The sequence below is a fragment of the Cuculus canorus genome, chromosome 3 (genome assembly GCF_017976375.1).
Source record: "Cuculus canorus isolate bCucCan1 chromosome 3, bCucCan1.pri, whole genome shotgun sequence".
Lineage (NCBI taxonomy): Eukaryota > Metazoa > Chordata > Aves > Cuculiformes > Cuculidae > Cuculus > Cuculus canorus.
Genome location: NC_071403.1, coordinates 71,480,725 through 71,624,903, shown reverse-complemented (window position 1 = coordinate 71,624,903; position 144,179 = coordinate 71,480,725). Strand labels below are relative to the sequence as shown.

The 144,179-nt window shown below is 43.4% G+C and overlaps 3 protein-coding genes across 8 annotated transcripts; 1 reads left to right on the top strand and 2 right to left on the bottom strand.

The window, feature by feature from the left end:
• The first annotated feature begins 26,144 nt into the window (after positions 1-26,144).
• Positions 26,145-52,633, top strand: LHCGR (luteinizing hormone/choriogonadotropin receptor). The gene is given in 12 exon segments (XM_054064188.1): positions 26,145-26,335; positions 33,909-33,980; positions 36,454-36,528; positions 40,956-41,030; positions 41,581-41,655; positions 41,746-41,823; positions 44,459-44,527; positions 44,908-44,982; positions 46,158-46,343; positions 47,203-47,283; positions 48,402-49,617; positions 49,619-52,633. Coding segments are annotated over 12 exon segments (2,217 nt in total). The 5' UTR covers positions 26,145-26,192; the 3' UTR covers positions 49,691-52,633.
• A 919-nt stretch (positions 52,634-53,552) lies between these two features.
• STON1 (stonin 1) lies at positions 53,553-109,610 on the bottom strand. 5 transcript variants are annotated; one of them, XM_054064246.1, is made up of 12 exons: positions 104,552-104,598; positions 89,575-91,565; positions 81,369-81,571; positions 64,704-64,805; positions 64,284-64,407; positions 62,961-63,007; positions 61,569-61,662; positions 59,870-60,471; positions 58,310-58,600; positions 57,283-57,372; positions 55,333-55,452; positions 53,553-54,139 (listed from the first exon to the last, which is right to left on the bottom strand). In XM_054064246.1, the coding sequence occupies exons 2-11, from the start codon at positions 91,514-91,516 to the stop codon at positions 55,345-55,347; spliced, it is 3,603 nt and encodes a 1,200-aa protein (XP_053920221.1). In that variant the 5' UTR covers positions 91,517-91,565; positions 104,552-104,598; the 3' UTR covers positions 53,553-54,139; positions 55,333-55,344. The 5 variants fall into 5 exon arrangements, with proteins under 5 accessions (XP_053920221.1, XP_053920218.1, XP_053920220.1 ...); XM_054064243.1 differs by lacking the exons at positions 53,553-54,139; positions 55,333-55,452; positions 57,283-57,372; ... (5 more) ...; positions 64,704-64,805; positions 104,552-104,598 and adding exons at positions 75,895-80,996; positions 108,414-109,610; XM_054064245.1 differs by lacking the exons at positions 53,553-54,139; positions 55,333-55,452; positions 57,283-57,372; ... (5 more) ...; positions 64,704-64,805; positions 104,552-104,598 and adding exons at positions 75,895-80,996; positions 95,022-95,043.
• A 198-nt stretch (positions 109,611-109,808) lies between these two features.
• On the bottom strand, positions 109,809-140,803 carry PPP1R21 (protein phosphatase 1 regulatory subunit 21). Of its 2 annotated transcripts, none has more exons than XM_054064240.1 (22): positions 140,649-140,803; positions 137,092-137,160; positions 136,542-136,688; positions 134,880-134,981; positions 132,854-133,018; positions 132,697-132,755; positions 129,924-130,018; positions 127,754-127,806; positions 125,978-126,127; positions 122,882-122,983; positions 122,718-122,806; positions 121,790-121,926; positions 120,777-120,869; positions 119,025-119,152; positions 118,498-118,650; positions 117,644-117,736; positions 117,052-117,282; positions 115,908-115,943; positions 114,669-114,785; positions 113,649-113,747; positions 112,809-112,937; positions 109,809-110,981 (listed from the first exon to the last, which is right to left on the bottom strand). In XM_054064240.1, exons 1-22 carry the CDS (start codon positions 140,706-140,708, stop codon positions 110,952-110,954), a joined length of 2,337 nt encoding a protein of 778 aa, XP_053920215.1. In that variant the 5' UTR covers positions 140,709-140,803; the 3' UTR covers positions 109,809-110,951. The 2 variants fall into 2 exon arrangements, with proteins under 2 accessions (XP_053920215.1, XP_053920214.1); XM_054064239.1 differs by lacking the exon at positions 140,649-140,803 and adding an exon at positions 138,251-138,340.
• Positions 140,804-144,179: the final 3,376 nt, after the last annotated feature.

Sequence of the window (144,179 nt, the reverse complement as noted above, 5' to 3'; positions counted from 1 at the left end):
GTTTCATTATATTCAATGCCATTTAGTTTTGATGTTCATTTCAAGGCTGCTTATTTATACTGAGGCAGAGCAGGGGAAACAGTAAAAGCTCTGTGTTGAATGCAAGGTTGAAATGGCTTTTAATATGCAATAAAATGTATATATTGTGTTCTAGTTAAGAAAGCATCACCGCTTCATTATTCGTGTTACCATACAAACTCCATCCTAAAATCAAATTCAGCTTCGTCTATCAGACATTAAATCCTGCAAGCAGAGACTTTGACTGAGATGCTTAGAGACTTCAGAACACAGATATCTTTCCCCCTACTATTGCATGCTTTCTGCTGGGCAAGATTCACTCCTATTCGGGGCTTCAAAGAAGCCTTTTTTTTTTTCCTCCTGGATTAATTTCATTTATTACTATTAATGCACACATCCATCTGGGTTTTTTTGCCAATGGCAAAAATCAAGGGGACGTGGGCTGGTAGCTTTGAGGCAGAACAGACTTCTTGTTACACTGTAAAATTACCTACTTTCTTGAATCCTTTTTATCAGTTTTCTTATGTGCAGCAGCTGAAATCCACCTAGGGTTTAATTTTTCATTTTATTGTATACTATTTTGAACATCTTGCTATAGGGTTTCCCTGCAAGTGCATAAACTTCTTTTAATTGTTCCCAGTGCTGACACCTATTTAATTAAATGGTAGTGCTACAGCAAGATTTATTATACAGAAACAAGGACTTTTTTAAAGCAGTAATGGAACATATAATAGATGTGTCACATTTTAAAAGCCTAATTAAATCTATTGTTTCTCTATGTCCTCAGCATGCCTCCCTCAAGTGTAAGATATGATTTTAAATGGCTGAGGTGTTTATTTCAATGATCTTATGAGCCAGATCCACATTTCGGATGGTTGCTCCTGGCAAAGTGAAAGGCGCATTTGTCAAGAGCGTGTGTGGTATGAGGAGCTGAATATAGCTCAGATAAGTGAAAGGAGTGAAAACAAGAGGATGCGGTTTGCTTTTTGTAGTTCCCATCTGATGGCCTTGGATGGGAAAGGGAGCAGAGTCAGGTGCAGGGAGGCAGGTGGGAATCCAGTCCCTTTCCTGCCCAATAGACACAGCTTTTCGAGTTTGTTTCCCTGCAAACTGAGCCTGACCCCAGCAGAGATGAACAGTGGGGAGCTGGAGGACTAGGGAGCCTTCTCACTGCACCAAAGAGACAGCCAAACCCATCCCCTGGACTGAGCTCTGCCTCTTCCAAGCAGGGCACAAGGGTGGCTCGTAAATCAGCAATGGGGGCAGCAATGCCAGCGTTAGCAGGGGAGCATGAGCAGGCACAATGATGCTTTCTTTAAGGATGCCTCCCTGGATAGGCTGTTCTGTGCTGCCCCTTACTGTAGGATGAGCCTCATAAATAAGTCATTTACCTGGAGCTGGCTGGGATAGCAGCTCTACATGAGCTTCCCTCCCAGCTTGGGGGTCTGGGTATTTTTAGCCACCTCACATGATAGCTTTCAGATGCTAAGAGGAAAAAAAAACAGACAGTTATGTCTACAACAGAGCCAGGTAGGATTTTCCAAAGTGCACTGCATTAAACAGACTCTGCTCCCATAGTGGGAGCTCCCAGCACCTGCAGGGGTAATTAGGCTGCCAACTTCAGAGAAATTTCCTTTTGTCCATAATCTCTAAACAGGAGAGATGTGCAACATTCCTGACACAGCTGAGAGGCAGGATTTCTGCCCACGAGGCCAAACTCCTTTGCCCCGGCGGCATTCCAGCAGCAGCTTAAATCAGAGTTGGTCCCACTGTGATCAGAATCTCTGTGCCTCATCCCTTCTGCACAGTTAATACAATCACGGCTGATTTTAAGGGCAATCAAATACTGCAAGTTGCTAAAAATGAGAATAATAAGAGGCACCGAGGGAGGCAAATTCCCTTAGAGATTGTTGGAGATTATCTGAAAGGAGAAAATTCATTACAAGCCAGATATCAAATGCAGTAACTGCAAATGCAAAATACCCTTTTATGGGGAACCAGAAGCATAGTGGTTATTCAGGTTTTGGTATCTATAACCTTTTATAGTGAAGAATGCATTGCAATTATTTAGTCTTAAATAAGTAATCACTTTTTTCCTGCTTTAATATACTAAAAATAATTATATTACTTAAGGTTCATTAACTGTTTCCAGCAGAATAACCAGCTTTATTTAATTAGCTAGATGAAGCTTTTTAGTTACTTTCTTTCCATCACTGATTAAACATTAGTTTCAGAAGATTAGCAGCTATTTTCTTCAGTCAATATGCTCCACAGTTTATAATCCTTTTTTGGGGAAAAAAATAGAGTAAATCAAACTGAAATACTATGATTGCTTAAAGAAGACATCAATGAGAAATAGGATTCACTAAACTCTTTCATCCACTGCCCTGCCCTTAGCAGCAGAAACAGTAAAATGCTCAAAGCAAAGTGAACACCACTTGTAAAGGATAAAGTTCTCTTCCTGTACCCTTTATTACTGAGCTCTGGGGATCCTCAGATGGACACCAGCATGAAATAAGACTAAACCTGCTGTAATACATCAGCAATGCATTCCACTCACCCAGCTGTGCTGCCAAAGCACATCACTTTATGGGCTGAAATATCAATTGTTACTCTCTCAATCCAGTTCCAGCATATGGAAAAGACCATCATGCTATGGGCACTGAATATTCAGGATTTATTCTTTTTCTTAAACCTGACTTCAGGCAACTCCTGCTGCAGTGAATTCTACAAACTTTCTGTACAAACGATAAGTCAACCTTGCCCCTGCATGCTCCAGCTACTCAAAAAGGACAAAATACATTAAGTCTTCTACATGTGGAACCATTGTTGCAAAACACAGCTCCAGGTACACTGCCATGGAAGAAAAGAGTGGTGAATGTGAAGGAAATCGGAAGTTAAGCAGAAACAGCTTGGAAACAGATACTAACAAAACCACCCTCCATCCTACTAAGTGGAGGAGAAGGAGGGTGACAGCTGCAGCCCTTGACAAGAGTTGGGAGCACTAAGAAGGCAGCACAGTTCTCCACCTTGCTCACTCAACAGGCAAGTAAAATCTTTAATGACAATTTACAGTCCTATCTGATCAGTCACTGCAGCCATTAGCACCTTCCCTCATAGAAAATCTTCTCACCTTCACAAGCCAAAGACCTGGACTACCAAAAATGAAAGACCACGGGATAATAACTTCTCCTGCATTAATAAAATGAACAACTTTGTAGAAACAGGATCCAAACACATCAGCTCTCAACTATTATCTTATTATATAATCATAGAATGCTTTGGGTTGGAAGGGACCTCAAAGTCCATCCAGTCCCAAATGCCCCGCCATGGGCAGGGATCCATCCTACTGGATCAGGTGGTTCAAAGCTTCATCCAGCCTGGCCTTCAACACCTCCAGGGATGGGACATCCACCACTTCTCTAGGCAACCTGTGCCAGTGCCTCACCACCCTCACAGGAAAACATTTCTTCCTAAGATCTCATCTAAATCTTTCCTCTTTCAGACTAAAACCACTTCCCTTCCTCCTGTCCCTGCATTCCCTGACAAAGAGCCCCTCCTCAGCTTCCCCATAGCCCCTTTCAGTACTGAAAGCTGCTCTGAGGTCTCTGTGGAGCCTTCTCTTCTCCAGGCCAGAAAAAAACAACTCTCTCAGCCTGTTCTCATATGAGAGGTGCTCCAGTCCCCAAATCTTCTTTGTGGCCACCTCTGGACTCACTCCAACAGCTTCATGTCCTTCCTGTGCTTATCTTTCTTACATTTTAGCAAAAAGAACCTCCACATCTACAAAGCCCACGAACACAAGCATGAAGTTCTACATTCCTTCTTTCAGCAGGGAAAGAAATCGCATCTCAGCCTGCTTTACCAGTTAATTTTCGTGCCCTTCACAAATTATATTTGCCTGCAGCAGTAAAAGCAGAACTTTCTCAACTGTCTCTGAAGCACACTCCCTTGGGAAGCAAGCAGAGCCAAGCAAACGCATGTGCCTGCTGCATTTCAAATTGATGCACTGTTTTGATGTGCTGTAAGTTTTAGGCAGAGGGTACTAGCAAGAGGGTCATGATTGGTATATGGATCTTTAGTGAGGGCATAAATCTATCTATTCCATTATGAATAATAAACATCCAAAATAAAAATCCAATTGAATTAACTGAAAACGACAAATTTCTATAGATTGGAATTATTCACTGTTACCTATGCTGTGCTCAAGGCCATTTTTGCACACAGACAAAACCCGTCAGTTACATCAAAGATTTCTTTACATTTGGCAACAAAAAATGACTTTACTGTGAACTAAAACTACACTACTTTGGGGGTCTTCTATTACTTCGGCAAGAGTGAAGTTTTAAGGCAGACCTCTGCCTGTCCCCATTTTTATACACTTGACTTGCAAGAAAGGCACATCTGTGCCAAACAGCCAAAAGTAAATCAGGAAGTAAAATTCTAGCTACTAATACTTCTGCTTCAAAGTTGTTGTTATGCTATTCTTCACTTGTTTTGTAAGTACAGGCATACTAACAGCTAATGGAAAGGCCACCTCTGATCTGCTGTGATGCATAGATGGATGAGGGCAAGCCCTGCTCACAGCATCCAAACAAAGCAACTCTCTCTTAACACAGAATCATAGAATGGTTTGGGTTGGAAGGGACCTCAGAGCCCACCTAGTTTCAACCCCCTGCCATGGGCAGGGACACCTCCCACTGGATCAGGTTGCTCAAAGCTTCATCCAACCTGTCCTTGAACACCTCCAGGGATGGGACATCCACCGCTTCTCTGGGCAACCTGTGCCAGTGCCTCGCCACCCTCAGTTATTTATCTTCATATAAACAGGCAAAGCAAATGTAATAGGCGTATCTAGTCTGAATTCCTATGTGGCCCATGGAATGGATGTCCACATCACAACCCCTGAAGCAAAGGGCACTGCGCATTACAGGCAACGGACAGGCAGATTCTGGAAAGAGTCTTCTTTTTATTTACACAGAGTCAATACCCAACCAGCTGACAGTCCAAATTCAGGCACCTTTTAACACAGCTGTCAGAATAGCTGTTTATATGATCACTTTGAGCATTATATACATTTTCACAGTGGGAAAAATCTGTCCAGAACTCAACAAAACATGCTGCCTATTGTCTGGGTATTGTGAGAAGAAGGATGAAAGAGAGACACCAAGCCAGTTTTCTTTCTTTTTAGGCAAGTGATAGGGTCACAAAGCAAAAAAGATTTCAGCTTCTCATTTCCTCCCTGTGTAAGCAGTTACTGAATTAGAGACGAGCCTCTACAAAGGAAAGACTCAAAGTGGGCTTTTATAAAGGATGAGGAAAAACTGATAGCAGGTGGCACTTCAGTTCCTTTATTCCCAGAGCAAAATCAAAGCTGGAAGGTAACCGTTAAATTCTGTCTGTGAGGCCAAGTTTCTACTTTAAACATAATACAACTAGGCAGGCTATCACAATTCCTTGCAACAAGCCTATTGCAGTGGCTTCAGTGCTTAACAGGCAAAATAGTAAAAACACAAATCTTCAGGATTAAAGACAGAGTTGGTTTTTGTTTTGTTTTTTTTTTTAATCTTGTTATGTTATGCGTTTTGTTCCATTCCCCTGTCCCTCAAAATCTGATTTACAACAAATTCAGAGAAGGAAGCTAAAAGCTACGAGTCGGACGAGACACTGATTTTAGACACCAACTTCATAGACTCTGGGGAGGGGCTCTTTATCAGGGAGTGCAAGGATAGGATGAGGGTGAACACTTTTCAGCTGAAAGAGGGAAGATTTAGATGAGATATTGTGAAGAAATGTTTTCCTGTGAAAGTGGTGAGGCACTGGCCCAAGATGCCCAGAGAAGTTGTGGATGCCCTATCCTTGGAGGTGTTCATGGCCAAGTTGACCAGAGTTTTAAGCAACCTGATCCAGTGGGAGGTGTCCCTGCCCATGGCATGGGGTTGGAACTGGATGGGCTTTGAGGTCCCTTCCGACTCAAATCATTTTATGATTCTACAACTCCAGCAATTTACTCCTGGCTACCACAATAAACTTGCAGCAAGAGCAAGTTCCCTCCTGTTAGAGGAACTCCCTATTAAACCAAGGGACTCACTGTTAAGGAGTACAACTGAGATCTTGAGCCAGCAGTAACTCGCACAGTCTTACTGACTGTAACTCCCTCCAGACTGCCAAGAATTTCTTTCAAAACCTGGTGGATCTGACAGCCATTTCACAGATGCTCCTTCCCTCCATCTCCAAGCCACTCTGCTGGCTCTGCCCTGCTCTTCCGTACTTTGTTGGCAGCACTGCTCTGAAAACTATCACTTGCTCTAAATTTCCTAGTCCACGCTTGTTGCCAGTGACTTTTGTTGTTGTTGCTCCTTTTCAATCTACCGTTGTCAGTTGTCATCTTGATTGAATAAATGACAATGCTTTCAGTAGTTGATGTGTTTTTTCACTCTCTAGGTATAAAATAAGCCCCTAGTCCTCACAGTCACAGATAGGAGCTGGGAGAGCAGGAAGAAAACCAACCCTACAAGCTAAAGAACAGAAAACAAACTTTAAATCCTGAAATTTCTTCCTTTTCACTGTGGGGTGAGTTGCAGGAAAGTTTCACGTGATTTTTAACTGTGAGGACTATGAAAGTACATGTCCCTCATTCTGCAGATGTGTGTGAGGTTTTAGCATTACAAAATGTCATTGCAGCCAGTCCTCATTCACTTTCCATCCAAATATAACTCCACTGGCTTCCTTAATACGAGGAAGCACGGGCCTGCTCAGGACAATTTTAATCTATTCTTTTAAAGAATCATTTAAGTTTTTGTTTGTATGGCACCCTACAACAGGATTCCGTTGCACCTTGATAATTTAGGATTTTCTATCTCTGCTGTCTGTAGTTAGACTTTTCTAATCTTTTATCTGTTCCATCTGTGAGGTGCAATGAATTCTTGTTAGGCTTTATAGTGACTGTCCTCTCACCTTAAATCTTCCCAGCGAACCTGTTTACCTGTGCTTACTACCAAGGCTGTGGTGTAACAAATCATTTAAATGGACTTAGAATTTGGTTGTAAAACATCAAGAGGTGATGAAAAGTCTACTATTACATTATAAGCAGGAAACTCTCATGTAATAAACATTGTTCTCCTACATTAAACACAGTATAAGATTAGATCTTTTAGGCAGTAACAGAGGCAATGGAGAGGGTTCTTCGCAGTAAGATTATCACTATATAGAGTTATCCGGAACCTGACAAAGGCCTTGATTCTGCCCTGAATTACACAGATTTCATTACAGTTCCTTCTGAGTTTTACTGAAACAAGTTGATGACGCTTTGAGCAACCTGATCCAGTGGAAGATGTCCCTGCCCATGGCAGGGGAGTTGGAACTGAATGAGCTTTAAGGTCCCTTCCAATCCAAACCATTCTATGATTCCGTGGTTCTATGAACTTCAATATCCCTTAGCAGATAAATACATGTGGTTTATGGGTCATATATCATGATCACATTCAGTCAATATTACAAATATGATATCCTTCCATGGAGCAGGTTCACCCTGCATAGTACTACTCCAGGGCTCACAGGGTACCTGCCTGGCACCCCTCTTTCCCCATCCCTCCCCATAGCCCTTAGCAAAGCCCCTGGACATAGGGAAGCTGGTGGAACCTGTGACATGATGTATGAAATCCACATTATTTCATTACAACAGCTAGAATATCCAAGCAGAGGCCAGGGCAGCATCACAGCAGCTACTTTAAAAAAAAACAAACTAAAAATGTTGAAATGGATGGTAAGAAGGAAGAGGTGTTATCATCATCTGACAAGGGGGAAGAATTCAGATGACAGATTCAAGGATGACCACACCAAAGCTTGTGGCAGAGCTGTGCAACGTGCCCACACAAACCAGGTCACCAGGCTGCACCTCTTTCTGCTTATTCACCTACAAGTCTCTCCTCGTTTACATAAAATGCACAGCAAACAAACATCAGTTCTCAAAACATCCCATGAATGCACTCCTATTATCTGGAAGATAGCGTTGACACCTCTAAAGAATCATATATGAAGCAAGAAGCACCTGTATGTGATACGGAAGAGACTGGAGCACTTGGTAAGTTACAGAGATGACAGAGCTTCACAACATTACTGTAGAGCCTAGAAAACCCACATTTATGTTGTTTACTTACTGGTAGCCATGGATCTCAGCAGCTTATGGAGAAAGAGGGGTGCTATCCTCTAGGGGAGGACTCCCGAGATATTGGAAGGAGTGGCAGTGCACTGCAGTATTGCACAAGAATGGCTGTTCAGAGTTTAGTTAAATTTAGCCTTTTTCTTGTGGCTATCAAGAGACTTTACCAGCCATAACAGAGATAGGATTGTAACCCACAGGCACTGCAAAACTTTGTGTTAAGGAGTCAAAGGAGAAAGTTAGGTCAAAATGATCTGAAACAAAATCCAGTAATACGAAGGGAGGAAAAGAATAAAAAACTAAAACAGATCCACACCACACACATCTCAGACAGAGGGAAAGCAAGAGTCATGGAGGGATGAGGCCCAGCTAAAAAAAGCACTAACAAGACACAATAAAGAGATTGAACAGTACATGAAGCAAGCAGTTTAGCATCAGAGAAACACATGGAGATTGCTAACAACTACCCCGTCTACATCACCATGTGCTTGTTGCTACCCTTTTGCTGCAGGTGTCCCTCTGAAGCAAAAAAAGATCATTTGACTATTGTTTTTACTTCGACCACATAGGTCAAGCTTACTACAGACTTCACAGTGAAGGGGATGAGGGAAGTTCAGGTGGTCTTTGATGCTGTCTGACCAGCGTGAGCTGTAGGCTCCAGCACACTGGCCACAACAGACAGCTGGCCAAAGCTACCATCTCTATCAGACCCAGAAGGGGACACCTGTCTTCCCCCAACACAGTACGTCTTGTTTATAAGCTTTCTGGACCCTCCATCTAGAAACAATCTAAAAGCTCACACAGGGAAGCAACTCCTACGTCAGGCAACACAATCCTGGGCCTCTGCTTGATGGATGAAAAGTTGATTTGATTCATGCTCCTTTTCCTAATTCATGGACAAGACATAAGAGGATACCAAAGTGGAGTCAACTAATGATTCACTAGGTCAAACTCTACTCACAGCTGTAGTAAAACAAATTTGTACATTCATTTAACTGGTATGTACGTTAGCGTAGCCGAGTGAAGAAATTGTCTAGTCAACTCTGATCCAACTCTCACACTATGAAAATTCAAATCACAAAAAAAAATCCTGTTTAAACAGGAAAGCAATAAACAGCATCACAAAGTGAAAACCTAAGATCAGATTTACAGCCAGAATTTTACCCTTTTTACACTCCATTAAATCTGTTTATTTGGAGATAAAAAGCAGATTTACAAGTTGAGGTTAAGCTCTGACACCCAAGGGCCAGATTCTTCCTTCTGCCTTTACCCTGCTTATCCCAAGCCCACAGACACAAGTCAGACTGCCACACCAGAGCACCAGGGTACACATGGCCCTGGGATGCCCTGGATTGCACTAGGACAGGTAGCTGTGCCCCGCTGTCCCCATCACCATCTGGAAGGACGCAGCAAATGCCACCACAGAGCTACAGTGACTCCAAACTTCAGAGAACCCCCACAAAATCTATTCTAAACTGGTATAATCCCTAAAAAAATGGTATAATGCCAATGATCCATTAGCTGTCCACAGTTACTCTAGAGACTGTCTGAGCCTTCAGGAAATAGGATAAGAACTGGGGCTTTATTAGTATCTGTTTATTATTATGGATGTCCCATTCCTGGAGGTGTTCAGGACTAGGCTGAATTAGTGTATAAGCAACCTGATCCATTGGAAAGCATTCCTGCCCATGGCAGGGGTTGGAACTGGATGATCTTTAAGTTCCCTTCCAACCCATGCTATTCTGTGATTCTATGGGCCTATGATTAGGAATGTCTCTATCACTAACTACTCATCTTTGCTTTCCAATCCCTTTGTTTCCTACACCAAGGTTATTTATCTACTACCTCTTTTAGGTTACCAACTGGCAAGCTCTGCAACCTTACAGATGAGCAACACCAGGTCTTAGCACCCCAACCACTTCATTTTTTAAGCACACACTTTCATGCTTTCTCTGATAGAAAGCCCATCTCAAAAGGGGAGATTCCTATAGATCTCAGAAAGTCACTCCATCATCCTCTTTGAAACCCCATCCCAAAACTTTGCTCCAAGACTTGTAGAACTAAACAAAAAGTTACAGCTATGGTTCAGTTGCCAGTAAGCCAAGGATCCTGCTGTCCATGCAAACAGGCACTAACCCACAAACGAACTCCTCTGCCCTATGGCTCGATCCTTCAGTTCGCATGCACACTTCCATGAGCTCACCGAGATCTGTTTGTACAGCACTCCAGTACGCCAAGTCCGTGGCTTATAATGACTGTTCTCAGGCACAAGTGTAACCCAGATCACAAAGAAATCATTAGCAAATCAAAGGGAAGTTAAAAAGAAGCAGCTTTTCACCTGCTTTCAGCAGCCAAGAGGGAATGTGTGCTTTCCCCAGCTTCTTAACTTCAGCTTGTTCAATTAGCATTCCGTAATTTTACTTTATCACCATGGGGCATTTTCCTATTTGGAATTGTTTATTAAGCTGAACTAAATTTTCACTACGTATTTACATTTAATCATCCAGCAAGCTTGATTATCTTGAGTACTAATAATAATCAACACATTACTAACATCACTTTAGGTTTAAGCTGTATGACTAAACATTGCAAATTAATTCTAAGTTAATCAGTTTCATTAGCTATGCAAATATTTCTTTGGCTTAAAGAAATCAGATTTAATTTGCTAAAACAATATTCATAGGGATTTTATGCCATCCATTTTTGCTTCCCATTAATTAAGGTATGTTATATTGTGAGGCCTCTATGCAAAAAAAAAAAAAAAAAACTAAAAAGAACACTGTTAAACTTTTGCCTTCATTTGCAATATTTGTACCGTGACAAGATCTGAAGGCAAAAGAAAAAAAAATCAAGTCAAGCACACGTAAGAAAACACAACTCCTCCTTTAGCTAAATTTAGAACAGATTTAGATGTTTCTAAACATAGATACATCATAAATGCTGTCTCACAAGATTAGTGTGTTGAGGGTTTTTTTACTGCAAGCGTAGTAACACTATAGCATAGCGTGTAAGCATCATCTCACTTCTGCCTTAACTACAAAGTATTTCACCTGAAAGTGTGAAGGACACTCACTTGCTTACAGTTATGCACTTTGCTACTACAGAAGGATAACCAGCAGGGCAAGAGAGGGGATTGTGTCCCTCCACCATGCTTTCATGACAACTCACTTGGAGCCCTGCATCTCGTTCTGGAGTCCTCAGCACAAGAAGGACATGGATCTGTTACAGCAAGTCCAGAAGAGGCTGGAGCACCTCTGCTATGAGGACAGGCTGAGAGAGTTGAGGTTGTTTACCCTAGAGAAGAGAAAGCTGCAGGGAGACCTTAGAGCAGCTCCCAGTACTGAAAGGGGCTACAGGAAAGCTGGGGAGAGGCTCTTGATCAGGGGGTGCAGGGATAGGATGAGGGAGAACATTTTTCAGCTGAAAGAGGGGAGATTTAGATGAGATATAGGGAAGAAATGTTTTGCTGTGAAGGCGGTGAGGCACTGGCCCAGGATGCCCAGAGAAGTGGTGGATGCCCCATGGAGGCGTTCAAGGCCAGGTTGGACGAGGCTTTAAGCAACCTGAACCAGTGAGAGGTGTCCCAGCCCATGGCAGGGCATTTGGAACTGACCCAAACCATTCTGTTATTCTACTCTCCCCAGAGCCTTCTCTTCTCCAGGCTGAACAACCCCAACTCTCTCAGCCTGTCATCATACAGGAGATGCTCCAGTCCTCAGATCACCTCATGGCCTCCTCTGGACTCGTTCTAACAGATTCATGTGCTTTCTGTGCTCAGGACTCCAGGTGAGGTCTCACAAGCAGAGTAGAGGAGCAGAATCACATCCCTCAATAATGGGACTTCAAAAAATACTTTGATTTCAGATAAACCTTTATCTTGGGCCACCAAGTGCAGTTGATTTCAGTCAGAATGAACCATGCTTGACATCAGGTGCCTCTCAATACTGACCACAGTCAGACTATAACCAGACATATGAGGAGTTCTGTCCTCGGCTCAACCCACAGATCTGCCCATACTGCCATCTGTAATTACTTGTCATCCACACTACTGATGCTCTCACATCAAATGGTTCTTTGGGAAATGGATCAGGTTGGGTCCATATTACCTGAATTTGATAGAAAGATGACAGAGGGGTCTTCCCTTTGCACCTTTGGTCTGTGGAACAAGCGAAATAATACCACATTTGGTTGCCCTGTGTCAAGTTGCAGCTCTCCCACACCATCCCAAGGCATTAGGCATAGTGGACGGGAGAGTCTGAAACCTATCGTCCCTCTTACAAAGCAGCTTGCCTTTCTCTTCTGGAACACAATTTCTGAATCAAGAACTTTCCAAATCAGTGAAAAGCTTCCTGTTGATCTTTTGCATTCCTGCAAGCCATTTCTCACAAGCCATCTGCCTTGACTTTGGCATAAGGACAACCTAGTTAGATGTGGGTTGGCATAAAGCATGTTGATTAAACCAGTACTCTCTGAAAAAGTGACTGCTCCTAAAGAAGTTTCCTTTACCACCTACAGTTAAAACAGGTTTCTTTTGCACATCTGAACTGCATCAGTTCATTTGTAGAGGTAAAATCACATCTAAAGGGTGACGTACATGTCTATATCCCGGGACAAGCTCCACTCTGCCACAGCCTTGTAAATCTGGAGGGACCGAATTTAGAGAAATGAACTGGGGTATAAAAGTGGGATTTGACTGTTTCATCAGGGGAGATGGAAGACAAGAGACACACCCACTTCAGACAGCAGCTTCAGCAAGTATTTACTTCTTTAGCAGACCTTTGCAAGATAGGACCTATTACTTCTGGGATCCAGTCATACAAGTAACCACATTTATACCTTTCACTCCTTTAAACCCAGTAAGATTAATACATACAGTATAACTTCAGTCCTAAGAGTATGCGTAACTTGGTTTTGTGAGATTGCTCACATCCATGAAATTTCAGTAACAGACAGGCACCCTGGACATCATGGATAAACAAAAAAGGCTACCACTTCTTGTTGCAGTACTCCTCTCTTCACAAAAACTAACAAATGTAAATAGTTTAGACTCAAAAATCACACCTTTAGTTTTTATTCATCACAAATTAAAATATTTGCATTTATTTTCAATCTGAGCCCCTTATTCGTTTTAGTAGAATATGAATCAGTACAAAGGGCTCACAAATACACAGGGAGTATCAAATGTTTTCTCCTTCTCTCGGGATTCGGTCAATCCATTATTTATTTATTTATTTAATAATGGTCAAAGCTCTTTTTTTTTTTTCCTAAGAGACTTTTCACTTTCCCCCGAGTCTCTCAGTTACTCATCTAAACAACATGCAACTTAAAAATAATGAGGAAAGGTGCAGAAAGAGACTATCTTGACCTCTACATTTTTCACAAACGAGATGCGTTGAACTAATTTACTCTGCAGGGCTGCAGCAATTGTGTATGAACTCACAAGCAGTGCACCCCGTTCCTGCTTATTTTAACCCAAAGCATAGGCTTAAACAACCAGCATCCCACACTGATATCACCTGGCCACATACTCAGGAGCCACATCAAGAATTGCCCTCATGACACCCAAGAATCATCAGCATCCTGCGACCAGCTTGACCTTTGCAGGGACCATAACGTAGCTGAGAAAGCAAGAAGAAAAAAAGAAAAGTAGAAGCTCCATGAAATGTCTGGAGCCGATATTTCTCACATCCATGTTCTTCTACTTCATTTTTCATCTGGAACACACTCCTCTGAGGCAGCCATGTGTACAACCACACTTATTCTGAGCCAAAAGGAATAAGGTGGAAATGGAAGAGTTGAGCCAAAGGGCACTTACTGTGCAATCTGTGCACACAGCAACTGCTGGCTGGCTAAGCAGAGCTTTTTCCAGTTCTCTTTCACACCCACACGCACTTCACCCATGCAAGGGTGAGCCAGCAAGAAGCATGGCAGGACGGCAGCAGACCTACAGCTGGTGTTGCCTTTGGTTTCTGGGACTTGCATAGAATCATAAAATGCCCCAAGTTGGAAGGGACCCACAAGGATCATCGAGTCCAGCTCCTATCCCTGCATAGGACAGCCCCAACATTCACACCGTGTGCCTAAGGGCATTGTCAAAATGCTTCAGGAATGTTGTCACTGTGATTGCTTCCCTGGGGAGCCTGTTCCAGTGCTCCCCTGGCCCATCTTCCTCCTAGTCTCTCAGTTCTTATCATTGGTCACCAGAGAGATCAGCACCTGATCCTCCTCCTTCCGTTGTGAGGAAGCTGTAGACCACAATGAGGTTTCGCCTTAGTCTCATGTTCTCCAGGCTGAATAGACCAAGTGATTTTAGCCATTCCTCATACGGCTTCCCCTTAAAACCCTTCACCAATTTTGTGGCCCTCAAAGCATATGAAGGTAGAGTAAGGTAGGTGTGCATGGGCAGAGGAAATTAGCACTGAAGAGAAGAAGAAAGGAGGCTATGCAGAGAATGGAAGACATCTATGGATGCCAGGGAAGTTGGGTAGCAGTACCTGCAGTCAGCCAGACAGTGAGCGTACTGGCAGAGCCCCACTGGCCTCAGAGAGATGCTCTTCTGGGCATCTTGGGCTGACAGGATCAGGGGAGGAACAACGGGACTGGACCAAGCTTAAGTCTGCCAAGGCAAGCTTTGCTGGCACAAACACAATGATTCCCTTTGGGAGAGAACACTAACTTCTTACACTCAGAGGAGGCCAAGGGACAGGATCTGGTGCATATCAGATACAAAGCACCCTGAGGGGTTGTACATGGGAGAAGAGAGGTAAAGAAGGGCAGTGCAACATCCCAAATTAATACAGAGAATTAGACAGTGAGTTCCTAGCCAAACAAATAAATAAACAATCAGAAACGCTGCACCAAGATGCCATCTGTGGCCCTTCACTGCTTCACTGGGCTTGGCTGATGTAAGCCATTACCCAAGGACTCCTTTATTGGCCTGTATTCAAAGACTGATGAGCCTGAAACCACTCAATTTCATCCACAGTCAGTTAAATTTAGTGGCAGAGCAAGTAAGAGTGTAGCCTGATGAAAAAAAGTAAGTTGCCAAGTGCTTTGTGACAGCGGGGCACTCGCTGTGCTTCAGAGGGGTGTGGTGATGCCATGGCCCGAACACCCTCTAGTGGCACCCACTGACCCCTTCAATCACCAACACCCAGCAGTTTCCCCTCACTTTTGAACAGACATATTAGGAAGTGTTTTCCTGTGCACTGGCACAGATTGCGAAAAGAAGATGTGGCTGCCCCATCCCTGAATGTGTTCGAGGCCAGGTCAATTGAGGCTTTGAGCCCCCTGATGCAGTAGAAGGTTTGAACTGGATGAGCTTTAAGCTCCTTTCCAACTCAAACCATTCTATGATTTGGGAATAGCATCAATGTCACTAAAGAGCTAATTAGGGAGCCATAACCATATTACTCTAGAGCTATAGCAACTTTGTACCGTGAAAGTTTTGCCATTGCCTTCCACAAGGCTGAGAACAGAAACCCTTTGGATGCACACACAGTACTCACCCAGCACACCACCTCCCTGCTAACTAGTGATCAAGCTCTCATTTGGTGCTAACCAAGAGGAAGGAAAGAAGGTCCATGCCAGCAGTCCTCACTTCCGAGTGAGCAAACCCAGAGAAACTAAAGGGAACAGCGAAGCCACCTGTAAAATACAGTGCAGGGATTTAAGGAGAAGCATTTTGCATCCTTAAATCAACAAATATCTGGAATTCCCATTTCAGACACACAAAAAAAAAACCCTTGCAGACACGTGTTCCAGACATAACTGGATGAATACACATCTTAAAAGGATGTTAGCAAAAATAAATACAGGGAATGACATTAAAACCACATCAGCTAATCTGAGTGAGAAACTATGGTTAGAAATAAGAGCAGACAAAAGTTGCAGCAACCTAAACCACAGAAGAAAACCTACCTCTTCCTTTCTGCAAGGCAGCAGCTTACAGGTGCTCAAGTCCCAGCCAGGAGTTGCATGACTCATCTAGAAGGTGGGAGGCACAAATCAACCTCTCCTTAAAGCAGGAAAGGGGCCAAACCCAGGCTTCCATCCCCAACAGGCAGCAGCACTTTAATTCCCTGGTGAAACTACTTAAAGAAACAAGAATGAGCTCGCAAGGGTTTCTTCCTCCTAAATGATGGATGTAGAGATCTGCAACTCTGAATCCTGAATAGATGCAGCTGTTTGCCTTCAGCAATTCTAGTCTAGTACTGTAAACTAGGCTTCATATTGATGCTGCTGCCTAGAGTTCCCTGGATTTCTCTTTATAATTTGGAATTGCTTCTTCTGAGGTCTGTAACTCCTTCCATGGGCTTTACAAGAAGCTGACAAACCAGACTTTGGAGATGGCTGCTGCTGTGGAGATCAGGTGAGTAAAAGCTAGGCAGAGAATTTTTTTATTGGCTCCAGCTCTTCACTCTCAGGTGATGCTACTGACCCTTGCAAAAAGAATCACAGCTGAACTTGGGAAGGACATGGAAGAATTGGGGCCAGTCACCCCCTGGACCTGTTCCCAAGCATTATACTAACTCCTTATCCACACCAGTGATTAAAAAAAAAAAAAAAAAAAAAAAAAAAAGGATTACAAGGTTAATCCCAAATAAACTGACAGTGTCTGTCATTTAGAACTTGATTCCTATCTCACTTCATGTTGGTGTAAACCAAAATGTCTTTCATTTTTCCTGTATTTGTGCCAGTGATCATTACAGGGTTTTGTAATACAATCACTCTTCAAGGCCGCTGTATATTCAGGGAGATAGTCATGTTGCCAAGATGGTTGCGAACATTCCTCTTTCTGGATTTTGGCCTCACAATGTGACACATACACATATCCTCCAAAAACACAACGTCTGCTCTAGCTCATTACCTAAACAGCTGACAAACTCCATTAATTCGATGTTGAATTGGAGGGGGGTAGAAAGCTGTATACTTTGTAAGTCATATAAGGACAAGTAGAACACATTCCTACATGCTTTATCAGTATTAAAGAATTTTCTGACCAATGGCCAGTTACACAGCGTCCTGCACCCTTGAAGAGAAGCACCCTTGGAAATATGAACCTTGAAATAATGTAACATATGAGATGTCAGTGGGAGAGGTAAGAAAGTGAACAAGCTGAAGATGCCTGACACTACTCCTTTTTTAAATTAACACTATCATTTGTTATTATTTTCCCTACACAAATTTGTCTGTCTCAAGAACTTCTATTTTAATGAACTCACAGGAAAAAACATATCAATTGCTTTCCAACCCATGTAATAATGTTCATCAAATAAAAAAGAGTATTTTTTAATCAATATAGTACAGGCAGTTATGATTTTTCAGCAATAGATTGTGTGCTACCATTTTTATATAATGAGACTTCTAGCAGCCTTCCAGTACTGAAAGTCACTACAGGAAAGCTGGGGAGGGGCTCTTTATCAGGGAGAGCAAGGATAGGATGAAGGGAACAGTTTACAGCTGAAAGAGGGGAGATTTAGATGAGATATTAAGAAGAAATATTTTCCTGTGAGGTTGGTGTGACACAGGCACAGACTGCCCAAAGAAGTCGTGGCTGCCTCATCCCTGGAGGTGTTCAAGGCCAGGCTGGATGGGGCTTTGAGCAACCTGATTCAGTGGGAGGTGTCCCTGCCCATGGCAAGGGGAGTGGAACTGTATGGGCTTTGAGGTCCTTTCCAACCCAAACCATTCTATGATCTTGTATTAACTATTAAACCAATACCTAATTATTGAAATTACTGCAGTCTTTTTAGAATCTCTCCTACCCATCTCTGCATTGTCAGAGCTTGCCTGTGATATGTAGCAAGTCAACTTAGACGTACCTGCAGCCCCTCTGAACCTCAAAGTCCATGAAATACTTGAACCACAATCTCAGGATCTAGGCAGCATGTCATTATTTTTCATGCAACATTCAAATATAATGGGACTGGCAAAGTGTAGAAGCCTCAGCGGAATTTTATCAACTTGGCCACATCCTGTATCAGAATAAAAAAATACCCATTCTGATAAGGACCATCAAAAAGAGATCAAATGTGCCACGGATGGGGTTTTTCCCAGTTGACGTGCACACAGCACAGAGTCACTAAGAGAATACACATAGATAAAACAAACAAGGCTTGGTGCAAACCTGCTTCTTACCTTCCGAACTTCTGAAGTCACATTTCAATCTCATTTGCAGCAATGTTAAGCCAGGGTTCAATCAAATTCTAATTTATGCTGTCATAAACGAGAGCAGCATTCGACTCTTAAATTACAGCAGCTAAGCACAACAGATTTTGTTTCCTTTGGAGTGTTTTTAAGCTCCTGATAAAGAGACAGCTTTTATGTCTTTAATAATCCCTTCTTCCTGAATTCAATGAGGTAGGCATCAAACATGCACTCAGAAGTGCAGAGCTTCCTTCATTGCTCATGATGGCTTTAATGTATTTTAAAACGGTTTTTGAATCAGTGCATAATCCAGGCTAAAAGTGTCGGAGGAATCGGGCTCAGACCAGCTTGCGAAGAGCCGTACCACCCTCTTTTGACATTCTGAGACAACAGACAAAAGACAAACAAGAATGTGAAAGTAACTCCTCAGAAGAGGGACTGAGAAACTACATTGTGCTTAATTATTTGATTTATAATCCAACTGACATGCAGACTACTGGATCAAAGACCACGGGTTTTGCCATCTAGTGAATAAAGCTGACAACTCATCGTACTTCAAACCTTATGCAGCTTTTAGGTTTTCATTCTATGATGTGTATATGTGTAAATCCATGGCCTTCAGTGCCCCTTTCAGGCACCTAGGCATTCCTGCAAACAAGGAACCCTACCTGCCTTATAGAATCATAGAATTATTAAGGTTGGAAAAGACCTCTAAGTCTATCAAGTCCAATTGTGAGCCCAACACTGCTGTGCTTAGTAAACCATGTCCCAAGCGCCACATCTACACAGCTCTTTAACCCCTCCAGGAACAGTGACTCCATCACTACCCTGGGCAGCCTCTTCCAGTGCTTCACCACTCTTACTGAAAGTAAAGAAATATTTCCTAATATCCACTCTAAACCTCTGCTGGTGCAACTTGAGGCTATTTAACACCTACAAGCGTATGCTCACCTACAGTTATAAGTAAGACCTAACTGATGCCTCATTCAGAGAAAGAATACTATGGCCCAAGTGAGAAAAATTCCCACCCCCTAGACTCCTCTAACTGACTTTTACCCTCCACGGCACCACTGGTCCCACCACTGAGACCGCAGCGTTAACTCCCCATTGCGCTCACAGCCCCTACATTAAGGATGTGTAACACAGTAACACAAGATATACCAGTCCTCTGACTCATAAAGACATGTGCACTAACCATATGACATCATAATAATGAAAAACTGTCAGCTCTAACACTACTTTACAAGTCTTATGAGGAGCAGCTGACGGAATTGGGCTTGAGAAGAGGAAGCTGAGGGGAGACCTTATTGCTCTCTACAACTCCCTGAAAGGAGGTTGTGGTGAGTTGGGTTCTAGTCTCTTCTCCAAAATAACAAGGGATAGGAAGAGGCTGCCCAGGGCAGTGGTGGAGTCTCCATCCCTGGAGCCTGGAGGGGTTCAAAAAATGTGTACGTGACACCTTGGGACACAATTTAGTAGGCATGGTGGTGTTAGGCTGATGGTTGATCTTAGAGGTCTTTTCTAACCTTAACAATTCTATGATTCTATGTTGAAAGCACACACAGTAAAGCACTGGGGCAGAATTAAAACACTCAAACAGAGCCAGACTCTTTTCCAAGTGCTTTGGGAGGACTTGCAGGCTTCCTTCTCTCCCAACATCTTTCCTCTAGGCTTTACTGAAGGTAAATCACAGCCTTATATGCCCTGGACAAAGCCCTTCCTAAAAGTTTACCGATTTTCCTTGTCAGGAGCTGCCACAGATCACAGTGCTAGACTGCCAAACAAGCTGGGAAGAGAGAATTGATAAATAAGTAATTGGCTAAATAACAGAGACCTGCTTTCTATAAACAAACTCTCCTATTAATCAGTACTTTGGAGGATGGATGTGGTCCAAAGTCAGTTGCTAATTGCTGCTTTGTGACTACACTGACATATTTCTTAATAATGTCTTTACAAATGCATTTCTTTTTAGGCCTGGTTAAGGTTAAAAAAAAAAATAAGTAGAGACAATAAAAATACGATAAAAAAAACAAAGTAATAGAAAAACAGCAGGTTTGGGTAAAACCTTAACAACAGTATTTGCCTAAGCTGGCTCAATCATGTCAGCTCTAATTCAGCTGTAATTACCATAGTGCAGCACACTGAGTAGTACATTAGCAGAGCTAAAACTCCTATTCTGGGATGTTTCGACAAGGCAGAGTTAATCTATAGGATAGCAAATAACAAGACATTTTAGGTTTAGCTCACTAAATTGCACACAGCAGAGCACTTCGGCTTTCCAATGTCATGATGAAGTAAAAAACAAAATACAAAAAAATCGGTTCATTGTTCTATACAGAAATTCAGTGAACAATGAAAAGCAGCTCAGCGCTGAGCACAAGCTCAGTCAATGCCATCCTGCCTGTTACCTCTACAACACTCTTGGGACAACATCCACCCTTTGGATTAAGGACACACTCAGGAACAATGGGATACGAATTGTCACTGCATCATTATCATCCTGTTTGATAATGGAGTCTGAAGGAGGAGTCTGAAGCCAAGAAAGCATAATTGATGGTGACAGATGTACACAGCATCAGATATTTCTAACTGAGTTTGGGTGGAAGAAATGCTGGAGCATCTGTGATCTGCTTGGCTCTTCAGGCAGCAAGCACAATCCACGGCAACATACATGCCCACCACTATCTTCTGGAAAGTAGAAAAGCATATGGTACAGCAGATGCTGCACTATGATTTCCCTCCTCGGACTCTGTTAAGGGCATTCAGCTAATTGTAATGCTGTAATTAGCTGTGTTCTGTATCTCAAAAGCAATTTTTTTCTACCCATGATTATTCCACTGGTACTGCTTCTCCAAGGAACTGTAAAAAGGCATGTTAAGGTTAACAAATGGAGAAAGAGAGGGAAAGACAGTAAATTAGAATAATTGGCCTAAACTGGGTCTACCATGAGTGCAAGTTACGGGTGACACCAGAGAAGAGTGGGTTGGCAGGTTCTAGCCCTGCAGTTAAATGTCAGAGTGAGAAACCTTGTACCAGCTCCCCTGAGCCAAATCTCTCAGTCCTTGCCCCGCCAACCCCACATTTCAGATGAGTGGGAGATATGATGGAGTAAAGACTGCAGGGTTTTCCTGTTTACATTTTTCACCCGGGCAGAGCAAACCTACAGCTGGAGCCCTTGCGGCTGTTATCATGCCTGCAGAAGGGCTCACATACGCTTCAGCACAGCAGCCTTGAGGCAAGGATTCAGGAAAACACTCCAACATGTGTAAAGCAATCCCCACGGATACCAGCACTTCAGCAGAATAACAGCATCAGGAGTATCTTTAATTCCCTGAGACTCCAGTCAAACTTCAACACATCAGAGTTAAGCTCCTGCTTAAGCACTGCCAGAATAAAGACAGCACCAGGAACTGTAAAATACATGTAGTGCCACTCATTGTTATTATGTACGAATGAAGGTGTAAAACTATTTGTGTAGTTACAGGGCTGTTTAAGGTTCCTCCATATGGAACAAATGGAAAGGAAAAGGTTCTTCCCTCAGAGGGTGGTGGAGCACTGGAACAGCTCCCCAGGGAAGCACTCACAGCACCAAGCCTGACAATATTCCAGAAGCATTTGGCCAATGCCCTCAGACACACGGTGTGAATGTTGGGGTTGTCCTGTGCAGGGACAGGAGTGGGACTCAATGATCCTTGTGGGTTCCTTCCAACTTGAGACATTCTATGATTCTGTGATTCTATAATGGCTGTTACTCCCACATATGGGAATTTAAGTTAACACCACATGCATATATGCCTATCCTCATGCATAATTACTGCTTCATTTTGGATAGATATTAACTCAAGACCAGATGTGCAAGAATTCCTAATGGCAGTGTTTTTCCATCCACAATTAAGCTTTTTGCTTACAATTCTAATCCAGGTATGTTAAAAATAATAGGGCAACAAAACCTTTGTATGTATATACGTGGCTCTTATCTCTTAGTGATTGTTTCTGGAGAGGGACTTCCAGAGATAGGTATACTTGGGGAGTGTAAATCTGACTTTCCCTACAACATGTACAAGATTCCCCGTGAACTAGTGGGCTGAATGCAGATCAGCAGGCTGAATGCAATTAAGGATGTGTTTGTTACAGATTATTGAATGGGTTTTGAAGTTGACAGCAAGATATATACCCTGTACATGCACAGACATAAAGACGCATCAATAACAAACTGATTTATAATCACATGACTAAGCGTGATGTTCTCCTGTCCTCTGACAAACTTGCTGAAAAGGAGAAGGCTCAGAGATATGATGTCTTGTTATTGGCACAAATCCGGCCGTCAATGAGCCTTAAGTCATAAACATCTGACGGCCACTGGCACTCTCCTTTAAGAACAAAATATGGAAGGTAAAGGCAAGAGACATGCCCCTGCAGCCTGTGGTATCTTGCATTACTGCCAAAGATGTCACAGCAGCTCATATCCAAACCACCTTCAAGCTAGCTGGCTCCTGTACGACAACCACAGTACCTATCCCAGCCCCAAGGCACAACCAGCCACAGGCAAGGCAGTGCCACTGCTCCAGCGCTCCTGGTAGGCACAGCACAGAGAAGAGCAGTCATGTCTTCAAACACCACACGCTTCTCTAAGACCCTCCTTGAAGGCATCTGAGCACCAGCAAAACCCTCCAAACCACCAAATGCTGCAGATAACAGGCAACCCATAGCACCTGCCAGGCAAGGAGTGATAGTGGGTGCCACTCAGTGGTGCTGCTCCCCATGCTCCTCCAAAACACTTGTCAAACAAGTGGGTTTTTTAAGATGCATTCTTTTGCCTGACTTTGAGAGGAGAGGTGGCTATCTGGCAGCAGGGAGTGCGTTTCCTGACCTAAAGTCTGCACACAGTCAATTCAGGAACTGAGCTGCTCCTCAGGAACCATCAGCTTGGCAGGAGGAGTCTCAAGAAGGGTCTTTCTTGCTTGCCCACCTTCCCACATCAGTGTATAAGAGCACTGGTCAATAACACAAGAATACAGCCAGATCTTTCCTCACTGATTGCTGGTCCCTTAGAAAAGCAAGCTGCAATGTTCCAGGCACCCGGTACTGCTCATGGCACTGGCAAGTGTCAGGAAAGGGTCAGCAGCACCATGAGGACAGACCTTAACTGCCCTTCACATGAGCAGGTTCTCCCAAGAGCACAATGTTATCCTACATTTGTCAGTCGGCACAGTTCAGTCAGTCCCTCCTTTTCACAACCACTACTCTCCTTGATTTCAGAGGTGATGGGGAGGTGGGGAGGAGGAGGATAGAGCAATATAAAAGCACATGCTAGCTTGAATTAGGTAGACCATCTATCAGAATAACCCTGTAGCAGTGGTGGAGAAAAAGAGTATGCCAAGCATAGCAGAACAAGTGAGAGAGTGCAACTCATAACCATTGCTAGGGCAGAATAAAAACTACTGTCACTATCAGTTAAAATGGAGCAGATGATGTTCCAGGAAGGAAGAAGGTTAAGCAGATAGTAGTGCACTTGAGCAGGACAGCCAAGCAGGACTTTGCAACCCTACCTTCCTGTGCAAGACCCAATTTCAGTTCCTGATCTGGATGGCAAGAAATCATGCTGTTGATGCTGGACCACGACAGTTGTTCAGCATTTGCTATCTTCACCTGCAAGCCCCACTGAGAATACAGAGATGCTCCTGGACCCCACGCGTCTCACACTACTCATTCCTGTCTCACATTTAGTCGTAGAACCATAGAATGGCTTGGGTCAGAAAAGATGCTAAAGATCATTCAATTCTAAATACTCCTATCATTGGCAGGGACAACTCCCACTGGATCAGGTTGCTCAAAGCCTCATTCAACCTGGCCTTGAACACCTCCAGGAATGGGGCAGCCACCACTTCTCTGGGTAACCTGGGCCAGTGCTTCACCACCCTCACAGCAAAGCATTTCTTCCTAAAATCTCATATTTAGATAAATCTCACTTCTTTCAGGTGAAAACCATTCCCCCTCATCCTATCCCTGCACTCCCGGACAAAAAGAGCCGCCCCCTCCCAGCTTTCCTGTAGCACCTTTCAGTACTGGAAGGCTGCTCTAAGGTCTCTGTGGAGCCTTCTTTGCTCTAGGCTAAACAAGTCCACCTCTCTCAGCCTGTCCTCATAGAGGAGGTGCTCCAGCCCTCAAATCATCTTCATGGCCTCTTCTGGAATTAGTCCTGAACAACGAAACCTGTAAACGGCTTTACTATTTGATTCCATGATTGTAAAACTACAACTGGAAGCATCCTCTCAGGCAAAACCCTTTCCCCTTTGACTTTTTTTGTGGACACACTTGAAGATAAAGGTAGCTTTTGATGACACACTCATTGTCTTCTGTTTAGTTTGAAAACATACTCTGGGGAGCGATTACTTTTTTTTTGGTGGTTTGCTCCATCCCTCACTATAAATAGGGTCCTGATTTCTATAGCTTCTAGTTGTAGTAATAAATAATAACAACAACAGCAATAATGATAGTTATGTGGGAAACAATCCCTTACAAAATGAATGGACCTCCACGAAGGTAAGTAGCCCTAAAAATGTGACTGCTTCTTTCACGCAAAGGGTATAATTGATCATAAAGTAACAAGTCACACACAAAATGCCCTGATCACTCAGCAGGCAAATTATGATCCATCAGTGACACAGTAACTGTGTGTAGAGCCATAAGACAGCATTTCTCAGGGACATCTGTAACCTGGCCATTCCCATCCACTAACGAGGCTGCTGCACCTGCACAATAACCATTAATCCAGATAAATCATAGAATCATAGAATAGTTTGGATTGGAAGCAACCTTAAAGATCATCTAGTTCCAACCCCTCTGCCATGGGCAGGGATATGTCCCACTAAACCAGGCGGCCCAAGGCCCCATCCAACCTAGCCTTGAACACCTCCAGGGATGGGGCAGCCACAGCTTCCCTGGGCAACCTGTGCCAGTGTCTCATCACTCTTGTGGTAAAGAAATTATTCCTTATATCAAGCCTAAATCTGCCCCTCTCCACTTTATACCTGTTCCCCCTCATCCTATCACCACAAGCCTTTATGAATAGCCCTCCTCCAGCTTTCCTGTAGGTCCCCTTCAGGTACTGGAAGGTCGCTATAATTTCTCCTCGGAGCCTTCTCTTCTCCAGGCTGAACAGGCCCAACTATCAGCCTGTCCTCATAGCAGAGGTGCTCCAGCACTCCGATCATCTTTGTAGCCTCCTCTAGACCCATTCCAACAGCTCCATATCCTACTTTTGTTGAGTGAGGATTCCAGAACTGGACACAGGACTCCAGGTGAGGTCTCACAAGAGAGGAATAGAGGGGCAGAATCACCTCCCTCGACCTGCTGGCCACCCTGCTTTGGATGCAGCCCAGGATACAGTTGGCCTTCTGGGCTGCCAGCGCACACTGCCGGTTCATGTTAACCTTCTCATCAATCAGCACCAGGGAATGCAACATATTTTCCCTCAGACAGAAGCTCTCAAAACAGTTAATGGCCAGAAAAACAGGAGTTTCCAGGGCACACTCTAACTGGAATTACCATCTCAGCTTTTCCAGGTTGTGTGCATGTTTTGCACCAGCACCAACACCTCTAGGAACAGAGAGCACCCCTCGTGTTCCCAAAACTCCTAAGAGAGGACTTTGACAACCAAAGGGAAGCTTCTGCTCGCCACCTGTAGGCTCTCACCCAACTAACCCCGAGGAAGGTTCTCCCCGCGGGAGGCCGCGATGCGGGCGCGGCTCCCCCGCGGCTGGAGGGCGGCGCGCCCGCCCCGGGGCGGGGGCGGGAGGAGCCGGGGGTGCCGGGCGAGCAGAGGGGGTAGTGGCGAGAGGAGAAGTGCGAGAGCGTCGAGGCGATGCTGCCCTCGCTGCTGCTGCTGCTTCTGCTGCTGCCGCCGCCGCTGCCCGCCGCCCGCTGTCCGCCCCGCTGCGCCTGCACACAGCGCGCCCTGCGCTGCCCGGCCCCGCCGCAGGGGGCGCTGCCCGCGCCCGCCCGCGCGTGAGTACCGAGGGGTGCGCTGGGGGTGCTGAGGGCAGAGGGATGCTGGGCGGGGGGATGTGCAGGGCAGACGGGTGCTGCGAGGCAGAGGGGTGCTGCGGGGGGCAGAGGGATGATGCGAGGCAGAGGGGTGCTGCGGGGGGCAGAGGGATGATGCGAGGCAGAGGGATGCCGTGGGGGGCAGAGGGATGCCGTGGGAGGGCAGTGGGATGCCGCGGGGCAGAGGGATGCTGTGGGAGGGCAGTGGGATGCCACGGGGCAGAGGAATGCCGCGGGGCAGAGGGATGCTGGGCAGAGGAGAGTACTCGCCCCGCAGAACCCATCGCAGTTTTGGAGAATCGGCCGCTCCGCGGAGGTGAGAAGGTTCGGTGGTGCGCTGAGGGCTGCAGTTGTACTTGGTTATTCGAGCCTGGAAAGCCTGGCCAGAACCCAGAGGCAGTGGGATTCTCCTTAGGGAGAAGACGCACGTCCTTTTGGGAGGTTTTTCTTCCCAACCTCACACGCCAGCAGCCTCGGTGGGGGTGCAGGTGTCTGAACTTTCTGTGGGTATAAACTGGAGAAGGGGAGATTTAAACTAGACATAAGGTAGAATTTCTTCGCTATGAGAGCGGTGAGGCACTGGCACAGGTTGCCCAGGGAAGTTGTGGCAGCCTCATCCCTGGAGGTGTTCAAGACCAGGTTGCATTGGGCCTTGGGCAGCCTGATGTAGTAGGACACGTTTGGAACTGGATGATCTTTAAGGTCCCTTCCAGCCCAAACTATTCTATGACTCTCTGTTCTCCCACCGCAGCAGGAGGCAAAAGCTGCCTTTCTCATTCAAAAAAAAAAAAAAAAACCAAAAAAAAACAAAATAAAACAAAGGCAGCCTTTAAGACTTTAAAGAAACCTAGTTTAAAGGTTAATATTTGGTCTTAAAACTTTTGCCAGTTGCAGGCTTTGTTTGTTCTTTAACAAATCTGACTTCTCACACCCTCTCCTCCCAAAGCTCTTCAGTGGCCATTCTTTTTTCCTTCTCTAGCAGTAAAAACTCTGCTGTGAGTTTTGACAGGTGTTGTCAGGTGGACCATCATGTCTTCCTCCCCAATGCTCTCCTGGGAAGTAGTATTAAGTTATAATGACAGAGAATTACAGGCATTCCCGAACCCTGCTCCCACACCATCCTCCACGCTCATGATCAGACCAGACTGAATCCTTGATATACGTAGGTACGCAAGTGTTGTTGTGTTGTTTACAGGCTCAATTACAGCACTGATCTAAACAATCATGGCGCCAAAATACGGGATCAGCCGACCCACAGATAGCACAGTCACTGTTTCTCGGATCCCTTCGTTATCTGTGCATGAACTTAGCTGGGGTTTTCTTATTATGCCCCTTGTGGTAACAAAGCTGGTGTTTTCTATTTTCATCCAATTTGTTTATAAATTTAACATGCTCTTGAAATTCCCCAGGGATGATACTATCCCTGATACCCTCTTCCTCGTCTCCCTAGCTCGAGAATTGAAAGGAGCAAGAAATACTAATTTTTATTAACCTAGAGCCATGTGACTCCGTCCTCAAAGTTTGTTTTCAGTAACTTCTCTGTCTAAATTTGTTTACTCCCTACTTCTCAATGTTACCTTAGTGTCAGAGAAAGCAGAGCTTGTAGACAGCAGAGAGACTTTCCATAGTTATTGCAAAAAGCATGTTTCCTCTCCAGTTTTTGTACCCACACAGAGCAGGCAGGAGATCGGTCACATCAGTGATCCCTGTAGCAGCAGAAACAGAGAGGTTGGTTTTTGCAGGTATCTGGCATGTTTACTAGGATGATGCACATCACAGCCCAGAGGGGTTATTAAGAGCTCTAAAGTTGTGTGATTTTTTTTTTCTTTTTTAGTTTACTCCTTTATTTTTCCTTTTTCCATCCTTCACCCATCCTATCAACTCAACCCCAGTGATCAGTTTAAAAGAGATAATGGTCTTCTGGCTGCTGCCACTTCTGCTTCACTCACATCAACAGGATGAGATGATGAGCAAAAATAAGGGAAGAGTTTTTCCCTTCTACCTTAATATAATGTTTAATCTTTGCAATTGTTCACAAAGTCCAGCTATTAGACTAGCTGTAGAAACCAACTTTACAGTCAGAAAAGAGCTCGATCAAGATTCTGCTCAGTAATGCTACAGAGAAAATATTTACACTCGGATGTCAAAAACCAAATCTGTCTGCATTTGCACAGACACATCCTGCTCCTTCTACTTCCAGGCCACATCCAACACGATTTATGTAGAACCTGGAACTATACTACTAAATTTCCATTTCTTTGTATCTTAGGTTTTTCGGGGGGGCCTATGTTCATCTGACAATGACAAAGCCATACCAGTGGATGTGGTCTCTAAGCCTACAGACGCACATGTAGGCTCACTCCTTTTTTGTTCTTACCTTCTTTGACTTTCCTTTTACCTCTTCCTTTGATTTTCATCCTTGTGTCTTCTTATCCACTTAGCTGTCATTGGGGAAAAAGTGCTGCTTGTAGGTTGTTCCAACACAGTTCCTCAGGTGCTGACATCCTTACACTGTAATATAGAAGCCAGAACTCAAAGTCCTTCTTAAAAGTATGGTCAGTCAAGAAAACACCAATCTGTAACTCCAGCTGTACTTGAGTTATTCAAGCCCTGATGCTGTAATGAGCACCTTTTGATAATTTGTTACAGCCCGATCATATATATCCTGTAGGGAAATTCTTTTCTTTAGCCACATTAGTCTTGCCATATCCTATTATTGTTGGAGGAATTTTCTAACTGATCAGACTTCCAACAGTTTGCAGAAGGAAGGGTTTTATAGTGTCCTGCATTGATAATGGTTTTCTCAGGCTCCTGTTTTTAATTTGGACATTCCACAAACACTGTAGATCTCCATTATCCAACACCTTTGTATGCCATTTTAGCTACAGCAGCTATGCATCTTCTCAGTCTCAGCAGAAAAAGAATCTTTAATACACCATTATATTTTGAAACAAACCATGATTTGAGGTTTTCTAGCAAAGTCTAACTGGATAGGCTCCCAACTCCAGCTGTACAGTAACAGGGAATTGGATACCAAATACTTTAATGCCCCTTGGAAAACCTGGTTTCATAGCCAGGTTCCCTTTGCTGTGCCTGAATGCGCACCCCACTATTGCTTCTGCCATAGTGTGAGTGGCTCGGGATTAGTATCAGCGGCCAAATCCAAAGCTTTGTGGCAAAGCCTGAAAAAGCAGACATTTCTACTGTGTTTTCAGTGTGGGCATATTTGGATCTTTGGGACTGAGAGAGGAATTCAGTTTAAAGGCCAAAGTGTATTTCATAGGAGAAAATGTATCGTCATCACCCATCATCGCCTAGTGAAAAGTACTCTTTGGCTGCTTGCTTGATAGATCCAGCATCATAGTTTGCATTTCGGGTAGATAATGCCCGATATATAGGGCTTTAAAAATCAATGCAAATATTTTACATTGCCCTCAGAAGCTGATAAAAATCCTAGGAAGATGATGGGTGTTTAGTCTCAGTTTCAATCAGTATTCCAAATGCTTCTGAGTTCAAGTCCAGGAACGTGGCAGAATAAAATGTTTGCCACTCCCAGCAAGTCTATCTTATGCATTCACCTTTGGGGCATTAGAAATATGAGTAATCCTATAAAGCAGAGGTAATAAAATCTAACACCCAACCCTGCTAACGTAACACATTCATACGTATTGCTGTAGGGCCTGTGTTCTTTTTTTAATTGATTACCATCAGTTCAACATATCACTTCTTGCAGAAGGCCAATTCCGTCACACGGAGGTTTTCTCCAGTGATGCAAATGGGCTTGGGCTTTGATTCCTCATCAACAGGACTGCAAGTGGTCTTGAGGTCTTTTGCTATCCCGACCTCTCAAAAGCTGCTCTTGGAGTTTGAGTCTATGTACCACTTAGACCACACATGAGCAGAAGCTTACCTTTTGGTGGAGAAAAATTGTTGTCAAGTCACACCTGCTATATCCTAGAAGCAAAAAAAAAAAAAAAAGGATGATAGTGGGTTTATGCCACTTTATCCCTGGACTAGACAGTCCCATGAATGTTTTCTAAAGAGCTCTTCCTGCTCCGTCTATACATTCAAAACAGGAGAAACAGAAGGTGGTCCCTGCTAGCCCTGGTATTCCCAGTAACAGGAAGATAATGATCCCTGAGGAAAATCCACACTAAATTTACTATTTCAAAACTAAAATACAAGAAACAAATGCCAGCTGAAGGGAGAAGGAAGGTGTCCCTGCCCGTAGCGGGGGGAGGGGGTGAGGGGTGGAACTGGATGGTGTTTAAGGTCTCTTTCAATCCAAACCATTCTGTGATTCTATGATTCTATTTTAGTTACCAAGCAAGGACAGGATTTGGTCAACCTAGGCACCATTCCTGTCTCTCCAAATGTTCTTGAATAATCTTACAGATATTTAGGTTGTCTACTTAAAATATTATTGCCTACAATGATCTACCTTGAAAGTCTGGCTTGATTTGCAGAAACACTAAGGGCTAGTGAATGCTGAGAAAGCTGGCTGGTTCCCCACTCCTTTCTGTCGACCCTTTTTCCGAGGATGAAAAGTCCTGCCATTATCTGGAGCTGCAGCATTGTCAGCTGCTGAATGGCAGGAGTGAGTACAAGCATACAAGTTGTGATGTATTAACCATGAAAGAAACATTATAGGTTTTCTTAGAAGTACAAAAGTTCATCCTTTAACTAACGATACTCTTTCAAACCAGCGTTGGTGACTTGCGTTAATGATGGATGCATCCCTCCTTTCATGAGCTATAGAAGCCAGGCTACTAGCACAGACAAGTTAAATGTATAAAAGCTTTGTAAAACCCATTTTATTCTTTCTTTTTTTGTCAAAATCTTCCTTCGCTCTGTGAGATGAATAACTCGTCACATCTGAGTGTTACAATCCCAGAGCTATCAGAAAGAAATCAATATTTAATTCCTACCAGTACCTGCTCGGGTTTCATTGTGTGCTATCAAAGACATCGGTCATGCTCGATAGAAGAAACTTCAGCACATGAGATAAGCTCTGGCTTTAGTCAGCACTTTGGGGAAAACTAAGCCTACAACAAGCAGTTCAAAACTCTATTAAAGTAAATGCTTATAGACACACACAAGCTGAAGTGCACTCAGAAAGCTAAAGAATCATCAAAATCTTTGGAGTAAAGGAAAAGACATGTAAATGGACATGGTTCCCTTTAAGATAGGCAGGGTCTGAGATACAAACCACAAAGATAAAGCAGACAAAAGTGAGGATGGAAATGTTGACCTTTTGGGTGAATTTAAGAGGTCAGTATTGGAAGGATCTATGTGAGCCACACCAGTTTTGAGGATTAGGAAAGAATGCTGATTATGAACTGCCTTTTTCCTTTGTTCTTGCTGTTTTGAGATGCTTAATGGGACGAGGTAATGTCAACGCAAATGAGTTCACACTTCCAGCTATCAAGGTGAACTTGAGGGAATTAAAAAGCAAAGCCCAATGAAGTTGAAATGTGGAATGGATTAAGTGCCGTCATGCAGTATAAAATGGAAAGCGCTCGGTCATCCCACTGCAATTTAATGGCACAGCTGAGGTGGCTATGCTCAGAGCGCCGTTGCCAAACGCTTTCTGCAGGCAGCAGGGAGCATGTTGGTCTGAGCCACGCATGACAGGTATTTACAGCCACCACACTGCTCACCAGCACATCGCAGGGAGCCAGGAGGCTCCTGGGCTGCAGATTTTGATATGGTTAAAAGCCAAGACCTGTCTTTATTTTTTTGCACTTCAAGGCCATTTTCTGTTTCTTTTGTAAATGGCAATATTTTCTGCAAACAGTTGCACCAAAGATATGTTTCTTTTTGCAAGCAGCTGATGGTGCAGTTACAAAGGGGTTCCAGCTGCCAAGGTTATCAAGCAGGAATTTTAACCCCTCCAGGGACTCCACTATTTCCCTGGGCCTTCGGTGCCAAATACATTTTTTAAGACACATGACTTGCATTCATTTATGATTTAACCAAATTTTACACACAACACAACATGCCAGCATCCATATAGTGTCAGGAACGACCCAATCACAGTGGCAACAAAACCATACATCCTTACAACACACCTATTAGGGAGGGATTGTTATTCCCAAGATCATAGAATCAAGGAATGGTTTGGGTTGGAAGGGACCTTAAAGCCCATCCTGTTCCAACGCCATGCCATAGACAGGTTGCTCAAAGCCCCATCAACCTGGCTTTGAACACCTTCAGGGATGGAGCAGCCACTTCTCTAGGCGACCTGTTCCAGGGCTCACCACCCTCACAGGAAAACATTTCTTCCTAAGATCTCATCTCAATCTCCCCTCTTCCAGCTTAAAACTATTCCCCTAAGCCCTATCCCTACACTCTCTGATAAAGAGCTTCCTGATAGGGAGTCAAGGTGCAAGGAAACTAAATGATTTCCACTGAATCGTACAGACCGTCGGGAACATAGCTAAGAATTGTCTCCTTAGTACATCCAGATTTGTAACCCCAAGACATGCTTATGTGTGACAGCGTGCTATTATATTGTGTGAGCATGATGCATGTATACATATACAAAAGATATATAAAATATATCTATATATATTTATATAGACACACATTGATAAACATTTTAATTGTTTTCATATAAAGGATTATGACAACAAAGGAAAAAAAAGCAGATTATATGAATATCATGGAAACATTTCAGTCAAAAAAACTCAAGGGAGGTTTTTAAGGATGGGAAACAATGTCTCTGGCTAGATATTTGTAATCATAAAGCAAAATGGGGCAATGATCTGTTTGCACAGAGATAACAGCTTGAAATATGTTAAATATTTTCCTCTGTACATTATCAGGGAGAGTGTGGTCATGGCTAGATAAACTGGCTAGTAAAAGCACTGCGATGCAGTAGAATGATAAAATGCAGATCTGTCTTCCACATTGTTATTAACTGCTCAGACAGAGTAACTAACAAGTTAAAAAGGAAGACATATACTTGCTTTTAATCGACTAACCACACTGATGCAATTTATTTACCAAAAAAAACCCCAAAAACAACCGCCTCCCCCAAAAAAAAAATTCCCCACATCAGGCTTGACTTGGATCTCTTCTATACTTGTACACAGCCAAAGAATCACCAGGCTGCCACGCTACAGCCTTACAGGGGCACTGCTGGGAGGAAACATGGTCCAGCAAAGGCAGAGATACTGTTTTAGAAAGAAAAAACTTCACATGCAAGACACTTTCCCCGAGGAACTAACTTTAAATAAGCCTACAGCTTCCTTTGATTGTGAATGTAGCAGACCACTCCCATCAGGCTATTAATTTATTTACTAGCTTATGATTATTATTGATTTGAAGGTGATTAGTCTCAAATTTATGCCCCAATATCCTTTGAATTCCCTTTAACTGAGAACAGTGGTAAATCGATCAGGCCCTAGAGCTACGGAGAACTGCAGGTAAAATAAAGCAGCTTTCTGCTTTGTTGCTTTTCTGTCCGATGCAATGGTGCAACCTGTAAACAGGGAATCCTGCAGCTTACAACCCTTTCCTCTTTTTTCAGATCATTCACTCACCTGCCTGTCAAAGTAATCCCATCACATGCATTTGAAGGACTGAGAGACGCCTTCATCATGTAAGTTGATAACATTTTCCATACACTTTTCCTTAATTTCTTGCTAGGAATTCCATCCTAACTCTCCATCTCAAGCAACATCTTCATACAATATGTGAAATATGGGAAAATGTGTTGCTAAAGCATTCTGTTGGTGAAAAAAGAATACCGGGGAAGGATAAAATTGCTTTTCTTTTCTTATAAGCCATATATAAATGATTCTTGGAACAGGTGGGAATTTCAACAGTTGTTTAACAGATCACATAATGAAATATTAATCATGTTGGAGAGAACTGGATACAGTTTAATAACTGATGGTGGGTACTTTTGATTGGCAGAGGAGCTACATTTTTATCACAAAATGTTATCACTGCCATGATAGCTATGGCTTTCTGTGACTGTACATTCATGTAGTATCCAAAGGAGATAGTTCTTTGTTGTTTTGCACCAATATATAAGCTTGGGGTGGTCCCTTGCTTGGACCTTTTGTTTTACAAGCACTATAATTTCGCACACCAGCTCTACACTGCATCCCCTCCCTTGGCCTTTTATCTATTTTATATCAAGGACTGGAACTATAAGGCTCATCTCACCACTCTTGCCTTTACATCTGTTGTTATTCTGTGTGAAAGACAGCAGGCTTAAGCCTCCATTATTTATTATTTGCTATTTTATCTGCCTTAAGTGGTCTCTAAAGGACCCTAGTGCAATGCAGAACAAGTGAATGACCTCCCCCCAGAACCTAAGCAACAGCAAAAATGATGCAGCTTTCTTTTCAAGGTGCACTTTTTATACTTCTCTTCACTTATGAAAAGCACACAGTGCATCAGTTATGGAAATATATATTAGATGTTGCATAATTTATTTTCAAGGAAACAAAAAGGTAGGAAATCCATTTGTAGTGCACTCTTGAAGGCAAGGATGAAGGTAATGCAAATGTCTGAATAGACCCAGCTGCACTAACTTAGCTTTTAGTTTTCAAAATACAAATTTCAGCGTTCCTATAGCTCTAGCAAGTAGCAAATAAGCTACTCTGCCACATGTATTCCATTGTAATGAAGTCTTACAGCATGATCCGACAGTGCTGTATTCTTGCATCTTAACGATTAATGAGAATTTATTGTTTTCAAATGGAAAACCAACTTAAATCAACAAATTTTCTCCTACCTTTATGACTTGAGGCTAAACTTTCCCTGAAGTGTATGCAGATACTATTCTTCACAGTGAATGTTTTGTTCATTGACATTTTCCCTGCCATAAAGAGAATTTAATTGATTTCCTTGCATCCTGATAACATATATCTCAAATTAACAGCATAGGAATTGATGTATTTGTCTGGAATAAATCTATAAAGAACACTTTATAATTTGATTGAGATTTAGTGCTACTTTGAAAAAATGCATATATTTATATGATAAATCTCTAAATCATCTATTTAGCAACTCATCATCAACTGCAAATCAAATAATAAATTCTCCCTGCCATCACTCCTTCAAATGTTTGTAAATGGGGAGCCAGTGGCAGGGAGGAGAGACCCCAGGGAACGGCCATGTTCAGAGCCCAGACCTAAAAGTGTCTTTACATCAAAGGGGTTTTATTTCAACACCAACAGGTATTGTTTTATTGTAATTACAACTGAAATAAAATAACTCTCAGGCCTGTGACGATACTGGCTCTGATTTTGTAGACCTTAGGTTTAGTTTGTGTGACCTTACAGTCAATTTTGTCAAGGTCAAACACCGTTTTGAAAACCTTTCCCCTATGTATGCATCAATATATAATATTTACTGTCAAGAGTCAATTCTGCATAGCCCCATAAGTCTTAATCAAGTAGGCATATAATAAGCATCAAATAAGTGGATTTTTTTCCTCTATATTCAGCACTGGTTACTATTAACTACATGTGTAGAATACGAGCATCAGTACATCAAAATCCAACAGTGCCTACAAAACCAGTTATGTTGGTTGGTGTAATGATGAAGAAGAGCCAGTTCCTTTCAGTTTGCATGTGTGTAGTGAAAATGGTATTTAAATCAAAAAATTATTCATTAAGTACCCTGAATGCATATTTGTGTTTCTGCATTTGTGGATTAGATGACTGTCAAGCCAACTTAATAACAGTGTATGAAGCACCGTGAACGTTATCCACATCCTTGCCCTTGCAAATAAATTCACTAAGCAGGACCAAGGATGGAAGCAAAGGGCTGACAGGCTTAGGCTCACTCCATTTAAATTAGTTCTGGCCCCAAAACACTCCCTTACCCACAATTTATTGAGAAGATGGAGACTGGCTGTTACTAAAATCTTTATTCCAAAGGGCTAGCATATCCCTTTGCCAAAGGAGGAAAAAACTGTAGTCTCTCAAACCCTACTGGCACTAGTGGGTACGGGGTGTTGAACAACTATCTATAAAAGAAAGTAATGTATAGGGGAAAGCTGATTTCTGGTATCTTTTCCATTCATGTATTTCTCTGTGTCTGCCTTTTCCTTACAGTGAAATCTCTCAGAGCGACTCCCTGGAGAGAATAGAAGCAAGCGCTTTTGACAGCCTTCCCACCTTGTCTGAAATGTAAGCATCGGTTAAAGACAGACATGCATACTGTAATTTAGGACCATCAAGGAGTAAGCAGTCTGCAGAGAAGTATTCCTGGACCAGGTCTTCCCTCCATTACTTCAGTTGACTTTCGTATAGCTCTATGATGAGAAACATCTCTCTCCAAAGTACTGTATAAAATAGCAAGTGCTCCATAAGGTCTCGCCTTAGAGATGTAAATCACGCAGGGACATCCATGCGTAGAAAGTCCCATTGCTTTTGGTGAGCACATTGGCTGAAGTGGAGCTCTGTGCCTACTTCTGCCAGCACTGTCGAGCTTTCTAAGCTAGGGAATAATTTGAGATGACAACAGATAAGAAAAATCTTCCTTTTTGAAGCTGCGGTTTTCAAAGCTCTGCAGTATTCAAATGCATCTGCTTAGTATGCATAGCTCTTCTTCTGAGCACTGAAATATTACTCAAACAGAACATGTACTGATTTTAAACTTGACCTGCATAGCACAGGCATCTGAGAGAGTGAGAGAGTTAAAGCAGTGACTAGGAGAATGCGCTAAAATATTTAGTGAAATTGGGAACCATAAATCTGATTCAATATCTCATTACAGCGTTTTCCACACAGCGTGATCAGTGAATGGCTTAAAAATGTTGCAGCTGAGGGAGGACAAGTCTGTCTTTTTTTTTTTTTCTAATCTTCTATGTGAATTCCATCGAAGCCAGTTACTTGCAAGACATACATTTCTGTCCACCTCTGATTGGGTCCAGCTTCCACTAGAATTAGTCATGGGTTTAGGAAAGGAATAAAAGATTTGAACCGATGCACTTACCTATATTTTATGGATAGCTTGTTGTTTGCCAAAACCAAAAAGCTAAGCAAGGCCATGAAGAGCTACAGGAGAAAACCTGTTTGACTCGAGTCCTCTAAACCCTTGCAATGTGCGGCATGGAATGTCCCAAGCTGCGCTCAAGTCCACTCTCAGTGGGTGATCAGGGTACATGGGTTTCATGGCATTCTTGGATTTGAACTCTTGTTGCAATTTCATATGCAAAAACCTTTGAATTTGGTAAATTGTGCATCGGGAGGGAGCAGGGCTATCGGGCTTTTATGCAGGCATATAGATTTGCCAGATAGTATGGCTGCAGAGAGTGCTCCTCGATTGAGACAATCTGTCCCATTTTTTAAGCAACCACTAGCAAACATTATTTCATAGAATTATAGAATCACTGAATCATTTAGGTTGGAAAAGACCTTTAAGGTCATCAAGTCCAGCTGTAAACCAAATGCTGCCAACTCCACCACTGAACCATGTCTGTAAGCACCACATCTACACAGCTTTTAAATCCTTCCAGCAATGGGGCCTCCACCACTTCCCTTGGCAGCCTGATCCAATGCTTGACAACCTCCATGGGGGGGGCGGTGGGGGTGGGTATAAACTCTTCAGGCAGGACAGGAAGGGTAGGAGAGGAGGTGGTGTAGCCCTCTATGTTAGAGAATGCTTTGATACCCTTGAGCTTAATTATGGTGAGGAAGGGACTGAGTGCCTGTGGGTTAAAATCAGAGGAGCCCACAAGAAGGCAGATATTGTGATGGGAGTCTGCTACAGACCACCCAGCCCAGAAGAAGCAGCTGATGAGCTCTTCTATAAACAGCTGGGGATAGTCTCTAGATCACTACCTCTTGTCCTTGTGGGGGACTTCAATCTTCCTGATATCTGCTGGAAGTACAATACAGCAGAAAGGAAGCAGTCTAGGAGGTTCCCGGAGTGTGTGGAAGACAACTTCCTCACACAACTGGTGAGTGAGCCAACAAGGGAGGGTGCCCTCCTGGACCTGCTGTTTGTGAACAGAGAAGGCCTTGTGGGGGATGTGACGATTGGAGGATGCCTGGGACAAAGTGATCATGAGATGATAGGGTTTTCAGTTCTAGGTGAGATGAAGAAGGGGATTAGCAAAACAGTCACATTAAACTTCCAGAGGGCAGACTTAGGACTGTTCAGAAGGTTGGTTGGCAAAGTCCCATGGGAGACAGTCCTTAAGGGCAAGAGAGCCCACGAGTGCTGGGCGCTCTTCAAAAATGAAATCCTAGCAGCTCAGGAGCAAACCATCCCCATGTTCCGGAAAAGGAGCCAGCTGGGAAAAAAACAGCTTGGTTGAGTAGGGAGATCTTGAGAGATATCAAAAAGAAGAGGAATGTCTATGAGCTTTGGAAGAAGGGATGGGCGTCTTGTGTGGACCATAGGGAGGAAGTGAGATTGTGCAGGGAAAAAACAGGAGGGCTAAGGCCCAACTAGAAATCAAACTGGCTAAGCCTGTGAAAGATAATAAAAAATCTTTCTACAAATGCAGTAACAAGAAAAGGAGGACTAGGGAGAATATTCAGTCCCTATTGGACGTAGAGGGAACAACAGTGACGAGGATGAGGACAAGGCTGAGGTACTTAATGCCTTCTTTGCCTTAGTCTTTAATAGTAAGGGAAGTTGTTCCCCCTGTGTACAAACGCAGGAGTTAGAGGAGCAGAATGAGGCTCCCATGATCCAAGAGGAGGCGGTTAGAGAATTGCTTGCCCAGCTAGACACCCACAATTCTATGGGGCCAGATGGGATCCACCCAAGAGTATTAAAGGAGCTGGCAGATGTCCTTTCCAAACCCCTTTCCATCATCTTCCAGCAGTCCTGCCTGACTGGGGAAGTTCCACTGGACTGGAGACCGGCTGATGTTGTGCCCATCTACAAGAAGGGTTGCAGGGAGGATCCGGGGAACTACAGGCCTGTCAGTCTGACCTCAGTGCCGGGGAAAGTCATGGAACAGGTGATCTTGAGTGCTATCATGAAGCACATGTAAGAGAACCGTGTGATCAGGCACAGTCAACACAGGTTCACGAAAGGCAGGTCTTGCCAAACCAACCTGATCACCTTCTATGACAAAGTGACTTGGCTATTGGATGAGGGAGAGGCTGTAGATGTAGTCTTCTTGGACTTCAGTAAAGCCTTTGACAGTTTCTCACAGCATTCTGCTTCAGAAACTGTCTGCCTCTGGCCTGGACAGGTGCACACTCTCCTGGGATGAAAATTGGTTGGATGGCCCGGCCCAGAGAGTGGTGGTCAATGGAGTTAACTCCAGCTGGAGGCCAGTCACAAGTGGGGTTCCTCAGGGCTTGATACTGTGTCCAGCCCTGTTCAATGTCTTTATCAATGACCTGGATGAAGGCATTGAGTGCACCCTCAGCAAGTTTGCAGATGACACTAAGCTGGGTGGAAGTGTGGATCTGATGGAGGGTAGAGAGGGTCTCCAAAGGGATCTGAACAGGCTGGATGGCTGGGCTGAGACCAATGGCATGAGATTTAACAAGGCCAAATGCCGGGTCCTGCACTTGGGGCAGAACAACCCTACACAGTGCTACAGACTAGGAGAAGTCTGGCTAGAAAGATTCCTAGAAGAGAAGGACCTGGGGTGTTGGTTGACAGCTGACTGAACATGAGCCAGTAATGTGCCCAGGTGGCCAAGAAGGCCAATGGCATCTTGGCTTGTATCAGAAACGGTGTGACCAGCAGATCCAGGGAGGTTATTCTCCCTTTGTACTTGGCAATGGTGAGACCACACCTTGAGTACTGTGTTCAGTTCACCACAAGAAGGATGCTGAGGCTCTGGAGCATGTCCAGAGAAGAGCAACGAAGCTGGTGAGGGGCTGGAGAAAAGTCCTATGAGGAGCGGCTGAGAGAGCTGGGGTTGTTTAGCCTGGAGGAGAGGAGGCTGAAGGGAGACCTTATTGCTCTCTACAACTACCTGAAAGGAGGTTGTGGAGAGGAGGGAGCTGGCCTCTTCTCCCAAGTGACAGGGGACAGGACAAGGGGGAATGGCCTCAAGCTCTGCCAGGGGAGGTTCAGCCTGGACATCAGGAAAAAATTTTTTACGGAAAGGGTCACTGGGCACTGGAACAGGCTGCCCAGGGAGGTGGCTGAGGCACCTTCCCTGGCGGTGTTTAAGGGACGGGTGGATGAGGCGCTGAGGGACACGGTTTAGGGATTGTTAGGAATGGTTGGACTCGATGACCCAGTGGGTCCCTTCCAACCTAGTGATTCTATGATTCTTTCTCTTGAAGTAGTATTTCCTAATATCCAATCTAAACCACCCCTGAGACAACTTGAGGCCATTTCCTCTCATCCTATCACTTGTTACCTAGGAGGAGAGACCAACACCCACTGCTCACATTTATCTCCATTTCCCAGTCTACGCAGATCTAAGCGGGTATCTGGTGCTACTAGCTACTCCTCTGATAAAGACCACCATTTTAAACCACCTGAGGAACTGCCTTTTTTGGATAGGTAAAGCATCGCTAATATGATGGCAACAAGAGATGATGTGAAGGGATCTGATTGCAGGGCAAGGACCAGGCACCTCCCGAACGTACAACAATTATAATATTGAGATGCTTTTCCCTCATTGCAGATTAATCCTGAACACGAAAAATCTGTTGCACATCGAGGATGGAGCGTTCAGAAACCTTCCAAGGCTAAAATACTTGTAAGAAAGTTCTGTTTCTTTTCTCTTTGCACTTTTTTTCCCTCTAAAGTAGTGGACAAATTACAGAAAGGAGTACAAAGAACAAAGGTGTTCATGTGTTATGGTAGACAAAAGTATCTTCATCATTTACGATGGCTTTAATGAGCAGTTAACCATTAGTGAGGTCTTTCAATAGGCAAGAAAATAAAGTAACGCAGGGCAGGACAGTAATGGACAAAACAGTAGCGAAGCCTGCAAATTAGTTCTGTTCAGGGTTTATTTCTAGAATAAAGCTTTCAGATAGACAAGATACCATGCAAAGGGTATAACTAAAAATCTCTTCCTTATGCTTCATGTAGAGAGCCATCCTGCTTCTCCAGGACACTGCTTGAGGATGCTATAAAACAATTGTTACGGGTCTTACAAAGACAATGGGAGCCTAATCAAAAAATATTATATTTGTCACTCACCTTTTAATACTTCATTAAACTCATACCTACTGAGTTGGCTGCTTGCTGCATCCACTCCAGTCATCTTTTCTCCTGTAAAGAGGGATTTTGCTTTTCTCTAGGAGCATTTGTAACACTGGAATAAGACAATTTCCAGACCTGACGCAGATCTTCTCATTAGAAGCCCATTTTATTTTGTAAGTAGAACACAACCTAACCCAGCTGTGAGTCTTTCCATCTTGTTCCTACATCACTGACAAAAATACCTTGTTTTTTCCCTCCCAAAGGGAGCTCTGCGATAACTTGCGTATGACAACTATACCACAAAATGCTTTCCAGGGGATGAACAATGAATCACTGACGCTGTAAGTAAAATAGGATAATGCTTATACTTGAGGAGAGCAGCTTGACTTCACAAAAATCTAGAAATTTATCCTTGTACAATACATGTCTGTATTAAGATTTGAATGTGAAGCCATTAGGAAGTAGAGGTGTGTTCTTCAAGCTGAAGAGCACAGTATTATTCCAAAGCTAAAATCACTTGGGAAGGAAAATATGAGAAGGAATCCAAATCCTCATCTTCCATGCAAGTTTTTAAAAGTAACATCAACAGGACATAAACTCCAAAAGCTGTGCTGGAAGCCAGAGTCTCTCTCCTCCCCTCAGGGATGAGGTTTCTTGAAATAGTGCTCTCAGGAATGAAGTAGGCTGACCCTACTGTTCCAGTTCCATCCAAAGAAGAGGGAGGGAGAGAACAAATTATTCTTACACTGCTTGTTCTTACCCTGATTTCACTTGACTCTGTTTACATTGATTCCCCTAATTCTCCCCACCAAGGGTTTCCTTTTATCTCCCTGTGGATGCATTGCTACAGCCACCTGTGAGACGGGTGGGTTTGACGCTGAGTGGGATGCCCCACCTGAGGAATGCACAAAGCAGCAGAAAGCCAAGGTGAGGTGTTATCTGCCAGCAGAGCAAGAACTGTATAGGGTTTGTGCAGCACCCTTGTCCTCACAAGAAGTTCAACAAAGAAGTGCTGAAATAGTAAAAATTGAAGACTGAGCCTCTCTGTAGGACATCTTTGGGATGGAGGTCTCTAGAGGAAGGACCAGCTGAGCAAGAGGGCAGCAGGAGGCCACCTGCTTTACGTTGTAGCCACAAACATCAATTTGGAGGCCAGTGAAGCCAACCTTTGTGGACCAGACAGATATTTAAAAGAGGCAGAACACATCCAGATGGGGAGCCTTGCCTTGAGACAAGTATGAACTAACACCCCGGCACAAAACTCCATCAATATTTGCACCTGCAAATGAGCTGCACACACAAGCAAGTAATGCGCCTGACTGGATTGGGCCCTTCATCAGGCTAATGTGCAGTAATTTCAACACAGATTTTACATAGTGACCAATACCTTCCAAAATTATTAGAAGAACTGAGCATAAATATGACTGAAGTTTACTTCACGCCGTGTTAAGGAGGAGCAGTTGCTTACTTTAGGGCATCATTTCATCTTACAAGCCTCTCTCCTACCAGCAAGGTCACAAAATAACTTCAGCAAAATTATGATTCTGTTAATGGGGCAAGAAAATGAATGTCCTTGAGATGAAGAAAGGGTCTTAAAATTTTTACTGTAAACCTAAAGTAAATGGGAAGGAGACTCAGTCAGTCAGGAAACAACCAACAATCATTCTTCTCCCATCCTTTTGTGATAGAGATCTAATCACAAGAAGAGAAGAATAACCTTATCAGCAGCTTCCTAATTGTAGAACTGCATGTTAACTCCACCCCATGCGGTTAACTGCAATTAGCTGAAATAATTGCAGTTGTTGCAACATGGTCTGGTGGAACACAAGTAATCTATGAAGGTCTAATGTCAGCCTGTGGTTATACTTTGCACTACAATAGCTAATTCAGCCTTTCCAACAGTTCATGTTTCCTGTGGATGGGGAAGTCGAGCCTACTGATCATTGTGGATTTTAAGGAAATCACTAATTCCAGCATTATGCTGCGATAGAACCTTTCTCCTATCACTTATAGCCAGGCACTCTGGCTTATCCTGGGAGCACATTCCATAGTCCCAGTTTCTGCTCTCCCCGAAACAATAGAATATTTATTTATAAACTGCACCAGATCTTCTATTAGGGCTTACTATTAAAGGAAAAACTACTATATACAAACAATTATATTGAAATTGTATTTGAAACATGAGCTTAATATTATAAATGCATGTTTCTTGAAGAAACCAGGCCCATAGGTTAGACCTCCTAACGAAGTAAAAGAGCTGGATGTCAGATGCAGAAGCCCAGCCCTCATTACCCAGCCCAAGGGTGACGTACCAAGAACCCTGGAACTTGGCTGGCACCAAGTGTCTGTGCACAACACAAAGGACAGCAAGGTTTCCACAGCACGAGTCAAGCTTGTCAGCAGCACTTTGGGGGAGCAGACAGCTCACTGACTGCCAGATGAGAGACAACTCGGCCCTACCTCTCTGCCAAGCTATCTCTTGCACTGCTGGAAGATTTTTCTGGCCGCAGAGGATCTGCAATCCAGCAGCATGGTCCAGGTTTTAGAGTTGCTTTCTATCTGGCACTCCAGCCCTTGCAGGCTTCCATTTACACGTGCTGACACCACATAATCCAGGTCCTCTGCCTCCAGGCTGTTGTCTACATACCTGAAATAATGTCTTGTTTCTGGATCTCAGCCCAAGGCTGAGAACAGGAACAAGTCAGCCCCTTGGTGGAGCAAGGATCTGTACGTAAGGAGAAGTTCTCTTCAACAGCTCAACAGGAAGACGCTTAGGGAATTGAAGCTGCAATTTTGTCTTGATGTTAGACTTCACATTAGTCGTGCAGTAGTTACCTGTGTTCTTTATAAGCCAGACCCTTTAATCGTGAAAATGAATGCAGCATTAAGATTTGGAACCTGTAGTACATCACATAATCTCATAAAGTCTCCGAATCTTTTTCCCTTACATGTTTGGGTTTTTTTTTTAATCCCCAGCAAGTTATATAAAAATGGATTTGAAGGTATCCACAGCCATGCCTTCAATGGGACAAAGCTGAATCAACTGTGAGTATGCTTCCCTCCTCACTATTGTTTCTAAACAATAAATAATAGCTTTAAGTACAGTCAAAGGCTCTTAACTGGCTATCTTGCATTTCCTGATGCTTATTAGACAACTGCATGTTTCAGGGTCATTGTGACTCCATTGTGAATCCTGCAGCACTTCTCACTTTTCCATCCCTTAGAACACTGCAGTTTTTATGAGACGAGTTCATAATTTTTCGTAATATTTAATAAATTCTTGAACTTAGCACCAATAGTGGAAAAAGAGAAGCACGCTTAGGCCAGATATTGCAGCAACAATCACTGTGGTAGGAGAAGGATTGAAACAGACAGGATGAAGAAACTAAAATAGTTGTAAAGAGAGTTAATGTTTGATTCCACAGAATCCTGAAGGATAATAAGAACCTCAGGTGGATCCACAATGATGCCCTGAGAGGGGCCACGGGGCCAGATGTCCTGTAAGTATCCACTTCTCTGTTACCTGGGTTTATGTGGATCCCACAGGAACTGTGCTGTGCCTCATGGGCTGTATCATGTCAGCAAACGCAGGCTTTGAGTCTGGAAGGAATCTTCATCTCTTACCCTCTGCCTGTAAAATGGAAACATGGAAATGAGATGCCATGAAATTACACAGCAGAAGGTTCAGTTTGCAGCATGACAAATGCATGGCAGCCAGTTCTGACGTTGGCATTGACCTCTGCTTCTTGGGTATTTCGGCCTTCCCTTTATTTATGCCAGAGCCTCCTGATGCTATTCCTGTGCCTTATATTCTGATACTGCAAACTAACTCAGCTTTTGGTAGGATAACTATGTTTTTACAACATATCATTTTAGAATTTGGTTATGGGAGTACACGAGCTGATTGCAGGCTATAAGCCTGCACTGAGTAAACCATGTTATTAGCATCCTCATGCTTTATTAATCAAGCACTTACAGGAGGGCTGCATTGGCTGTTACTCCATGCAATAGAACACAATGGGTGGTTCTGAAAATAGCATTCTGTGCCACACGTGCCGTTTTGTTCCTTTTATAGGTGCTTTACAGAACATGGCATCACTAAATAGCATTTCACAATTGTAGCCTTTTCTCCCATTTAATGGCCTGACTGCAAAAATCCATCATAGCGTCAATGGTCTTTTCTCAGACAAACAGCTCTGGAGACATTCTAAGCCAAACCGCTTAAGTTTGTCTTGGGAAGAATGATGGATTCTTTTATGTGTTTTAATTAAAAACCATTTAATTAAAGCACCTAGAACAGCCCTTCAGAGCTAAGCAGAGAGCCAGGAGAGTGTCCTACCTGGTAGCTGGCTGGAGAGTCATATTCATCCACTTTCTCTCCCTTTCTCTGGCCTAAAAAGACACCCCTCACTGTGCACGGTGGCTTTCAAAGAGAGAGGCCAGGGCACAACCTGTTTCCCCAAAACAAAGAATTCCTCGCCTCACAGGGCTCCTGGGATGCTCTCAGCCTGCTGCTCTGCGGTTTCACAGACCACTTTTCTGAGCTGGATATCAGGTGCTGAAGCGGCTTTGCAGATTTAGACCTTCGTGAAAAAAAGTAGTTGCTGTTACACACCATCACGCTTTAGTGGTATTTTTACACACATGAAAAGAGAATGTTCTCTTTATCTCACAGGGATATTTCTTCCACGGCACTGGAGTCCCTGCCTAGTTATGGGCTGGAGGCCATTCAAGTCTTAAATGCAACATCATCTTACTCGTTAAAGAGCCTGCCGCCACTGGATAAATTCAGCAGTCTTCTGGAAGCTGTCCTAACGTACCCCAGCCACTGCTGTGCTTTTCGAAACCTACGGACAGAGAAGTAAGTACAAATAGCACATTATTGTATTGCAGGACTTCAGAAGCTCCAAAATAGCAATTCTGCTTTATTCAGCTCATGAGCTTTGATTATCCTTATTCCAATTACAAGGAAGCTGTGGTACATAGCAAGGCCTCACAGGAAATAACAGATCTCTGCCAAAGCCAGGAAGATTACTTCCATTTATTTTAGAACAGAAATTGATCCTATCCTGTGCCCAGGATCCACCAGCAGGAATGTTATTCTAAGTTTGCTTCAAGCTTAGATTTTTCTTGGTATTTCAACTAAAAAGCCCACTAGCCCATAGAAGACAGATCTCCATCAATAGTACAGTGCCCTAAAAAGAACACCTTGTAGCCTCTAGCTATGTAGCTTACGATAGGATGACCCAGTAGAAAAGACAGGTTTTCAATTACCGCCCCTCGAAATTAGGAGGGTAGTTAGGAGCCTACAGAAAGGGGTTACTCAGTTTAGTTCTAGTCATTTCAGTTAACAATAGACAGTACCATTCTCCGCACAATTCAGAACTATGGCACAGATCTTTGCATCTGCTAATTTGAGTCAGTCAATCCAAGACAACTGGAGCTAAGTTTTCAGCATTTTTTTTGTTTCAAAGAAATCAACCCTTGGTTGGCTTTCAGCAGCCAAAGCAACTCCAAATGGGTTTAGTTGAAGCTATCCTCATACCCCCCATGAGGTCCTGCCTACTGTTGCAGTATTTGAAGCCTTCTCCACCCCACTTCCAGATGTCTACATGAATGTTCATGCTGCAGCTCTAGCTTACCTTGCGCATCTGTAAAAATCTCATCTGAATTTGGCCAAAATCCAGACTGAAGTAACTTTCTTTTCATCCTTCTTTCAGACAGAATTCCTTGCTTTCCATTTTTGACAACTTCTCCAAAGAGTGTGAAAGCACCATGAGGAAGCCGACTAATGAAATATTGTAAGTACCTCCCTGCATCCAGATGCTGGAGGCAGCAAATATCAACCTCCCCCTCCTGCTGTTAACATGTTTCTTGTAGAACAGCACGTCTTTTGCTGCCAATTCAGTCACCCTTACAAGTTACCCAGTGGTAATTTTATTATCATTAAACTCAGATTTGTGATTTTGATGTTCAAAAGAAAAGAAAGAAAAGAAACATAATTCCATGAGCTTTCCTCCAGCTTCTCTTTTGAATTCTTGAAAGGCTTTCAAAGCAGTGGTTAAATATTTAAGAAAGTTAATGGCCTACACGGAGATATGCCCTGAGATATCTGTAGTTGTTTGTGTGGTTCAAAGAAGAGACACTACTGTTAATATTTTTTGCCTACAGAAAGGATAATTCAACATCTGCACGTCAGTAGTTTTCCACAGTAAAAATAAGAGTCCTCGAGTTATGACCCCATGGAATTGGTTTACCTCTTCTAAATGTGTCTCTCCATATCATCACGGTTATGTTTCACAGTGTCCAGTGGGACAATGAAAATAGGTAACATCAAAACTGTTTTATTTGCCATGCTGGATGATGCAGGCTCTAAACCAGGCTGTAAGGGAGAGGATTAAGAATCCTCTATCCCTCTACAGCTAAATGAGTGACCTTGGCACTTCTTACCCCTGAGGTCCTGTAGGCTCAGCACTTTGTTTGGGAAGAGCATTTCCTAAAAGAGATAATGGTGTACCATTAAAATCCTTAGGTTATTTTAGTTTGGTTTCTGTCTTGATAAACCTGTATACATCAAACCTATAACCCATCAACCCAAGTGTTACTTAGTTGGAACTACAGTCTACATGCAGGAAGAGAAAGATGCCTCACTTGGAGGAACCGAGATAAAGTACTTACAAGTAAGTAAGCTGTGTAAGAAAGCATTCCTGTGAATATGGCTGCGACCTCTGCTGCTCTCCGAGGCTGCCACCCAAACAAAATGCATCCTTACAAGGCTTCACTGCATGTAAACATGCTGTAGAAACACAGTTAGGAAGTAACTGTTTTAAAACAACCGTTATCTGTTGTATTTTACAAAGGAGTGCAAGCAGCATGCAATAAATAGCTCACTTCTATTTGGGGGGTGTGTTTTTTTTAGTAGTTACAGAGATGATTCTTACAACACATCACTGTGGTCAGCAGAAAAGAATTCATACCAGTTTGCAACAGATGAAGAAACCTCTCCTTACAGCTACTCAGCCATTTTTGATGACAGTGAAATGACCAACTTCGACTTTGAGTATGACTTTTGTCAGCCTAAAATACTCACATGCACTCCAGAACCAGACGCATTTAATCCCTGCGAAGACATCCTGGGATACAGCTTCCTGAGAGTCCTGATCTGGTTTATAAACATCCTTGCCATTGCTGGCAACTTCACTGTGCTCCTTGTTCTCATCACCAGCCATTACAAGCTCACTGTTCCTCGCTTCCTCATGTGCAACCTCTCCTTTGCTGATTTTTGCATGGGGCTTTACCTGCTGCTCATCGCTTCCGTTGATGCCCAGACGAGTGGTCAGTACTACAACCACGCTATAGACTGGCAGACAGGCAGTGGCTGCAGCACTGCTGGCTTTTTCACAGTGTTTGCCAGCGAGCTCTCAGTGTACACGCTGACGGTGATCACTGTAGAAAGGTGGCATACCATCACCTACGCCATGCAGCTGGACCGAAAGTTACGGCTGAGGCATGCCGTGCCCATCATGCTCGGCGGCTGGATATTCTCCATTCTAATAGCAGCGCTGCCTCTCCTTGGGATCAGCAGCTACATGAAGGTCAGCATTTGTTTACCCATGGATATCGAAACAGGTCTTTCCCAAGCCTACATCCTGCTGATCTTAGTGCTAAATGTTGTCGCCTTCATCGTCATCTGTGCTTGCTACATCAAGATTTACATAGCTGTTCAGAATCCAGAGCTGGTGGCTGCCAATAAAGATACCAAGATTGCCAAGAGAATGGCGATACTGATCTTCACAGATTTTACCTGCATGGCACCCATCTCCTTTTTTGCCATATCCGCTGCCTTTAAGGTACCTCTTATCACAGTGACAAACTCCAAGATTCTGCTGGTTTTGTTCTACCCCGTCAACTCCTGTGCAAACCCATTTCTCTATGCCATTTTTACTAAAGCGTTTCGAAGGGATTTCTTCCTGCTGATGAGCAAGCTGGGTTGCTGTAAGAGCCGAGCAGAACTTTACAGGATGAATTGCTTTTCTACTTATACCTCCAACTGCAAGAATGGCAGCTCAGCCACAGCACCCAACAAAGCCTCACAAGCACTGCTGCTCTTGTCGGTATTAGAGAAGCCATATCGTGCAGTACGAGACAAGATGTCTTACAATGAAAACTAAACCAGAGTGCCAGAAGATGCAGTGCTTCACCAGCTGAAATTACTCTAATGACTAGGAACTATTTCGTATCATCTTGAACATTTCATAGACTCATAGAATGGTTTGTGTGGGAAGCAAACACACAGCCCATCTAGTTCCACCCCCCCGCCATGGGGAGGGACACCTCCCACTGGATCAGGTTGCTCAAAGCCCCATCCAACCTGGCCTTGAACACCTACAGGTTTGGGGCATCCACCGCTTCTCTGGGCAGCCTGGCTCAGTGCCTCACCACCCTCACAGGAAAATATTTCTTCCTAATATCCAATTTCATAATAAATAAAAACACCACTCAATAGTCTTACGCAGTGTAACCGTTCTGAGATTCAAAGTGGTGTTTTCTCTTTTCTTCTGTTGTAACAAAAGGCAAAACTCTTCTTTCAAGGAACCAGGGAAGCCCAGGAGTAGTCAAAGTGCTCTTGAAGTTAACAGGTATTGTGACAACAGCAGTCTGGCTCCTTTCTCTCCAAATCTGCTTCCCTAGAGTATTTAGAGCCTGTCTGCTAAGTTGCGTCCCTTCTTTTTCCACTCTGCACTGGCATTGTTGGGTTAAAGAAAGGGGCACTGAACTAAACGCTTCCCTTCTTTGCATCAACAAAAACCTTCAATTACCCAGCCACCTACACCTGGTTATAGAATAGTGTTCAAGGTTAGGTTGTAAACCTGTCCCCAAGGAGAAAAGCTGACCTGCTGACCCTTTGGTTAGTAGCGATTTCACAGTTTACATTAGGTCTCAATCTGAGCTGGTAGGTAATTTAATTAAAAAAATTAACCCATATACAACCATGTAAAATCTGAAAATGACAAGAGATGTAAAACCTCAGCTGCCACGCACAGGGCTCTGTTTTGTTATTTATCATGTACACACAAATCACCCAAGCTGTGAAGACTCCTGCTCAGCAGCAGGATAGCTGAGCTGCCTGCACAGGTAAATAAGCACTGCCTTATTCTTCAGGGACAGCCTCATGAATCTTTCCATCTGCCTACTCTCTGGTATCACCAGTGCCATTCCAGATGCACTGGCGACTCCTCAGCACTCGCAGTCCAGCTCCTTTCCCAGCTGATGAAGTAGAGTAGCTACTTTTTAGTGACTGTGTCTTCCCATACAAATCTGTCTTTTCTTTCACTATGTGTTGCCTGATGCTAAGGGTAATCCAGGTTTGTGGCTGCTTTCCTAATTTAAGTAAGAATTGAACATGGCTTCATTATTGAAGCATATTTACTGTGTGTCAAATAAGCAGTCACCCTTCGTTTACTTGCCATAAGCCACCACCACACTGTACTGAGGTTGGAGATTCCCATGTGTAAGTTCTTACCTGCATTGTATGGGCCAAACAATCTGTACCGAGGGACAAGCTGCATTGAATGCCAGGTAAGATCCTCACCGGAATCTCCCCCAGAGACATCCTAAGGTGGCCAGGATCAGCACTGCCTGGCCTTCTGAAAATGAGGGGCTGATACTGGGAAGCTCATGGTCCCGTAGGCAAAAAACAGATGGAAAAACTGTGGGCTGTGATTCAAGCCTCTTCTTAGATAGCTTTATTCTTGGCAGGTTGATTACATTGCCTCTGATGGAAGAACACACACGTGCTTACATTCCATCAACAGTTATTGATGGCCAACAAAAGTGCAGACCGATACATAAGAAAATGGTATTATTGCCATCACTTTAAACATCTTACATTTTCCTTCAAGCCTGTGCCAGCAAAAGAGTAAAATTCTTTGTTCCCAAGCACACCTCTTGTTACCAAACCACTGCACTACAAATTATATTTGCTTCATGTTAATGAAAGTTACTTTTTACTAGTACTGGTTTATCATTAGCTTATCATTGTGCGAGTTAGAAATAACATCTCAGACCCTCTCACGTTCAGCTTGATGCCATTATTTCACTCAGTGTCAGAGCTTGGTAAGTAAGCATGGCTGTACTCTCGAGCAGTCCACACACACAGGGAACGAAGCACGACTGAGAACAGACTCTTGAAACTCTACAGTTTAACAATCAGTAACAACTCCATAAGATGCACATCTTTACACACACCAGCTCCTGAGCTTAGCAATGAGCACACAGGACTCCTATAGGATGTTTAACTAGAACAGAAAGTAAAGACACTGCTGAAAACCACCACCTACATGGCCTAAGGTTTCTCTGTACTGAGAACTCTCAAAACTGATTTTCAAGACTCATTTCTTTGGATGACCCATATCCTGCACACAATTTAGGACATGGTAAAACAATGTCTCAGTTGGAAAATAACTGATTTACGTTCATTATATTTCAACAGGACAAGAGCTCGGAAGCCCACTCTTCCCATCCACCCACCACACAACATCAGGAAGTTACACGAGAGGGAAACAAGTTAGATATAGCAACTACTGATGGTACCTGCTTTACAGAGCCACGTGGTAAAAGGGAAGACAAGAGCTATGGGCATTTGTCTTTTGGTATCTACTGTAAGTTGAGCAAAATCTACCAGTTAGAAAATAATCACTGGTTTAAAACAAACAACCCACAAACAACAGAAGTAATTTAGTTTATATACTTCATTTTGTCTACACACATAAGCAAGGAGAGTGGTAAAAGCAAAGCTTTTATATTTAGATTCATGCTAAAGCTTCTCACACAAGTTACGCTTTTTAGTCTATCTTGTCATTTTTCGTAAACTCACCTTCTTTCTGGTGTAAAGTTTTAGACATTTACTGAAGTATCTTCACTAGCCATAACTGGTACCACACACCTCTTCCCACATCTGCAGCAACGTTGTCAGTAGTGACAATCAAAAGCATTAATACAGTAAACTATTCAGATCAAAAACATCCCAGTTTGATCACTGCTCAAGTCACAGGCTACAGTAATTACCTAACTGAGCTCACATTTTAATAAAAACCTTTTTTTCCAGTATAAAAATTTCTGACTTCAGATGCTTTTAGTTGTAAATATCTTATTTAGTCTTCTAAGGCTTTGCCAATGGTCATTTAAGAATACTATTAACAAAACAGAGAGAAATTCTTGTCTGCTTAGAGAGAAGAAAAGGAAAGTCAGTCCCTCTGCAGAAGTCCAGCTAATATTCCATAGCTCTGGAATGGGAAAACCACTGCTGGCACTGCCAAGGAGTATCTGCAAGGGGGTCTGCAGGGAGCCAGGAGATCTGCAGAGTCATGAATGCATCAGCCGCTTTCTGAAATATGGGAAGGGCTGCAATCACAAGAGCAAAAACCTACTCTAATCCCTGAAGTATCTATATTTGATGCTCAGGAAGGCAGTGGATGGACCTCACATTTGGGTTCCTTCACATCGAGAAGGTGCTGGGTTAGAAAATGCAATTAAATCATAGAATCTTAGAAGCATTTGGGTCGGAAGGGACCATACTCTCCCACAGAATCCCAAAAATGGTGGGGTTGGAAGGGCACTCTGGAGGTCATCCAGTCCATCATCCTCTCCCCCTCCTTCCAGCTAAAGCAAGGTCACCTCCAGCAGGTTGCACAAGAACAGGTCCTGGTGAGTTTGAATATCTCCAGAGGAAACTCCGTACCTTCCCTGGGCAGCCTGTTCCCCTTTATTTTCCTTCTCTTCTCAAGGCCTGTGTGTCCTCCCAGGAGGCAGAGAGAACCAAAATGCCTCAGGATGTCTTCTTTCAGCTGATGTAAAGGAAGCAGCCAGGAAGGAGGGCTGCCATAGCCTTGCATGTGGCACTTTGGAGCCAGCCTGGCTGAGGCTTTACCATCTTTCCTCATGCTGTCCTACAAGGAAGAGGAGCTAGCCAGGGAAAAGAGGCAGCTCCAAAGTCTAGGGAGCAGACCTACAGGCATGGAACACTTGTACCTCTGTTCCCAGAGGAAGAAACAAAAAGCAAATGTTAAGGACTGCTGCTTCTTGCAGCAGGGTGAGCTACTGTCATGTCCATGGCTTCTATACATTTCTCCAAGCAAAGTTTATATTTAGGGAACACAAAACCAACTCTCTGCAAGAAATGCATATAAGATGACATTTTATTATTACACACAATTTGGATCATTCACAGCTTACTGGTCTGCAGTCCCAGAACACAGTGGATAGGTACAGAAGGCAACTCAAATGACTTTGCATTGACAGTGAAAATAAATCACATTCTAATGTTAAACCACACTATTCATTGCATCCCAGTAGACCGAGATGGTATAGAATAAACAATAATAATTCTCGTACATTGAGAACTCAAGGGTCTTCCATCTACATTCCTAACAGCTGAAGTGCCTCCCCCCTTCCAGCCAAAGCCAAAAACCCACAAACAAAGCACAAGGAAAACAAGGGAGAGGAAGGCAAGGGGAGAAATACAACACAGAAACAGCCACAGGTTTATGACTCGCACAGATGTTGCTTTTCCTTTTTCAAACTCGGCAGCCTTCAAAAATAAACAGTATCACCAACATCTGCGTGGTTTTCTAGTTCAAGTCATGCTTTAGCTCATACCTAAAAAAGTAGAAAGAAAATGAACAGAACTGAAATTTGCTTAGATACAGCCACTTAGTATTCCCTTAGTTCTTGAATTACAAACAGATTCAATGTTTTAGTCTTTATTCATTCCAATGATGTTTCTTCGTGACATACACACCCCACCCCCACCCCGAAGCTGCTGAAGAGGGCTGCTGTCTTTCTGAGTCGGGGTGGAGAGGGGCCAGACGGAGGTCTAGTGGCCACTCCACATCACCGTCCATATCAAAGCCCCCCCTGTGCAGCAAGGATGAGTAGGGAAGAATGAGCCGTTACATCTCTGCCACTCGTTTGCCTATCAGGATGACTAAAGTGGCAGCTTGTCATCCCCTCCCTTATCAGATTTCAGAACAAAGACTCAGACGTGATCCTCAAAACAAAAGTATTAATAAGATTTGTGAATAGAAATCTACATATGTTGTAATTGCATGATTTAGACTATGAGTTTTTGGTGATGGAAACATCCTGATCTACGACTCTGGATTTTCTGGATTCCCACACGTTGGTGGGAGTTGCACTGACAGGAAGCAATCCACTGTGTCCCTCACCATCGGGCGCCACTGACAAAAGTAAAGGAGATGGGCAGACTGGTATTCTAGATGTTATCACTCCAGATGGGACTATAAGAGAATGAGAGGCGCAACCCTTAATCGGAGCTCCGTCTCAGCTGGTCTAAGATCCCCCACCGACGTCAACAATCTACAAATACTGGAGTGTTTGCAAAAACTTCACTCGCAGCAACTTCTTCAGGAAAACATCTAAAGACTTTATCACCCAACTCCGTACAGGTTGTACAGTCCCTCATAAATCCTTATAGGATGCTAGTATTAGTTAGACTTAAGCTTGATATTCTTGACTTAGAATTGTAACACTATAGGTAATAAGCTAAATGTTTAAATACAGTTCTGGTTCCTACTCTGTCTCCCTCGGGGTGTGACGCTTGGGTAGAAAAGTAATGAAATAATCAGGAAAAAAAAAACCAAACAGCAAAGACAGCTGAGTAGCAAACAATAAGGTGCTTTGATTTGCATTTATTAACAACATAGATCATGCATATTTTTAATCACAGCTTTCTTGTTGGATTTTTTGGTGTTTTATGGCCAAAAAAAAAAACCACCAGAAAGTTACAGAAACTTCACAAGGTGACACCACTGCTGCCTTGTAATACATACTTAAGTGAGGCTTCACCACTCTGCATCTCCAACAGCTTTTGAGAAAACATGGTCTTTACCCTCAAAGGACATCACTCCGTCTTTTAAATAGAACTTCCATTTGTTTTTACTTCGATGTATCTGACAAAAGAGATAAATCAACTCCCAAAAAGAGTACATTAGACCATCCAATTTAAAAAAAAAAAAAAGTGGTTTTAAGCACAATTTGGTTTACAAAACTTGTACTCCTTTTAAGATCCGGACAGCCCACTGGAGACAGCCCAAATCAGAGGCAGTAGATGCCCATTGTTCGTAATTAATTCCCTGCCCTCTAAAGGAAAAAACCTCTCAAGTCTTAGTCCACACACCCCACCCAAAAAAAAGACAACAGGTGGCTGCATGAAAGCCCACCACTGGCAGGAATAAAAGACACTAATGGAGCAATTTCATTAGTCTCAAACACTGCAAACAAGTATGGCTTAGCTGAAACACAGCAGTTTTCTCTTCCCATACCAAAGCAGTATTTTATGCACAGAGACCTTAAGATGAGGCAAAAAGCAGGAAAAAAAAACTGCCCAAAAGCAAATACTACCAGATAAAGCAGCAAGAATTTGCATTTTCTGTTTCTTTTTAAAGGCCTGCAAAAGATCTATACTGCAGAAAGATAGTGTTCAATATGAAAAGAAGGAATTTTAAACATCTTTAGAGAATTCCTTGGATTTTAAGCATCAGTGTCTTTTCAAGTACAGAAAAGAGAGAAAACCCAAAATATGACACTCATTTTGCCTATAACATTCTTTGATACTTAACAAGATGATTTAATAGATAACTGTTTCCATCTGCTTTCTACTTCTTTTATTAAATCTATACAGGAAAGGGAGAAGCTGCCCGCATCACCCCCAAACTTCCATAACTGTTAATTTATAACAACTTCTGATCCTAAATTTCCTACAGACATGCTGAATGCTGAAAAGCAGAGCCATTCTTAAAACTTTTCAACCCATTTTTCAACTCAGTACAGACAAACCTTGCTGGAGATAACAATATCCACTACCTATAGCTCCCATAGCATCAAAATAAGGCCTGAAGCTTCTCAACTGTAATTGCCTTTTCAATACAATACAGACTCACTACAGACGCATCTTTGACACGGCCCTATATCTATCTTTGCTCAAATTACCAGTCTCAGAACCACTCAACCTGTTAGTTTAGTAAAGCAAATTTTTCCTGAAGCCGTTTCCTAAACCATTAACACCAGATCCCACATCGAACATACAACTAAAATTACCATTAGTCACTTTTGAAGAAAAAACAACACCAAAGCACATAAAGCAAAATACAGACGTTTTTAGATATACATGGAAAAATTTAAGACATACACTTCTTGTGAACTCGAACTACTGACATGTAAATGTCCAAAATCATACCAGAGTTAGAAGTACTTAATTGATCTCTAAGAGTTCAAAACAAGGTTAAATTTTAAACATTAAAATGAAAATCACCTTAACAGTTGCCATGCTTTTCAGACAACAGAATTCTGGAAGGAAAATCTCTCAGGAACACTTCAAAGAAAAAAAAAAACAAAAAGAAGCACAACACAGTCCTGTCTGTTATCATCCATTTCAACAGTCTGATTTCATGGCTGAATATGGATACGTATATCCACAAAGCTGCTGACAGTACTCGGCAGTTAAGGAAATGCATAATCTTTTACAGCTTTACTAATCTTAATTTTGAAAGATTTGGTCCCCTTTCCTTTTCCTATAACAGGCTGTTAGGAATCCATCAATTATTCTCATTTCAGAAAACAGCAGGGAGGTCTTCAGACTTTTGTCAGCCAAACATGCAATTCAAACACTCAATTACAGCTTTAGATTGTCTTTAAAAGGCACTGACAGTAGCCCAGACGTGGATTTGCTGAAGATACTACTGAGGATGATTAAGGAGCAAAGATAAATCTATATACTGTACCTTGTCATACTGACAAACTATCACGTTGTCGGTGTCAAACAGGTCTGGAGTGTCCTGTTCACTGACATCATCACCAGAATTCAAGGGGTCCTACAGATTAAAATGGTATTTTACTCTATGATTCGTTTCTACGATTCCTTTATACTTTCTTTCAGCATAGCATTTAATATACTTGACATGAAGTACCACACCTGGTACAATAAAGGTTACCAGGGCAAAACCCAAAACCTAGGAACTATGAAGACCACGTTGCACAAACCTCATTTATAAGCAGTTTTATATGCTCACTTTCTCAAAACCAGAAACACCCTGAACAAAGGCACACGTCAAAAAAGCAAGACTGCCAGCTGACAAAGCTGACCGCAGTAACTGAGATACTAAATACCTGGTATTTATTTGAAGTCCAGATGCTATGTGCCAATTCTCTTTTGAGTCTCTAGGACTCAAACCGGCACATCTCTAAGAAAAGACATTTCCTAGGAAACAAATGTACTTGTATCCCATTGTTCTCTTCTTTGTCTAATTCCCTGTGGTCCTACAGAAGGAAAAAACCCCTACCTTTGTATTCCAATCTTAAACAAAAAGCAGAACTCCATTCGTAGAATCATAGGATGGTTTGGGTTGGAAGGGCTTTAAAGACCATCCAGTTACAACCCCCCTGTCCTGGGGAGGGACACCTTCCACCCGATCAGGTTGCTCAGAGCCCCACCCAACCTGGCCTTGAACACCTCCAGGGATGGGGCAGCCACGACTTCTCCGGCCAAGGTTTTATCAGATAACTTTAATTCTGGTAATTAAGTATTTTGATTAATCTAATAAACAAATAACTTCTCAATACCTTTCATTTATTTGTTCATGCTCTTCATAGCAAGCTCTCCAGTAATTTCACAGTAGCAACTCTTATTTCAAGAGATCCATAACTTACCTATGCATTCTTCACATTAATCTGACCAGGAATTGTTCTGGGTCCCACAATTCAAGAGTCAAGAGAGATATGCTACTGTAGCATGCTTAAAAAGTAAATTACCTCCTCAACTACATCTATTTGGGGCTCTTCGTTACCACCACCACTGCTGTGGGACTCAGTGTTTGAAATACTGTCACATTCTTCATCATAGTCTTCCTCATCCTCCAGGACTCTTAGATCCTCAGATTCAATAATACCAACAAATTCATTATCTTCCCTATCATCTGTATGTAGTATTTCTTCCTTGGGAGAAAGATCACCAGTTCCATCTAGCTGAATTATGCCTTCAGTGTCACCACAGATATCCTTCTCCAATCGCAAACTAGACTCCATCTGCTCAGTAGGTTCCATCTGACAGGAATAAAAGAGACCAGAGACAGCTTGTGAATTAACACCACACAACTTTCATTGTTCAGTATAAGGCTGGAGATTTCTGTTATTAAAGCAACAAGATGGGGGCACCAAAATGAGAGTTTTCTGTCCTGGCCTACTTGTAAACCCCGAGTACATTTACAAACCTTGTTCTTGCACCTAACCTGAAATGGAATCCATACCAAATATTCCTCAGCAGATTTGCACTTATCAAACATGACTTTTCATAATGAATATGCATTCTCAATGCAACTTAAATACTCTCTGCACGTTACAAGTTAGAACTAATCACAGCTGACACTGCAAAAGCGATATGCCCACACCCAGCCAGTGTCCACAGGCAGATTCAGTATCTGGACAGCATGGGAGATCTCAAAGGGGCATTGATGCCTGCTCAGCCACAAAGAAAAAAGAAAAGCATTATCCCCCAACATAGTCAATAAGTCTAAGAATATATTATCTCTGCCCTCTACTTTTAGGATTTTTTACATTGACTTTACCTTCAATCCCAGTATTCAGCAAAATTTGTAGAAAATTCATGGAATGGTTTAAGTGGGAACGGATCTTGAAAGTCACCTAGTTCCAAGCCCCAGCCATGGGCAGGAATGCCTCCCACTGGATCAGGTTGCTCAAAGCCTCATCCAGCCTGGCCTTGAACACCTCCCGGGATGGGGCATCCACGACTTCTCTGGGAAACCTGTGCCACTGCCTCACTACCCTCACAGGAAAACATTTCTGCCTAACATCTCAACTCAATCTTCCCTCTCTCAGCTTCAAACCTTTCCCCCTCATGTTATCCCTGCACTCCCTGATCAAGAGACCCTCCCCATCTTTCCTGTAGCCCCTTTCGGTACTGGAAGCTGCTCTAAGGTCTGTCCAGAGCCTTCTCTTCTCCAGGCTGAACAACCCCAACTCCTTCAGCCTGTCCTCATGTGGGAGATGCTCCAGCCCCCATATCTCCGTGGCTTCCTCTGGACTCACTCCAACAGATCAGAGCAGAGTGGAGTGTCAGAACTGCCTTCCTCGCCCCGCTTAATTTACATTAATTCTTAACCTAAAACAAGCAGTCAGTCACAATTATTCAAAATGAGCTCAAAACTGAACTGTAAAATGATAATAGCTTTTATTATTATAATTTAGACATGCTACTTTTCACTTGAAGATGCGTTTGAACACATCCCTTATGATACTTCAACAAACCATCTCCAAGGGATGCATTTTCACCAGGAGATAAATAAAAGGCCTTACCTTGTCAGAGAAAGCAACGCTGTCCGCATCCTTCGGAACAGGGGCATCATCCAAACTTTTGCCCATCATGATCAGGTCAATAATATCATCAGACACCTGCTGTGCCATCAACTCTGGAGGCTCGATATCCAACTGCCCCTCCACATCCAGCAGCAAACTGCTCGACTTGCTTGGCAAAGATTTGGCAGAAGAAAACCCTACATTGGTTTCTGGAGGAAACACAGCTGGATAAAGACTGCCGTGCAGGCAGTCCTCCGTCGACTCAACATGCGGATTCAACACCACCTTAGTAGCAAGTTGCTGCTGACTCATAGAAGCCTGCTGGACCACTGCAGCACTGGCAGAGTTCTCCAGGTGGGTTTTTTTCATTACCTTTGGTTGAAACACCATGGTCTGTTGGGCAGGGGTGTCCTGGGGCTGCAATGTTTCAACAGCCGCTGCGGCAGTGGATGCATTCGTCTGCACAGCACTGGCAGTGTTGGCTTGCAGAACCAAAGGCTGCCTGAGGGACTGGAATATCTGCTGGACGGGATGATGGGGAACATCTGCATCTTGTGGGGTCTGCGTAACCATAACAGGCACATTTACCTTGTACATGTGCCCTGCAAAGGCAAGAGTTAAAAACTGCTGCAGTGGGTTAAATTACAGGTTCATCCAGGCCACTGTCCTGTTACCACTAACAGCTAACAGCAAATACTTAGGTAAGCAATGAGAAACAGGACATTTACAAAGTGGTACCCTCCCCAAGAACAATTTCAGCCTTTGAAAGTTAAGCTTTTTGAGTCTGTTTTTACTTTGCTTCCATGTCATTTCAAGAACTAAGGAACACAAGATGAAACAATAAAATATTGTGTCTCCACAGGGATAATTCACTCCTTTAAGGACCTTTACATATCCCCTCTAAAAAACCTGCCGACTTCAGTAAGAAAACAAAAAAGGATTTCTACTTTACCTATCCTCTCATTTTATAAGAAGTACTCCAAATACTGGATCCTCAAATTTATTATTATCAGCGTTTGAATTCAGACACCAGAGCCAAGTTCCCAATTCCATTCAATTATTCTTTTCCTTACACACACAGAGTCACTGACACCAGCCTACAAGTCTCAAAACACTTAGGAATTATACCCAAAAATGGATATCTAGCAACATTAGTTCTCATCAAGAACAGCTGTTTGGGGAAAAAGTCAGTCTAGGACCCCTCAACTCATCACACCCTCAGCAATACAAACACACTGTTGTACAAGGAGTACAGGCAGTGTTATCACCAAAGAAGTGCGAGCAAAAAGGTTAATGGAGCGCTGGATCTTACTCGAAGAAGAAATCAATTTGATTCTGAGCACCAGAAGGGCTTTATCCTTTTAAAACACAGGAGATTGTCCCTCGTGTAGGAGAAGGAAATACCTGAGTAGGGACTGACAAAGGAACACGTTTGTGAGCACTTGTAAAACAAAAACATGGCATCACCTGGCCACCCATGTTAACTTATCCTGCAGGTGTACACAGCTGATTAACTAATCAAGGTAATTACCTCCTTCATTCATCAATTACAAACAAACCACAAAGGAAGAGGAGAACTGACTCTACCCACCTACACTTTAACTTCACAATTGTTTTACCCACTGTACTCGGGAGCATCATTCAATGTCCACACGCAGTCAATTCACTGTAACATTGTCCATCTCCTCTTTCCTCTTACCAGATGCAGTCTGCAGTGTCACTCCAGCCGGTACATGTATAGGATATGCAATACCAGAAGGGAGAGCCAGGGTTACACCTGCTCGCGAAGCACCCTGGATACACAAAAGTGTTATTAAGAAATAGTACTTTATCACTGAGGGCCCTACATGTCACACATGCCATATCCTGATGAAACATGAACGTTTCTGTGATCATCTTTACTGAAGAGTTGCTTCAGACTTTTGAGATTGATAAAAAGTATTCTGTATTGATAGGATAATGACTTGTCCTAAGTGCTTCCTGTTTCCCAGTTATCACATCCATTTTTTGTTAACTGAGCACTTTCCTCAGCGTACACGCCATCCTAAAAGGTATTTTTCCACTCAGAGCTGCATATGGGTTATTCATATGCATTACTCCACACAGCACAGTCTCTGTGCCTTGGCCTCTGAAGCCTTTTTCTCTTTTCCTCCTGGAAAGCAAAGAGTTGGATAAACAGCTCCTTTTCAAACTAGCTGTTCCAGGGAAATCCAAACCTTCCATCAGGAAACTTGCACATTACACAAACATCTTCCTAGTTTCAGCTGGGCAAGCCAGTTAGCTTGAGGCTCAGGAGGTACTCAGAAATTTCATCAACCTCCGACAATTAACAGAACCTCCCCAAACAACTTCTGCCATGCCTGGAGTTCAGACCCTATCAACTCCAAAAAAAAAAAAAACTCGCCTTCTTCTGGATTATTTCTATGCCACACAGGTAATGCTGCTGCCAGCTTCAACAGTGCTAGCATTTCCTGACCATCCGTTATTTTAATAATTAAAAAGAAGGATCTGCAGCTCTGCATTTTCACTACACTTCCATCCTCTCAGTTAAATCCAAGCAGCCACAACTTCTTCCAACACACTTCTGGCTGCACTGCTTGCAAAACCAGCTGGCAGATCCCCATCCTTTTTCAAAGTAGAGTTACAGCTCTCCTGCAGAATCTTGATTTTTGTATGATTTTCATTTAACCAAAGGAAAAAAAAAAAGGAAAAAAAGGTAAGGGAGGGTCTAGAAGTAACACCACTGAGCTTCTTCAGCTGTTTTTGCTCTCCCAGAAAGACTCTGGCTCTCTTGCCTACTGTGCTGTATCGGACAGAAGAAATCATGAGAAATGCTACTTTTTTAGTCCTTAAATGTTATCCTAAAGCATCATCGCATTGGAAGAAAACATGACTACATGGACTTAGCCCATAGGGTGGAAGTGTGAAAATGCACATCTGCAGATTCTTTTTCTTTAATTACTAGGTGTTAAAATAATACTGTGAAGATATAATACTTGTCTCCCCTTAAGCCTACAAACAACTGACAAATGTACTCATTTAGGATTCAGAATAATCAAAATCGAAATATAACATCACTACAGCTACGTACCAGGTCTCCTGCTGCAAAATGCTGAAAACCTCTGCCAGCCGGGATGACTAAAGGAGTTAAGACAGAAGGGGGTAGAGGGAGGGAAAAGCCATTTTACAAAACCATTAATTTCTCAGACAAAGACGATCTTTCAGTAATTCACAGCAAGCACTGCTGACACTACAGCAATCTAATTGCAGTTCTTACTCATGAGAGCAACAAACAAGTAAGCACATCTGGATAAGGCCCTTGAATATATCTCCTTTTGCGTTGCTGCAAGCTTATGCTGTACTGGGGAGGGGGTAGTTATACCCCAAATATATAAAACTTATTTTTGTGTTTGTTTTAGAAGTATTTCTATTTAACTATTTGATCTGTTTAAGTCACACTGTAAAAATTAAGCATGCCCTTTCTATTTGTTACATCAACTAGGACAGATGTGTAATGCTACCATCTTAACAGGCTCCAAGAAGGAAAGAATTCAGGTAACCTAACTACTTTGAAAACTTCTAACAATATGACAATTCACATCCCATTAAAAAAATAGTCCACTGGCTTCAACTGATTGTTTTGCCTTAGTGTTGCACTTCCGAAAGTCAGGAGTAACAAGGTAAAGCTCATTAAATAAAAACCTTTCAATAGCAAACCAGCTCAAAAGTATATTCCCTTTAATTTATAAATACAACACATCTCCAAAACCAGCCCATTTAACTATGAAGACTGTAAAAGACAGACAAGGAGTGCCTGCCCAACCCTGAAATGCACTTCAACACCGATTTTCATTAAAACATCACACTTTCTGTCCTTATTTGGGAAAGGTCCTAGAGGCCTCTCACACTCCGAGAAGCCTCAGCTGAGCAGTACATTCCACCACATCACCACCACGGTGGTCACCTGGACTTAATTAAGAAGAAAAGGTCCAGATGGCAAAGTCCCATGTGAAAGTCAAGTACTTTTGTGCAATGAGAATACTGCTTTTGGGATAACCAATTGAAAGACAAATGAAAAAAAATTCCCCCAAAATTCCCACTCTCCTGTTTGAGCAAGAGATTAATCAGGTTCTGCACTTGTTAATCTAAACTTCAGTATGACAGCAGAGCTGCACAGCACAAACATGACATGAACCTCTGCAAACATCTTGCCACACATTAAAAGGGGAAATAAAAGTTTAACACTACTGATAAATTTGCAGTTGAAGGGCTACACTTCTGGACTGCAGACAAGAAGGCTAAGTCTTCATTTTAGTTTATCAAAGTTTAATTTGCACTCCCAAGCCTTCCAAAAAGATTCTTGAATCACTGAGTTATTCTTTAATTGCATCTGTTGTGTTCAACAGCATCTGACCTGCTGAAGCCTGGAGAACACGTTGAAAACTGTTCGGCAACTGCAGGGTAATCAGTGAAGAATGGTGACTATGTTGGAAGAAGCCTTCTGTTGCTTTAGACTGCATCACCTTGGTTTCCCAAAGCTGCAGAAAGATTGTTATTAAGGTCAACAGATATCAGTTTTAACAACAAACCCCATCTGAAATGATAATCAGGTATGCCTAGTTTTTCCAAGAGTAAACTGATTCTGTCCAATAAACACTGTAACAATCAGTACTGATTTTTTCTTCCAGCAGCCCAATACATCATTCGCAGGAGATTTGTAACTGTAAGTTAGGGCAAAAGTTTGCACGGTTTGCAGAGCAAAAAAACAGACTGGTAACTAATGGCTAAAGAAAAATAATGCACAACTTTTATTACACAGAGGAACTTAACAAACCTGCTTCAAGTCTTTCAGAACCTGTTCGTCTACATCCTCTTCTGCAAAGAGTTCCCGCACACTTTCAATCACATCTTCAATAATGGACTTGTACAGTTTAGGCTATGTATATACATAAAAAACCTCAAGTTATTTTCAAGTTAAGGTGAACATGGAGTCATCTGAAATGATAGCACAAGGTCTGATCTCACTGTGTACACTGCTGTTACAAACTGAGCAGCGTGAGGAGATCAGTGTAATGAACTGAGCGCTCTGTCAGGTGCAACAGTCTGCAAGTGCCAGATCTTCAAGTCCACTCACTCTTTTGTATCTGACATCCCTGGAAAAATACTGGATTCAAGCCACAAATCATTGGTTTCAGCAGGCTACAGAAACGGTTAAGAAAATCCCAGAAACATTACAAAAACAATTGCTGTGCTCTATTTTCAAACAAGCAGGTCTAAACTCTCAATTTAAAGCTGACCTTGACCACTTAGCATCATTCTAGCGTCAAGAGCATTTAAAGGCCAAACAACAATTCAAGCTACTAAAAAAGATATGTGCCAACTCTGTCAGAAGCACAATGTGAATAACCTGCAGAAATAACAGATTTATCATTTCTTCCTTTGTGGTAACAGCCTGATGCTGTAGCGCAGTTTAGCTATGGGAATTTTAACATCAGTTATCAATACATATCATTCATCATTAATTACAATAGGGCTCCAACACAGCATTTAATTCCTTCTTCTATCCATGCCAGTCATTAAGCCCTAATCCTCCAGTCAGACCTGGACAACAGACACACATGAGCTTCATGATTCATCCACTCAGGTGCAAATGTAAAATAATAAGCTTTTAGCCATTTAAAGCTCATTAATATTGACTACTATTGCCACCAGCACAGCTGACACAAGGTGAAAGGTAAAGCTGAGGTTTATAAGAAACCTTGGAAGTTAATATTCCTGGATATAAATTTACATATAATGCTCTAAAGTTGTTCTAAACTGCAGAAGATAAACAATTGGGTTTTTTAAAAAAACCTAGCAGTTAATAAGAAGCAAAAAGTTACACTTTCTGCCAAAATCCATCAGCACAACAAGCACTACTTTAAAGTAATCCTACTCATAAACAATCACTTCTAGAGACATACATTGCCTAAAAATACGCAGTTATCTTCCTCAGAATTAAGTTACTTAGACAAAGCTAAGCTCAAAATTGATCCTACTTTAGCTCAAATCAGAATATATGGAAGGTTAGAGACTTCCAAGAACTCCCCCAGCACATTTCAGGACATTAGGAAGACAAGGAGGAAAAAAAACAGACTCTCATGCCACAATGCTGCCCAATGCTGACCTGCCCAGTGTCAGATGTTTTCCCTTCTTTGCCAATAACGGAAAGGTTTCAGTTCAAAGGGACCTTAAAGCCCATCCAGTTCCAACCCCCCTACCATGAGCAGGGACACCTTCCACTTCACTAGATTGCTCCAAGCCCCAGCAAACCTGGCCTTGAACACCTCCAGGGATGGGGCAGCCATGACTGCTCTGGGTAACCTGTGCCGGTGCCTCACCGCCCTCACAGGAAAACATTTCATCCTAAAATCTCATCTCAATTTCCTCCCTCTCAGCTTCAAACCCTTCCCCCTCATCCTACCCCCGTACTCCCTGATCGAAAGGCCCTTCCCCAGCTTTCCTGTAGCCCCTTTCAGTACTAGAAGGCTGCTCTAAGGTCTCCCCAGAGCCTTCTCTTCTCCAGGCTGAAGAACTCCACCTCTCTTAGCCTGTCTTTGTATGGGAGGTTCTTCAGCCCTCAGATCATCTCTCAGGCCTCCTCTGGACTCACTCTAAAGGATCCATGTCTTTCCTCTGCTGAAGACTCCAGAACTGAACACAGGGCTCCAGACGGGATCTCACCAGAGCAGACTAGAGTGGCAGAATCCCCTCCCTCACCCTGCTGGTCCCACTGCTTTGGGTGCAGTCCAGGATACAATTGTCTGTCTGGGCTGCACGCACATTGTCAGCTCACATTGAGCTTGATGCAAACAGACCAGACACTGGACTTACATCCCTGAGCAGGCCTGTTCCTCTCTCCAGGACTGTCAAGCCACAGCAAGCGAAAATATTTATTTTGCTGTATAAAAGCTGAACACAGCAACTGTAAAATCCAAGCGCTCCATGCCTCCCAATCAGAGCGAGCCAGTTGCAGCGCAGACATGGCTCTGCTCCATTCCCAGCTCATGACGAGCTTGACCCAACCAGACCAGACACTGGATTTAAATCCCTCTGCAGGCCCATTTCTCTCCCCACGACTGCCAAACTACAGCAAGAATATTTATTCAGATGTATACAAGCTAAAGACAGCAACTGCAAAATCCAAGCACTCTGTGCTTCCCAATCAGAGAAAGCCATCTGCAGTGCAGGTATGTCCATGCTCCAGTTCCATCCCTTGGCTGAAGCCACATCAGAAATCACCAGACTCCGGTTCCCTTCCCCACAGCCGTGCCAGCACCCCAATTCCAGCAAAGCCAGGTGGGAAACCTGCGATTGATGAGGGCAAAGTGGAGGCAGGAGCTGGTGAAGCTGCTTCCCATATCTCCCTAGTGCTTCGCACTAGTCCCTGCCAAGATGCCTGTGCCCACAAAACTCTTATTTCAAGCGAAGCTCCCCCAAACCAGCACCTGCCTGGATCACCCCCAGGTTCACAGTGCCTCACACCGCTCCATGCCAAGATGTTTGTGCTACAAAATGCTTTATTTTAGGGACACCTCCTCAAAACCACCATCTGCCAGGGTCACCCCTGGGCTCCCCAGTGCCTTGTACCAGCCTCTGCCAAGATACCTGTGCCCACAAAACCCTTATTTTAAGCAAAGCTCCCCCAAAAGAGCAGCTGCCAGGGTCATCCCCGGACTCCCCAGTGCTTCACACCAGTCCCTGCCAAGATGCCTGTGCCTACAAAACGCTTATTTTAAGCGAAACTACCCCAAACCAGCACCTGCCAGGGTCACCTGCAGGCTCCCCAGTGTGAGTCTCTTCCAAGAGGCCTGTGCCCACAAAACTCTTAAAAAGCGAAGTTCCCCAAAACCAGCATCAGCCAGGGTCATCAATGGGCTCCCCAGTGCCTCACACCAGTCCCTGCCAAGATACCTGTGCCCAAAAAACACTTCATTTTAGTGAAACCTCCCCAAAAGCAGCACCAGCCTGGGTCACTCCCAGACTCCCCAGTGCCTCGCACTAGTCCCTGCCAAGATGTTTGTGCCCACAAAATGCTTATTTTAAGCGAAACTCCCCCAAAACAGCATCAGTCAGAGTCACCTCTGGGATCCTCACTTCCTCGCACCAGTCCCTGCCAAGATGTTTGTGCCCAAAAAACTCTTATTTTAAGCCAAACTCCCTCAAACCAGCACCGGCCTGGGTCACCCTCAGATACCCCGGTGCCCTACACCACTCCCTACCAAAATGCCTGCGCTTAGGAAACGCTTTATTTTAGCAAAACCTCCGCAAAACCAGCATCAGCCAAAGTCCCTCCCGGGCTCTCCAGTGCCTCACACCAGGCCCTACCAAGATACCCGTGCCCACAAAACTCTTACTTTAAGCAAAACTCCCTCAAAACAGCACCAGCCTGGGTCACCCCCAGACTCCCCAGTGCCTCACACCGGTCCTCGCCAAGATACTCGTGCCCACAACACTCTTCATTTTAAGCGAAACTCCCCCCAAAACAGCACTCCCCAGTGCGAGCCATGCCAAGGTAGTGTGCCCACAAAACGCTTTATTTTAGCAAAACTCCCCCAAATTGGCTCAGCCCTGGGCTCCCCAGAGCCTCACACTAGTCCCTGCTAAGATGTTTGTGCCCACCAAACTCTTATTTTTAGCGAAACCTCCCCCAAAGCGGCGGCGGCCGGGGTCCCCCCGGTCAGGGCAGGAGGGCGCGCCCCGATTCGATCCCCCGTCCCTCACCACGAGACCGGCCATGGCCACGGCTATGGCTATCACCGCAGCGCCGCTTCCGCGCCCCCTCCCGGCCTTAAAGCAGCCCCGCCCGGGCTTGCCCCGCCCGCCCCGCGGGCCCTGCCCGCCTCCCCGGGCACGCCCGGAGCTGGGGAATGGCAGCTCAAGGGTTAAGGGAGCTGGGGGTGCTTAGCCTGGCGATGAGGAGGCTGAGGGCAGAGCTCATCACTGCCGACAGCTGCCTGAAAAGGGGTTGTGGTGAATCATGGAATGGTTTGGGTTGGAAGGGACCTCAAAGCCCATCCAGTTCCAACCCCACTGCTATGGGCAGGGACATCTGCTGGATCAGGTTGCTTGAAGCCTCATCCAACCTGGACTTGAACGCTTCCAGGGATGGGGCAGCGACATCTTCTCTGGGCAACCTGTGCCAGTGCCTCACCACTATAGAATCATGGAATCATAGAATGGCTTGGGTTGGAAGGGACCTCAAAGCTCAACCCGTTCCAACCCCACTGCCATTGGCAGGGACATCTCACTGGATCAGGTTGCCCAAGGCCCCATCCAACCTGGTCTGGAACATCTCCAGGGATGGGGCAGCCACAGCTTCCCTGGGCAGCCTGTGCCAGTGCCTCACCACCCTCATAGTGAAGAAATTCTTCGTTATGTCTACTCTAAATCTGCCCCTCTCCAGTTCAGACCCATTCCTCCAGTTCCTATCACTACAAGTCTTTGCAAACAGTCCTTCCCCAGCTTTTTTGCGGGACTCCTTCAGGTATTGGAAGGTTGCTCACTGGAAAATGTTTCTTCCTAAATTTCCCCTCTTTCAGCTTAAAACCGTTTATCCGCTGTCCTATCAAATAAAGACCTACCCCACACAAGGGGAAACTCCTTTCTATTCACAGCTGAGGGAGGGTGGGTTTGTACCTGTTGCTAAGATTTGAACTCATGAGTTTGAGTCAAGCCTGAATCCACCTGGAGTCAGTGGGAAGCTCTCCCAGCTATAACCCTATGGTTCATGGAAGGAAGCTGGCTTTGAACCCATCATCCACCCCAAAAGAATCCCCACTCCACACAACAAGCTTCTGAAATGCGTGGAAACCATAGCTCACATCCTTCTTCTCAAGTCCCTCAAGGACCAGGTGCCTGCCTGTGGACCAAAGGCAGTTTTTGCTGAGCAATAGCTCTCAAGCCAGATAAGCTGCATCTTGGGTCTTGTCTCTCTAGACAATCTCTCCTTAACATTGATGATATGGGCAATTCTACAGGCCTAGTGTACGATGCTATAAAAGCAGTTATTGAAGTCAGGTGTCACTAGCAATGATAATGTCTGAAGCCCCCCACCTCCTCAGCTGAAGTGAGGCACCCTTCCATTGGGGTAAAACATCTCCTTCACCTTCTCGAGTACCATGGCTGATGAGATACTAGTGCTCCTATGGGCCCGGATGTAGCGAGGCAGGCTTTGGTCTCTTATCTCAAGTAACAAGCAATAAGATGAGAGGAAATGGCCTCAAGTGGCACAAGGGGAGGTTTAGATTGGGTATTAGGAACAACTTCTTTACTGAAAGGGTGGTGAAACACTGAAACAGGCTGTCCAGGGAGGTGGTGGAGTCACCATCCCTAGAGTTGTTCAAAAAAACTTGTAGATGTGTTGCTTCAGGACGTGGTTTTGTAGGCACTGTGGAGTTGAGCTGACAGTTGGACTGGATGAGTTTAGAGATCTTTTCTAACCTTAATAATTCCATGATTCTATGAATAAGCTGGGTCACTCAACCCAATTTCTTCTTCCAGCTCCCAGGACCAAAATGAGGGATGAGATGCTGAAGAGCCCAAGCCCCAGCACTCAACTTCCCTGCGTGAGCCTGGGGGAAGGTAGGTCCATATGGAAAAGCTAGGAAAGCACATTGGTTTGCCCTAATAAATTCTGAAGTCACTATTACCTCATGAACAGGGACAGCGCTGAAACTCCTGGTTAAGTAGCAGCAATCTGGTACAACTCCTCAAGTTATTGCTTACGTTCGCAGCAATCTGTTCATGTGTTAATACTGAAATTTACCGGTTTAGCAGTCACTCATCTGGAAAAGTGTTCAGTAATCTCATACATGTAGGAAAATGTGTATTTTGGTATTTACACACCTTCTGTTGCCCTGCTGATTCTAAGAACCTAGAAACTTTGTTTTTTTCCTTTCTTTTTCCTTTCTTTTCCCATTTTTGGGTAGCTATCTAGTAACAGCACTACTCAGCTTATGAAGAGGAGACGCACTTGTTACGCTTTAATTCTAAAGGCTGACTTACACAATGAAAAGATTTCACTGAACATACTGACAGACCCTTAATTATAGAACTCAACTAACACCTACAACAAAAAAAGAAGCAACATCCATAATAATATTGTAAGTTGCGTTTTCACGAGTGAGGCAAATGCAATTTGCTATTGAAGTCATTTTTCTCTGCAACAAAATGTGTTTAATGACACTGTTTGAGTCTTGAATTAAACAGCAGCTGAATATTCAGCTGTTCTGTACACCCTGCATCATCATGAGGAAAAGCCGAGCCATGTCGCTTTGCTTATTGAATAATTTATTAAGATGACCAAAGGGTTGGAGCATATGCTATATGAGGACAGGCTGAGAGAGCTGGGCTTGTTCAGCCTGGAGAAGAGAAGGCTCCAGGGAAACCTCAGAGCAGTCTTCCAGTACTGAAAGTGGCTACAAGAAAGCTGGGGAGGGGCTCTTGATCAGGGAGTTCAGGGACAGGACAAGGGGGAATGGTTTTAAGCTGAATGAGGGGAGATTGAGATGAGATTTTAGGAAGAGGTGTTTTCCTGTGAGGGTGGGGAGGCGCTGGCACAGGTTGCCTAGGAAAGTCATGGCTGCCCCATCCCTGGAGGTGTTTAAGGCCAGGTTGGTGGGACTGAGCAACCTGATCCAGCAGAAGGTGCCCCTGCCCACGGCTGGGGATTGGAACTGGGTGAGCTTTAAGGTCCCTTCCAATCCAAGCCATTCTATGATTATATTTTTTCAAAGCACATTGCTCATTTGAAACTGTCTGGGATAGCACACACCACGGGCACTGTTTTTTTCTTTTGTCTGGTCAGTTCTGTCATGTTAGCAGAGAGAGCAGGAAAAATCTGCAGCCTTCAGGATCTCAGTGGACCCTGAAGGGTGCAGATGGAGATCCTACAGGTGGCTGCAGCTTATCCGTGAGATGGGTAAACCCAGTGTAGAGCCACTGACCTGCCAGCATACTGTTGACACAGTTCTAGAAAGATGGAAGTGCAGACAGACGATATACAAATTATTTCTCTGCTTTCTACCACCCAATCTTTATCTAGGGATAACAAAGTGCCTTGAAATTGGAACAATTTGTATGCCTAACTTCAAAAAGACTGGCAAGTTGGAGGTACCAAAGGGCTGTTTCAGACAGTGGTCAAGTTAGTTTGGCTATGGCCACATTAAGGAACAAAGCAAATGATCTTCCCCGGCACTTTAGGGTGACAGCATGCCTGTAGTTCATTTGCCTCTCAATCCCATCAGTGCAAGGCAGCCGGCATACCTCTGTGGGAATTGTATGCTTGGTATTGCCAGTAAATACCAAAGCACTGGCACCAAAGCCAACTCAATGATGGCTCCCTTCATTCCAGGAATGGCAGACTAAGCCTACTGATGGGCTGTTGCTGGGGAGAAAGTGAAAGCTGGGAATGGGAATACAACTTTCAAGGCTGCACAGGGAGTCTGCTAGCCAGGGCACTTACACTTTCATCAGAGGTCCTTTGCAAATTTCTTGAAGAGCTGTCTGTTCATCCACAGGCTGCAAGCAGCGTGTCCGCTGAACAGCACAAAAACCTTGGTGGACACAGACACAAAAAAATCATCTCTGAGCAAGAAAAAAACATAAAAATCCCTGTAAAGTGTTACTCATACTGACCAGCTAGCTTTGGTGTTGGTGATCTTAACCTAGTACCAGTGTCCTGCAGTCTAAAGTGCAGCCCAGGAGGGATTTTCAAGCATGTATGGATTTTGTTAACATCTAACTCCACCATTAAGGGAAGAAACCGAGGCAGAGCCACACCACTTATCTCGACCAGGTTCACTAATGGCAGTCAGGAACAGCATCCAGGTTTCATCAGTCTTGATATAGCTTCCAAGCCAGCTCTCACCATTGTAATCTCTTTAACAGCTCACCGGAATCTTGGAAGTAAAGCTATAGCAAAGATTAGCATGGTGTTCCACCCTTCCTGGTTCCTCCAGGCTTTTGTCAGTGTTTGGGATGGTGCTGCTTAAGGGCACCTCAGACATTCCTTTACTGGACAGGTTTTAATTTGTAATTATTTATACTCCTCTTGGTACATGATCTGGAGAAATTTATTTTTGGATGAGGAACCTTTATTAATCATAAAAAAAATTACCATTTTCAAATGCCTTCCCTTTGGAAAGGGAGAACCCTCAGCAAACTCAGATACTTGGTAATGAATGCCCTCTCCTGTTTAAATCCAGCATTGCTGCTGTACAGGAACACAGCTACTCAACCGCAGGACTGCAGAATTCATTCCCACGCTGTATTTTACAAATACTACCTTGCCCTTCTTTCCAAGTAAAAGTAATCCTTCTTAGGAGGGAGCAGTTGCAGAATCTAGGCAGTCCTCATGGAGATGCCTTGACACGGGCAGAACTCTAAATCGATTTTAAAGATATTCTCTGCCATGTTCCCTTTGTTTTCAGCTGTTGACTCATAGATACATAGCACTCCAGTCTCATAACCAGTTTTATTAACAGCCTGATTTGATTATAAGCTCAATCATTTCCATCAGAGTTCTGAGACAGACAACACTGGGACCTGTGATTTGTTCCTCTCTCATTTATCATGTGTGACTGCTGTTTCTTCAAGGGCTTCTCCTGTTTTACCTCATTTAAACTGCTTTATCGGAGGAACTATAGAAAGAACTGTGCCTTAATTCAATTTAATGACAAATTTTCAGGATACTGGATGATATCGGAAGGGCTCTGATCTGTACAAATTGCTATATAAAAGTGGATTGAATCCACTGAATAGCACTGTATATCTCGGGCCCTGGATAAGCCCAGAGACTTGTGTAGTATGAGTAAGCCTAATTAAGGATGAAATAAGCCTTGCGTCTCCTAAATACTCACCCTGATACACATGCCTTATGTGGAGAGAAAGCATCAAAGGGAAAGAGCATTCACCAGCCACTTCACTGTCCTTATTCTCATCCCTGCTTCGTACCATGCTCCTGCTGGTGCCAAGCTCCATGCTCATCTCCTGTTCCCTCACCTCCTTTGCTGCCTTGTTCCCTGGGTATGATGTACAGATGTTTATAGCACCCTTTTCCCACAGAGAGACCCCAACCTCCCTTCCTGCATCTCCAAGTAAAAATCAAGTCCAGTTCTTTCCCCTTTGCTTTCATGGCTTTTGAATCCCCTTCCCTCCCCTCTTGTTTTACCCCTCTCCACCAGTGGGTGAAATCCCACCCCATCTTCACCTGGCTGTAATTGCCACTTCCCTGCTCCGGGGCCCCCCAGGCATGCAAAACTGCACAGAGGCAGAGTGCTGCAGGAGAGAAAATGCCAGAAACATCATTCCTCCTTGGCTGAATTAGCGGCTGGAAGTTCACAGTCAAGCAGACGATTGCAGAAGCCCAGCAGTCTCAGTGTGTAGTTAAATAAAGGCAGAGCAGTGTGTTTTGCTCAAGGCCAGTTTGCTCTACCTAAATTTGCATTTGGTAATTTGGAGAGGGTGAAGCTGAGTGACCACAGCAGCCCCTCTCACTGGCAGGGGCTTTGCAGCACCAATCACACCATTAAAATCATCCACAGGAGACCGAGAGACAGGCTAGAGCATGGCTTAGCACTCAGGTTCTCCTTTTTACTGCCTAATTGGGTACTGCCTAATTTAACTTTGCTAATTAATTACTCAGGTGTATAGAGATGAACCTGCACCCGCTGGGTCTTGGCAACATTTCTGTGAGGACCCACCTGGTCATCTTCCTGAGCTTCCCTTTCAGAGCAAATGTGGTTGGGCTCCCACTGTCCTGATACCTGACTGTACGTATCTCTTTGCTTTTCTTTTTTTTTTTCTTCTGGCTGTAGTTTCAAGTAGCTGTACTGCCAACCCTTTTGACAGTATTAACCACACAATTAGCAGCAAAAATACTCAGTAACTTGTTCCCGTGGCTCTGTGGAAACAAAGTTCAATTACATGCCATGGCTTTCCATAAAGGGGACTAAAATGGCCTTTCATCTTTCTCTCCAGGCATTGGATGGCTCCCTCTATTTCAGACGAACCATCATCTAAATCCTGGTGTCAGTACTTACATATAGACAGGAAAAAGCTGCTCAGTGTTACAGATGACTTGGCAGATGAAGGTGCCTCCCTGGAGGACAGTCCAGCAAGGTTACAGTGGTAGCATACCTCTGGTATCATCAGGGTAATACCTAAATTCTTGCTTTAAACCCCTCCTGCTCCCTAGCTGGAGTTTATTTGATATTTAGCGAGGTGGGTACTGGTCTCTTCTCCCAAGTAACAAGTGATATGATGAGAGGAAATGGCCTCCAGTTGCACTAGAGAAGGTTTAGAAGAGGCTGCCCAAGGCAGTGGTGGAGTCTCCATCCCTGGAGGGGTGCAAAACCATGTGGCTGTGGCACTTCAGGACATTGGTTTAGTAGGCACGGTGGTATTGGACTGACGGTTGGACTGGATGAGCTTAGAGCTCACCCCTTTTCTATGTCAGTCCCTTTCATGGGTAAACTTTTCCCGACTTAGGGAGGCAGCAGTTCTCCTAATCCTCTGCAAACAAGCTCTGCCTGCTGCCCTCTCCTTCTGCCAGCTCCCTGCTCACTGCCTGCCTCCTCCCTCCTCACCTCCACCACCTGTCACTCCTGATGGGTCTCTTCCGCTCCCGGCACGTCCCCAATTCTGATTTTTTCGCCCTCAGACTTTCATTGTTGAGTATGGAAATGGAAGTGAAAGTTATGCTATATTAAACCAAAAAGGCCATCACAGTGCAATGTAGTGCTGGACTGTATATACCCACCACCAGAAGTACCTTATCATGCTGGGTTTTGTGGGATGGCAAAACAGAATTTGAGCCACTGCTTTTTCTTTTATTTCTATCGGTAGGATTTCAGCAGGGAGTGCAAACATCTCTTACAATGTGTTAAGGTTGTTATTGTAAGAAATTACAGGTTGTTTTTACTAAGGAAAGAACGGGGTTATAAAATAGTACATACTATGAAACTGTCCCCAAAATAATGATTTTCATGCTTTTACTTGCATTCCTGCTATTTGCCATCTCACTTTTTCATGTACCAGAATCATATTGTTCACCACAAACTGTTTAAGCTCCAGAAGGGAACTTCATTTCTGCTTTCCTTTTGCAAGTGCTTGATGAAGGGCTGAACAGCAATGACATCAAAAAAGATGTTAACTGTATGTCCCAGTGCTTCCCAGTCAGCAGCACAGGACAAGTCCCGTGGTTATGTTATACTTCAAGCCCATTCTTTGAATGCTGCCCCACAAACCTCTGCCTTATTCCCAAATTTCCTCGCAGAGGTTTCGCTGTTTCCCAAGTAACAGCTCATTTCAAGGACAGATTTTAAAATTTGTGAGTCTTACATGGTTGCCACTACATTATATTCAAAGATCCCAGAAAGATCAGAGGATCTATTCAACAGGAAAAAACAAGGAATTCTTTGGCTTACTATTGTTATGCAAATACAGCAGGAAAGGTGCCTGCTATAAACGATCATTAATGAAATATAGTGCATTGTTCAACCTTATGCAAATAGCTTAATCCAAAAGGAGGAGCAATGTCCCCACTCACAGACAGTAGAACTGGTCTTTCGAATAAACTGCAATATAAGATCAACCAATCAATTATAGCAAATGTAAACCAATCTTGGTACATATCCAGTGGGGGGACAAGAAACTGCTAGTCTGAAATATAACTTTATTTTTTTAATCAATATGCAATCTACAAAATGTTATTACAAGGTTATCAGCATGATCTGTTTATACTTAGACTGACAAAAGACCCAAATAAAATTATATTTTCCATTAAGAGTAACAGCACTGCTTCAGAGTTATCAAAATTGTAGCTAAGAACTACTAACCGCAGCAGTTTGTTATGGTGTTTAGTCAACAAAAAGATAAATAAGTGTGAAATAGAGGTGTGGACACCGATACTGCAGCTAAGAAGTCTGTCAGGTAAAATAAATGCAACTAAAAGCAACACAAGAAAACACTTTTTCAGATGTAAAGTCCTCATGGACAATTAATACAGCATCTGGAGGAATAAAAGCAAGGAGCGTGAGGATGACAGCAGCTTGGCATCATGTTCAATGGAGTGCACCATGCTTCTCATCTCCCAAGAGCTGCTACACAGGGGCAGCTGACCATCATTCCCAAGCACTGCAAAACTTCAGCTTTGACACCAAATAACACCTCTTTTCCTCTCCTTTGTGTCCTTGGAATACGCAAGCATTGAAGGTTGCTTATTTACTAGCATCAAAAATCTTCTACGATGTTTTTTTTCTGCCCATTACCACTTTTCCTTTCTTCTTGTTTTTTTTTGCCTCTCCTTTATTCTTAGAGACTTTGATGCAGATCCCATTTTGTCAGTTAAAAGACTTGTATTGACTTCAATGGGTGTTTGAATCCAAAATTACATCAAGCACCGTTTACCTACAGTAATACAATGTGTATGAGAAAGATGAATGCAAAGATAAAGTCTGTTAGTTTCAGCAAATACACCACTTTGTAAATAAGGCAAACACACTATAAAAATAGCTGTTCTCATTGATTTCCACTTAAACTATAAAATATCCCAAACCTTGCTAGTCTTTTGGGAAGGAAGCACAGATAATATCTAAATACCCTGTAGTAAATATTAGTGAAGGGTTAGCATCTTAAGTGGCCCAAACAGTTGGAAGGATTTCTGTGACTGTGTGGAACCTGGTTCCCCACACAATGCTGATGCACCTCCTGGGTTATTTACAGCTCCAATCTTTCTGCTAATTGGACACTAAGCATCACAACAGCTTATAGGAACCATTCCTCTCCCAAAATTACAGTTGGTCTACTAGGCCAGATTTCTAAAGACTCCAAGCCTGTATGTTTACTCACTGTCACTGGCTGCAGTGTCCATAGGAAATGATAGCAAATGACCCTTAAACATTGCAACTGTTTTGTTCGGTAGGTTTTACCTAAGGACATCAGACAATGCAGAGGAAAGGGGAAACCAGGGTGTTTCTGCTTTGGCGTCTTGCAATAGAATAGGAAGTTAGAATTTGAAGGGGCAGAACAAAAGTCAGACGACCCAAACTTTCTTTCATTAAACTCCAGCCTATTTTTAAATATTCTGATGGCAAGGCTTACAAACATCAGCCTGAGACTGAACAGGTAATTAATTATTCAGCCTCTGGCTGCTCTAATTGTCAGATTTAAACTCAAAGCCATGCCTTAGACAGAGTAACTTTCTTTCAGTGTGGCATTATTTCTGTGGTATTAGTTCCCTGTGATCCTGATCCAATTCCAATTAAAATTAATGGCAAGTCTTGCAGGCTTCAGATGGGAATCCAAGACTCTGAAATATGGATAAAGCTGTAGCATGACCCTTTTCTGTTAACAAGTTCAGTAAGTCTGAAGAATCATTGGCACCATTGCAGATAAAAATATGGACTAACTGGGAGGGAAGATGACTGGTGATGTGGCTGTTCATCACTCAGGTCACTGAGAACAGCAGCTCACATCTAAAGAGACCAACACTACGTGAACACATACCAAGATACAACAAACACCTGACAGAAGAAAAGCAGCCTGACTGTCCCTCCTTCTTAAACAGGGAATAGGTGCCAGCTTGGCAAGACAACCGCTGCTAACAGCTTTAATGAATTAGCTGTATTGATGCCTCTCAAAACAAGTCAGCCTCTGACAAAGGTTAGTGCAGGTATCTGGAATGTATTTTGCTTCCTTTGCCTTACTGAGCAAAGATGTTAATAGATGCCGTGGCTCTAGGATAACTCTGGACTCCAGCAAACTGCAGAGCTCTGCCATGATGCTGAGCATTAAATGCTTTGCCCTAGTGCACACTGTGCCTCTCAGTTCAGCTGAGAAGCATATAAACCAAAATGAAATATGACTACAACAAGCCAAATGTGATTTGAAGGTGCTAATGGCTTCTCAAGTCAAAACACAGACAGAGGATGCAAAAGCGGAGACATATTTGGATCCCTACTACACTCAAATGCTTGCTTAGATTTATAATAATATAATCTGCTAATAAAAAGGGATACATCGAGGAGCCAAAATACTGTAATAGTCTGTTTGGGGTGCTGGCAATACATTACCCATAAAAACCTACCCTCAGGACTTACTATAGAAACTATTACCCATTTCATTTGCAGCTCCCAAATGGGGGGGAAAGTTTATTGTGATTGACAGCCTTCTTTTCCCTCAGCCTGGTGATTTTCTTAGTGCACACCCCACACATTTCTGCTTTTGGGGAATAATGTTTATCTGTATTTTTTTGCACACTGTTCATATAAACAGTTACAAGCTGTGACTAAATATAAACTGAGACGTAGTGCATTACTACTTGGTTCTCTGCTAATTTCAGTTTGAAGTCAGGATAATTTAAGGAAAACTGCAGCAAGAAAAAGAAAATACCAGGAGCACTTTTTTAAAATGTATCAGATATTTCAGACCTGTAGCTCCAGCCTGCAGAAAATGACCAAGAGGATAAGGGCCAAGGAGAAGCATTGAAACCATTCCCTAAATCATAGAATCACAGAATGTTGGAAGGGACCTTAAAGCCCATCCAGTTCTAACCCCCTGCCATGAGTAAGGATGCCTTTCACTGGATCAGGGCACTCAAAGCCCCATCCAACCTGGCTTGATGGCCCATCTAACCTGGTTGATGGCCAGGGATGGGGCATCAACCACTTCTCTGGGCAACCTGGGCCAGTGCCTCCCTCATCACCCTCACAGGACAAATTTTTTTCCTATGATCTCATCTCAATCTCCCCTCACACAGCTTAAACCATTCTCCCTCATCCCGTCCCTGCACTCCCTGATCAAGAGCCCCTCCTCAGCTTTCCTGTAGCCCCTTTCAGCACTGGAAGCTGTTCTAAGGTCTCCCCGGAGCCTTCTCTTCTCCAGGCTGAACAAGCCCAACTCTACTTTGTTCAAACCACAGTTAACATATTGATTGGGGGTTGGTAGCTCAAGCTATCTTCTTTTGCAAACTTCCATTCTTGCATTGTTTCCCCACAGATAACACCTTTAGAGCCAGCAGCATGAAAACATCTCTCTTCCCATACATGGAAAGACATGGTGTGTGTCTTAAAAGTTACTCAAAGTGACAGCTCCTGCAGTTTCCAAACCAACATCTGGAACTTGCATCCTCTAGTAGAACTCCAGCAGCAACCAGCCATTTCTTCAGTTGGTGGGGACAAGCCTCCGCTGGTGTAAATTCTCTAAGCTTCATCAACTGAAATGGGCCAGAACTGGTTTCCACTTGCTGAGGATCCATCCCCTTGTCTTATTTGATGCAGTAGTGACAAAGATTTGTCTGATGGTGGCACAGAAACTTCTCTCACATCTGCCAGCTTTTTTTTTTTGGCCCAAGAGATTACTCTGAGTGAACCCATAAAGTATTGGGGAGGGAGTGCTTACAGCCAGAGAGAAATGAAGAATACTATTGCTGGGGAACTTTTCCCATTTTTCCAATGAAATCACCCAGTTTCCAACAAATTAATTGAGGCTCTTGTCAAGACTAATAGTACGACTTGTTCTGTACTGAAGGGAGCAGAAACATGGGGGACTTTGGTTTTCAGACACCATTAAAAATGTAATTGCTCCTGCTAGACCTTAACCAGATGCTGGTCTGCACATAAGCCCTCTGGCAGTTTTTATTGCTGAATATTATACGTCCAAGTGACATGAACTCTTTGAGTAGGTTTCAGTATGGAGGATGAGATCACTCCCAAGTCATGGATATGCAACAGGAAAATAATATACCACATTCTGTCAATTAAGTGCTCACATCCTGCAGCTTTTTACAAGGAGACCTCATCCATACCACTATTCCCACAACAGGAAGGTTATTTGCACTCAGACCAGTCAAACCAGTACTGATTTGCAGAACCAAATCCCAAAAAAGTAAAAAATGGGAAAAAAATCAGTGACTGTGTTTATCCTGAACTACTGTGCTGTTTCTACCAGTAGGATTTCCTAGATGAACTGATTCCTACTAATATCCTAGGATGGTGCTTATGGTCTTCTTTTACTGCATTAGGCAGTTGCCGGCCTTATCTGGATCTTCTCCATCCAGCCTAATCCATTTCTTTTCAATTTCAACCTGTAGTTAGAAAACAAAAAAAAAAAGTAGGTAGGATTAAGCAAATAATTGGGCACTGAAAGTGTGAACTGCAGCAGCAGCACAAATAAAAGCTTTGACACCAAATCAAAACATATCCAGACCCGACAGATTTCAAACCCACTGCTCTCTAAAATAGCTCAGCTGAGGGTGAACAGCGCTGCATCTGCAGTTCTGGTTTTCAGCATCACCTTTGATCATCCAAGGGATTATTTTTTAATGATCCTTTTGCTCAAAGTCATTATCACAAATACATGCAAGGTATGTTGAAAAACAAAGCACATTCACCTTGCAAATACTGTACGGGGGAGGAAGAAAAGGAGGAAAATACTGAAAGTATAGCACTGGAAATACCTGACAGTTGTAAAAAGCTTTCTGAACCACATGTTTCTGGGGCTGCACGTCGCTTTCTATGCCTAGAGACTTGACTTCTGTTCCTGAGGCACAGGTGTCATGAACAACAAACTGGACAGTGGCAAACGGATACCAGTCAGACGGGATCTCCTGGTCCGATCCAAGTTCCAGTTTGTAAGACAGGCTGTGTGGATGATCTGAGCCTTGAAAAAAAAAAAAAAAAAAGCAAAAGCAGTTAATTATCTTTTCTTTCTTGACAGTGCAAGGTGAATCTGCTAGCAAGAGAACAGCTCTATCTTTTATTAATGCATAGCTGTTGTTAGGATACAAGCTTATTCTGCGGATAATCTTTTGCTGCTTGGGTATATGGTGGCCCCTTACTCATTTTCTCTCTCCTTTTCACAGTCATTGCAGTTTTACAAATGAATTTGCACAAGATTTACTTTCTGGATAGGAGAAGAGTATTAGAAACTTTTTAGTAGGTCACTAAATTCAAACGGTTAGGGAAGAATCTCAGTTTTCACTTAAAAATACATTTCTTGCTCTCATAGAAAAAGAAAAACCAGCTCAGCCAAGGCAGAGAAGCCTCCCTGTGTCCAACAACCACCCTTTCCAGAACTCTACGCTGTAGGGATTTTACTGGAGCGTTCATTTCAAGTACTCCAGCTATCTGTGTAATATCATTTATTACAGTATGTCTATGACAGGAAGATAAAAGCACAGCTCCGAGTGCTGCTCAAACAAGATATATCCCAGCTACCAGGATAAAGGTTACCTGCGTTCTCTTTCCAGCTTGGTTTGTTACAGGAGAAGAACATACACTGTTTCTTCCAAACAAAAGTGCTACTGAAGTCATTGTCATGTTATTAAAGCAGAGTCCTGAAGGACTGCCCACTACTGCACCGTACCTTAAGTCACCTCCATCGAGCCTTAGATCCTACGGATCTCTTGCTATAGCATTTTTTATATGTGCAACAATGAGGGAAAGCATTTCTCTTCCTCCTGACACACAGGAACACCAGGGTGGAGAGCCAGCTTTCCCAGGAGACCAAGGTCAGCAGGCTGGCTGTGCGCATGAAAGCAGTGTAATATAACATAATGAGACGCATCATTTATGGTGCAGCTGCCTCTCCAAATTCTTCAATGCAAAAAGCAGTAATTCTCTGTTTCCACTCCTCTCCAGGATTTTAAGCATGAGCACAGACAACTACCTACCACTTGGCTGTGGGCAAAAAATTAGCAGAGAAAGGATTGGCCGTATTTTGTCAGAAGCAGCCTGGCAGCATAGATTTGGGTTCCATCCATTACTCTGAACAGCATCTCAAAGTCCAGGCAAAAATATCCCATCCTTTATGCACTCCCTTCCTCTGCTGGCAGGAATCAATGTCATATCGGCATGAAGGAAATACTGAAGATAAGCTTTAAGCTTTATCCATCCCATGGGAAAAATCACTATAATCCACATCTACAGGCTCACACGCATTCCGGAAGGCAAGAATAAATAAGGAAAAGCTACATCTCCATTGCTTCTCGGAGCCTTGGGCTGGGTGCATCCTCTGGGCTGTTCCGCAGGTTTTCCCTGCCTCACAGCCTGCCCAAGCCCATTTGGATTTTAGGAGATAATTTATGATTGAGCTGTCTGGTGGCAGAATTCTGTTGGACATGTGTGTCTCTCACTTCACCAGAACAAGCTCTGATTCAGTAAACTGTCCTCCAGATTTCATTCCAAGTCCAGCATCCCCGAAAGTCAAGACTTAAAGAGCATGAGGCTGATGCTTGTCTTACTCATACTCACTAACACATTTAATGTTTTGGTTTTCTCTTGACTAATTACATAATTAGTACAATTAATAATTCCCTGCCTCTTCTTTGCTATTAGACTCAACAGCACAGTAAAAACTTGCCTGCCTGGAAGGGTAGAACAGAATAGGAAGTGCCCTTTGGATTATCAGCCCCTAAAATTCCGATAGAAGAGGTCTCCCACTCTTTCTCTCGCCCATTTCCTTTTTCCACGCTTAATAACAACAATAATCAGTAACTTTAAAAGCTGTTTGCTGACTGCAGGTGTTCCTTTCTCTGTTTGGCTAGTCCCAAAGGCACAGACACAAAACATTTACAGCTGCCACTTTGGCCAAGGGGATGTTGCTGGACAACTGCAGTCCTCACCAGCTGGACTCTGTCGGTGGCTGATTTACATCCATTTCCTTCCAGCAGCACATCACAGTCCATCCTTATCCAAAATGCTGCTGTTTTACGTAACTACTTGTAACATTCCAAGAAAATCCAAACTGGATTCCTGCACCACGGAAGAGTATCGGCCACTGGCCTGGACATTTCCCAGGCATCTTTAAAGAAACTTGTATCACAACAGAGAGTCAGCAAACATTCCCCAAATGGGACTGGATGCTTCCTTCTACCAAAGCATGGCTCATAAAGAATTGCTTACCGGAATCAGAGGAAGAGGTGGTACAGTTGTACTCACAAATGCAATGGTGGATCCATATAAGAGACCAGTAGGGATCACTGCAACTAATATGTATGTCTTGAGTTTGGGAATGAAGCTCCCTTCAATATGCCCAGTACAGTAGCACCTTTTGGTGAGTGGGCAGAAGTAGGTGCCCAGCAATGGCCATCACCACAGCTGGCACAGAGGAAGGGAAACCAACACAAGCAGGACAGGCTGGAGAAATCAGATGGAAGAACTTTCCCCCTCCTTGCAGATTTTGCAACCTGCTCGCCATAGCAGTCAAGGCATAATGCTTTACAAACCCTAAATGCTTAAAATATTACAATTACCACACAAACCATGGCCCGTGATGAAAAGCAGCAGCACTGTCACCTCCTTTCAAGTTCACTTGCATGTGAATCAGGCCGAGAGTTGCCCATGCAGCTGTATGGCAAGGCTGTTACGGGGTGAGCAGGAGGTACTGACTGCGAGTTGTGCTATATCCGTACTCTCAGCGTGTGCAAGAGATTCACACCTCAGAGCACACTACAGGACAGAGTCCTTCAGCGCACTAAAGCACAAAGATACCAAATTTGGAAACCCGTAGACATTTTATTCAAGGGAGCACAATGCCAGGGGCACTCAGCATGTGGCTAAAGTCTCAGGACAATAATGTACAGAGCCAGGTAAAACTGCAACATTAGGGACTTTATTATCAAAATAGAGAAGGGAACAAAGTCAGAAACAAATATTACAACCACCTGCCAGTTCCTTGAGAAGGACGATAGAGGAGGACTAAGCAGGTGGGAGGAGGAGATGGCACTTCATCGCTGTTGTACGGTGACAGGCAGATCTGTATACCTCTGTGACATGGGCGTTGTGCACAATCTGCTGCTCGTCACCTCTTGCTGTGTACAAGCCCATTTCTCTTGCACTAACACTCTCTTGGTCCACAGTTCCTCCTTCAGACTGCCTGGACATGGTGGAACAATCTCCCTGTTAGGGTGAGCCTCTTCATCCTTTAATCTGCCATCATCCCAGTAACTGCTGTGGCATCAGCAACACTAGCAGTGAAGGAGACCAGAAGCAGCACCCCATTCCCTAGCCAAACAGTGAGACATCTTCCCATCTGTGGTACCACAACCCACTCAAGCTAAGCTCCTTTTGACTCCCAGTACCTGCTCCGCTCTCCAGGGGTGGTGCTGGGATGCAGCTTGGTAACGCACTTCCATGACCTAGTGGTCTTTGTGTTGCTTGCTGGATTGGGATGCACAGACTGCACAATGTTAGCATCAAGAGAAGGGTCCTTTGTAGCAGCAGCTGCAACACTGAGATGGCACGTCATGCCCTGGCCAGGAAAGCCATGCACTCTGCCTCTGGGGCCATGGCTGACCAAGGAGCTGAGGAGAAAGGTTTTGTCCAAGAGCAGTAGCACCTTGTTTGGAATCCATTTGTGGTAGCAGGAAAAAGGTGTAGACCTAAGGGCTTTTGGAGACCAAATTCATAATTTTCCTGTCATGGGACGAAGGCTTAGGAAGAAACAAGTAGCAGAGGGAATTGTCTGGAAAATTATTTTGTCTTCTGAGAAAGGGAATCCAGAAATAACCTCTGCTTGGAATCTTCCTGGACAAGTACCTGATGGTAAATATTGGATGGAAAATGTCCACTTGAGCCCAGTGGTAAATGAGCCTTCCTCTTGGCCTGCTGCTAATGGCTTCAGTGTCAGAGATGGTACAGTTGTGGTTCACTACCACACGACACTTAAAAACATCTCTCAGATAATATTCCAGCTAACTAACACCCATGAGGTGGTCTCAGTGTAGGGATCCGATGAGTTCTGGGGTCCTGTCTTTCCCCTAGGTGGTGACCTGCAAAGGCAGAGATGACAGCTTTGGAATATGGGTAAAGCTACTGCCCTGGGCCCTCAAGAGCAGGATCCACTACCCCTTCTGCCTGCTTCCAAAACACAGGGTTTCTCCCAGCCCACCCCTCTCTAGTACCATCATCAATGTCAGAAGGAGGTACTCACCACTTCACTTGCAGAGAAGTTCCTCTGCCCACTGCTGGACTGTGGTGGAAATGTGGAGCAACTTCTTCCTGTCGACTCTCAGACAACAAAATGATCAACTGACACTTCAGAAGATGGTGAGCACTGCCTTAGTTTTCACTTAAAAATGGCCAGTCCTTGTCATCTCTGCTCCATGAAACTACTGTTTCCCAGCCCTGGTATTACACTGGAGTTAGAACCCTGTAACACTGGATAAGATATTGGCTAGAAAAAAGGAAAAGTCATGGTGTGGAAAGACAAGCTGGATGAAGCAGGCACAATATCAGTCTGTACAGCTGCCCCGTGGAAGCTAAGATGATATCTTCAGACATGAGCCCAGACCAATGGGCATCGTGGAGACATGACTATCTGGACTAATGGAACTAAATCACTCCCGAAAGGCAACCAGATAATGTAGGGAGATAACCGAGCTTTTCCTAGTTAACTTAGGAGACAGCAGCCCTGGGGTTTGCGCATCTAGGCAACTTGTTAAGATTTTTGTGAATTCAGACACCTAAGTCTTTCCTGCGAAAATTCATCTCTTATTTCCTAAAAATGTTCCAAATTCTTGCTCTCTTCCTCCAAAAGTACTGGATAGCATACATATAGAAACCCCTATACAAAGTACACAAACCATATACAACGAAAAACCCCAAACAAATCAGTAAAACTAGGAAACGAGATTCAACCCATCATTTAGCATTCATCTAGCCCTTCACAAACAATTCATAATCTAACTTTGCTGCATTTACTCACACTAGTCAACCCTTATTAACCTGTACGAGTAGCATTCAACAAACCTTGATCTGAGAAAGGCTCATGCAGGCCAAAAAGATTTGCTGGTTAAGTTGTAATTCTATTTTTGCTGAAGAAGGTCCAGTTCTACAAGTCTCATTTTAAACATGAAAACATAAACACTTGCTAAGAGTGGATTTACATAAGGGTTGTTAGAATTTAACAGCTCCTGCAGCTATGTCAAAATAGGTGTGTTTATCCAACCTCCTGGGAGGAATGCATAAGGAGACAGAAGAGTAGGAAGGTACCATTGCCAAGGAGCAGTTTGCTGCTGTGCTAGTGCCAGAAGGAGGTGGCTGGGCAGGAATGGAGCCCACCTAATAGAGTCATGGTTTGGAGTTTCCACCTAGGCAGTTTAGAAAACAAAGAAGCAGCAACTGAAAGTTGCTGCGAGCCACATCAGCTCCCACACCTGAGTCCACACTCAGGTTTTAAGGCTGACAGCAGCCACAGGATCCTCTGGCTCCATTTTTCCAAGTTGCTTCACTGCTTCCTCAGTGTGGCTCCATGATGCAGAAGAGGAGAAATAATCAGCTGAAGGCCTGTTGCTTTATACAGTGGCACAAGAATGGAGGTGTCCTAGCAGGAAACACCACAAGGCACAAATTTACACAGCAAGAGATGAGAACACAGCACTTCAAAACCCAGTTTCTCCCCACTTCCCTGGGTGACACAGAGGCACACAGCTTCTGCAGCACAAAGCATGGCCTTAGCAGTGCACTGAAATCATAATATGTTTTATCTTTCCTTATAAAATCTGCCAGTTTCACAAATGTAGACTCAATCTGCAGAAATTTGATTGGATCAACCCTTCATAGTCTACAGCTTTTTAGCTTTTCCTTTTGTTTATAAATAGCACTAACACTTGGGATCCAAACTCTCCAGAGCTCCAGATAAATCTGAATAAACATAAGCAGCTTTTAAATATCTGGGCTATCTTACCGCTCAGATCAACTTTGTGTGGCTCACATTCTTCCAAGGAAGCACCTTAGGAGAATCCAGTGGATACTGGCGTATTTCCATGTCTATAAGCAGAGTGACTATATAACTGTAGGCAACGTTTCCTTTTCCCTTTCTCTTTAAGAACCCTTGGACAAAGGCTTTTTGAAAGCAAAAGCCTCAGCACATTTTTCTCCCTGCAGTGTTATGAAAGTTTACATATTCCTATCAGTATGACTGCCTCCAGATTCTTGGCGTGCCTTGGGACAACACTATTTTTAAATTCTTAACTGCCTACAGGAAACTTGACAGAGAGGTTTAAAATGTGACCAGGCAGTATTACTACTAAAATGTGTTTTCAATCACATGAACATTTCCAGGATAAAAATGATTTTGCAGAGCTTGGCCAGGAGAATTATTCAAATGTCAAAAGTTTAAGCTACTGGTAGAAAATAACACAAAGCTGTCAAATGCCACAAAAAAAACAGTTCTCGTTTTCAAGCAATATCAATTAATTCTGCACACAAAAATCTTTAGGTGAATGAATTGCAGAGAATTAAAGACTTTAACCCTCTTTAAAATTGCCTAAATTGCTGACTTGATTTTGCAGAAGCAAACCTGTATTAAATAGCAAAAACTTACAGATACCCATAGAGCCACAGTCCCCTAAGCCTTGGGAAAACACATGGGCCATGGCAGCACAGGGCTAATCCTTGAAGGCTGGAGTGCAAGACAATCGTATCTACAGATCTGGAAGACCTGAAGAATCTTCTTCTGCCTCCTAGTTCTCTGACATTTCTCCATCAACTCCTCTGCCTTCCCTGTTTTCCAGTCTTCCGAATTCCTTACTTACTGCTTGCCCTTGTAGAACCACAGCTGGTTTTGGTAGGAAGGGACCTCAAAGCCCATCCAGTTTCAACCCCCCCATCATGGGCAGGGACACCTCCCACTGGATCAGTTTGCTCAAAGCCTCATTCAACCTGACCTTGAACACCTTCAGGGATGGGGCATCTACCACCTTCCTGAGCAACCTGTGCCAGTGTCTCACCATCCTCGGTGTAAAAAATTCCTTCCTAATATCTAGTCTAAACTTCTCCTCTTTTAGTTTAAAACCATTACCCCTTGTCTGATTGCTACAATAGATGCTCTTGCCTCATACAATTTCCCAAAGCCTCAAATACATACAATGCCCATTCAAGCAAAGGATCAAATGCCTTGACTCTACAGAACTTGAAGCAGAATGCTATGTTCCTCAAGAATTATTAGGCCTTCAGAAAAGTACCATACTGGGCTGTTAATCTGGTATCATGACTTAAAATTGGAATTTTAAACTCATCTATTTATAATTTCCTTCTCCAAAAATTGATATTTTTATCCATGAAATTAAGGTAAATTAACTATTTTACTTAGCAGAAAAACAACAACTTTCATGCACACAACTATAAACTTAGCTGGTTTTACTGCTGGAAGTTTTTAGTGAGGCACCACCACTGGACAGAAATGGGTATAAAGTGGGAATCGCTTTTGGTCAGTGTAGTTATTGCCATGAATGTACAATCTCAATGCACAAATAGTTATGCATCAAACGTACCATTTCTTAAACGATGCTAGAAAAGCAACACCCAACAGCTACGATACCAACTGTGTGATACTGGGTGGACAAATGATATTACCCATTAGCATTTGCTTCCTATCCCAGCAGTGCCTAGCTGATGTATGTTTACCCAGAACGATAAGATCCACTTCCACAACACTGCGCATTTAAAATTAATGACAAAAACACATCTGCCTCCAATGAACAAATTAGGAAAATGTCCTTTAAAAATAAATAAATGCTGTATTCTCTTTCCTAAAAGGTTACTCCAGTTTCTACCACCACACAGATAATCTCAAACTATGGAAGCTGATGGAGATACGCAAGCATATAGCCAGTGAAGACACACACCCAAGCCCGTCATTCTATAGCCAAAATTATTTACTTGAGTTTTTATCTGGAAGCCTGTCTATCTTCCACACCACGGCCCTGTAGGCACTCTCGTACTTTGCTGTTCCAACCGAGACTTGTATTACGGGATCGGATTCAACCTCGTGTAAAGCTCCAAGGCATGCTCTCCTGTTCATTTTTGCTTTCAGGGACTTCTGCCTTTGGAGGTTCATGGTCCAAAGAGCTTTGACCCACTGCGTGGGAACAGGGAAGTGTATCATAACATTTTCACAGTATTTCACAGAGGGCAAACGCATTGGTATTGAAGCAGTTGAGGACATGTTTATAAAAGCCTGAAGTTCAACATATGCCCCCTGAACCACCACCGCAGCCTTCACAGAGAAGGGGAGGTCTTGCCTGTTATACCGTGTCCTGAAACGCATCAGTTCCAGCCTACAGGCATCCAAGGGCGTAAACTTAATAATACGTGATTGCTCAAATGCCTGTGCTTTGACACAGTTATGGAAATGGCAATCGAGAATATCAATCCATTTCTTCTCCTCCTCCTTCTCAAAGTAACGCTCGTCCCTCTTCTGGAGCTCCAGGTCATTGAGGGTTAGGAAGCAGTCGGCACTTCCATTCACAAAACACAAGCAGTAAATGTGTGTGATAATGGAACTTTCTACGAGTTTTCCTTCTGCCTTAGTGACTTTCCCCCAAAAGTTATCCACTATTTCCAGAGTAATTTCTTGTTCTTCGTAATTCCTCTTTGGCCTAGAAATGGCAGGAAGTTTCATAAGTTCTTCCTCGACTGTTACAAGGAAATCGGTGAAGTCATTATAATCTGTGGTGCCCAGCTTTAACATCTGCTCAACCTCCGGCTCATGGATCACTTCTACTTTGGGATGATACCTCCTTTTCTCTGTGTAAGACACACACTCGATCTTCACTGTATGGATTTTTCCTGAGACGTTATAGTTCTCTAATTTGGGTTCAGACAGCTTACAGTGTGGCTGCAGCTGGAATTCCTTGAAAGGTTTCTCCAGGCCCTTCTCATAATACATCTGCAAGACACCTCCAGGCTGGACACTAAGGTAAACAGGGCCCCACTGCCGTGAAGACATCATGTTCTTCTTTTCAGGAATCCTCAGCATGAACGGCCACCCATCCACTTTCCGGCTCCTGAAGAGGCTGTGTGGGACAGTAGGGGAGAACTTGTGCCACGCATCAGTGCTGGAGACAGGCGGGCTTCCTGCAGCATCACAGCTATCAGCTTGCAGGTGTTCCAGCCTCTCACAGATGTAGCTGAACGAACCCTGGTTAAGGCTTTTCTGATCATGGCAAGTTTCCTTGTCGTTAGGATGACAGGCACTCCTGTTGAGCACTTTTTCCTTCCTCTGTGTGCTAACAGTAGCTGGTGATGTGCTGAGTGAGTATCCCTCCTTCCAAAAAGGACTGGAAAAAGCACAGTCACTCTGGAAGCACAGGAAGCGCCCTGGTGACGATGACAATTCTAATTCCTCGCAGCTTCCTAGCAGATTAGGGCTTCCTTCGTCTGTTGATTTGGAGACTGAATTCTTAAATGCCTGGTCATGAGGCAAGGTGTTCAAAGAAAGGCTGCTTGGTTTCTGCAAGGTTACGGATGAGCAAGTCCCAGGTGAGGGAAGAAGGTTAATGGTTGGTGGCCATTCAGGGATGGGACAAAGGATGTGAATCCCAGGTTTTGGGATGCACGGACTTCCTGGGTAGTCTCTGGTAGGTGTTGTAAGTGGAGAGTTGCTGGGGGGTCCAGGACTTAGGTAGAAGTCAACTACAGGAGATGAGAGTGGAGTGCTGCCTGTAGAAGACGACCTGCTCGAAGACTCGTGCACACTAGACAGGTTGAGTTTGAGGCCATTTGCTTTACAACTACTCTGACTATCAACTAATTTCTGAGGCGACTGGAAGAGGGGCTCGTCGTCAAAGGTGACCCAGTTTGCTGGATTTGTGGAACACATCTTGTAGGAGAAACTCGAGGCACTTGTATATGTATCACCCGCAAACCATCTACAAAGAAACAACAGACATGAGATAAATTCTCTTGAAGAAGAGAATAAACCCCACCCTTATAAAATTCAAATCCCACAAAGCTCAAAATTGGCATACAGTTCCCATACCCCATGTACTTTGTATTGATAACTGTGTAGAAACAGATAAAACCGCCCATGAAACCCTGCTGCTCTCCTCGGTTTGGGATCTAAGGGAGATCCAAGCTTTATGGGCTGTTCCAAGGATCTGATGCACATAGCTTTTGGGTCAGGGAGAGCAGAAAGTCCCACAGCGGTACAGGACCACTTGCACAACACTCTCTCCTACACAGCTTATACATAGACTGGAATGTGCACAGACATTTTCCTTACTTGGCCTCTGCTCCAGGGCAGGTTTCCTCTCCTTCCCCCGATTAAAGAAAAGAGCACTTTACCAAGAATGGTGCAGCTGTTTCCAAAAAAGGGTGAGAGGGGATTTTTTGTTGTTGTTGAAAAGCTGGAGCAACTGATTGTTCAAGGCAAAGGTACACACACTACAGCTATGCAGGCAAAACATGCCCACCAAGACAATGCATGCCACAAGCAGCCAGCTCCTGATGTCTCCCCAAGGCAGACATCCTCCTCCTGTGATGGGCAGAGGCATCAGGGCAGTAGCATGAGCATCCCAGGTGCTGTGGCCACCAGAACTGGCCTACAACTCATCACCCATTCCATGCTGCTATCTGAGGTGCCTCCAGCCAGGAGCAGCAGGCATAGACTGGTCTCAAGTGCCTTCCACATCTGGGTAAGATCACGCCATGTCAGTTCTGTCAACCCTGACTTATGCTCTTAGAGACTGGACACGTTACAGGGGGCGTGGAAAAGTGTCAGAGCTCTATAAACAAGAGTTAGCCGAAGGATGACCACTACATCCCAGCTGAAGGGTAGACTATAAGCATCCACCAGAGATAAAACACTGGTGAAACACAAATCAAGGCCAAGTAACAACACACGCATCTGCTAAGCACTGAATTGGCTGGCAGCCTGGAAAAAGAATGGGTCTTTAAAACAATTAATAACCTACACTTCATCAAATGAAGTTGCTTTGTAAAGGGCTTGGCTGGATACCCTCAGCACAGGACTGCAACCAGCAGATAATTAATCTTGCCTTCATGCTTTTGACTCATACACTGAAATGTAAATGCTTACTGTATCCATCCTCAAAGTTCTTCTGCTCCTGACTGATGAAGAAGTGAGCAGTAAATTGCTAATGGCTGAGGAGAAATCGAGTACAGTCAAGCACCACAGGGCACAGATAAATATCACTCATTGGAAAAGAAGTTGTTATGTCAGGACACATTCCCATTTGCCTGAAAACACAAAGCAGGCTGAGTTAATATGGACAAACCCACCTCTGTATACATTACTCCATTAATTAAAGGTTGATATCGACGACTTAAAGCCATTCCCCTTGGTGCCCACATAGCCACAGTCAGGCTGTTTATTAACTACACAGCCCTTCAGCTGATAATGATGGAACCACAACAGCCACTCTTTAGCAGCAGGATTAAGACCACAGTTCATTTTAGAGAAGCCAAAGTTCAGCTAAATGAAATCCTACGCTCCCAGTCATTGTTTTTACCAGTTCCCCATTATTTCTTGGACAGTTCATAGCCTTTAAGAAGGCACTATAACCTGTGGCACAGCCCACTTGCTCAGCAGCCCAGCAAACAAGAGTGCGCAACAGAGAAGGGCCTTGGTCCCTCATTAGTTTTTGAACTCTCAACCTTTTTGTTCACTAAAAATGTTTGCACTATGCAAGGCATTTTATAAGCACTCTTCTCTCCACTTACAAAAAGAGAAGGAGCAAACAAGGTACAAACAACAATCACAGCGCGGACACACACAACTACCAGCATGTCCTTCACCCACACCATCACTTAATCAACATAAAGTATAGCAATGGAAACAAAAATCCCAGCTGTTTCATCTCCAACTTGGTCACCAATTTTTCCTCCCGTTACACACCCTTCTCCTCCTTTCCCTCTGGTTGCTGGCACTGCTCCTGCAGCAGTATATATTGATTATTCCTAGACTGGGAAGATCCAAGGTTTTCAGACCTTGCTTCATGTCAACAAGCCCCATTTGTTAATGAAAGCTTATGCAAAGCTAACTCAGAGCGCATCTTTGCCCTCTAACCATGGGGCAGGCGAGTAAATGGAGAGCAGTGGGAAGCAGCCTCAAAAGTGCCATTAAAAACTCCTCCAATATTCCCAAGGGACTGCCAGCAACAAAGAAAAAACCCACTGAGTGAGGGGAGAAAAAGCCTTTCTCTCTGGAGGGGCTGTGGGATGGTGCAGGGCTATGGTATGAAGCACAGCAGAGCCGCTGGCACATTCTGCCACCCACAAAGGCACAGTGATCCAGTGTGACTGCAGCCATGCTTGCAGGGCCAATCACACAATGCTGATGCGCGAAAGAAGAAAACATAAAACAGGGATGTAAGTAAACACAAATGCTGTTTACAGTAAACACTCGGCAGCCTGTTTCCCTTTACCATTAGAAATGAAGCTTTCCAGCATCCTTTATCATTTCCAGATGTAGATCTTTCTTCCTCTAACATCTGCTGCGATTCACTTTTTACAATATGATGGTACAAATTATTCAGCAGGGTTTTCTTCCTGCTACATACAAAAAGATGTTTGAAATTCACCTGCCAAATATTTAACTTCAGTCAACAAATGTCTGTGAAGCGAACCACATTGGCTGATGGAGCTCTCACTCCCTATATCCCTGTCGCTGGGTGAGGCTGGAGCTTTCACCTTTCATTGCATCCCCAAAAATGTGTGTTTCAAAAATAAACAACACTGATGTTAACAAAAACACACAGGCAAAAAGTAGGTGTTGAAATAGATGGCAGTTCCCCTTTGCTCACGGATCCCCAAACCAACTGCTAGGAGTGGAGGGCAAAAATCCAACCGGATCTTTAAAAGCTATTTTTTGTAATGCTAATAAAAGGAAATGTGCCTCCTCACGAGTTATGGGCAGCACCATTCATATAGTATCTAAAAGAAAGAAAAATGTTTATAGTCATACAACGAATCATAGAACCATAGATGGTTTGGTTTGGAAGCACCTCAAAGCCCATCCAGTTCCAATCCCCCTGCCTTGGGCAGGGACACCTCCCACTGGATCAGGTTGCTCAAAGCCCCACCCAACTTGGCCTTGAACACCTCCAGGGATGGGGCAGCCACGACTTCTCTGGGCAACCTGTGCTTGTGCCTCACCACCCTCACAGAAAAACATTTCTTCCTAAAATGTCATCTCAATCTCCCCTCTTTCAGTTTAAAACCGTTCCCCCACATCCTATCCCTGCACTCCCTGATCAAGAGCCCCTCCCCACCTTTCCTGCAGGCCCATTTAAGTACTGGAAGGAAACTATGAGGTTTCCCTGGAGCCTTCTCTTCTCCAGGCTGAACAACCCCAATTCCCTTACCTTGTCCTCACAGCAGAGGTGCTCCAGCCCTCAGACCATCTTCATGGTCTCTTCTGATGCAGCCCAGGATATGGTTGGCTTTCTGCTCTGCAAGCAAGCATTGCCGGCTCACGTAGAGCTTCTCATCAATCAGCACCCTCAAGTCCTTATACTGCTTTATGAAGCTTGCTCTCCAATGCTGTTACAACTGCACATCACCATCAACCATTCTTTTCTCTCAAGTTCTTTTTGTGTTCTAGAAGTTCTCCAAATTCCTCTTTCAGGTTTAGGACATTGTCCCTCAAAACAGCTGTAAAGTCAGGCTTTAGGATAGCTGTGTTTTGACTCAAAAAAGCTCCCATGGGACCCATGTAAATGTAACCAAACATTCTGGGCAAAAGGAAAATGACACTATGCCACTGATGTCTATTACCACAGATGTTTTGCAGCCCATTTAAATGACAAGCACATGTGGTACCACATCCAGCTATGGAACAGGAAATACCACTCTCAGGATATTGAAACTGCAAACAAAAAAGCTGGCTGAAATACCAGTTGATGCTAAACCTATGAGTGACCCCAAACGCTGCGAGTCATCTCAGTTCCTCCTGCCTAAAAACAATCTTCCCATTTATCAGCTTAACTCAGCCCCTCAGCAGCTAATGAGCAGTAGCTGCGTCTTAATTCCTTCTTTTTAATACCTGGAGGAAGTAAGGAAGAGAAGTCCTGTTCTGTTATTGAGAGACTTTATAGCCTGTAGCTATTACTGGGTACTTGGTTACTTCAAAAAATCCCAGATCAAATCTGCAGCAAAAACACTGCTCAACTTTTGTCCCTTGCTGGGGAAATTGTTTTCTTACCCTGCAGTCTAACAGAAAAACCAATTTCCTATTTGCTCCAAGGTATGATTCCAGGTATTAGCTTTGTACTTTTCATCCAGCCACAGCCTAGTTCTTCAACAGCTGAGGATCCTGACTTGTCCTCCAGCTGCATCCTCTCCATGCTGACAGGACCACCTTGTGTCACCTCCTCCACCACATGGGAAGCAGCAGCATCCAAACCCACACTGTGTGTGACTGAATCCCCTGAGCACCTCTCCCAGGGGTTTCCCAGCTTTTGGCATCAGGTAAAACCCTCCAGATTTTTTAAACACATTTTAAGTATGTATTTATTTTAAGTATGGGAGGAGCATGGGATTAGCTGCTTGGGAATAACAAGGAAACACCTCCCTCCCACAAAGCACAAGGCAGGTAAATGCAAGGTTTAATAGACTACTCAGATTCCAAAATACACAGAAAAGCACAATTTTCATGGAATCATATCATAAAATTACAGACTGGTTTGGGTTGGAAGGGGTCTCAAAGCTCATCCAGTTCTAACCCCCCCTGCCATGGGCAGGGATACTTTCTACTAAATCAGGTTGCTCAAAGCCCCATACAACCTGGCCTTGAACACCTCTATGGATGGGGCAGCCACAACTTCTCTGGGCAACCTGTGCCAGTGTCTCACCACCCTCACTGGAAAACATTTCTTCCTAAGATCTCATCTAAATCTCCCCTCATGTTTTACAAACACGTCTTGCTGCCTCTAACTCCAAAGGCTTCCAAACTATTAAGCCATACATTCCGTAAATAAATTCCCTTTGTAAGACCCAAGCACGTCTTATGTCTCCTACTTCTACAGAGGGGTCTTACTGGGCAAACAGCATCCTCATGGATTGTTTCACACTCAAAGAAAAAGCAGATTTACCTAAACATAGTGTGACAAAAAGAGTTAAATAATCCCATCAAAATGTGCTGAGCTCTTAGCACAAACTAGTCCATTCATGGTCAACACCTGGTTGTTACATTTCCATCCCTTCCACGACTACTTCAGAGAAGACATCCTTCCCCTGTACTCGGTACTGGAGAGGCTGCACCTCGAATCCTGGGTTCAGTTTTGGACCCCTCACTACAAGAAAGACATTGAGGGGCTGGAGGGCATCTGGAGAAGGCCAATGGAGCTGGGGAAGGGGCTAGAGCACAGGGGTTATAGGAGCAGCTGAGGGACTTGGGGTTGTTTAGCCTGGAAAGAAGGAAGCTGAGGGGAGACCTCATCTCTGTCTACAGCTCCCTGAAAGGAGGTTGTAGTGAGGTGGGTGCTGGTCACTTCTCCCAGGTGATAGAACAAGAGGAAACAGCCTCAAGCTGGAAGGTTGAGACTGGCTATTAGGAAAAGTTTCTTCACTGAAAGGGTTCTCAAGCACCCGGGCTGCCCAGGGAGGTGGTGGAGTCTCCATCCCTGGAAGAGTTCAAAAGATGGGTGGATGAGTTGCTCAGGGATATGGTTTAGCAGTGTACAGGTACAGTTGGCCTCAATGATCTCAAAAGGTCTTTTCCAACCAAACTATTCTATGATTCTATGACTACGGACCCTGTATACTACTACACATCCACTGTATTTCCACAAACAACACCATCCATTGCACATAGCCTATACAGAAATGTAATGCAGACTCTGCACACCATGGTGAAGCTGTCCCACACCAATACCATACGAGTTTCTATCACTTCTTATACAAATATGTAGACAATTCTTCAAGCGTTTTACCATAAATTGTAACAGTCTCACAAGAAAGTACAAATACTCTGCCATTTAAGCAATAAAGAACATATGGAATATAAAATACCCTACACGTTTGTAAACCCTTGTGATATCCAAGTAAAACACGTGAGATTGATCCTGTGCTTTACAGCCATGTTCTTTGTATCATCATTTTATGACAAAAAGAAACTTGAGGAATACCTTCTATGTAAAATACCATGATTTATGTTGATTTGCCTCAAATTTTGCTTTGAGATTACACATGGCTCATTTTTATTTAACTCTGCTTGATGTCTCCTAGACCTATCCCTCTGAATGAAACATAAGCAAATGGCACAGCTGACAGGAAATAAGAACTTCTTGGCTTTCGCTTGTATTGGGGACAAATACATGGATTAAGCCTCCCACTGCATTACTCATTTCATTCCATTTAGCAAATAAGGCGCTGGTGTATATCCACAGACTTTAAAGCGTAACAGGAACTTGTATTTACATTGCTCACTCTCCGGGGCACAGGCACAGCTGGGAGAAATCCAGAGCTCACAGCTAAGCTGTTTAATTTGGAATTCCTTACTCTTGGCTCTGAGAGCTGGAGGAATTAAAAGCTGTCAGCTTTTGACAGTGTGCATGTCCCCAGAGCACAGGCAGGCGTAACTCATGCAGATGCTGTCACTTGTGTCTGCCTTGAGTCAAAGGGGAGTTCACAGACACTGTGGAAGGCATTTGTGCATGCATGAGAAAAATAATGTTTTTAAGGGCATCAATGCAAGTCATCACAGCACATTCCCAAGCAGAGACAACGCTGCCTTCCCTCGCTGGGGCAAAGGATATGGCAGAGGCTGAAACAGCCTTTAGAGAGGACGGTATCACAGAGTTTATGGCATGGGGGACTCGCCATCACAAGGGCAGGTTCCAATGGCTACAGCACCGACACTCTGTGCTCCGGTAGAGCATCCAGCCCTCAGGAGCGATGCTGCACAGAGGCACCTGACAAAGGAGGCCTAAGGAAACACCTGCTCTTCTATTCTTCTACCTCTCAAGAGCCACATCTCATGTTTTAAAGGCTGCAGCAGCAATGAGATTCAACACAGAGGGAAAACCTATAGGAAAGAAAATGAAAGAAAAGCAGCAGTGCTGCCAGATTCACATCTCTGATCACTGTTCCATCCTGCTGGGCTGCTGTTGAAGTGTCTCTTCACCAGAGAAACAAGTCATGCTCACAACAGAAGGAGGTTACACTCTAAGGACCTTCCAGTCCATATGAAAATTTAGTGTGACTATTCAAAACAATTCCCATCTTTGCCGTGGAGTAATCACCCAAACCTCAGCTGCTATGCACTGTAAATAAACTCCACATCTAGATCTGTCCCAGGAAACCTTCCCTAATGCTCAGATGTGAAGTCATTGCAAATCTGCCTCAAAAAGACAACAAAACAGCGTACATGACCCCTCTTGTGCGTAACATGATCATCTCCAACTCACCTCAGCATCTACTGCAAGCCCTGATTCCCACAGCCGCCCTCGCCCTGCTCCATGCTCACATCACCGCCTTGCTCTTTCAGTATTCCCATAGCTGGAAACAATGCGGGAATGCCTAACAACAGTGTTTTACTGCAAATGTCCCTTGGATTTCGTGGGGACATGCCAAAGAAGTTCTACAGGAATAGACTTTCCTTCATCACAGCAGCACAGCCCCACAGGATCTGCACCACCATTCCTCTCCAGGCCTCTCTGCAGGGTTTATCACCACCAACATGACTTTCAGAATGAGATAAAATAAACATATAGAAAGCTAATTTAACTGTCAGTGAGAAAGACATGAAGTCACTCCTGGAGGTTACTGAGGAGTCTTTCCATCAGTGCATGCAGCCAAGTTCTCCTCTCGCCCTAGAGCCACCTCGCTCACCTGAAGGGAACTATAAAGTCACCTGCAGCAACTCCTATCCTGCTTGCTGTGACTCAGACAGTACGCAGACATATCACAGAACGTGGGAATCAATAATGCGACAGGACAGAGAAGCCAAATCCAACGCCGATCTCCCGACACAAATTATTTACAGAGCCCAGGCTTGCAACCAGTGCTTTCCAACGTAAAAAAAAAGGTTTTTCCCAGTCCACAGCAATGTGTAACTGCTTTGTTTCAAGGAGATGCAATCAACTCTTGCATCATACCACCAAGTCAGGATAATTATGATGGTAGCAGGAACCAGTGCACTTACAACCTGTTATGGTTTTTGGTAAAAAATGAACAAAAAAAGCCTCTTATCTCTGGTATAGTACCATGTCCAACCACAAGAATGACAAACACCATGACGCAACGCAAATTTAAGCATCTTTCTGGGGTCCATCAGTTCCAACTTCTCAGTCAGTTCCTCTAAAAGAGACACACAAGTGTCCTGTCTCCAGTGTCCAGCATCTCCCTGCTCATAGGGTGGGTTTCCTATCTTGGAAGGTGACTGTGCCAGGTCCCAGTAGCGTACGTCTGGAAGCACATATTTCTGTGTGTCACTGGACTCCAGGCTGGTAACCGGGAAGGCAGGACAAGTTGTACCCACACTCCTGCCGCATTCACTGGCAAACAGCTCAAGAAAAACTTCAAGAGGACACAATCTGCTATCAAAGGCAGCAGAAGCATCTCTGCTAACTCAAATTAAATGACAAAATGTTATACTGAGGATCTTTAACAGAAGAAAACTCCCTTTTCCTATAAGAAATAATAAAAAGCAGCATCAAATGAATATTAACTACTTGACAGTTTTATTCTCACTCTTCCTGGATATCACAGTCCCTTTCAAGAGACATCACTTGTGTGCAAGATATCACTGCATCTTCCTGAAACAAAACAGTAGACTGGGAAAATTGTTTTTTTTAAATGTTAGAAAGAGCTGGTTGCAAGCCTGGGATCCATAAATGGTTTGTAGGAGGAGATTGGCTTTTGATTGACTTCTCTGTGCTATTTCTTCCTATTATCTGGTTAGATAAGATAGGTAAGTAATTTTTAATTCGCTTTGTTGTGCATACATGTGTTTCTCTCATGGACCTCTCCACAGAGCCTCTCTTCTTCCTACAAACGAACCCCCAAGTAGGAGATAGATGGGGAGAGGGAGGCTGCTGAGCTGTTGGAGGGCAGCACAGGTGTACCCCGAAAAGGTGCTTCTGCACCCATTCAGCTTCCCCAGCCAGTCCTGCTTTATCCCCTTGGAATCGCTCTCCTCTCCAGCATCACCATAGTGACTGCACAGCTTACGCTCTGCAGGCAGAGTTCGAGGAGCCAAGAGACAGTTGCAGAAGAGCCTTGTGTAAACTGTTTATTGACATGAGCTGGGAGTTCACTACAGAAAGTCTGGGTTTTTTTTAAGTAAAAAACAAGCCAACAAGCCCTCTGCAGAGTGCTCTGGCCTGGAAGAGACAGGAAAACAAATCTATTTTTATTTACAGTGCTTCTACAGGTCACTAAGTTAATGGAATGTTAAGTGCATCTACTGAAGCAATTTTTACTCTGTTTAGAAAACTCGTTATTATTAGGAACACACAAATATCCCACAAAAGTCCTCCAGTCACGGCAGTGCTGCCAAGGATTTGAACATTCCAAATGCCTCCCTCTGCCCTCCCCTTAGCAAAGGCAGAGATTTATACCATGCCACCAAGCACAAGAAATGCAGTCACGAGTGGCTGCTCCACTTTGGTAAGAAAAACAGTCTTTTTTTTTTAAAAAAAAAAAAAAAGCCTGAACACTTTAGCACATGGATCACATCAAAATATTCAACCGACCATGGGCAGAACCAAATCTAAACCTGGTCCCCTGCTATATTTGCAGTGTCTGAGGGAAGGGATGGATGAAATGCCACAAAGAACACATTGATGCGAAAGTACGCTTCAAAAACTCTTGCTCTGATCTCAGCAGTGAGCAACAAAAAGCAGGAAAGCTAAAGGAAATACTATATTTAGCACACTCACTGTAAAACATAATACTGTCTCTCTTTTTTTTCGTTTCAGAGTAAGGATTTAAATCTGCATTTAAATCTGCCTCCTGCTTTGGTGCCCAGTAAACAAGCACTTGGAGCTAAACACACAATATAAGATGTGCAGAGCTCTTCTAAACACAAGCAGTGCCTGGCAGCTACTAGTGATGGGTCTGACAGAGCCGCTGTCCTCAACGCGGATGGTCCCCTATCCCTGCCTTCAAGCCCTACCAGCCCAAAACAGAAGGAGGGTCACAACTGAATCCTCCTCTGTTTATTTGGATACAGGCATTTTTAATAGCAACTGACAACAGTCGTGGAAGAAAGCGGAATTCAGAATGCCGTCACCCAAAAAGACTCATCCAAGTTCCTCTCCAACAGCTTTTTCAGACAGACGTGTGGGCAGCTTCACTTTCTGAAGGAAAAGACTTCGGCTCACATTTATAACAGTCAAAAACATAGGAAAGGAGTGGTGGACTAGAGGAATCCTGTTTACCAAAGTTTTGAAGTAAACCACCATCCCTGACAGTGCATCACTACCTGTGCAAATGGGTCCATGTCATGCTGGAGTCAATATTCACACACAGCAAAGCTTTACAGTCTACACTCTGTAGAGATCTGGATTTGGGCCGCAACAGCTGGGCTGTTAAGCTTACAAATCCCAATAATTGCTCAAGTGTTAGAAAATAACATTCTTTATCTGTGCAGATGGCAACAGGGAGAAGAACAATCAAATCTGAACATGAAACAGAGACCTCCTACTTGCCGCTAGGCAGAATTCCCCCACAGTGTGATTTCCAGCTCCAAGACTGGGTGAGTATAATCTCCAGCCACACTCTGGGGTGGACAAACTACTCTGGAGTGCAGTGCCAAGCTCTCCTCTGCTCATACGCATAGCCAGGAAAGCAGCTCATCTTCCCTCCTAATATTCCCTGGCTACAGGTGACCCTCCAGGGCACCAAACCAGGCAGCTCCGTGGTCAAGAGGAGTCACAGCCTCCAGACAGGGAAAAGTGAGTTAACAAACTGAACAGCTCCTATTTAAGAGCTTCAGGCTCCAAAATTCCTGCTCCCTCCTCTCCAGACAGCCAGCAGCACCATCCCCAAAAAGCTCAGTCCTGCTGCAGAATAGTCGGGGAGAGTTTCCAGGGCTCCAGCTCAGAGAAAACACATCCCCATCAGGGAAGGTCAGTGTGGGCTTTCCTAACTTGTGCTGGGCTCCTACAAAATCGCTGGGTCAGCACATTTCAAAGTGCTCTGAGTCACCAGAAGTACCGCAACCTCAAAATCTTTAAATAAAACCTCACTGGAAGTCACTCCTTCAGTGCGTGCTCATCTAAAAACAGACGGCAAAACCTTGTGATGTCGCTTCTCACTACAACATGCTTGAAAAAAAAGACCCTGAAGTTTTCAGTGAGAGTTAAGCATAGTCTAATCCTTTCAGCTCCACCAGGCACATCTTTCTGCATCCGCTCCAGTAGTTTTCCTGAAGCCCTTTGCCCCGCTAGATGTGCAGGAGGGATTTCTGGATCGCAAATGCCACCAGCCTACACGCACAATTCCACCTCACCAGCTGAACCACTAGAAAACAGGAGAACGGCGCGAGGAATTCATTGCATTTCAAGTATTAAATAGAAAACTTTCTTGCTTGTCTCAGTCTCCTCCCTAACGAGACAAAAGTCACAGGAAGTTGATCCTGCGCGATGCTCGTCACCCAAACCTTGCCGATTTCCACAGCAGTTCAAAGCCATCCCCTTCTCACCACTTGTACTTTAAAATGGAAAAGGAAAAAGAAGAAGTAAGAAAAATAAAAAGAAAGCAAGAAAGGAGGAGAAGGAGAAGATGGGAGAGGGGAGAGAGGGAGAAGAGGAGGAAGATAAAAAAGGAGAGGAGAGGAGAGGAGAGGAGAGGAGAGGAGAGGAGAGGAGAGGAGAGGAGAGGAGAGGAGAGGAGAGGAGAGGAGAGGAGAGGAGAGGAGAGGAGAGGAGAGGAGAGGAGAGGAGAGGAGAGGAGAGGAGAGGAGAGGAGAGGAGAGGAGAGGAGAGGAGAGGAGAGGAGAGGAGAGGAGAGAGGAGAGAGGAAAGGAGAGGAGAGAGGAAAGGAGAGGAAAGGAAAGGAGAGAGGAAAGAGAGGAAGGAGAGGAGAGGAGAGGAGAGGAGAGGAGAGGAGAGGAGAGGAGAGGAGAGGAGAGGAGAGGAGAGGAGAGGAGAGGAGAGGAGAGGAGAGGAGAGGAGAGGAGAGGAGAGGAGAGGAGAGGAGAGGAGAGGAGAGGAGAGGAGAGGAGAGGAGAGGAGAGGAGAGGAGAGGAGAGGAGAGGAGAGAGGAAAGGAGAGGAAAGGAGAGGAGAGAGGAAAGAGAGGAAGGAGAGGAGAGGAGAGGAGAGGAGAGGAGAGGAGAGGAGAGGAGAGGAGAGGAGAGGAGAGGAGAGGAGAGGAGAGGAGAGGAGAGGAGAGGAGAGGAGAGGAGAGGAGAGGAGAGGAGAGGAGAGGAGAGGAGAGGAGAGGAGAGGAGAGGAGAGGAGAGGAGAGGAGAGGAGAGAGGAGAGAGGAAAGGAGAGGAGAGAGGAAAGGAGAGGAAAGGAAAGGAGAGAGGAAAGAGAGGAAGGAGAGGAGAGGAGAGGAGAGGAGAGGAGAGGAGAGGAGAGGAGAGGAGAGGAGAGGAGAGGAGAGGAGAGGAGAGGAGAGGAGAGGAGAGGAGAGGAGAGGAGAGGAGAGGAGAGGAGAGGAGAGGAGAGGAGAGGAGAGGAGAGGAGAGGAGAGAGGAAAGGAGAGGAAAGGAGAGGAGAGAGGAAAGAGAGGAAGGAGAGGAGAGGAGAGGAGAGGAGAGGAGAGGAGAGGAGAGGAGAGGAGAGGAGAGGAGAGGAGAGGAGAGGAGAGGAGAGGAGAGGAGAGGAGAGGAGAGGAGAGGGGAAACGGAGAGGAAGAGGCTAAAAAGGGAAAAAAAAAAAAAAAAAGAAAAGAAGATAAAAAGAAAAGATAAAACGCAGCTCCCAATCGCGTCTCCCTACCGGGCCGGTCCCGCAGCGCTCCCCGCTCGGCTCTGCCCCGCGCTCGGCTCCGCCCCAGCCCCGCCCCGGCGCCCGCGGAGCCGCCCCGGGAGGAAAGGAGCCCGGAGCTCATGGAGTGCAGCCCGAGCCCGGCGCCACCGCCCCCGAGCACCGCCCCCCAGCGGCTCTGGAACCAGTGCGGGATGGGGACTCCGCAGCCCTGGGCAGCCTCTTCCAGTGCCCGAGAAGATCATTTAATAGAATAGTTTCGTTGGAAGGGACCTTAAAGCCCACCCCGTTCCAGTCCCCCTGCCATGGGCAGGGACACCTCCCCGTAGATCAGGCTGCGCAAGGCCCCATCCAACCTGGCCTTGAACACCTCCAGGGATGGGGCAGCCACAACTTCCCTGGGTAACCTGTGCCAGTGCTTCACCACCCTCACAGTGAAGAAATTCTTCCCTATGTCTAGTCTAAATCTGCCCATCTCCAGTCTATAGCTGTTCCCCCTCGTCCTGTCACTACAAGCCTTTGTGAACAGTCCCTCTCCAGCTTTCTTGTAGCTCTTTTAAGGTATTGGAAGGCCGCTATAAGGTCTTTTCGGAGCCTTCTCTTCTCCAGGCTGAACAAGCCCAACTTCCTCAGACTGTCCTCCTACGGGAAGTGCTCCAGCCCTCTGATCATCTTTGCAGCCCTCCTCTGGACCCGTTCCAACAGCTCCATGTCCTTCTTATATTGAGGATTCCAGAACTGGACACAGTACTCCAGATGAGCAGAACAAAGTGGGTGAATGACCTCCCTCGCCCTGCTGGCCATACTTCTTTTGATGCAGTCCAGGACATGGTTGGCCTTCTGGGCTGCGAGTGTACATTGCCAGCTCACGTCAAGCTTCTCATCAAACATCCAGTCTAAACCCTCCTTTAGCGAGAGGGCAGGCAGGGATGAAGACTTTTTTTTGATTGAAAGGACTGAAGGTCCACCCACAGTGATGGCAGAAGCGATGAGCTTACATGGAGAACATCTGCAAGGAACGACCTGCCACCACAGACTGCCTTCTATAGGATCCACAGTGACTGGAAATTACCTTGGAGTCCTTAACTCTGTGGGTTTAACTCTTCTCAGGATGAACCTGTGCTGTTTATGGAAGACCACAAATACAATTCTGAGACCATCCCTGGAGGTGTTCGAGGCCAGGCTGGATGAGGCTTTGAGCAACCTAATTCAGTGGAAGATGTTCCTGCCTATGGCAGGGGATTGGAACTAGATGGGCTTTGAGGTCCCTTCCAACCCAAATCATTCTGTAACTCTATGATTTCAAAGGCTCCTTCCTTGGAAAGGAATAAAAATTCACATTTCTTTGGAAATTCACATTGCAGGGTGAATGAAGAGTTAAAATCAGCTAAATTACGATTTCTGCTGCTATCACTCCCATTACACATTTTTATGTTAAGAATCCTAAGTTTTAATCTACGGTTCTTAGAAGGCTCTTCGCACATTCATGTGCCATGCAGATTAAACCCAACCAGAATCATACGCTTCTTACTGTGCAGCTCAACTGTGTCTCCTCGGTATTAGGGCAACGCAAGTGTTTGCCCTGGAACCCTCTGTAAGAAGGCGAATGATTCTGAATGAGCATTGATGTGTGCAAAGCTGCCTGCATGCACAGCCGAGATGGACAATGGGAACTGCCCCAGGCAAGTTTCCATGCAGTGAATTTCAGAGCCCCAGACACTCTCCTCTGTCCCTGTCTGTAACACACACAGCAGCTCTGCAGGCATTATCAAACGTAAAGCAAGTTTCTAACTCTGCAATTCAAAGAAATATTCAGGACTTACAGTAAACACGGCCTCTTCTAAACAAACATGGTTTTAATTCACTGCTGAGTAACACTGCAAGTAGTAACAGAAACAGAAAATGCAGAATAAGGCACAAAAGAATTGCTAACAGATCAGCATCAGCCTGTGTGGAAGGAAGCAATCAGGCCTCTGGTAGCAATTAACTGCACTAAGCTTTGTTTATATTATAACCCCGCTGTTGCTAAGGTAGTACTCTCATGTTACCTTACACATGTACTCTATTAAATAAACACCAGGTTTGCCCAGGTTACAGGGCCAGATGCTTCTCCAGAGTTTAATACATCCCTGGATTTATATATATTAAAAAAAAAAAACCCAAACATTCGCATTGCTCAGACAAGCCAGTAAATCCCTTCTCTTGTGTCATGATAGGGGATATCATAGAATCACAGAATGGTTTGGGTTGGAAGGGACCTCAAAGCCCATCTAGTTTCAACCCCCTGTCATGGGAAGGGACACCGCCCGCTGGATGAGGGTCCTCAAAGCCCCATCCAACCGTTTATTTCCTTTCCTGTTTGCAACTGATGCCAGAGCGGATCTGCTGTTTGGAGGTGCAGTTAGCAGTGTTGAGCAGTGATGGGTCCCTGCTGTGCCCAGAGTCAGCATCAAGGACACACACTGACCATTCTCCACTCATCTGTCGGTGAGGGAAGGGGCAGTAGAAGGACTCACAGGACTACAAGTACCAATTAGAAGTGAAGGTAGCTGGATAAAAACAGGAAATACCCTGGATAAACAGCCAATGCATTTCAACAAGGATGGGAAAGGAAAGTGTTTGAGTTTTGATCCAGATGCCTCTTTGGGTGCCACTAGATCACACCTAGTGTGAAGTTCCTGGCACCAGTATCTTTGGAAACATCGACCTGTTAAGAATGAAACTGAAGGAATGAGCAAGACATTACATAAACCATTTAAAAATCAACACTTAAGATGATCTGTATTTAAATCACAGATGTATAGGTATATACACAGCAATTAAAAATAATGACAATTATTTAAACACCGACGAGAGAATACCCGTGGGCAGCTGATGGCAATGTCAGCCTCAGACTGCTGTTTTAGGAGTTCATCTTTGGGGTAGGGAAACCTCTGATCTGTAACAGCCTTAAAGCCTTTTAAAACAGCCAGTGTATTTGGTGCTTCTGGGTGCTTTCAAAACTCATGAATTAGTAGTTCATAAGAGGACAGCTTTGAAGTTAAATCCATTCTTGTTTAGAGCCAATATTTATTGTGAACACACAGTAACTAGCGGTTACTAGATATGTACTTTCAGAACTCAAGGATATCTGCACAGTTTGAAATCTCTGCAATGTTGTATAGGTTTAAAACAAAGTTTAGAAAGACTTTTTGAAGACCTAATTATTAAAACAATTAATAGCAAACAGTACTCTTACCTGAATTTGTGACTTATTCACAAGTACAAGATAGTTCATGAGTTGCCCAACATTATGGAGAAATGACTTAAGCACTCTAAAAATGCTTCAAAAACTTATGTGTTACAATGAAGTGTCCATTAAAAAATTGACTAGCACTAGGAATTTTCTTTAGCTATGGATTTGTACTGTATTTTCCCACTTTACATCAGTTTCCTGACTAAACAACTAGGAAGCCAAGCATTCTCACTGTAAATTTCTGAGCATGAATTCCAGTATAATCTCTGTGCATTCCATAATAATCTGCACAGACCATTTCTTATAGACAAAATAGTTCAAATTTCTGGAAACCTTGATGGATTCTTCACTGCAACACTGAAGACAGCTTTCAGATTTTTAATAGCATTGTTCAGTAAGAATTCAAATATTTAAAAGCATCCAAGTTACCCACAAACTGATTGAGAACCACCTGGTTAGCAGGTAAGTACAAAGTAGTAGGGCATTTCCACTTGTTCCAGTGTCCAATGCCAGTGAGTTCCATGTGATACACCTTGCCCCTTCGCTGCCTAACCACAACAGTATCCAAAACACTGGGCTTCACATTCTTCCCAAGATTCTGTGTTTGTGTGTTGAATGCTTATGATTGCCTGGACTTACTTGAAACCATTTCCTTGAAAACCTGCAGGCAGCTTGAGTGATCAAAATTGTCTCTTCCTGAGCATGTTTGCTGCTGGCTGCTGAAGGGACACCCAAGTACATTTCCAAACAGACACTGCAAGAAAAAAGTGCTGATAAACATTGGAATCGCACCTAAATGCCTATACATTCCACAAGATTTCCAGTTTTGATGTTGACGGAATACTCTGTTATAAAACCAGTTTGAGATAACAGGTACATTTAATCTTTTCAGGCAAATTTTAAATAATCTTCAAAGCACTTTTTTACTTAGGCCTGCCAAAAATCATAGAATAGCTTGGGTTGGAAGGGATCTTGAAGATCATCTAGTTCCAACCCTCCTGCAACGGGCAGGGACACCTCCCACTGGATCAGGCTCCCAAGGCCCCAGCCAACCTGGCCTGGAGCACCTCCAGGGATGGGGCAGCCACAACTTCCCTGGGCAACCTGTGCCAGTGCCTCGCCACTCATGTCGTGAAGGAAAAAATACCATAAACAAAACCTTTTCCTGAGTGCTGCCACCTATGAGAAGTAACAAGTTTAGCCATTTGATTCAGAGAACTAAAATAACTGACTTGGTACCTTCACCGAGAGATGGAAGTCCTCAGAAAAGACAGCTTCAAAAGAACAGGAAGGAAGAAATGAGCTTCCAACCCTAAATGGAACTGCTGAAGCTGTGTCTTCTTCAACAAAACAGAGAGAAAGTAAACAATTCCCAGCCCTCATTAGCACCACCATGTAGTTTTCAATCCAAGATGATGCTAGTAGGAAACCACACAGGCTCTCCCCATCTCCAGTTTCACAGGATCCTAGAAAAACAGAATGGTTTGCGTTGGAAGGGACCTCAAAGCCCATCCAGTTCCAATTCCCCCTGCCATGGGTAGGGACACTGTCCACTGCATCAGGTTGCTCAAAGCCTCATCCTCATGAACACCTCTAGGGATGGGGCACCAGCGACTGCTCTGGGCAACCTGTGCTAGTGCCTCACTACCCTCACAGGAGAACATTTCTTCCTGATATCTAATCTGAATTTGTCATTTAAAAGAACAACCATACCGGAACAGTTCCAGAGTTGCGATCGCCACAGACCAGATGCATGTTTGCCTCTGAGCAGACAAGGTGAGAAATGCTGAAATGGACTCAGTGGGCTTTGCATGCTGCAGCATGAGGTACAGAAACACAGCCAGACTCAAGACAGAAGAACTAAGAGTAACGAGGACAGTTTAATGACTTCAGCTCACCTCACTGGGAAGAGCTGTTAACATCTCGCCACGATACTGCCCTGCGCAGCGTGGCTACGAGCAGAATGAAAGAAAACGTCAGGTTGGATCCATGTAGTTGATTTTATTATGACATACTGATAATACATATCAACACAGCTGTTACCAGATAAACCCTTATGGGACAAATGAGTGCCATAATGCAAATTATGGAACAGAAGAGCCATTTAAAGTGTGGAGTAGCACAGCATCTCATTAAAAAAATAATTACAAAAAAAATCAATGCTGTGAAAACTTGTGGTATGGACTTCACTTAAAAAAATATCAGGAGAGTCCTAAAGGTCACAAACTTCCCAAAACACAGGAAAAGCCACGTGCATCGCCCCAGTGCATCCATCAGGACTTAATTAGATGAAGACTTTTTGCAAATTCAGTGTTTAAATTGTCTATATGATTCGTATTCTTTACTGTAAGAGCACAGTGAGCTGATCTATTCTAAACACACACATTGTTTCACTCTTTGGGGCATAATTACAATCACAATTTCCTCTAGCTTTAAACAGCTATTTCAACCCATATATATACATACACACATACACGTGTAAACAAAATCCCTAAATAAGGGCTTAAAGCCATTTGGATCAATGTATCCCAACCCAGGTATTTCTGCTCTTCACTTCAAAACCCAAATTGCCAAATACAAGCAGCAAGTTTCCATTATTGTAATCTCAAATGAAATAATCCCATTTACCAGTGTGAATTTATAGAAATCATTTAGAGCCATAATTCCAATTAATTCCAATTAATTCCAAAGGGCTGGGAACAGGAATTATACATTTACAGTAACAGCTTCAATGGCCAAAAAAAAAGTCCCAGAACACATTTTTAGCTGTTTTTAACAAGTAAAGGAATGTACGTGTGTTGACAATCAAACATATAACGCAAATATAAACTAGTGCACTAATCCAAACTTGTTAATGCATAATTGTGTTTGAAAATATACAAAATCCAAAGTTATTACATTAAATCAAAACCTGGGTTTAAAAAGTGCACAGTAAAAACTGAAGGTAATTACTATATAAATTATCCAAAGAGTGTGTGTTTCCTTGAGAGCCAACATCAAGTTCTGGTTTATCTGTTACAAGTCCTAAATATTTTAAAGCCATTTACAGCACCAAATCAGATTGTACTAGACCCAAAACAAGCTCTCCTTCCAAACAAACAGGAATTGGATGATGAACCTTCAGTCTCTGCATCACGTGCAAACAGCAGCTCCCGAAGACGGTGGATCAGCTGTAAGCTACCGGTTTTTGTTTTTCTTAGAATTTCCCTGCAACAAGAAACAAGCAAACAGAACAGATAACTCAGCTAAGACAATCTAGACATGCATAAAATCTGATGATTGATGCCTACATCAAAGAAAGGAGTACAGTCAAACAAAAAATAAACAGTCCACAGGCTTTTAATAATGGAAGCCCGTAACGGCTTGCTCTGAAAATCTCTCATCTTTACAGGTACAACAGAGGAAAGTACCAGGTATTTCACACAAGCACAACAACACATGACTTCCATTGGAACCTGTGGGAAAAACATGTTGGAGCTGTATCCCAAGACAGTCAATAGTGTTAAGACCACTTATTGTAAGGGTAGTGAAGGCAAGTCAGATTGTCATTCACCCTGAAGTGGTATTTCAAATATAAACTTTACAGGATAATTGCCTCAGATTAAAAAAAAAAAAATCAATCCCCCTTCTCTGTCACTTTGTTCTAAAACATATTTAACTTTAATCTGATCTATACAGAACATCCCTAGTTTAGAAAAGAACTATCCTTCACCTAGCCAGCTCAGACTCGACTTGTAGCAATTCCACAAAGCCAGCATTTAGCTCCAAATAAACTTTACCGCAACAGTTACTTGCTTTCGTAAGATAATGCTTGTTTTTAATCCAGCCAACAACCCTCTCCAAGTAATAATGGCCTCCACTACATCATTTTGATTCCAACTGGATCACCTTCTATGTGTGGCAATGTCTGAAAATCCACACCTACTATGCAAAGCTCTGAACCTGCCTCTGAACTCTGATTCTGTCTCCTTGTAGAGAGAGCACTGCTTCAAGGCGGAGAAGTCTGACAAGCAAAAAATTCCAGAACACATTTCAGAGAAACACGGAGCTCTATGGTCAGTGCACGGCCAAGAGCTTCCCTCTAAATACAGAAGGGCTTACACACCAAAAAGTATCACAATGCAAAATCAAAACACTCAGGCAGGAAAACAGTTCTGGACATGGGGGAGAGTCTATGTATAAATATTAAGAATCGCTGACACTGGAACTTTTAATCAAAACACAGATTAGGGTTTTTCTAACCCTTCAGTGAAACCTGCTTCCATGCATTCCACAATTCAGGAGAATAGCGCTAGCTTATTAGTTTCACAGCCAGACTAGTGAAGGGTAGAAAGTCTTCACAGCACCTCTTTCTCTCTAGGACTGTCAGAATAAGAGATATCACAGTTTAAGCACCTATTGCTCAAAACAGCGGACTTCGATGTTTTTCATCATAAACATTAGGACTTGTTAAAAACTTGTTTCTGGTAACTGGACAGACTCCTCGCTTGGAACAGAATTTAGCTGGTAAATGGACAGACTCCTTCTTGGAAAATAATTTCAGTGTGCATTTTAAGTTCACGTAAGAACCTAAATGGCAGCTTTCTCATCCCTATTTGAGAGAGACAAGGCAGAATATGGGAATAAAACAGAGAAAAAGAATAGCTGGCAAGAACAGGCTACACTGTGATGGAGAGGAGTGCAGGAAGGCCACCTCCACCAACAAGTTAATCATAAATATCCGCTATCAGTAGCTGGATTTGCAAATAGTTTCATTTTCACCAGATACAAACACAAAAAAGGTGCTGATCTGCCATCAGAGGGCAGGCTTTGAGAGCCTGCCTTGACATTGCATGTTTGTTCTTTCCTACTGGTATGTTCTGCAAGAATTCTTTCTTCACTGAAACATCCAAGACCAGGTTTGGACTTTCCTTCTCAGTCGGCCAAGAATAAGAACTGTAGCTTGTGAATGGGTTTGTTAAGGGGAAGTGCTACAGTAATGTCAAACTCAACCCAGCCACAGTCAGTGCCAAACACCAGCACCTGGTGACTCACCTTACTCGCCATCTTCAGCGTATCGATTTCTTCCCTTTGCTTCGTTAAGGTTTCATTCATACTGCAGAGGTGGTCACTCATCATACTTAGCTGATCCTCATAACTTCTCTTTGTTGTCATCAATTCATCCTAAGGGAAAAAAAAACATAAGCAGAAACCTCTGCTCAGCATTAGTGATGATTGGCAAAGCGGCTATCCTCTGCCTCCACCTAGGAGGCCGCACTTTTGATGCCAAATGCCTGCAATTATGTTAAACCACTGAAAAATCATCAAGGATAGGAAGTCAACAGCTTTTTTACCCGAAGTCTCATACATGGTCTGTTCCCCTTATTTTTGCTCCATTTCCTTTATAATTTCCCACACATACTTTTTATGGCTTACAGGAAAGACTAACAGTTACGTTTTCTGCTTCCAGCCAAGAATTAAGTAAAATGCACAAAGACAAAACACAGCCTGTACAAGGCCACACAGGACATACAAAGCTGAAGGAATCAGCAACTCCTGTGCTGTCCCTGAGCTACGAACTCCCTGGGATTACAGGGAAAAGGTGGGACAGCATGCGTGGCTAGAATGCAGAGATGGAGGGATAAAGACACTTCAGGAAGGACAGGATAGGAAGGGACAAAGTAATGCTCATGTTCCTCTTCAACTTCAAACCCAGGATTTAAGGTGTAATATTTAAGTCTCTTCTCTACATGCCCTTAGAGAGCTTTTACAATCACTCAACTAAGGACGCAGTAAAAGCACGACCATGCTCGATGGTCATAATTCTTCTCCTCCAGCTTCCCCTTGCACGTGATTATGAAATTAATCCGTTACACCATATAAAATTGGACTTGCCTGTAATCTGCTGATGTTTTGACCAGCTAGTTTCAACTCTTCCGTGAGCGATTCCTTGGACTTCTCTGCTAATGACAGCCTTTTCACAAGTGCTCGACACTGTCAATGAGAACAGAATAGGGAGGGGAGAAGGAAGGAAAGTTAGTTCCAGAGTATCACCTTGTGCCACTTCTAACTGATCACTTTGGATGCTCCTATCTTTCTGTAAACCTTACACGTCAAGAGACTTAGTTGGAGCTTCTGCACATTTTTAAATGCAAAGGTAATGAAGTAATTAACATTAATTTTTTGGTTTTGTTTTACAGAATTACCCTATCGCCGATCCTCTAAATATTGTATTTTTTCCAAGAATTACTAGGAAATATAAGTAAAAGGCAACACAAACTACTCACTTCATACAATGCTCAAATATGACAGAAAGATGGCTCCTCCACACTGTTAAAAAGATATTTAAAGGATTTGCTCTGTCATCCTGGAGCTTTGGCAAACTCCACATCAGTTAACCACAAAACCCAAAATGGCCACTACCATCAAGAAAAATTACCTCATGATTTGAAATGAAAACAGAGTCATACATGATTTGCCTTGTTACAATGATACAATGAATTGCTTTGTTAACTCTTGAAGCTAAATATAACTTGCGCCTGAAAACCAATCTCTCAGAGGAGAGCTGTTTTCATCACTTCGTGATACACTCAGGTATTTCAGAATGACATCAGCCTCACTTTCAGATGAAGTCAAAGCTAGCATGGTAACTAAAGCTTATACGAACAAACCTATGCATGATACACACTGTACTTCTTAAAACACCCAAGACAAGGCCACTAAAGAATTTATTTAAAACTCAATCTTCCTACAGTATCCATTGGCACGCAAATGATTGCAGCCAAAAAAACATATTCCAGGAACAGACTTCTGTGAAACGTTGTGTTTCATATTTATAAATTCGCTGTCACGCGGCTGTGGAAATTTCACAATGGGATTTTATATTTTCAGCATTGGCATTGCCCATACGCTCACCTCAGCATGGAAGTGCACCGACTTGCTGTCAGCAAGCTGCAGGTGAGATGTAAGTTCTGCAATCCTTGCCATGTAATGGGTTTTGATCAGGTCTTCACGAGACTCAACATCTGGAGCCTGGCAAAGCAAACATTTAAGCAGACAGATATTTGTGTTATTAGACTGAACACTTGCCTCATGACATTGTCCTCTATCCTGACTTCTCCTCTTCCCTCCTGAGGCCTGGCTGCTCTCCACAAGAGGCACTAAAGTCCCAAACAAAACAAATTACTGCAACATCACTGATGATGACTCACTGTCAGAATTCCTGAAAGGGCAAAGACCTGTCTCAAGATGTACAAAGTCAGCTTGATTTAACACATTGAGTCCCTGATGCAGATGAAAATCTGCAGAAATGGACTGCTTTCACCTACACAAAATCCTATTGACTTCCCAATGAGGAAGAATTCCCTCACATAACTAAATTTCAGAGGGCCACAACAGTCAGAATTATTTACAGTGCATGTTCCAGAAGTTTGTTTAGACATTTGAATTCAGAAAACCCTACACTGAACTCACTGGTCCACTTGAAGTTAGAGGAAGCCCCCAAAAGCAGTACCCTCAAGCTCAGTGCTATGCAGTAGTTATTAACTTACTTCTATTAGTTATTACCTTGCTTCCATCCCCTGTTTAATCAACCAGACCTTCAGAAGAAAAGGGAGAGTAAACTAAAATATATATCAGTTCCCTGCAATGTTGAAAAACGAAAAGCCCTGACTCTCACTCTCCTGAGCTCCTGGTGGGGCAAGCATTACATTACAGCAGTGCTAAATAAAGAGTTTACACTTAGTTTGACAGCAGATAAGTTTCTTTCAGTTTGGGATATCCTGTACTTCACTGTTAAACACGAGGCACCACAGTCAGTGACTTCTTTACAGCTTGAGCCCTTTCTGAGGAGTTAAAAGCTGAGGCTTGGAATGCAGTTGGGGTTACAGAAACGCAGACAGACCAAGGCCTTCCTCAAATTACAGACTGTGGAACTGCTTACGTGAACAAAAGATAACAGTTCGCTAAGCAGAAAGAGACAAATAAGAAAGTCATGCATTTCTTGGAACTTATCCATACAATGCACAGACGCCACGGGTGACTCATGCCATCACCCTACAGTGCTCTTGGTAATTAAACCTTTAGAATAAGTTTAACAGAATCAGAACTGAAGTATTTACCAGATGTGCTCTAATAATGTTTAAAACATATTACCTTTTCATTATCAGCAGTCACAGTCAACATTCCAATCTAGAACAAGGAAGAATAAACACTTGAGTGAGAACTGCATAAACGAGATACCAGAGCTGCAAGTCAGCCCTGCTTCCATAATAGAAGGACTTCAATTTGAAAATAAATCTTGCAACAGTTAAAACTAACCCCAAATTTAAGTATTTCCACCTGTAACATAAGCAAGGGTAATAATACACATGAATGCTTTGTACAGAACTAAAGCTGACACCAACTCTCCGAACTTAAAATATTCTTCACCTTACAACATACACAGGGAAAAAGCTACGAAAGCAACAAGACACCTCTAGCTTGTACGACTATGCAATTGCTTGATTACACAAAGCTAATTCAGAAGTCTGTTAGTGCATTGAAATACCACTTCCCGTATCCAAGAGCAAGGAAACCCATCCTAGATTTCCTGAGTGCTTTCTGAACTCCTTTCCTTTCAATGTGCTTAGTGAATTACATTAGCAGTTCAAGTGAGAAGCACTGACAGAATTCTAGCAGAGGGGTGTGTGCGAATAACCAGTTTCATGGAAGAATGCCTTCATGGAGGGTCAAGAGTTTTTTCCTGACCTCAACAAGACTGGAGATTCAGGCTTACGGGAAATTTTGATACAATACATTGACCTGTGAGTTATATTAAGCACTGTGGCTAGAAAAAGCAATTATCAAACTCCTAACAGATGAAATAAAAGACCAAGAATGTAAGATGCAAGTTTACTTCAAAACGGGAGGTTTCAAAACAATTCACAAAGTATTTTTATCCTGGAGCAGGAAAGTGGGGAAGAAAAACAAAAACAAAAGGAAGAATTCTCTTGAGTGCTGAGCTAAGTCGATTATTCCTCTCTCACGGCTGCCATCCCTGTTAATACCACTTGGGAAGTGGCAATTCAGAGAAAAGGCCAGCCTCTTAAATACTGGCAATAAACAGTCAAGACATTTACCCACCACAGAAAAGCAAGGCAGAATGCATGCTGTTAGTAAGCGGCTCTGCCAATGCAAGCAGCCCAAATGTGAATGCTTTTCACCACAAAGAACCCTCATTATCAGCACTCCACTGATCAAACACTGCTGCTGCTAGAGAAAGTGGATCTTTCTTTATTGAGGGGAAAAGGTCACTCACCAGACTAGTACTTTTCATAGGTTCCCTCGGACTTCTTTCTGCATTTTCCTTTTGTTCAGCTACATTTGGCAAAGCAGAATGCTCTTGTATCGTCTCAGTTAAATGTCCGCTAAGAGAGTGCTTCAGTCTTTGGTTTTCTTTCTCCAGCTTTATTTTAGCCAGCTGGGCCTCCAACATCCAGTGCTCTTTTTCTTGTTCGAGTTTTGCAATTTTCTCCAAACTCTGCTGGACCTTCAGGAGGGAAAGTTTACAGCCCAAGTTATGGAACACAAAGGGAGAAAGTCACACAGAGGAAGTGTTTGAAGACAGTATTGTTTTAAACTTTTACATCATCAGTGAGCTAATGAATAATGCAGCAGCTACACAACTACTGATTTAAGATGTATGCTTCACTGTGGTCCTGTCCTTCCTCATAAAAACAGGAGAACACACTTGACGAGCTGAGGAATCAACTACGGAACAGTACACATCACATTCCTCCATGCATTTCTACGGTAACTCATCTCATTCCCACTATTTAATAACATTTGATGACACTTTACCTTTAAAAAATACACTGTTATGGATGCTAGTTAAATTTATACCACAATACCTGTTGTGCGAGACCTTCTCGACTTTCTGTGGAACTCAGAAGAACTCTGCGATTGGCCAGAGCCTCTTCATAAGGCACTGAATCTGCACAAGGCTGTGGGAGGATAAAAGAAACCTCAAAACATATTTTACAGTAGAGCAGACTATGTATTCTACGTTTATTTACTTACTGCCCTCCTTACTTTAGTAAAGAAAAACATCTCTCAAGTGTTCATCAGACAGTAAAAAAATGGTTTGATCTCACAAACAACAATGTGCCAAAATGCAGACCTGATTAAAAAGTACTCAGAAAACTCCAGGTGTTACTTAATGATCAAATGCATCTTAAGGTCTACATTACAAACATTGCAGAAAAGTGATTTAGTGATCACTGTTAAGCACACCATGACTTAATTTTTTATTTTGATGGACACAACAGGGAGATCTGGAAGCGTTCAGCTGTCTGGTTCAGCACATTTTCTCCAAGAGACCTCCTTTTCAGTTGCTTTTCTTTTTCTGTTGCTCTCCACTGTCTTCCAGTGGATGCAAGGATTAGAATGATGCAATTCACTCCATATTCCTGGTAAGGATGGGAGGAAGTTTAAACAAGCAGCGCCCTTCTCTCCCTAGAGTCTTGGCACAGCAATAATTAGTGGAAGTAAGTAATGGCAGCATTGGCACATACCCTCAGTTGAGAGGTCAACTATGTTCAGTACCATTAGGGCTCCAAGGGTTCCGTTTCCTTGGCCACAGATTCACAGTTGGAGAACTTCATCTATTCCAAACACTGCAAGTCCTTATTTTGTATTCTATTTGGCATAACCAGCTCCCCACAGAACTGCACATTGTCCCCACAAGTGTGCTAGCTGAACAAACCTTCCTCAAAGACTTCATGTAGGCAACTGCCTTCTTCTTGTACTGCAGCATACACTCAGCTGAAAGAGGGCTGATGAACTCTGCTTCTCCTTTAGGGCCGTAGCTCAACGAAGTAGTGAAGTGATCCAAGTTGTTGCTGAAGAATGAGGCAATCTGGACGCATCAGGAAAAGTCACATTTCAAATTAAGTTGACCAGAAGGATTTATCAGAGCAATTAGTCTTTTAAGAGATGGACAAGTATTTAGTGAAACTGGACTTCACAAGAATAAATTCAAACAAGCCTCAGGCTCTTCCCCATAACTTAGATCTGACTCACGCCAAACGTCTTCTTCAAAGGATCTATTTTTATCACCCACTCAGCTGTTTTTATCTCATAGCCTGAAAATACCGTAGAACAAACCCAACACCAGAGATTATTAATATCAGAGGCACACCTAGAATTTCCAAATCATTCACCAAAGATTTAAAAAAGAAATAAAATCCTGCCCAAGTTAGGGTGTTATATTGAAACAGAACTATCCATTACCTTGCCTGCTCCATTTGTTAAAGCCACGAGAGACGATAAAATACAGTCATTTGTAGTTATGAGTTTCTGTGTGGCAGTTGGAACATCTTGTTCTAAAGTAGCTTTCTGGCTGTAATGCTTGGAAATGTCTTGGGAAAGAAAAAAACACATTTATGTCAAATTATGGGCTTTGTCTATTTAAACAATCGTTTTCATATTCAGGTTATGGCCTCGGACTTGAAACACTTCCCTCTTTAAGTGAGCTGCATATGAGTTTATTCTGGACACTCTTGGTTCTTTGGTGTACTGCCTTAGACAGCTGTGTGGGATCATAAGAAACAGACGTAATGCCTATTACACACAGCAGAATAGAGGTGCATATTTAAGTACACTCTGTATCCCCAAAATCATAGCTATATAGTGGATCCAAGCTCACACTGAACTGATGTTCCATTCCACAAGTATATGTTTACACCAGGACACTAAAGGTAGAATTCTGAGTCACGTTCAATATCCGAGTCAATCTTCCTGGATTTAGAAAGGAAGATTATTTTAATTCTGCCAGAGCAAGCCTAAAAGACTCCATAAATTTAGAATGCTGCTTCCTGTATCCTAAAATTCTTGCAAGCAAAACTAACAGAACTGTCTACAGAATGAAGAAATCCCAGGCCATTATCATGAGAAGTTATAATCCGAGACAAGCTTAAGCAGCTGGAAACTTATTTGTATTGGGAAGATGGCAGGAGAGCAGCGACAAAGGAAGCGTTCTGGTGTATGGAGTGAGAGGTGTTCAGCACAACATTTCTGTTGCCAGCTAACAAATTCTACTGACAGTTTTCTTCAGTACTTGGCTTCTATATTCTTTATTCCTTTTGATAGAGTGTAAGTTGGGTTGGTTTTACATTATTGCAAAGTACCTTCTACTCTGTAGTACAGTGACTATAAACTTATCTGTGTTACAAAACTCTTGACTCAGTATCTCATTTTGTTTGTGGCACAATCTCTAATAGTATCGCGTTTTTTCAAACAGGAACACTGCAAAATGAGGCAGTGCTATTGACATTATTGCTAAACAACCAGAAGAAACAAAAAAATTACTTAAAATCATAAAAGCCCAATGTTTAAACAGCTGACTCAGAACTGGATTATTTTCTCCTTAAGAGCAGCTACACAGCACTCAAATTCTAGGATATACCGAAACATCAGTTTTAAACCTCTGAGTTTTAATCCAACATCACTTCACTGAAAACATATATCCATGCCCTTCCAATAAAAGGAAGGTAAGCCATTTCCAAGAAAGAAGGTCAGTTTCAAAAGGAAATGAGTTGTCTTGATAAGTTTTGGTTACATATTAGCATTAAAAACAGTAATCAACCTAAAAACTGTAAGGAAAAATTCCACTTTGAAGGTAGATACTCAGTCAATAGTACAGAAGCAGAGGAAAATATGTATGTTTGATGGCATTCCATTCCATATGCTGCTCCACCAGACCAATGAAGTTCCATAACTAAAGCAATGGAGCTCGGGGAGATCTAGAGTGCTACAATTAAATATTCCAGCACCTTAGAACAAAGCTAACACCATGGAGAAGTGAAAAACACACGTGCATGTCTAAAACAAGTAGCTAGCAGGTTTAGTTTATCTGACTTTGTAAAGGCAAAACAATCCATATTTATCATGTGTTACAAATTTAACATTGATAGAGAGAGTGCATGTGTGATGTTAAATAGAAAAAAGCAGAGCTGAAACACACCACTATTCCTGTCCTCCCACCTTTTAAAATGTCATGAAATCCATGAAGACTGGTAGCAATGTTTGTAAACACCAAGTTGTAATTTGTCCTAAGAAGTCCTTCAGGTTTTGTACCTGAAAGTACAACATAGAAAATTAATGAAAAGCATTAGCTTCAAAAAATCTGATTCCCACCCATTAAAAACTTTTGCAAGGTGTACAATCATTAGAACTAAATAATCATTTACTTAAATTTCCCCTTCCTTTAATATTAGAGATATATAGGTATATACGCACAAACACACCTCCCTGCCCTAATTTTGTCAGCGTTGGCAGGTAAAGACATTCAAGTTTCCTAAATTTAATTCAGATTTTACAAATATCAGCACTTTTGGTCTCAAAAAGCAGTTATGCATGCAGAAAGCTTTACATGCTCACTGTTGTAACAAGGACCATCTGGGTCCTTCTAAAGAGAGAAGACTGAAATAACCTGACACTACACAATAACCATTTCCTCTATTATTTACAGCATCCATTTGCACACAGTTTAATAGAACAGGTGGAGCAGGAAGTGTTAATTAGTAATGAAATGTGGTTTATTAACAATTTCATAATTAAAGAGATCAATAAAGATGTACCATCAACCCTGCTAGAAGAACCTACAGCCATTTCCTCTCCTCTACCATTAACTGTGATTATATAAAATACAGCACATGCAACTGCTTGGTAATTCCCATGCTGGTACCATTCCTGCGTCTATCCAGCAGGAAGAGTGCAGAGCATTAAGGATACATTCTACAGCACACAGTTTCACAGCCTGGATCAGAGAGGGTCCAAAATGACAGAGCACAGAGCAAAATGCGATTGCCCCATAGTTTAGAGTCCACCTAAAAAGCTCTAACCTTCTCCTCTGTCATAGAACTGAGATGTTTTGTGTGTGGTGGGGTTTGGACGTGGTGTTTTGGTTTTGTGTTTTGTTGTTACTTTTGGTTTTTTAACTGTCTGAAAAAAACCCTATACCTCCCAGTCACAACGGAGCCCAAACTGGCACTTACTTGGTAGCACAAGCAGACTAACATAGGTGTGTAACTTCTCAAAGACTGCAGTCAACCTTTTCATGTCTCTGTGCAGCTCCATATTTCTAGCTCTCAAAGCAGCTGTGCAAAGAGAAGACTCACACTCTTCTTCCAAACTAGGAACACATGAATTATGGTTTTAAAAAGTGAGGAATTATCTTAAAAAATTAGTGTTTTCCACATCCCCAGGTCAAAGCAGCAACAGACAGAGTAACTCAGCAATACACAAAAATGACTGTGTGTGTGCACGCTGTCCTCACTCTTTGGGGCTTCAGTCACGAGCCAGGAACGATTTACACTCACGGCAAGGAATTGATTGCATCGGTTTAAAGACTTCTTCCCCCACTACATATAATTTAACTTTTGCTTCTTGAGGTATGAAGGACATGTACAAAGAAGACATAAAACAGGCTTTTTCTTCTTCCTTAACCCAAAACTTCTAAGTAGTTCTTTGTACTATTAATTCACCTCCCTTTGATCCATTTGGGAACAAAGATTTTTCCCTGCAGAAGGCATGTGCAGCTGGCCAAGTTTTATGGCACTGCTGTGTTTACTGCATGATAAATGATCTTCAGACAGGCTCGAGAAATTAACAGTTCCAGTGTATCACACCTGAATCAGATCAATACTATTGAATAACACTAACAAATATTAAACATCTGTGCGCTTTGATTAAAGCCTCATGAGTGGGAAGGGGAGGCTTTAAAATGCATATTTTTAGCTCTAACGTCCAAATGAAAAACACACATATAACCTAAAGACTCAAAAAAACAGCAGAGAAACAAAAAAGTTCAGCCTTTTAAGATAGAGAGTTTAAGGGCTGACTTAATATCTGAGTTGCAGATGTTGATGCTGCTGCACATCCGAGACATTGTGCCTTTAATTTAATCTATCAAATCACAAGTACCTTTTTAACTGATAAGGAAGAATCTTTCTTAAAAAGCCTAAGTAGGAAGCTAAATGTTCTGAGAAGGCTTTCAATTTCACAGCTGTTTCCTGGAAGGAAAAACAACACATAAGTAATTTTGCTCTGTAAAAGTCAGTTTCAACACTAAAGAGTAGGACTCTTACCAGGACTGTCACAGTATCTTCTGTGATGCTCTCAAACACGTGGAGCATTCCTTCCTCCAGAGGGCGGACATAGGAAGCATTTTCATGAAGGTACTGTGAGAACTGAGTACAGAGAGGCTTTAAAATGGTGCTTGGAACAGTTTGCAAGAGCCTTCAGCAAGTTAACAACTGAATGATCTGTTTTAGCAAAGCGCCTGTCGTCTTAAATCATCCCCAGGGTGTCAATAATAAGGTACAACGGTCTGGTGACATACAGCAACCTCTTCTACAGGACACACACCTCAAGGGAAAGTGAGAAACTGTGGAGACTGCAGTGAAGTTCAGGCACCCCACCCACGGCTTTGCCACAGCACCTTAACTCATTTTACTCGCCATGCACAGCACACCAAACCCTGCTTTGGCAGTTTAAGCGTTCTTGCATTCCTCACTGAGCTCCATCAAATTAAGGCTAGATCCATGCACCATTAAGCCATCAGGATAAGCTCTCCTACTTCCCTTCTACTGTTCACCTTCATTCTGTGCCTCAACACAAAGGTTTGCACAGCTCTGCTGCATGGTGCAAAGTACGGAAGAACCACACAAAGTTAAACTGAGAATAAGAGATTGTTTCAATCTTTGTATCCTGTCCAGTTGTCAACATGGGTCTCAGCACACTTATGCCAATGCCAAGAATCAAGCACTAACTAATCAAGGATAGAATTCTTAATTCCAAGAACCATGAAACTTTGGTCTAAGTGCCTCACTTTGCTAAAATGGCTTATGTCAATACTATGGGTAACTTTGGCTCCAAAAATTATACCGAAGAACAAAGGCGTTTACTCCTACACAAAATCAAAATTCACAGTACCCTCAGCTTTCAATTTTGACCCCACGGTATTACAAAAAACTTCTTCCGCAGATTGACACAGGGAGTCAAAAGTGATCCTGATTTTATTTTATCCCATAGAAAGATCCCTTCACCTTTGATTATTTATACCACAACAGCAGCTAAAGATCCCAGGCAAACAGGGCATGAGAAATCTTAATTATTTCTTGTATTATTCCAGTGCAGTAACACAGTGTTAACAAGGAAAGAGAGATGCCAAGCTCTCATTCATGCATGCACAAATCTGGATGGAATTAGGGAAAATTCCTACATCTAAGGAGGAAGAAATAACATGCAGAGTGCTCCTGACTTGTGTTGCAAGAGAGAGGACTGGAGTTATCTGGCATGATGCTGAAGACCCAGCAGAACCCAGCAATCCAATACTTAAAGAGAAAAGGAATACTTGAACCTGGAAGGGAATTGTCCACATCTACTCTGAGGGTTTGGTGGGGAAAATAGCTCGAAAGCGCCAGACAAGACCTGGAGTTGGGGAAAAACAAATCAGTGCAAGCGTGCTAAGCCACTACCTGGTACTCGTCTCATTTTCTCTACTGCGCTACAGGAAGGGTTTTGAACCGCTCAGCGGAGGAGCTAGAGTCACACTGAGAGCACTTGCCAAGCAAATAAGTAAATTAATCAAAAATACAGGAGCAATGACAGCTTTGGTGAGTGGTAAAATATGCTTCACTGCTGGAAAGCCACAGCAAATCCCTAAGAGGTAGCGTGCACTGAGATAACTGGGTCATGAATACAGACTGGGGCAGACTAGGAGAGAAAATTATGGCCACAAACAAAGCCTGACCTACTGAATTGGAGTCAATTATCAGAAAGGGAGAATCAGATTCCAGTTCTGATGAAGGTGCCTGTTTCAGCTGCAAAAGCACTGCTCTGCTGAAAAGCAACAGAGAAGCTTTAGCTAGGGCATTAAGAAAACAACGAAAACAATGCTTGAGAAGTGACATCTAAAGAACCTGGTTTTATTCCCTTAGTGTGAACTGCAGTAGTGTCGCCACACTGGGCCATAAAAACAAGGAGACACAGTTCCTGCCCCAGAGGATTTGGAAGACAACAAAGCCACATAGCTTCCCCAAGACGGATAGGCCATTTTGAGTATGTTTGGTGGCAGGAGCAAGAAAATCTTGGTCAGGTCTATGCTGAGTCTCCGTAAAAGTGTATTCTTCATTCAAATAGCTGAGAAGATGAAGTGGGATTTCTCTAATGGATAAACACCTTCACAAGCATATTTGTTGCCTGCGAGATTAAAGGAGGTCTTCCTAAGAGCAGGAAAATTCCGTGATAGTTAACACTGCCACTACCAGTGCTGCAACCATCTGATGAGTGCAAACCACATTCACCTCTGAAGCTGAAGCCTGAGCCCTACAAACTACTAAATTGGAATCATAGTCTGAATAAGAAAATACTTTCATGCAGCAGCTTCAGTGTACACAGGTCCACTCGCACCGTGAATTCAAGAACTCTGATGTTACAGCCATTTTATTCCAAGTCACATGTATATATGCATCCCCACACAAATCCTTGTGCACAAAGTTCTTTTCCACACCTCATGGCATAGAAAGTCAAAAGATGCAGCTTAACAGCTCTGAGTGACAATCAGAAAAATCTTCCCATGAAGTTGCATGGAAAAAGACAGGTCAGCCTTCTTGTAGTAATTTCAAAATGCTCTATAGACTTGAAGCTTCAGAACACTTGCAGGAAAGGTCTTTACACAAACAGCCCAAAAATCAGACTATAAAGTTGGTTTTAGACAAGGGAATACAGTCCAAGTTCTCTCCTTCATAAGCTTACCTTATCCCCAGTTTATTTCTCATTGCAGTTAAACACTTAAAACACAAGACCTTCTGTCTCAACACCTCCTACGCCCCAGTGCATTCACTAAGACCAGCAACTATTGACCAGTGCTATATTAGTGTATTTTAAAACCCAGTCAGCTGAACTGACAAATGCATTTTACTTTAGCACCTGAAAAGCAAAGCCTTGATTGACCATAGTATTGCTCTTGTAGCAGAGGCACAGCGGAAAAGTATTCTCTGCAGCTACGCTTTCACCCCTACACAGAAAATTCACCCGACAGAAAAGACACCTCATGCAGGAGAGGCTGCCCCTCGGGAACACAGCATCCCAGGAAAGGTGGAAGTTTGCACACTTAGAGTGGTTCACTCATGAAGTCTACATAACTGAATATACATGCACCTGAAATCTGTGAACTTTACCTTCTGATTTAGCGGTGTTATAGTGTCTGTGGCAGAGTCAACTGGAAAGATCTGTACCTTCTGCTCAGTGTACGTATGGAAGTTCAAGAGAGCTGTTACAAGTTCTTGAACAAAAGCCAGTGCCTGGCCAGCGAGGTCTCGCAACTTCAGCTGCAAAAACAAAGTGATTACATTTGACATGTACCTATTTATACATGAAAAAAAAATCTGTGATTGGATTTAAAAGTTTGCTATCAACGATCACTTTCTTGTTATCAGTTTAGCCTAAAATACAGAGCAGCAATTACCTTTAACTTAATTGCTAAAGTTTATGAATAAGGCCCCACAAAAAGACATGGCTTTCTGTGACAGCAAAGTACATTTTTATTTCATACAACAGGTGACACCTCCTCTGCTACATTTCCAGGCCACAAGGACACTTAGAGGTTTGTACAACTACAGAAACCATCTTCTAAATTAAGATTTCTACAGACCAATACACCAATTGCTGAGAGCAGCTCAGTTCTGTCAGTGTGATGATAGTGAGATATTTAGTAACACTTGGATGTAAGGAAATCTAACTTTACTGAGTAAAAGCCAGTGAGGTTTTCTCCCAGAATAATAGGTTTCTGCTTCTCTAATCAGTAACACTCAATTCTTACTCTCTCATCTGGACAGAACTGAGCTGCTGATCATGAACAAGGCAGTTCTGCAGCTTTAGCGCAGTAGAAAGGTATCCCAGGAACGAATCCAAAATGGAACATTCTGAAAAACCAAAAGCAACAGAGAAGAAAACCACACTCTTATGACTTATGGAGGACAAAATAAGGTTAAAACGACATTCCAGCCAAGAATGACTTCTCCTTCAGAGGTGTATTCCTAGTGCTTCAATGAAATGTTAAACCAAGTGAATCCTGACTATGGATCAGGGGTGGTGGTGAGTAGTTAATGCAGTTACTATGCTCAGTTTGTGTACGTTAATTAGTTATACAAGGAAGGAAAACAAACAATATTCCTGTTTTGCTGCCCTTTACACTGCATCTGTGCTTACACACCAGCATTTTTCTTCCACTGGGAAAGCCAGTCATAAAAATCCGTTCTGGAACATTTTCAAGGCTGCAGATCTCAAAGCACGAGGCTGGCTGACATAGCACTAGCAGAAAATAGGAAGGGAGCAACTCTGCCTGCAAGAGCAACTCTGTGCCAATGTTTAGTTCACAAATGCAAACATTCTTTGGGGGTCAAGTGATGCACTGTTTGAGAAAAAGGAATTTAAGATCCCCAAATTCCCTTTTTTCAACAAAACACTTAGAACCTGTAAACTAATATAGTTCTAACCAACTTTGAAACAGTCAACTTTCAACTTACAACTTACTGCAGGTTTAGCATGGTAAAAAATATTTCACATAAGTTTAAGAGACAGATTTGGGGTTGTAACTGGATGGTCTTCAGGGTCCCTTCCATCCCAACCATCCTGTGCTTCTAAATATTAAACCTCTTTGCCATCCATTTTCAAAAGGCATGCCTGGGTCAAAATCTACAGTGACCACCAGTTGGAAGTCAAGAGATTAGCTCTAGAAAAGTGAGGGGAGCACAGAACTTTACTCCGATATACAAGCAGTATGAACTACCTTTCGAAAAGTGCAGAGGCTCTGTGGACAGACATCTCCTTGGAATATTGCAACATTAGTAAGACAGGCTATCTTCTGCTATTTTGAGGCACTAAAATTATTTGATTTATTCAGTATATGTGTACAAACTTGTGTCTTCACGTAGGAAGCCACAAAAAGTGCTTACCTGATATCGCCTGTTGTGTAAGGGTACATTCAGAGCATTGTATCTACTAGATCCTACAGGACAAAAATAGAGTTATATGCACCTATTAAATCATGGGGTTTTTTTGAGAGATGCTTATTGATAAATAGTGATTTTTTTTTTAGTATAAATTTTCATTGCAAAAATATTACAGTTCATGTAATATTAACTAAAAAGATATAAACAATTGGCCTTAAGACAATTAAACAATTAAACAATCTTAAACAATCCTCACTTAAGAACTGTTACTGTGACTGCACAGAAAGGAAGCACTTCCACACCTGCTTCAGAGTATAAGTTTAACTACCTGAACACCCCAAATTTGATAGGTAAAAGCAGAACAACAGGTTTCATCACTAACAAGACTGCAAATCTTTAAAAAACAAACTCTCAAAGAATCCAAGCTGATCTTCAGATTTCCATTACATTCCAGGGACTGTCAAATAAGATGAATGTATTTTTTGTAATGCGCTTGCTAATACTTTAGGGCAAGATCTACACTCCATATATTTCAGCATTCTGTTCCAGTTACAGAGCAACTATAATGATTATTCAATTACAAGTCAGCACAATTTTTAAAGAGGTAGAGGAATATTCGAACCTAGAGAACAGCTTACTGAATCACATCCATCCTCAATTAAATGGAACATTAACCACTTTAGTTTAAAATCTGCACACAAAGGAAATTTACAGGTTCTTGTTCTTTTTGCTTTATTCACATTTGTCAATTAACCCATGGGAAGAGGTGGTTGTGTTCGGAACAAAACACTGTCCAAAATTACTGAATCTTAAGCAAATGCTTCGGAAAACCTTTTTGTTCTCTTTCTACTCTTGAAACCGTGCTTAGCAGTCAACAAGTTATTTGATTGTCACTGAAACTGAAGCCAGCTGCTACTTATACTTAAAAGCAATTACAAAGTCTACACCAAGACAGTTGGAATCCATAATAAGACAGACATTTCCTGATTCTCTCATTCTTCTGTCCCTAAAGACCTGTCCACTATTTGCATTGTTTTCCACACAAGCAAAACCATTATCCCATAGTGTCTGGGTGACCAGATAAACAAATTATTTCCATCTAAGTCCTCGCTACACTGATAACTACCTGTAAAATAAATCAGTTAAAAGAGCCAGTGAAGTAGGAAGAGGCAGGAGACGCCAGACAAAGAGATCTTTGTGTGAGGAAAGAAGTAAAAAGTGCACCAAAACCTAAGCGTAACACACTGTAGGAGAACCAACATTTCCTAAAGAGAAGACAATCCAGTGTTTTTCAGTCAAGACTCGCTGAATTGCCAACTCAGTGGAGAACCTTGAAGGCCTACCCCTGCAGCACCCGCCAGGTCAGCTCTTAGAGAGCTTAAAGCTACTCAAAACATTGTCAGTGAGTTTTAAATGGAATGAATAATGCAATTACTACCAACAAAACCTACCAGAAACTGAGCAGCCCGTTTTCAGTTGTCTGCTCCTTCTCCACCATCTTCAGCTTTTCCCCTGCTGACTGCCAGAAGAGGACAGAGTACTGCCGACCCAAGTACAACCCCATGTCCAAACGATTTACGACAGCACTGATCTGGTACATGCTAACCAGTGCTGGTACCAAAGCAATGCAACGGGTGAGCACTCCTAACTGCATGGCATCCCCAACACTCCAGTCTGTTTAGCAGCAGTTGGAAAGCAAGTAGAAAAAAAGGCTGCTTCAAGTAGAGTCCCCAGATTCAAAGCGGAATGAAAGATGAATAAGTCTGAGACAAACCACGGATAGGAACTACCTGGGTGATGAGAGGGGAGACACGCTGACCAACTCGCCACTAATACAAGCATGAATCATTACCCATGTAATGCCTTATTACATCAACATCTCTGTAATCACTTCTTTATCCTCATCTTAACAGACTGCAACACACCCTGCCAAACATCATACTCTTACAGGTGAGTAACTAAAGAAATCTTTGTGTAATGTAAAAACTTGATATTTTAATATCACTAAACAAGACAAAGATGAGCATTTTGAATACATATTACAATTACCTCACAGTGTGTGTTCAGATGTCCCAATGTTTCTTACAGCTAACACACTTTAATTTGTATGGAGTTCTTCCTCCAGACGGACACCCAAAATTAAACAAGAACCCCAGAGCAAGGCAATACGTACTTGTGTCATTAAAAGGAACTTTTTCATTGATTATGCATAGAGATTCTTCCAGTCTACTGCCCAAAGCTGCTTGAAGGTTCTTTAATTGTTGTTGGCTAAATAACAAAGAGACAAACGAAAAACCACACACACACACACACATTGTAAGCCTTTACAATTTAATCTGCATTCCCCAACACCACAGTTCATCATAAGCACCCCTTAGTGCATAGGCATCTGTCTCTTTCTAGAAGTTAGATAGAAATTAAACAGTAAGAATCATTTTTCCTCCTTTATATTTTATTTTATACATGGCATTGTACCTTAATCCCTAATAAATGCAGTGAAAGATGCAGTAAATTGTTGTAAATCCTAAGTTCTTGTGTTGAGAAGTTAAGCTTTCTTCAGAATTGATCTTTACATTATTTTCCAACTCCGCAATTACTGTATAAGCTATACAGAAGTGCTGTGTTCTACTGGAATTTGAATGGAAATGCAAAAGGAACTTTAAATCAGTTACTGTATATCCAATGCAGTATACCAATATGTAAGTAGCAAGCTGTCAATGATTTGGTTAACTAAGTCCCATCACCGTTAGAAACACTTCAAATGCTTTTCAAAGTCCTGTATTTAAACACTGATGTGATACAGCCCAATCCCACAAGACATGGCAATTAAGTTTCTAATGCATTCTCAAGTGATTTTTCTCTAGATCCGCTTCACTTGCATTCAACTGTGTACATATATGTACCAAGACTACTCATATCGTAGAATCCTAGAATGGTTTAGGTTGGAAGGGACTTTAAAGCCCACCAAGTTCCAAACCCCTGCCATGGGCAGGGACACCGGGTTCCGCAAAGCCCATCCAACGTGGCCTTGAACACCTCCAGGGAGGAGACACCCACGACTTCTCTGGACAACCTGTGCCACCCTGATCACGAAGAATTTCTTCCTAATGTCTAATCTAAATCTTCCCCCTTCCATATCAGAGCCATTCCCCCTTGTCTTATCACTACATTATCATTATTTTGTCATTATTATATCACTGAAATAATCATTATTATTAGTATAGATCCTTGAGATGCTCAGTAACAAATTCCAGCATTATATACATGTCAAACACATCTCTGTGCATTGATTCACATCAAATTCCGCACCTTACCCAACTCAGGCCCCCACATTCTTCATTGCTTTGCTTCCCATTTGACATCTAGAACTTCTGCATGTACAGTAGAGGGCGGGGGGAAGGTGTCAAAGTGAAAGGTTTTCATTTTTTTTAAAAAAAATTTGATACGTGGACATTTACCAGCACTAATAAAGAAAAAGAACCCAAAGCAGACAAGGAAGGTGTGAAGAAACCAGCCAAGAAGTAGCTCATGCACATTAACAAATGTTTTTCTTGAAAGTCAGCTCCAAAATTGCATAGAAACTGCACAGCGTGAATTGCAGGAGCATTGAGGATAAACTTGGAGATAAAGTGCTGCCATGGGTTTAAGCCCTCTGTGCCACCCAAGCCCATCAGAACTGCAAAAGTGCAAATGTTTCGTTTTTATACTAAAGGGAGATGGCAAACAAGTAGTTTGATATGTTTGGGTTTACATTCTACCCTTTAATTTTCAAGTCTCCTATTCCCCAGCTTTCCCAAATAAAGCACGGGTGTCAGAGGCAAACAGATCCTTCCCCTGAAAGAGTAGGGAAACAGAGGAGTCCTGCTCTCAAAGACACCTTCTGTTACGTGTTCATTAGATTTGAGCATGTAAAATAAAGCAGTGTTGGCCTTTATCACTATTTTTAAAAATCTTCCCTTCTTAAACAGTAGGGATCATTTCTAACAATGGCATTAATCACCCATTTACTACAGAATGTGACAGACAAGCCCTGAACTGAATAGGAGCAGATTACAACTACACTGTTTTTCAAACACCACAAAAGAGCGAACAGCAGCAAAACAACTCCCATCCTCTTCTGCAAGTTATTTAGTGAAACTCTGGCCTGTGTTGGAGATTTACCAGAATTCAAGTATCTTTGCAACTAGCAGGATAATTAAAATGCACGCTCCCAGGTTACCCTTGGAAAGGGGAAACTCTTCATCTGATCATTCACTATGCATTCGATCCATTACATTAGCGATCTATATTGCATATATATTGTTAAAAAAATGCACCTTAAAAAAAAAAAAGTCAGGGAAGTGTATCCTAATTTGCTTTGCCCCACAGTCTTCAACTTCTTCCCACTTTCTACAATTTCTATTGAACAGAATGAAGGTATTCCAAAACTAACAATACAATCCTTCAAAAATATTCTAGCTGAGCATGCTCCACCTGAAGCAAAACACAACTGTTCAAGAAGTTTTTGGGGTGAGGGAGGTTTCTGAAACTCTTCAGTTGGCTGTCTCAGCACACCCTACCCAAGCTTTGGGTTTGAAGCAGTTTGCAGAAAAAACTTACATATCTTTGTTTCCTACAAGTTTCCTACAAGTTCAGTAGTTTCTCTACTTTTCACAGCATACCATTACAAATAAACTCTTCAAGCTTTCACCAACTTCACAGCTTCTTAAAACCAGCTTAGCAACAAAAGTGCTCTTACTGACAGTTGAAGCTGTGAAATTGATTGTCTCATTGCACACTCAGCAGAGGAAGAGGGGTCTGACCTGCACAGTCTTGATGCCCAGTATTCTGAGTTTCATCAATGTCTTCTTCTTTAAGGTATTATTCTCTAAAAATAACCCAGTTAATCTTTCACAGCAGTTATTTCTTTAAGTCAATTTTTCATTATATTAAATAAAAACACTTACCATTCCTCGGTTCGAAGCCTACAGTCCTTAGCTTCTCTTTCTAGTGTCTGAGACTTGATCTTTATGCAAGAGATAATCCCACAATGTAAGCACTGTCACAGCAAGACATTTCATTTCAAAACTTTTCAAACTTGCAAGTAAGAGAAAAACTCCTTACTTCCAATTTGGCTTTATCATTCTGCAGCTTTTCTACAGTGTCCGTGTATTTCCGTGTTAAACTGTCCACCACAGCCTGATGCTGGGCAGCATCCATTTCCAAAATCTCAAGTTTAGTTCTCAGCTCCGCTTCTAAACGTTTGTGCTGCTCATCTGCTTCAAAGAACTAAAAGAAAAGCAGAGCTCATAAGAAAACTTAATTTTACCATGGAATCTAGTCCTAGAAGTTACACTAATTTTAAATAATAACTTATGAGTTAAACTAATCAGCCAGGCCAGGTTAACAACAAGGATCAAATCTCAGACATACAAATTTAATGATGATATTTACAGCAAAGAGATTCAGGAATGGAGTACTTTGTTTATTGAAGCCTTCTAGTAACAAGCATTCCTTAAATACATTGCAAATTAATAGCAGACCCCTGAAAAATTAAACTTGAACCATAATGGTTTTCTAAACAAAACTGAAACACGTTCTGTTTCAGTAAAGTAATTCCTGACTTAATTATAGCAATTTGCAGAAAGAAAAGCTTTTAAGCTTTAAGGCAACTCTGAAAGAGTTCATGAATGAAAAAGAAGTTTCCACCCAGTATCAACTGCCTGCCTATTTTAAGTAAAGCAGCTGTCAAGGTTTAGAAATCTAAATGAGAAAACACATTATGTGAGCAATTCCACATGCTGTCTTAAGGATCTGATGTAAAAATACTGTTTGCTCAGCGCACATCTTTATGAACAAGCTGTCCAATCTAATCTCGACTACTGGATGGGGGAAAGGTTGTGGATGTAGTCTTCTTGGACTTCAGTAAAACCTTTGACACAGTTTCTCACAGCATTCTGCTTCAGAAACTGTCTGGCCTGGATGGGCGCACAGTCTCCTGGGTTGAAAACTGGTTGGATGGCCGGGCCCAGAGAGTGGTGGTAAATGGAGTTAACTCCAGTGGGTTCCTCAGGGCTCAGTACTGGGTTCAGCCCTGTTCAATGTCTTAATGCCTTCATCCAGGTCATTGATAAGAGTGCATCCTCAGCAAGTTTGCAGATGACACTAAGCTGGGTGAAAGTGTGGATCTGCTGGAGAGTAGGGAGGCTCTGCAAAGGGATATTAACAGGCTGGACCTGGCTGGGCTGAGGCCAATGTCATGAGGTTCAACAAGGCCAAATGCCGGGTCCTGCACTTGGGACACAACAACCCTATGCAGTGCTACAGACTGGGGGAAGAGTGGCTGGAGAGCTGCACAGAGGAGAAGGACCTGGGGGTAATGGTTGACAGCCGACTGAACATGAGCCAGCAGTGTGCCCACATGGCCAAGAAGGCCAATGGCATTTGGCTTGTATCAGAAATGGTGTGACCAGCAGGTCCAGGGAGGTTATTCTCCCTCTGTGCTCGGCACTGGTGACACCGCACCTTAAGTACTGCGTTCAGTTCTGGGCCCCTCACCACAAGAAGGATGTTGAGGCTCTGGAGTGTGTCCAGAGAAGAGCAACAAAGCTGGTGAGGGGGCTGGAGAACAAGTCTTATGAGGAGCGGCTGAGAGAGCTGGGGTTGTTTAGCCTGGAGAAGAGGAGGCTGAGGGGAGACCTTATTGCTCTCTACAACTACCTGAAAGGAGGTTGGGAGAAGAGGCCAGCTCCCTCCTCTCCACAAGTGACAGAGGACAAGGGGGAATGGCCTGAAGCTCTGGCAGGAGAGGTTCAGGCTGGATATCAGAAAAATATTCTTCACGGAAAAAGTCATCGGGCACTGGAACAGGCTGCCCAGGGAGGTGGTCGAGTCGCCTTCCCTGGAGGTGTTTAAGGAACGGGTGGATGAAGTGCTTAGGGACAAGGTTTAAAGGAGTATTAGGAATGGTTGGACTTGATGATCCAGTGGGTCCTTTCCAACCTGGTGATTCTATGATTCTAATCTAATGTTTTGCACACAACTAAGCTTCTAAACCCACTATCTTTAAGATGACATTATATTTTCTCCAACTTTGATCATGTGACTGGTTTTCTGAACAAAAAAGAAAGGCTAAATAAGTTTCACTCACAAGTATATGCAGTCGTTCATTCTCTTCTATCTTCTTCTGCAGATCTTCATTGAAGACACTTTTCTGCTCTTGACTCAACTGAGATGAGGACTCAGCACTTTTCTAAGAGGAAGAAAATGCATTAATTCCAAGTCTCTGGAGTATCCCAAAGCCCATCCCCAAGTGTATGAAAACTCTTCCTCTCACTAATTCCCAATACAGGCAAATACTTTGACTAATATATCAAAAGGTGTGCCAGCTGCACATAAAAGCCTAAAAGCTGCCACTGCTACTGTACTGTGGTAGAACACTCCCTTGATAAGGACTCAGGAAAGCCTCTATTCATGCTCACACAAAATCCCCTATATGGGCAGGTGCCCATTTGACACCATTTGAACCTTGTGTGATTCCACACAGTCGCTAACGGGAAACCTAGTGTACACAGGTTTATTTGGTTTACAGGGACCAGGAACAATGACTGGAAGCACACTATCCCACAGCAGGCAGCAGCATAAGGTGCCACTGGAAAGCACAGGATCTCCTCTGTCCCTCAGCTACCTACTCTGAGAGCTCAGACATCTCTCTGCCAACTGCTCCTCAGCTTTCACCCATTCTGTCCACAAGACTTGGAGAACAACAATGAATCCCACACCACCAGACAACGGCAGTATTATCACCAAACAAAGGGAGACTGCTTCCATTGCAGCTTCACATCAGACATCAGGTGCTCAGGACAGCTAAGACATCTCTGCACTTGATGTCAGCCTACAAAATACAACACCTGAGATATGCGCACAAGTCCTCCTTGTCCTTCAGAAAGCATTGTAGTCTGACACAGTTCATCTACCCAAATCTTAACCTAAACAGCTTTACACATGATTTACATGGTCTCCCAACAGCAAGCCACTGAAATAAGGGTGACATGGTATTCAGTGCGGGGCTAGAGGAAGGAAGCAAAGGATGCTTGGGAATTATTTAAGTCCATATACACCCTATTCCTGGAATTCTGGTGCTCCCTACAGAAGACACCGCTAATCTTAGACAGAACATCGTATCACCAGGTATCATCAGTGAGCATTTCGGTCAAGACAGGTCACAAAACTGAAATCATTCTGCTGTATGGAAATAACATCAGAAATACCAGCTGAAAACTCAGATTTGCAAAACATCGGACATGATCCACATAAGAGCAGACTAGAAAAACTATGATCAAAGGCTGAAGAGTTAATGATTAGTAGGCATGTTGGTGTCATGTAGATGGTTAGACTTGATGATCTTCAAAGTCTTTTCCAACCTTAAGGATTCTACGATCAACATCAAAATTAGAAAGCAAGGAAGTGTAGATGGGAAATTAAGCGTAACCAGTTTTCTTCACAGCAAGAGATTATTCACAGAGTTTCCACATCTTGCCCAGCCGTTTGAACACTTAATAAATATCAGGAAAAAGAGAGAGCAACTCAGTATCAGTTAGCTGGCACACTAAAAAGAAGAGTACAAAACTACTTAGGATATATTATATGTATCAATACCTGTTTCGTGGTTATTTTCACTAACATCAGTCAATAACACAAGTTATAACACATTAAGCTCAGCCCTTGACACAAAGCAGCAACTGCTGGAAAGGAGGAGACATTGACAGGTGACAAGCAGCCATCCGCAGGTCTTCTTGCCTTCAGCACATACCTTGTTCTTCTTGCCCTTCGCTTCACTCAAGGCAAGTTCATCCTGAAGTAACTCCACCCGCTTGGCAAGCTGCTGATTTCGAAAGGTCAAGCTGTCCATTTCTTGTTGCATTTTTCTCAGAGATTGATCCTTCATCTTCAGTTGCTCCTGAATCAATAAAAAGCTCTATTTTAAAACTTTCACGTATGCTTTTAATAAGATACATCACATTAAAAAAAAGGACACATTAAAAAACTGATTTGCTATATGAACATTGAAGATGCAAAAACTATTGCTTTTAATCTGAAAAAAAGAAGATATTTCACTTGCATTGCCCACAAATCACACTCAAGTAGGTTCTTCATTCTCCAAGTTAAACATTAAGAAACAACCTTCCACATTTCAGAACAATGCAGACCAGCTGCAGAACAGAAATTCTTACACTAAATCAAGTTCCTTCTTCATTCTTTTTATCACAATACTCTGAGTTGAAAGCATTCTCACTTATCCTTCCCATTTACCTATGTTATCACAACTTAATGCATCTGACAAAGCAGTTTTTGGGGATTACCTTCAGAGATGCCGAGTTCGCTTGCTCATCTACAACCCCTTTTTTCAGTACTTGGTTCTGAGCTCGAAGCTGAAAAACAAAAGATGCCAATAAGCATGCAAGACAAAGAAATAGAGAAATACTGTTCATAAGACCGTGCGAAGAGCATCACATCCTCTCCTGAAAGCACCAGCTGCACGTGGTTTTTAGTGTTCTGCTCAGGCTGGTAGCCATGATATCATGCTGAAAAAAGCATCCAATTCATACCTTGAACTGTTAGGAAACAAGAAGTTACTTTACGATCTGAATACTTTGCTTAAATAGAACATAATTCTCACTATATAACACCTTGGAAGACAAGTTACTTAAATACAGTCCAGGTTTGAAGAACAGTGAACAAATATGGAAAACCTGCAATATCTTCCTTGACTAATCCAGTTCTTGCACGTATTCAGTGCTATTTCTGCCTTTCCCCTCTTCTCCCCAAAACTGTTCATGACTGGCTCTGGAACACAAGCAGGGCTCACGATAAAGCCAAAATCCATACAGTTCAGGAAGAGGCATAACGATACTCCAATGTAAAATGACTTATTATTGGTAGCAGCAGATGATCCAGAGAGAACAGCCTAACAAACAATTGAGAAAAACACAAAAAGAGCACAGAAGCAGCAGCTCTCTAAGGCTTAGATATATAGTTCACAAATCTGAGCTCAAATCACTGCAGTGAAAAGTGATACTCAAGAAATTCATTTCCCAATCACTTCAAAGAGAATCTCTACCCTGCAGCTACGAGGATATCGACATCTCTGTCTTCCCACTCTTTTATAACTGCTTGAATCCTGGTTCTTTCCATGGCTGTTTGTATTCATTTGACATGTTTGAGTCCATATCTTGCAGATATAAATCAAAATGGTTTGTATGGTTTTGGGAGCACCTCTGGCAGATGTGTAGGAGGCAAGATCCAATGTAAAACAGCAATGGTGAATCTCTTCAGCCTGATGGCTGAATATATTTTGAAAGGTCAAAAGCCAGCTGACATTGCCAAGCACAGGATTTTATATTCCCACTGCACCGCTCAGGATCACAAACACAAGAGAAGAAGCTTGCAAGAGCATCACAGAGAGATTTCCAAGCAAAAGGTCTCCCTAGCAAGAAAAAGCAGCACAGTCATTTTCTGCACCTTTTTTCTGGCACAGCTACCAATGCAGGACACATCCTTGCAGCAATGAAACACAGAAGGAACCGGCTCGGTCATGCAGCACTGTGATACCCAAGGTGAAGTGTGATCCGCCAAAGCCTGTCACAAGGTGGAAAAGCCCCTTGCCTGCTGCTGCCATCAGGTTTGTGTGAGAGAGAGACAGAATTTGCAACTCAAGGGGAAGAAGAGGTTCTGAAAACACAGAATCACAGAATGCTTTGGGTTGGAAGGGACCTTTACAAGTCATCCAGTCCAACCCTCCTGCAGGAACAGGGACATGTTCCACTGGATCAGGTTGCTCAGGGCCCCATCCAATCCGGCCTTGAAAATCTCCAGGGGTGGGGCTTCCACTACCTCTCTGGGCAACCTGTGCCAGTGCCTCAGCACCCTCACAGGGAAACAGTCCTTCCTTATATCTAGCCTAGATCTCCCATCCCCTGGTTTAAAACCACTACTTCTTGGCCCGTCACAACTGGCCTTACTGAAAAGTCTGTCTTGATCTTTCCAGCAGCCCCTTTCAGTACTGGAAGGCTGCTACAAGGTCTCCTTGAAGCCTTCTCTTCTCCGGGCCGAACCCCAACTCTCTCAGCCTGTCCTCATAGCAGAGCTGCTCATCTCCGTGGCGTCTTTGGATTTACTCCAACAGCTCCAAGTCCTTCCTGTGCTGAGGCCTCCAGAGCTGGATGCAGGGCTCCAGGTGAGGCCACACACAATCATCCTTCTGTGAACCAAGAGGGAAAGTGATGCTTTGGTAGGTACTTCCTTTGGCACTCCTGACACCTGTTGAGCTCTCAGCTACCTCTCCTTGGCTTCCACAGCATGATTAAGTGAACAAACAGCTTCCCAGCGCTACTCTCTGCTTCCACTTGTAGGCAATAAACAGACCAATTGAACAACAGATCTTTGCAAAAAAAGGAGAGTTATCTGCAAAGCGGATCACAACTCCTTGGTGTTGTGGCACTAGAAGCAGGATGAGACCAGAAAATAGTTCCCACAAAGCAGCAATGAAACATCACAGGCTGCAAGTTGCCAGATGAAGTTCAAATAACTCTTTTGGATAGCACGATCCTAAAAGAAAGAAGATCCAGCAGCCAGAACTTTCAGAAGCTACAGTCAAAACATCCACATTGCAAAGTTTAATTCAGGAATCAAGCGTCAAAGACCCTCAATTACCTTAACCTGAGCCACTTCTAACCTCCAAGATACAGCAGAGCCACTACAGAAAGTGACAAGAAGTATGAACTCTGTGACCTAGGAAACTCCAAAGTGAATTCAGTTTTCTTAAAGTGATCTTGTCTAAGCATTAAAAAAATATATGCAAATATATCCATATCTGTGAACAATTCAGATTCTACATAGGTCATTTTTACAGCAGTTCCAAGGACAATGGTATTTAAAGCCACATCCTTCTATAATCCAGGGAAAGGTATCAAACACAGTCAAGTGCCTCGTGCCACGTACTCTGATGCTGCCTGTAAACTGGAACAAAGCGCTGGCTCTCTTTCCCAAGGCTGCGGAAGAAATATTGCCACTCAAGCCCAACGGTCTCCTCTTCCTTTTAGTGAAGAAACAAGAATGAAAAGAGCCCCCACCACCTAAGAAATTATTGCAAGCAAATATTGCTTGAGGGGTGGAAAAGCAACAGAAGCACAGCCCCTTTCACCTCCCTGGTTCGTTCCACCTGCCTGGTGCAAAGAACCCATTATTTGTCCTGCTGCCTGCTGTAAAGTCCAGGCCACTTCAACCATCAGCACTCAGCAATGCTGTCTCACCTCAGCACCCCCAGATTTGCCCCTTACCTGCCTACACACGTTTGCCTTCAAAGAATCATAGAATGATTTGGGTCCTTAAAGCCCATCCAGTTCCAATCCCCTGCCATCGGCAGGGACACCTCCCACCGGATCAGGTTGCTCAGAGCCCCATCCAGCCTGGCCTTGTGCACCTCCAGGGATGGGGCACCACTTCTGTGGGCAACCCGTGCCAGTGCCTCACCAACCTCACAGGAAAACATTTCTTCCTAAGATCTCATCTAAATCTTCCTTCTTTCAGCTGAAAACCGTTTCCCCTCGTCCTATCCCTGCGCTCCCTGATCAAGAGCCCCTTCCCAGCTCTTCTGTAGCCCATTTCACTACTGGAAGGCTGCTCTAAGGTCTCTCCAGAGCCTTCTCTTCTCCAGGTTGAACAACCCCAATCCTCTCAGCTTAAAACCGTTCCCCGTCGCCCTGTCCCCGCGGGTCCTATCGCCTCCTCTCAGCGAGGCAGCGTACGAGCTCCGCACGCTTCGCGCTGCCACAGACTCCAACGCGGCAGCTCCTGCAGCCCCAGGATTGCCGGATGGGAGTTGCTCAGCGCGGCAGGGGCGGACTGCGGCGCCCGATACCTTGGAGTACTCCTGCGCCAGCTTCTGGTACTTGGCCTGCAGCTCAGCGGCCGCCGCCATCCCCGCGGCCCCTCACGCCCGCCCGGGCGTGCGCACACTTCCGGGTTTGGGGGGGCGGCAGCGTGCGCGTTGACGTCACCACGCACGCCCTATTGACGGACGGGAAAAAGGCGGGGAGAAGGAGGGAGCTGTGTCGTTGTGACGTCATCACGCACGTCGCGTCGAGAGGGAGAAGAGCGGTGTGGTGACGCCATGACGTACGCCGAGTCGAGGGTGGGGGAGAAGGAGGGATGGGTCGTGGTGACGTCATTACGCACGCCGCGGGGTGGTGGAGGGCGGGAGGGAGACTGGTGGCGTCACCACGCACGCCAGGGCGGAGGGAAGGAGACGGGAGATCGGACGGGGCTTAAAGGCGCCGGCGCCGCCATCTTGACACGGCCTCCAAGATGGCGGCGCTGCGGACGGGCCGCGTCAGGGCCGGGTCTATGTCGTGTTTTCTTGGTGCTCCCCGCCCGATCGCAAGGCGGAGCCCTGGACCCGTGGTTGCCCGGCAAAAAGGGTGCGAAGGCCCGCGTTGGGGACGTCAGGCTGAGCCCACACGCCTGCACACACACACCTTCCTCCCCCGTGGGCGGGGGCTCTGAGGGAAGGAGGCTGCAGTCGTGTGGGGCCCTTCTGAGCTCCCCACGGCTGCAGTGTGGCCCCGCACCCGTGATACCCAGGGAAACAGGAGATTTTGTACATCGATAGGTGAAGAATTAAAAGGCAATTGAGTAATTCCTCATGATTCCCAGCAAGGGATAGAGTGAGAGGAAGTGGCCTTGTGTTGTGCCAGAGGAGGTTTAGACTGGATATTAAGAAAAATTCTTTCATGGAAAGAATTGTTAAGTACTGACAGAGGCTGCCCAGGGCAGTGGTGGAGTTTCCATGTCTGGAGGGGTTCAAAAAACATACAGATGTGGCACTTCGGGAGATGGTTTAGTCAGCATGGTTGAGTTGTGCTGGCAGTTGGACTGGATGAGCTTAGAAGCTCAATTTTAATCATTCTGTGATTCTGAGTGAGTAGTAGGCATGAGATCAGTCAGTGTCAGCGCTTGGCTCTTACTATTGCGTTCCACCTTCAGTGTCGTTATGTATCCACGAGTGAAAGGAACGTAGGTGAGTCATTTGCACTGCAGTGCCCTCAGTTTGCTCTTGAGCTGCAGAAACTCTGATCCATCAGTTTCAAAGCTTGAGTGTCTGCCTCCTGTGCTTCCCAAGGCACCTTTCTCTGCTGTCACCAGATGGTGGTTTATAGAAACATAGAATCACTGAAGTTGGAAAAGACTTCTAAACTCATCCAGTCCAACCATCAGACCAACACCACTGTGCCTACTAAACCATGTCCTGAAATGCCATATGCTTTTTTGAACCCCTTCAGGGATGGCGACTCCACCACTGCCCTGGGCAGCCTCTTCCAGTGCTTCACAATCTTCCAGTAAAGAATTTTTTTCTAATATCCAGTCTAAACCTCCCCTGGCACAATTTGAGGCCGTTTCCTCTTGTTCTATTACTTACTACTTGAGAGAAGAGACCAACACCTGCCTCACTACAAACTCCTTTCCGGGAGCCGCAGAAAGCAATGAGGTCTTCCATCAGCCTCCTCCAGGCTAAGCAGTCCCAGTTACCTCAGATGCTTCTCACAACCCCTGTGCACCAGACGCTTCCCCAGCTCTGTTGCCCTCCACTGCTCAGCTATCCTTTAGATACTGCTGAGATTGCACTAGTTGCATTGTAATTTCTTCTTTATCCTCACATTCGCCCAACATTTAAATGTGCACATATCGCCAGTACTCTAAGCAGAACCTGAAGACACCAAAACTGGTGGGTTTGGGCCTGCCAGGTATCCAGCCCATGTAGGGTTTTGTTTCTGAAAATGACTAGAAATGGATGTGTAAGGAAAAGAATAATAAGGCAGAAATGTGATGATACTTCACCAGTAAGATGTGCAGGTTGAGGGCTTCCTGGCTTAGGACATAGTTGTTACAGCAAGTTATTATTTTTATTCAGTTTCTGTAGTCTCATTTTATTCCACCCCATTTCAGCGTGGTGTCTTCATAGCCTTTGCTCAGCAGCAGTCAGTGCTGGAGATGCTAAAACATAATTTTCCTACCCCCTTTTTTCTTTGCTTCCCTTAATGGAATCTAATCCTTTTCCTTAGTCTGGACGCTTTGAGGGTGTGCATTCTTCTTATCACAGTAGTGGAGTTGGCAAGCACTGAATGTGAGATAGTGGCCAGATTAGTAAATCTGTTTGCATCTTTCCAGAAGTCTGAGTGTTGGAGGACGCATGACTGATCCAGATTGCCAAGAATAGAGACTGCACATTTTCAGGGAGTCTAAAAGGGGAAAAAAGCAAAACACACATTGCCACTATTCATCCCAATGATCTTACTGCTGTTCTGCCTGACCAGAACAGCTTAAGTCACGATAGTGTAAGAAGAAATAAGGAAGCTCTAGCTTTTAAGATCAGAGCCATGACAGACTACTCCTTCTTCTCCGTTCTGTATTCCTGACAGAAATTCTTAATGAAATAAGCGGAGTTTGGAATTGCCATTTGGCATGCCAGGGTGAACAGCAATACACCATGCATGGAATGTCCTCACATGTCAGTGCAGTGAGTTTTATATGGCAAGCTATTAAAAAATTCTACAATTGATTCCAAGCCTGTCGTTTTAGGTTTGCATTTCCTACAATATGTCTTCCATGAAATGCTGGGTTGAAATACTTTGAAGATCCTTTGCGAAATAGAGTAATCCCAGTTTGTGCTGCACTCAGAGGTGCTTTTGTGATGAAATGTCCTCCTTGTGTCTGGTGCATAGGATGCTGGCAGAGTGATTTCATAGCTGAAAGCCAGGAAAGGGAGCAGAGGGAGTAGCAGTGCCTGTTTGTAGCGGAATGAATGGCTTTTGCATTGACAGAAGTGGTGTTTCTGACTGGGCAGCCAGCATTCCAGGTGGGGAAACAGAATTTATTGGCCTGCATTAATCTAGAAAGGCAAGATTTAAATATACATTATACAGGGCATTTCTTGTAGAGGTAATGTTCATTCCTTAAAATGAGTGAATGGAGTGAGTCAAAAGATGAGTGATTTACTGCCTAGAGGCTGTAAGGCTGAGCACTTACTGCAGGGTTTTTAGGCTCATTAGAACAGCTCTCTGTCGGTGTATTTTAAGCACAGGGCCAGTCTCTTGTATTTTAAAGTCCTCCTGTCTCTTGCCCAGGTTCTCCTGGCTCCTGAAGTCCCTATAACTTTAGGAACACATAGTGTTACAATTTATCACCATTCCATGGTGAGATTTGGAGAAAAGCTTGCGTCAAAGTTGCCTAAACATACAAATAACAAAGTTATGGGGTTTGCTTGGTTGTTTTTTAACTTTTTCATAGGAAAATCTCAGATTTGTCCTTTTGATTCATCATTTCCCCTACTTTCAGCACTGAAAAAATGTCTTTATTTTGTTGTTTCCTAGTGAGCACTTTCTTAACATTAATT

Excerpts from the sequence above, each read along its gene's own strand:
- PPP1R21 (XM_054064239.1), bottom strand. The coding sequence starts at position 138,325 with ATGACCGAGCCGGTTCCTTCTGTGTTTCATTGCTGCAAGGATGTGTCC. Across the intron at positions 134,982-136,541 it reads CGAAGGGCAAGAAGAACAAG|AAAAGTGCTGAGTCCTCATC; the intron begins GTATGTGCTGAA and ends TCTTCCTCTTAG. Across the intron at positions 117,283-117,643 it reads GAGAAGGTCTCGCACAACAG|GTCCAGCAGAGTTTGGAGAA; the intron begins GTATTGTGGTAT and ends TCCCTCCTGAAG.
- STON1 (XM_054064246.1), bottom strand. The coding sequence starts at position 91,516 with ATGTGTTCCACAAATCCAGCAAACTGGGTCACCTTTGACGACGAGCCC. Across the intron at positions 58,601-59,869 it reads GCGTTGCTTTCTCTGACAAG|ATGGAACCTACTGAGCAGAT; the intron begins GTAAGGCCTTTT and ends TATTCCTGTCAG. Across the intron at positions 57,373-58,309 it reads AAATAGATGTAGTTGAGGAG|GACCCCTTGAATTCTGGTGA; the intron begins GTAATTTACTTT and ends TTTAATCTGTAG.